Source organism: Diabrotica undecimpunctata, chromosome 3, assembly GCF_040954645.1.
Source record: "Diabrotica undecimpunctata isolate CICGRU chromosome 3, icDiaUnde3, whole genome shotgun sequence".
In the NCBI taxonomy this organism is placed as follows: Eukaryota; Metazoa; Arthropoda; class Insecta; order Coleoptera; family Chrysomelidae; genus Diabrotica; species Diabrotica undecimpunctata.
The window spans coordinates 17899075-18009442 of NC_092805.1; the positions used below are offsets into that span (position 1 = coordinate 17899075).

The 110368-nt window shown below is 33.7% G+C and overlaps 5 protein-coding genes across 6 annotated transcripts; 2 read left to right on the forward strand and 3 right to left on the reverse strand.

Annotated features, from left to right (window-relative positions):
• Window positions 1-16182: 16182 nt before the first annotated feature.
• LOC140436496 (NCK-interacting protein with SH3 domain) lies at window positions 16183-42950 on the reverse strand. The gene is made up of 9 exons (XM_072525369.1): window positions 42200-42950; window positions 41622-42075; window positions 41264-41527; window positions 37529-37763; window positions 31428-31630; window positions 28204-28307; window positions 27924-28145; window positions 25559-25731; window positions 16183-21779 (listed from the first exon to the last, which is right to left on the reverse strand). Exons 1-9 carry the CDS (start codon window positions 42222-42224, stop codon window positions 21591-21593), a joined length of 1869 nt encoding a protein of 622 aa, XP_072381470.1. The 5' UTR covers window positions 42225-42950; the 3' UTR covers window positions 16183-21590.
• A 133-nt stretch (window positions 42951-43083) lies between these two features.
• On the forward strand, window positions 43084-75877 carry rogdi (rogdi atypical leucine zipper). Its single transcript, XM_072525371.1, has 7 exons — window positions 43084-43264; window positions 43349-43420; window positions 43475-43609; window positions 43979-44139; window positions 60819-60939; window positions 64402-64611; window positions 75682-75877. Exons 1-7 carry the CDS (start codon window positions 43229-43231, stop codon window positions 75748-75750), a joined length of 804 nt encoding a protein of 267 aa, XP_072381472.1. The 5' UTR covers window positions 43084-43228; the 3' UTR covers window positions 75751-75877.
• Window positions 75878-75972: 95 nt separating this feature from the next.
• On the reverse strand, window positions 75973-81530 carry LOC140436497 (uncharacterized). The gene is made up of 2 exons (XM_072525370.1): window positions 81158-81530; window positions 75973-78369 (listed from the first exon to the last, which is right to left on the reverse strand). The coding sequence occupies exons 1-2, from the start codon at window positions 81390-81392 to the stop codon at window positions 77387-77389; spliced, it is 1218 nt and encodes a 405-aa protein (XP_072381471.1). The 5' UTR covers window positions 81393-81530; the 3' UTR covers window positions 75973-77386.
• Window positions 81531-85443: 3913 nt separating this feature from the next.
• On the forward strand, window positions 85444-92856 carry LOC140436499 (uncharacterized). 2 transcript variants are annotated; one of them, XM_072525372.1, is made up of 3 exons: window positions 85451-85670; window positions 86133-86409; window positions 90907-92856. In XM_072525372.1, the coding sequence occupies exons 2-3, from the start codon at window positions 86181-86183 to the stop codon at window positions 92397-92399; spliced, it is 1722 nt and encodes a 573-aa protein (XP_072381473.1). In that variant the 5' UTR covers window positions 85451-85670; window positions 86133-86180; the 3' UTR covers window positions 92400-92856. The 2 variants fall into 2 exon arrangements, with proteins under 2 accessions (XP_072381474.1, XP_072381473.1); XM_072525373.1 differs by lacking the exon at window positions 86133-86409 and having other exon boundaries at window positions 85444-85670.
• A 9450-nt stretch (window positions 92857-102306) lies between these two features.
• On the reverse strand, window positions 102307-109072 carry LOC140435498 (uncharacterized). Its single transcript, XM_072524232.1, has 2 exons — window positions 108710-109072; window positions 102307-104186 (listed from the first exon to the last, which is right to left on the reverse strand). Exons 1-2 carry the CDS (start codon window positions 108936-108938, stop codon window positions 103201-103203), a joined length of 1215 nt encoding a protein of 404 aa, XP_072380333.1. The 5' UTR covers window positions 108939-109072; the 3' UTR covers window positions 102307-103200.
• Window positions 109073-110368: the final 1296 nt, after the last annotated feature.

Sequence of the window (110368 nt, forward strand, 5' to 3'; positions counted from 1 at the left end):
TTGACAATTTCTGTGAGTTCACGTTCTCTATTCATACGCCTTAAAACTTCTCTTGCCAATCTAGTGCAAAGAAAATATTGAGATCTGCACATGGAATGTTAAAACATTATACGAGGCCGGTAAGACTCTTAATACAATCAAAGAGATGGATAGACTATCAATAGACATAATGGGAATAAGCGAAATGAGATGAACGAACTCTGTGCAAAGTGAATTTAAGAATCACCACATAATATTATTCATGATATTATATTGATCAATGAAACCAATGATCATACTGCAGAAATAAACAGATAAGCATTTATACGAATGAAACCACTCCTAACGTGCAAAAATGTAAATTTGGAGATCAGACTACGTACCATTCGCAGTTATATATTTTCAATACGGAGCTGAGACTTGGGACATTAAAAAAATGCAATTAAAAAAGAATCGAGGCTTTCGAACTCTGGTTATACCGCATTAAGTATTAAAAATATCATGGACTGATAGAATTACAAATAAAGAAGTACTGGAGAGGGTTGGTAAAGAAACAGAACTAATCACCACTATACAAACTAGAAAACTGGAATACCTAGGCCACGTGATGAGGGGAGGAGGAAGAGGTGATCAAGGAAGAAGATCTGTTGGCCGAAGGCAGAACTCATGGTTGAAGAATCTACGTGATTGGTATCAATGCAGATCGATTGATTTGTTTAGAGCAGCAAGTTCAAAAATAAAAATAGCCATTATGATTGCCAACCTCCGTAGGGAGACGGCACTCTAAGAAAAAGACATATATTATTCAGGTACCCCCAACGGAAGACACGAAAATGGAGTAGGTATATTCTTAAATCAAGAAAATGTCAGACATCTTAAACACTTTGTACCCATATCGGAAAGAAAGCTCCTCCTTCAACTTGATACCTACCCAATAACAAGTAACATTATCCAGGTATATGCCCCTACAGCTGAAAAACCAGACGACATCAGTACGCATTCTATAATGAATTATCTAACACCTTGAAACACCTTCCCAAAAAGAATCTAACCTTGATTATGGGTGATTTTAATGCCAAGATTGGTAAGGGACAATCGGGAGAAGTCATAGGACAGTTTGGGATTGGGGAAAGAAATGAGAAGAGTTTGTAATTACTAACACTTACTTCAAACTCCCATACAGAAGATTATACACGTGGAAGTCACCTGAAGATACTTCAGGCCACATAGTCAGAAATCAAATAGATTACATTGGGATTAATAAAAGATTCCGTAACACCATTACATCGGTCAAGAGATACCCAGGAGCCGATATTAAGTCAGACCGTAACCCACTGATTTGCAAAATGAGGGCCAGGTTAAAGAAGATTCAACGTAGTGTCAATCCAAAATATGACATCATACTCAAAGACCAACGCACAGAACAGAGTGTAAAACAGTATATACATAGTAATTTAAATACCGTTATTCAAACGGATTTAATAGACCAGGAGCTTCAAAAATTGCATAGAATTTCACAAGATATACAAGAGAAATTCCTCAAACCATCAAAAATTAAGAAAAAATCGTGGATGACAAATGAGATTCTAGATATGATGGAAGGGAGGCGGAAGGTCAAAAATCAGGCCAAGATATTATACAAAAGAATAGACAAAGAGATTAAAAAAGCAATCAGAATGGTTAAAGACACACAGCTGAGAGAAGAATGTGCGGATATACAGCTATTACAACAGAAACATGATTCATTCAATATGCACAAAAAAGTTAAAAAAATTAAATGCAAAAACATGCGAAGACTACAGAATAATTAGCCTAATGAGCCACTTAAAACGTTTTTAAAAGTGATACATAACAGAATATATAAAAAATGTGAAGAACAAGTGTCATTGACACAATTTGGATTCAGCGATACCTTAGGCACCTGAGAAGCTCTATTCGCTATACAAGTGCTTATCCAGAGGTGCAGAGATGTCAACTGTGGTGTATATATTTGTTTTATCGACTACAAAAAGGCTTTTGATAGAGTGAAACATGACAGGTTCATATCCATCTTGAAAGAAGCGGCCTTGGATGATAGAGACTTGCGAATTATATATAATTTATATTACAACCAAACTGTCAACATTAAACTGGATGACCAGTTGACAAAGACACTCACCATAGATAGAGGAGTGAGACAAGGATGCATTCTGTCTCCAGTGCTATTTAACATGTACTCGAAGCGTATCTTCGAGCAAACACTGGGAAAACTACAGGAAGGCGTCTTAGTTAACGGAGTGCGTCTAAACAACATTAGATATGCTGACGACGCAGTAGTTTTTGCAGATAGCCTAGATGGTTTACAAGCAATAATGTCGAGAATATCAGATATAAGTCGAGAATATAGGCTGGATCTCAATACGAACAAAACAAGTACATGGTAGTAAGCACGAAATATTAAATACACATCTTTTGGTAAACCAACAGCTAATTGACAGGGTAAACAACTACACATATCTTGGTACTAACATAAACAGTCATAACCTAACCTAACGGTATCTTCGAGACATAAAGTTTATCAGTGTCCTGAGCCTACTTCCTAATAGTTCGGTTCACTCTGTTATGTTACAATATAAACAAATAGCACAATAGTTGTCACAAATATCATAGAAAACCTATAAACTTAAAATGTGAATCAGCATTTATATATGAATACATGTTTTGATTCCCTATTTCATGCAAAATAAACGGTAATATGATAATAACATCTGAAAAATAAGGCTGTGTAATATTTTGCAACTTTGTATTAAATCTATTAAAGAACAATGAAAAATAATTTTACAAATCACGGTCTATTCTTATCCTATACTTAGATAGTAACTGTAGTATACACTCAATAAGGCTCTCTCCACTTGCAATTTCTAGTCGCAGCGACAAAAAAATCGCTGTCGTAAAAAATCTAGAGGGTGCCTCCACTGCGATTTAAAAATGGTTGAATTACATCAATTTTCCAATGGATGATATCGAAACTACTTGTGTGATATCTCTTTTGTTTCGAACGAAAACTAAGCGACGAAAGGATTATCGTTGTTGCATTCATACGTTAACAAATCAAAGATTTTTTTAAGGGACAGGTTTACATGTTATTTGAAGATTTATGTGAGTATCCTGAATTTTTTTCAATACTACCGCATGTCAGAAAGTAGTTTTGGTGAATCAACTGCTCAATCAATACACTCAAAATGTCCCCAACATTTCCAGCATATTCCTCGTTGTCTGACATTAAAAAAAAATAAAATTAAATATTGTTGATGACAGACCGATAGAGGCAGATAGAGGCGCAAATTGCGATTCGGACCATTTCTTGGTTATATCGAAGATAAAACAAAGAATATCAATGGTAAGAAAAGAGAAACGCGCCAAACAAAGAAAATGGAATACATATATGTTTAAAAATCCTAAAAAGAAGAAAGAGTACCAGCAGAAAATAAAAGTAATATTAAATGAAAGAGGAGAACAAAACAACATTGAAGAAGAATGGAATATCATCAAAACAACAATTACAAATATGGCAAAGGAAACATTAGGTGAAACCTCAAGCCAAAGAAACGAGGAATGGTTTGACCAAGATTGCCAACAAGTAATAAATAGCAAAAATATAGCTAGACAGAAATGTCTACAAAGGGATTCCCGATCGAATAGAAAGGCATATGAAGAACTCAGAAAAGATGCAAAGAAAATATGCAGAAGGAAAAAGAGAGAAATGTTGAATAGAAAAATACAACAAATTACAGATTATAATAACAGAAGAGAGGCTAGAAAATTTTACAAGGAAATCAAGCAATGCACCCAAGGATACATAACAAGATCAACAGTTTGCAAGGACAAAAATGGGGCAATTATCAGCGAGAAAGAGGAAATAATGAAAAGGTGGAAGGAGCATTTTCAAGAGCTGTTAAATCCAGAAAAAGAACAAAACGAAGATGAAGAGATAATTCACCACACAGCAGAACAACTAGTTGAGCAACCAACATTGGAAGAAACGGTAAACGTCATAAAACATCTAAAAAATAACAAAGCACCTGGCACATATGGAATAACTGCAGAACTGATAAAGAATGGTGGACATGCGCTATGGAGGCGTATCCATAAACTAATCGACCGCATATGGACACTAGAAGTCATCCCAGAAGATTGGAAAGTGGGAATCATACTTCCTATGTACAAAGGGGGAGACAAACGACTCTGCAAAAATTATAGGGGCATAACAGTTTTAAATGTCATCTACAAGATATTATCAGGAATTATATATAGCCGCCTGGAATCGTTTTCGGAGGAGATTATTGGTGAATACCAATGTGGCTTCAGACCAAAGAGGTCAACTATTGACCAAATACATATGTTAAGAGGTATACATGAAAAATTTGTTGAATATAACATACCTATTTAGAACTTGTATATCGATTTCAAACAGGCGTTTGATGGAGTAGATCGACAAAAGATGTTAAAGCAACTATCTATGTTAGGGATACCCAATAAGTTGGTTAAACTTATACGAATGACTCTGGAGGGTTCCAAAGCTATGGTGAGAATAGATGGAGATATGACGCAGCCCTAGACAAGGGGATGCCTTATCAACAACACTTTTTAATCTAACTTTAGAAGCTGTTGTTAGAAAACTGGATATAAACGGCTGTATTAATACAAGATCTATGCAAATATGCGCATATGCGGATGATGTTGCCATAATAAGCCGCAACAAAAGTGTATTAAGCGAAAAAGTTATAGAACTGAAACGAGAAGCTGCTACGTTTGGTCTATATATAAATGAAAGCAAAACAAAATATATGGAGTGCACAAAATCGAATAAACATGAGAATCTGAAGGTAGACAACCACACCTACAAATATGCCTCCACTTTTCCCTACCTAGGCTCAATAATAAATGACAACAACAACATCAGTCAAGAAATACAAGCACGGATTCTTAGCGGTAATAAGTGCTTTTACGCATACAAAGACTTAATGAAAAGTAAGTTACTGAATCGTGAGTCTAAGCTGAGAATCTACAAAACAGTAATTAGACCAGTGGTCACATATGGATGTGAAACGTGGACCCTCTCAACCACTGATGAAAATCAACTGAGAATATTTGAGCGCAAAATACTAAGGAAGATATTTGGACCAACCCAATGCAGCGATGGTTCGTGGAGAATTAAAATGAATCACGAGCTGGATGAACTAATGCAGAGCGCAGATATTGTCAGATTTGTAAAGTCACAAAGATTAAACTGGCTTGGTCACCTAGAAAGAATGCCAGATAATCAAGCTGTAAAAGTAGTCCAGAGATGGAAGCCCCAAGGAAACAGAACAAGAGGAAGGCCCCGTAAAAGATGGATAGACGACGTAGAGAGGGATCTTAAAACCATGAACATCAGGCAGTGGCGAAGGAAAGTATCCGACAGGGCAGAATGGAAGAACATTGTTAAGCAGGCCAAGACTCACAAAGGGTTGTAATGCCATTAGAAGAAGAAGAAGAAGAAGATGACAGACCAGGCTGAGAATCGCGACTAAACAGTCGTAAGTGGATGCATGTCTATGCTTGTCCGTATGGATTCATTGTGGTAAGGCGACTATCGCGTCGCAGTTAAAATAAGACATGTTTCATTTTTTTTAATCGCTGTGATTATTTTAAGGTTAACAAAGAAAATAAAAAAATCAAACTGCCGAAATTACCAGAAGAATAAGGTTAGCGTGGGCAGGATTTGGAAAACTGAGTTGGATCTTGAAAAGCACTAAAATAAAACAATATTTGAAAACCAGAATTTACGATCAGTGTATCCTTCCTATACTCACGTATGGTTCACAGACGTAGACAACTCACCAAGTTTAATATGGATAAAATAGTAAAGGCACAAAGAGCGATGGAAAGATCGATGCTCGGGGTGAGACTTATAGACAAAAAAACAAACAAATGGATTAGAAGCAAAACCAAAGTAAAAGACGCAGGAGAACATGCTGCCAAATTAAAATGGAGCTTCGCAAGACACAATGCCTGACTGAAGGATAAAAGATGGAACCACGAAATACAACAATGGAGACCACGGTTAGGAAAGAGAAGCAGAGGAAGACCACAAATGAGATGGGCTGATGACATTAAAAAGATCGGAGGATACAACTGGAAGCAAGTGGCGCAAAATAGAAAACACTGGATTGATTTGGGGAAGGTCTATGTCCAAAGTTGGATTACTCAAGGCTGAAGCAGAAGAAGAAGTGATTATTTAGTCGCAAATGTATTGACTTATTATATTTGAAACAATGTGTTCAATCGCACGACTACAAATCGCATTTGGAAAGCTAGCCTAGCTCAACTTCTAAACCATTAACTTCGGGCCATATTTCAGATAATATCAATGTCGAAAATTTCGCTATAGCAGTGTTTCCAATCTTCTTGAATACGCGATCGTCTTTTAAGTAAAATAATCTGGCACAACTTAATCTGAAACTGAATTTAAATGTAGGAGATATGTCTTAAACTACGGGACATATGGATACTAAATCCTTTTTAAGACCAACTGGTTAACCCACAAAGCAATATGAAATAAACCTTTATAGATTTAGCTAATGACAGTACGCTTAAAATGGAATTTAGTACTAAAACGATTGAAGTCTTCTGGATGAGGAGAAAAGGGCAATATCCTAAGCTGGCAAGCAAAACTTTGAAATTGTTAGTCTCTTTCACTACCTGCTACTTTTATGAAACTAATTTTCTCTTCAATGTTTAAAATACAAGATAATTATAGAAATAGACTTCAGTCTATTTCTATCATTATCGTGCACACTCTGCTAATTGCAGTTGTTGTATCTAAGACCTAAAACTCTTACTTTTTACTTTTATATAGCTTGAGACATCGATCTCCCGAACCAGCAGACTTCTGGACCATCTTTCTTTATGTGCCGTCTTCTACCGAAGGTTGGCGACCATCAAACGATAGGTTTCTCTGTTTTGTGCCGCATGTATTATGTTCGCAGCTTCTGGTAATTTGAAACCATTCTCTCAAATTTCTCAGCCAGGATTTCTTCTTTCTGCCCAAACCTCTTCTACCTTCAATCTTGCCTTTCACGATAAGCTGTAGCAGACTGTACTTATCATTTCCATCTCTTTACCCATTCGTCTTAATACCTCTGTGTTGGTCACTCAGTCTGTCCAAGGTATTCTCAGTATGCGTCAATACAGCCACATTTCTAGAGCCGCTAACTTCTTTATAGTTGCTGCTGTTAACGTCCACCCTTCAACTCCGTAAAGTAGCGTAGAGAGTACGTAGCATTTCGTGGCGCGCCATCGGAGGTTAACGCTTAGGTGGCGGTTGCTTAAGAGCTTTCTCATTTTGATGAATTTGGATCTTGCTATTTCAATTCAGATCTTAATTTCTACATCTAGGTCCCACTTATCATTTACTGTATATCCCAGATATTTAAATCGGTGTACTCTTTCAATACGTTCGGCTTCAATATTCAGGTCGATATGTTGAATGTTCTTTTTACTGATCATCATAACTTTAGTTTTCTTTCTATTGATCTTCAGTCCAAATTGGTTGCCAGTTGTATTTACTCTATTTAGCATCATCTGTAAATCTTCGATGTTATCGGCCAGTATAACAGTATCATCTGCATATCGAAAATTACTTATTGGTACGCCATTAATCTTGATGCCCTCGTTGTACTCTTCCAGTGCCTCTAGAAATATTTGTTCCGTGTACAGGTTGAAAAGCAGTGGCGAAAGAATACAGCCCTCTCTAACCCCTCTCGGGACCATCAAACCACCAAATAGGTTTATTTTAACGTTTAGATTTACACTTCTGAAATCATATTCTTAATTATGTATACTTAAACTTTAATACAAAATTGCAAAATATTTTTAAATATATCAACAGTTATGGACGCACAAATATCACATCAAGCATTTTAATATACAGAGCGATACATATTTCTGATAAACATGTTGATATTCATTATTCGATGCTCAAAATTAAACTACATCATCTTTTATTCGAAAAAATTGAAATGTAAATCGTAAATTATGAGATATACTGGTCAAAATATACCAGCATATATTGTAGCATTTTCTTTTTACCCTGTTAATCATAAAACTCGATATAGTTCCTATCTTTTTGCGTTTTAAAATATTAAACGAAGCAAGCTTCAAGAGTCTGTTTATATTTGTCAAATGTTGCTTCCAAGATGATTTATTTACTGTCTCGTTCTTCAATTCGTATTTTCTCTGTTCCGCCTATAGAAATTTTAAAATAATTAAGGAGTTGTACATAAAAATAGTCCAACGATTAGCAGATCTTATTACTACCCGTTAAAAAAATTATCCACTTAACGAGATTTTCCATCCCATTCTCGCCGAGAAGGAATTTTTTCCGGCGTCACTTTTGGTCTGGGGAGCAGAGAGCAAGGTGGTGATTAATCGCAGCGTGTGTACTTTACCGGTAAAAATTTGAAACCATTTTATCAGAAATTTCTGATAATTGCTGTTAATTATTTATAATATGCCGTAAAATAGTCTAAATTAAAATGAAGTATGTAGCAAGCAAGCTAGAAGAACAAAAACGAAACGTAAAAAGTTAATGCAAATTGTTTCATCTTTAGTGATGGTGAAACCACAATTCCTCGTAAGTTTTTACCTTTTTTATAACCTGTTACAGAATATACACTCGCGATCATAAAATCCGGGTCACCTTGAAAATCACAGATAATTCATTTTTAACGAGATTTATCGTAACACAAATACTAATGCATGTTTCTGAGAATTGTTGTCGGCTTAGCGGTTTCCTTTGTAACAAAGAATTTAAATAGTGCCGATTTCGCGGAAAAGTGCACAGTTCCCAAAATGAACGGTACCTGTAACCTGTGCATTACTTTCTGTTCAAAAGCAAGCAAACAAACGTTTATTATTGCCACCATTAGTATCATTATTAGTATTTATTTTTTGCCAAAAATGCCTTTGACTGTTGCTGAAATGGCACGAATTGTTGCGTTTGTGGAAGACGGTCACAGTCAACGGCAAGTCGCAAGAACTGTTGGCGTACGCCTTTCTACGGTTCAACGAGGGCTTCAACGCTTTCAGGAGACGGGTTTGCTAATCAGACGACCTGGCTCTGGACGAAGAAGAACGACTTTGGCACGAGATGACCGTTTCCTAGTGTTTCAGGTTTAAGAAACCGGACCTCAACTGCGGTTATGCATCGAAATCGTCTATAGGAAGTACGAAATCGTAACTTCGTTCTTCTTGACTATCTTCTCGTCCATCCGATGGACGTGTAAGAGTTTGGAGGAGAACCGGTGAACCATTTTCACAAGCTTACATTGCTCCAAGAATGCCATTTGGTGGAGGCTCGGTCATAGCTTGGGGAGGTTTATCTTCCGACTTCCGCACAGAATTACCGTTCATAGAAAATGGGTCCTTAACTACATGAAGGTTCATTACGGAGATTCTGTAAGAACATGTTATGCCCACCATGGCAGGGCTTGGAGAAGATGCCGTTTTTATGCATGACAACGCGCAACCGCACGTTGCGAGGATCAGTATGCAATACTTGGACATCGAACATCTTTGGGACGATTTGAAAAAACGTATTCAAATCCATACACCTCCTCCTAATAACGCACAGGGGCTTAAGAATATTAGTGAATATAATTAGTGAAAGAGTGGAATAACATACCAAAACATGTAATCCGGACAAAAATTAAGAGTATGCTCCGTCGTCTGCAAGAGGTTATTAGAGCAAGGGGAGGCAATACACGACATTAGTCATTGAAATGTTTTACCACGTTCTGTTTTCCATTTTTTTCGTATGTCTCTTTTATCAACAATTTGATTTGTTTTCTGTTTTTTCAATAAAAACCGTTTTTTTTTTCTTTCAAAACAAATATTGATGACAAATACAAAATACTCAGCCTAAAAAAGGTTATTACTGCACCAAAGGCAAAAATATTCAAGAAACTTTAATATTTTGCTGATAGGTTTTGGAAAGTGGTTTTGGGTTACCATCCCTTTTCATGTCCATTTCCTTTCCATATCTGCAAGTCAAGAATTGAAATGCCTTTAATTATTTTTAAGATCAAAATCGTTTCGAATAAAAGATATTGTGCTACTACAATTAAAGTTTTAAAGTGCTTTTATAGATGTGAGGTCATGCACTGTAATAAAGTATTTGTAGTAGCGAAAATTTCTACGGTTTATACAATACGTGTAGTAGAAACTCGATAAGTTAGATTACTAGGACCGTTGTCCTTTTGGATTCTTAAAAATTGGGGATACGCACTAAGTATCCTCTTAAAGAGCTTCTTTAGGAAATACATAAAAAACGTAGTGTATATATCGGAGAAAATAATGATCCCAAAAATATAAAATACTTCAAGTGTACGCCTCTATAGTGCAAAAGCCAAACACAGGCGAAACAGTTCTATGAACAACTGCGGAATGCCAAAAAGACAATAAAATCTAGCGAAGCTCAAATGATTATTGGTGACTTTAACGCAAAGGCAGGAAAGGGAATGAAGGAAGAAATCGTAGGACTTTTGGATTAAAAACTTTAGGATCATACTACGTGTTTCCAGTTCTCAAAAATTCTTTTAAGTATAGTATATATATATATATATATATATATATATATATATATATATATATATATATATATATATATACGAGGCATTTTTTTAAGTACCGTTTTGCGATTCCGCCGCCGCAGCGCTACGGTCGGCGTTCCGCGCATGAACTCTGGTTACCTACATCTCTTGTCTACGCACTGACGCCATTACAGTCTGATTCTTCATTGTATACTTGTTTACTCCAGTGTTTAAGATGCCTCCAACAATCGTGAGTCACGCTGATTGTGAAGTACGGGCTGTTATACGATTTCTTAGTGCTAAAGGCGTAAAACCGATCGATATTCATCGTGAGATCGTTGAAGTTTACGGACAAAACATTATGAGTGATGGAATGGTAAGGAAATGGGTGAGAGCATTTAAAGATGGCCGCACAAATGTGCATGATGAACGAAGTGGGCGTCCTTCGGTCGTTAATGAAAATTTGGTCAGAAAGTGGACGAAAAGGTGAGAGAAAACAGACGCTTTACAATTTCATCATTGTCCAACTGCTTTCCTCAGTATTCTCGTAGTGTTTTGTATCGCATTGTTACCGAGAACTTGAATTACCGGAAATTGTGTTCACGTTGGGTTCCAAAAATGTTGACGGATTTGCACAAAACCCAACGTTTAGGCAGTGCATTGACTTTCCTTGAGCGGTACCACAGTGAAGGTGAAGATTTTTTAAACCAAATTGTTACTGGTGACGAAACGTGGGTGGCCTACGTCACACCAGAATCGAAACAACAATCCATGGAATGGCGACATTCATCATCACCCAAAACAGTGAAGTTTAAGCAAACAATTTCTACCCGGAAAATCATGTGCACAGTTTTTTGGGACAGAAAAGGAGTATTGCTAGTGGAGTTTCTGCCTCGTAATGAGACAATCAATGCAGCGTCTTATTGTGAGACATTGAAAAATCTGCGTCGTGCAATCCAGAACAACAGACTTGGCAAGTTGAGTAAGGTTATCGTTTTGCTGCATGACAATGCCCGTCCACATGTGGCTAATCAGACCAAAGATCTCATCAAATCATTTAAATGGGAAACTCTAGATCATCCTCCATACTCCCTGATCTGGCGCCCAGCGACTACCATTTGTTCCAGCACTTGAAGAAACACCTGGGCGGTCAGCGTCTTCAAGACGATAACGAAGTCAAAACATTTGTGATGCAGTGGTTAACAAGTCAGGCGGCAGAATTTTATCAGGAGGGTATTCAAAAACTGATGCCACGTTATGACAAGTGCCTCAATATTCACGGAAATTATGTAGAAAAGTAGATTAAGGTACAGGCTTTCATGTAAAAATGGTACTTACTTAAAAAAAACACGCCTCGTATATATATGTGACGTGTAAAAATATGTAACTTACATATAATCCGCGGCATAGTTATGACTCATTTCAACATCCCTGCTTCATCAGACACTCGTGGGTGATGATAATAAAGTTACAGTAACTAGATAATGAGAAGAGAACTAGATATTACTACAAATTATAATACAGCGTAAAATTCAGAGAAATTGAAATGGAAGAAAAAGCATTTTATTGGTGAATAATCTGAGAAAATTGTATTAATGTAGTTCCATTTATCTGTCTCAAGTTTCAGTCCCAAAAGTGAAAATAGCCGTGATGATTTTATACCAACCTCCTTAAAGAAGATGGTACTTAATGAAGAAGATTAGACTAGACTTATCGAGGTAATACTACTTTTTCTTATTTTTTCATCGTATCTTCATACTAATATTCACTTCCTTTGATTTGTACTTTTTCTTTTACATATTCTTGACACACATACATATACACATCTACAATTAATATATTTTTTATAAAATGGATAAAAAATCTAATTAAACTCAAACATTTAGATCAAAATCACTTTTTAGGCAATCTATACAATATCAATTCTCGGTATACTCATCAGGAATATGGTAATTGGCAAAATGTATTAAAAATAAATGTAAAAAATAAAAACCAATAGTCTAAAAATGTTTTAATAATATCTGATCTAATAGACTGATTATTAGTATAAGATAAACGTGAGGGATATGGCGCGGTCGGGGATATGACGCGTTTTTGATATCTTTCAAATTCTGCATGGTCGCGCGGGAAAGGTTTTAGGAAACGGTAGTACCCACCATTGCCACCACATGAAGCATGTCTAAGTTAGTGTATAGCGATTCGTCGTGGAGGGAGCTTTGGTGTTGTGTATACTTTTGCAGGTAAACACCATAAAAATTTTATCTTAGTAATTTCAAAGTTTTGTAATTTGTCATTTTTTTAATTTTTTGTTGCATATTTGCATTTTTTTACTTAAAATGGCGTCGAGTCTGGGATATGACGCGTTGTTGTTGTGGTTGATATGGTCATATCCCCACAACAATAAAACATTTCTAATTTTTAATATAGGACTTCAATATAGGAAGTCATGGCTGCGAAATATTCGAGACTGGACAAACATGACTGTAGACGAATTATTTCACGTTGCAAAAGACAGAGAAGCTTTTAAAAATGTGGTCGCCAACCTCCGTTAATGCGGACGGCATAAGAAGAAGAAGAAGAAGAATATAGGACTTATTTTTCTTTTGTAGATATGCCTAGCTAAAAGTGTAAGAACATGCGGGGCTGCTGGACTGAAGATAATCTTCGTGCTGCTTTCAATGTTGCAGACCGCTCTTCAGTTAGGGGTGCAGCTAAAAAATATGATATACCGGAAAAAACCCTACGATTCCGACTCAAAACAAAGAACAGCATTAAAGGTAAGCTAGGACAACCTCCTGCCCTTCATTGCGTCTTCAAAAAGCCATCATTGGCGATTCGAAAGACCCAAGGAGTGTCTATGGTAAAGGAAGAAGTGAATGATTATTTCAATTTGTTAAAAAAGACGTTAGAATCGTTAAACCTATTGAACAAACCCGGAAATATTTACAATGTAGATGAGTCAGGTTTGCAATTGAATAATCCTCCGCAAGAAGTTATAGCGGCCAAAGGCAGTTCAAGTGCGGCCATCAAAAGAACAAGGAGAGACAGTGACAGTTGTTGCCTGTTTTTACTGAATAGTAAAGTAGTTTCCCTCTGTAGTTCCCCCTGAACTACAGAGGGAAGTTTTTTACCTCCCTACGTAGTGTTCAAAGGTGTATACAAACAACAAGTGTGGCTCGATAATATGCCTAACGGTTCTGAAGTGGTGATAAGTGGAAAATCAGCCTACATAAATGAAGACCTCTTTAAAAATTGGCTGGAAAACCACTTTATTCCAAGGAAGGCAGCTGGTACATGCCTATTACTACTCGACGGACACGGATCTCACACTAACTCGCCGGACATATTAGAGATAGCGCTGGAAAATGATGTCCACTTTCTTTGCCTTCTAAGCCACACGACTCATTACTAACAGCCTCTCGACCGATCGTTATTCAAACCATTAAAGGCCTATTACCGAAGTGCAGCCATCGAATGGGGAAATGCAAATCCTGGACAGAAGATAGAACGCAGGCACTTCGGAAAACTTCTACAGAAAGCCTCTTCACAGGTGCAACAATGTCTACGGGTTCAGCAGGCTTCCAGGCCTGCGGGGTGTTTCCATTCGCGCCCTCCTCTATCTCTGATTACGCTTACCTACAAGAAACCTTGGAGTCCAACTCTCTGGACAAGGACGGCGAAAGTGTTAGCTCAGCCTTGGATCCTCAACCCAGCACATCTGGTTCACTCTCACTTAATACTCCAAAGAAGAAGCCTACTGACCCAGATTCTCATAAAACCACAAAAGCAACTCCTACGAAACTTCTACAAATTGTGTCACCAGTACCAAAATGTGATGCTCCTGCCGTAGCGAAAAAGAAACAGCATGCTCAACTTTTGACAACGCCTGAAAATATAGAAGCTAAGAAGGCCAAACGAGCAATCAAAATTGCAAAGCAGAAGAAGACAATTAAGCTTCGAAAGCCAGCAAAAAAGAAGTACTTACTAGAAGAAGAATTACCATTATCATCTGGAGGCGAGTGGGACGAAAAATCCTCCGATGATGAAATTATAGATGAGGAAGATTTCCTCCAATGTGTAGAAAGTGTTAACGTCGACGACTACGTATTGGTTGAGTTTCCGGGAAAGAACAAGCCATTATATTATAAGGGCGTACTCATTAGCATCAATAATGATGGCGTGGAAGCTAACTTTATGAAGAAAGGAAAAGTTCAGTTCGTCTTTCCATTAGCTGAAGACATCGGCATTGTCAAAATGGAGCAAATTAAGAAAATCCTGCCAAAACCTAATGTTCGCCGTGGACACTTCAATTTTGTTGTTAAATTCCCCTAACATGTCAGTTGTGTAGACAGTTTTATCTCATTTCATTAAAAGTTGCAAAGTTAATCACTCTGAGTTTTTATTTTTGGTTTACATGTAATTTCCCATAAGTCATATCCCCAACACCTAGTGCGTCATATAACCCTACCCCCCCCCCTCCCTGTCGGGAATATGACGCAAAAGTTGACTTTTTTTTGTTTTTTAAATTATAGTAATTCTTATTGTAGGATTTAGCTGGAATTTATGGTGAGTACCTGATAGTACTAGGTGTCATAAACACTAATCAGCATGTTATTATCTGCCTACATGTTTGAGATCTGCCAAAAACCCGAATTGTGCGTCATATACCCTACGTTTACCTTATCCCAATAAAGAATATGTTATGCGTTCATCTTCTATATATATATATATATATATATATATATATATATATATATATATATATATATATATATATATATATATATATATATATATATATAAGAAAAAAGAAGTACTTGTGACTCGTTTGGAACAAATATATAACTGTTTTGGATGGGTTGGAGTCAATAATAGGGCTATTGGTTAACTATTTTTTTATTCTCGAGCTTTCAATTGTGTTTACAATTATTATCAAGAGCTAAAAAAGACAAAATACTTACAAGGTTGAACTAAAAAGAAAAAACAATTTTTGTTAACTTACCAAATAAAAATTAGTTTGGTAAGTAAAAATCACTGCTTACATGTTCAAAATATTTAATATAAAAATGTTTTGATCTAACAAATGTTTCTCCGAAAATTTCTATAATTTTGAAAACATTTTTTTTAATATAAAAATAATTGAATTTATAAATAAGTTCAAATAGCATATCAAACTTATTTATAAATTCAATTATTTTTATATTAAAAAAATGTTTTCAAAATTATAGAAATTTTCGGAGAAACATTTGTTAGATCAAAACATTTTTATATTAAATATTTTGAACATGTAAGCAGTGATTTTTACTTACCAAACTAATTTTTATTTGGTAAGTTAACAAAAATTGTTTTTTCTTTTTAGTTCAACCTTGTAAGTATTTTGTCTTTTTTAGCTCTTGATAATAATTGTAAACACAATTGAAAGCTCGAGAATAAAAAAATAGTTAACCAATAGCCCTATTATTGACTCCAACCCATCCAAAACAGTTATATATTATATATATATATATATATATATATATATATATATATATATATATATATATATATATATATATATATATATATATATATATATATATATATAGGCAGTTCAAGTTCAAGTTATTACATGATTCAACTAATACATGTAACAGTGCAGAACATTGCATAAATTATGACAAAACGTGCAATAAAATCTAATATAATCAATTCTTATAAATTAGAGAGTACTCTTGTGCTTCTTAATGATAAAATATAATCACAAATAGAATAAAAACTCTTCCTTAACGGTAACTATTAAAATATATAGCACATACTAGAATCTTCAGGCCGTTTCCAAAGTTTTGTGTGATAACAGATAAATAATGTTGTTATAGTACGTTCGCCACGATAAACAAAATGCAACGTTCGTGAAAAATAAATGTACCTTTAACTTTCTATTATTTAAATGCCAAAAACCACACAAGAAATCCTCAGACAATTAAAAATAAAGTTTGGGTGACGGTTGGCGCAAAGATATCTTGACTTTTTGCATGTTTAAATTATCTAAAATTTGGGGTTAAATCGCTATATAAAATTTACTGTGTGCATTATTTATCAATTTCTACAGTTTGAGCAATCGCACGAATACTTAACCGAGACTGTCAGATCGAACCAGATTAATAATTTTTTGGGATTGTCATCCGTTAAGTGGGTCACATCCGAGAGTGATTAATTTTTAAAATCATGCCCATCTTGAAACAAAAAACACGTGCACGTGAGATATTATAATAAAAATATTTGAGAGTAACTTGTTAAAATGACGATAACATTAGATTTCCACATATCGAGGGTCACAGTGCAGTACCTTGTATCTTTTTAACACGACTTTACAGGAAACAGCAAAAACGACACCTTCCTTCTGATCGTCAGTATAAGGTTCACCTTCAGATATTTTTAGTAACATATTTATTTACTAAACTGTCGGGGGAATAGTAACAGCATACTAAAATGTAACATACGAGGTACTGCATTATTGGATATATAAGTATACAAGGTGACGTTGACGTTCACGTGAGGTTATGATGATCAAACACGTGAAGTTATGATTCTGGAACTCCATTTACGATGTTTGGCATTATAATCTCCAGCAGCAATGAAACGGTGTCTGAGCATCTTAAAGTATTCAGTAAAATTATCAACTTTAATTATTTGATTCGGTGGACAGTAAACAGCAGATGGAATAATTGGGCCTTGTGAATCTTCAGGCGCGTTTTCACGGGTCGATCTAGGTTAAACGATTTGGATCGTTCGAGCATAATTCGATCAGTGTTGAAAGCAAAAATGTTTAGACGGCAGGATATGAATGTTGAATTAATTGTAGTACAAAATGGCGTCACGTGAAATGATTATTGTAGGTGTGCAATTAATTTGTTGTGCAATTTGGGAAGAAATCTCTAAATCAAACAAAAAGAAAAAAAAAACGAACGTGGTGGACCCGACCGTGGATTGTGAGACGAAATACCCATGGTGCATCACAAATCATGCTCCAATAAATGGTTGTGGAAGATCCAGAGGCTTATAGAAATCATCTAAGAATGGATAATGCTCATTTTAGAGAACTTTTGTAAAAAACTGCTGAGACAAGTTAAAAAAACGATACAAATATGCGTGAAGCAATACCAGCAGGGCTGAAATTGCAAATAGCTCTTCGATTTCTAGCCACTGGAGACAGCTATGTGTAAACGATTTATTAAGGACTAGTACAACAAAATGAATGTTTTTAAAAATAAAAAAAACGGGTGTGGCAGTCCAGTGGGACTGCCGGTGGAAGTTACACTTCTATACACGCATTCGCCTTTACAAATTTATTTGGGAGTCAATCTGCACAATCATTACATATGTAATTCTATAGGTAAGACATAGCGGAAAGAGAAACAGAATTAATAACAACTTACTAACAATGAAGGATTGAATCAATATTTTGATGAAAATGTATATTTTTATTTTCATATATGTATGAATGGAGTTGAATGCAAAATTTTTTTTACACATACTCTGCAGTAAAATTCATTGTTTATTTTGTTATTAATATAATAATACAATACAAATTAAACTGCAATATTCATAAGTATTTAAAAATGACAATAATGTAATAATATTAATAAAAAAGTCCTCCCCGACTGGGAATCAAACCCCAGTCTCCCGCGTGACAGGCGGGGATACTGACTACTACACTACCAAGGACATGACACAAATGTGTTTCAAAATTGACAGTTCTGGATCATACAGTGATTTATTGAGATTATTATTTTGGAATACAAAAGAATAATATAATTATGAACATTTAATAAATAATATAAAACATATCACATAAATAATAATATTAATAAATATTTTATTATATGTATAATATTATGTGTATAATCTTTATATAATATATATAATATTAAATTATATATACAAAAGGAACATTTTTATATTCGAGAGAGGAAGAGAGAGAAAATATATCTTCTGTCTCTCTCTTACTCATTATCTTACATATGTAATGATTTCACAGATTCACTCCCATACAAATTTCCAACGTGGAGCGCGCGTATAGAAGTATAACTTCAAAAATATTATCTACCTACCATGTTTGATTGGCTTTTTCTGCCTCCCATCGTTACTGTTCCCAGAAAACTATCAGTATGTTTAAGCCAAATTAGAACCTGTACATATAAGTCGTCAGGTCCAGAGCCACTCTTTAGTGATTTCAATACTTTGATCAATTCACGATTGTATGTTGTTCTAATATATTGGGTTTATTCATATGTTGTAGAATTGCTTGCAATGCCTCTCGCCTCGCTTGTAGATTGCGATAAAGCTCGGTTTGGAGATTCCATAATACATTATAGTTTTGATAAGCATCCAAAAATCTTGCCATGTCTGCATCTGACCATTTTTCAGTTATTTTTTCCCAAAATTAGAGCTTGTCGTACTAAAAACAACAACTTTATACACGCTAGAAGTACTTTACTCGGCTTTCGGTACGTTGTGTTTCCGTTCGACCAGGTGTTTACACATTCGATTCCAGTCGTTCGACATCGGGGACATCGATTCGGCGACAATCGCCCGTCAAAAGTAGACAGTCTTTCTACTTCCGTCGAGTCGACTCACTCCGCCGAACGGCCAAGTCGATTTATGGTTTACATATTCAATTTCCTTTCGATTTCATAATCGACCTAAATCGTTCAATCCAGATCGACCCGTGAAAACGCGCCTTTCGACCGACACTGATGTGGCTTGGATAGTAACTTTACTAATTTTATTTATTTCATGATGCTTAATGTTATTTCTTATAATAATTGCTGTACCTCCGTGGGCGTTACCTAAAGGTGCGTTTTCACGGGTCGATCTAGGTTGAACGATTTGGATCGTTCGAGCATAATTCGATCTGTGTGGAAAGCAAAAAGGTTTACACGACAGGCGATGAATGTTAAATTAATTGTGGTACAAAATGGTGTCACGTGAAATGATTAATGTAGGTGTGCAATTAATTTGTTGTGCAATTTGGGAAGAAATCGCTAAATCAAACAAAAAGAAAAAAAAACGAACGTGGTGGACCCGACCGTGGATTGTGAGACGAAATACACATGGTGCATCACAAATCCTGCTCCAAGAAATGGTTGTGGAAGATCCAGGGGCTTATAGAAATCATTTAAGAATGGATAATGCTCATTTTAGAGAACTTTTAGAAAAAAACTGCTGAGACAAGTCAAAAAACGATACAAATATGCGTGAAGCATTACCAGCAGGGCTGAAATTGCAAATAGTTCTTCGATTTCTAGCCACTGGAGACAGCTGTATATAAATGATTTATTAAGGACTAGTACAACAAAATGAATCTTTTTAAAAATAAAAAGCCAAATTAGAACCGGTACATATAAGTCATCAGGGCCAGAGCCACTCTTTAGTGATTTCAATACTTTGCTCAATTCACGATTGTATGTTGTTCTAATATATTTTATTTTATTTTTCAAGTCATTTCCAGACATATTGAGTTTATTTATATGTTGTAGAATTGCTTGCAATGCCTCTCGCCTCGCTTGTAGATTGCGATAAAAATCGTTTTGTGGATTCCATAATACATTATAGTTTAGATAAGCATCCAAAAATCTTGCCATGTCTGCATCTGATCATTTTTCAGTCATTTTTTCCGAAAATTACAGCTTTTCGTACTAAAAACAACAACTTTATACACGCTAGAAGTACTCTACTCGGCTTTCGGTACGTTGTGTTTTCGTTCGACCACGTGTTTACACATTCGATTCCAGTCGTTCGACATCGATTCGGCGACAATCGCCCGTCAAAAGTAGACAGTCTTCAGTCTTGCTTTCGATTTTATAATCGACCTAAATCGATCAATCCAGATCGACCCGTGAAAACGCGCCTTAAAGGATGTTGAGTTACATAGGTTGAATATTTGGGAATATAGAAACGGCCCTTATGAGTCTAGTACCTACTAGTAAATCTGGAGAAACAGAGCATAGTGTCATAGTGCGGTGAAATAAAGTTCTAAATCTTTTCCTGATTTTTTTTTAGACTTGTAATACTCATATGTGTGTGAGTGATGTTTATCTGTATTAAAATTTGTTAAGTTGAAGTTTAAATTAATTGTTATATCATAGATTATATTTATATTATGTCTTACCTGGGTTATGTTATTGTACATAAATTGTATATTGTAATATTGCTTATTGTTTGTAATGAGACAGATTGCAATAAACATTGGATGATAAATAAAAAATAATAATTTTTAATTGATAAAAACCTTGTGAAGGTTTGTAATAATAAGGAGAAATTTCACTACTATTGTAAAATAACGGTATTTTAATACTTCTTTTTATATAATATTTATATACCTATGAGCGAATAAAGTTCATACAGTTGTACATTATTTCAGTGAAATTGTTTCAATTACCTAAATTTTTTAAAGGAGTCTGTGGGACTCCACATCACGCTCAATGTAACTGAAATTGCACCTCACAGGTTACGGGTTAATAGACCAATATTAAATAAAATATGCAATGCGAATAATACACATATTTACTAGAATATGTTAAATTATAACAACTGAAATATATTTTTAAATATACACTAAGAATTTCGTCGGTTTAGCATACACTCCCACTATTTATAATAATTCTTATTTGGTCAATGAAAGAAATCTGCAATAAAGTTTATTTGAGCTGTTAATAGTGTGAGGTATGAATTTTTGTGTTGCAGGTTTCCGACTATGAATCTGTCAAAATATTCCCAAGCTGAGCGAAAAGAATATATACTGCATACTGTATATATATTTTAATATAATTAACTGTAGCATAGGTAGTATAGTCACCAAATTTATCTGTTATCACACAATTTCCAACTTTCATAGATTTCTTCTATATAACTAAACTACAATAAACTACATCGATTTAAAAACGTTTTTGATATCAAAAAATGAAATTGGAAAAATATCACATATAAATAAACAGCCAAAATAAGTATATGTTTGGTTTACTTAAACAAATGAGGAAACTCATTCGAGATTTCTTTGACTAATTTTTGATCGAATTTACTCAATTCGCTTTCTTCGCAGAATATTCTGGTAAAACATTTCAGTATTTCATCGACTTTGTGTTTGTGTTCCTCGTAGTTCGTGTTGCGCATCACTCTTCTGCATAGTTCTAGGTATTGCCGCCTTCTCTGAAAAATAGAAGATAAATTTCAGTAAGCTATCTTGAAAAGTTGTTATGTTCAATTGTTGCCTCACGAGTATTAGGCGTTAATTTTAATACAGCCCATACGATGTAGCAATGTAAAGAGTATAGGGAAATACGAAGAGTATTATGCAAAACCATTAATGAAAGGCGCTACTAGTTTACTAATTTTTTCTGCCGATTTTCATTCTTCGGCATATTTTACCTCAAAATTTACATAATTTGATACATTTTCCCACTAAAGTTACAAAAGTACAAAAGTACAAGAAGTTTTAAGAGATGACGGATGACGTGGACACAATTGCACAATCCACCAGAGATGCAAAAGAAGTTTTCACCCTATTCGAAAATGGAGCCAAGGAAGTTGGTCTGAAGGTCAACGAGGACAAGACCAAGTACATGGTGGTTACGAAGAACCCAAGACTAAGGGTTAGACAAAACGTAACAATCAATGAATACAATTCAAGTATCTGAGAGCGATCATAACATCTGAAAATAAATATGAAAAGAACGTGGCAGCCAGGATCATTGCAGGAAACAGGGCATATTACTCATTAATGACCGTACTTAAATCAAAAATACTCTCAATACCAGCAAAAATAAGAGTGTACAAGACAATAATTCGTCCCACAATAACGTATGGAAGCGAGACATGGACTCTGAACCAGCGGGAAACGACGAAATTACTGGTACTGGAAAGAAAGATACTGCGAATTATCTATGGGCCTTCCAGAGAAGAGACAACAGGAATATGGAGAAGAAGACACAATGATGAACTTCAGACAGTATATGGAGATGAAAACATAGTACGCTACATTAAAGCAAACCGAATAGGATGGGTGGGCTACGTACTAAGATCGAGCGACGAAAGACTTCTGAACGCCACATTCTGGGAAAGGCCCGATGGCAGAAGGTCAGTTGGACGCCCAAGAAAGAGATGGAAGGACGCAGTAGCCAGTGATCTACGCAAAATGGGAATAAAGCAATGGGAAATAGCTGCTCAGGACCGACAACAATGGAGGGAAATAGTAAACGCGCCTTAGACTCACATAGAGTTGTAGAGCCAAATGATGACGATGATGATGAATGGTCCCAATTTTCATTGACGTTAGTACCAAAGTAGGTGTCTGTTTTTACTTTTTCTATTGGTTGACCAGGTACCTTTTAACTTAGAATATCTTTGTAGCATGTTATTGTTATTGTAAACAGAGCTTGGAGACATCTATTTAAATGCGATGTATTTTCAATCAACAACTAATTTAGAACAAGTTGCTAACATATGTTATGCAAGGCCGCAAGGAGCGACCTATCCCAATTGTAAACACGTTAGAAGTTTGTATTAAAAGTGAAAAGTATTTTTTTTGCAAATGTTGGTCTGAACCCGAGTTATGCCAGAGCGGTGGAAGCCCAACATCACATCTTAAATAAGTAGGTAACCATACTAATAATGATGGATAAAAGAAGAGAAGTTAAAGGAAAGGACAGTGTCAGATATCCGCAAATTGTCAAAGAAATAAATTCAATTAGAGAAGCTAAAAATATATGGATGGAAGAACAATGTATATGAATCGAGGCATGATCGAATGAAATACGGTATGTTTGATCTCCACAAGAAAATCAAGGAGGCAACAGGTTTATACCAACAAAAAAGATAGGCAAATTTAACCGAAGTTCAAGTGAATCTAGTAATTGGCATAGAAAGAACAAAAATAATTTGGAAGAATTATATAATAACAACATTTGAGGACAATAGAAATAACAATTTTCATCCTTTGCCCTATCCGTTTCGGACGTTGGCTATTAACAAGGCTATTTTGACTTTGTTTACGGCACCTCTGAACAGTTCGGTCGATGTTAGTCCGAACCATTGTCGCAGGTTATGCATCCATGAGTGTCGTCTTCTTCCCGGTCCCCTCCTACTGTCGATTCTTCCTTGGACTATTAACTGTAGCAGCCGGTACATAGTATGCCTCATGACATGTCCGAAGTACTCAAGCTTCCGTTTCTTTACGGTGAAGATTATTTCTTTGCTTTTGCCTATTCTCTGCATTACTTCTACGTTAGTGATGTGGTCTGTCCAGGATATCCGAAGAATACGGCGATATATCTACAGCTCAAAGGATTCTAGTTTCTTCAGGGTGGCTTACGTTGTGGTCCATGCCTCTGCTCCATAGAACAAGACCGGGAAGACATAACACTTGACCAGTCTTAATTTTAGTTCCATTGAGATTTTGCTTGTGAACCACTTTTTCATATTGTTGAACGCGTTTCGCGCTTTTTCAATTCGTGATCTTATTTCTGTTGACTGGTCCCATTTTGTGTTGACTGTGGTTCCAAGGTATGTGTATGTCTCCACTTGTTCTATTTTTCGGTTGTTTAATGTCAATTGCATCGGAGGTTGTTGTGTTCTGCTGATGAGCATGCATTTAGTTTTGGTTGTATTGAGTTCTAAACCATATTCTTGACTTGCTGTGTGTATGCTTTGCATGAGTCTTTGAAGCTCGTTGCAGTCATTTGCGATAATAACTGTGTCGTCAGCATATCTAATATTATTGATTACCTCTCCGTTTACTTTGATGCCCTCCGAAACTTCTCCCAGTGCTTCTCTGAACATTTCTCCAGAGTATATATTGAACAGGAGCGGCGAGAGGACGCATCCCTGTCGTACACCCTTTTTAATATCTATCTTCCCACTGTGTAAGTTGCCCATCTTTATCTCAGAACTTTGGTTCCAATAGAGACTGGTTATTATGCGCAGATCCTTGCCATCAATATGCATCTTCCTGAGCATTTCCATGAGTTTATCATACCATATATTAGAAATAACAATACCATACAGAAAACAAAAGGCCATGCAGGACCACCAATCATCGAAATGGAAGTAGAAGACGGAATAAAGAATATCAAGGAGAGTAAGGCTGCGGGCCCGGATGACTTTTATGTTGAGTTCTTGAAGATTATGAACGAGAACGCAATAAAATGCGTTACCTCGATATTTAATCAGATACAAAAAAAGAAAAATTCTACAACAATGGCCAAAAAACCAATACCAAAGTTTTCATCACTCTGTTTTCCGAACACCCATCCATACCAACCACTACATGCATGCCAACTCTCATCACCCACCTTCACAAATTAATTCAGTCATTGATACCCTTGTCCCCAGATCAATATGCCTTTGCAATGATGCAAGTCGATCCACCGAGCTCTTTTCTTTCAAACAAGCCTTCATTAAAAATGGTTACCGCGAAGATTGCATCAATAAGATCATCGACAGGCATCAATCTCCCACTCAATCTTAACCCAAAGACCCAGATCCTCATTATACGAAAGCTTTTCTTCCTTACAACAAAGGTGTCACTTATAAAATCGACAAAATCCTCAAATCAAGCGAAATAAAGACAATATTGACCCCACCTCCACAAAATCTGTTATTTTTTGTCCGATAAATCAAAGACAATATTCCAAATAAACAAAAACTTCTTCTTAAATAAATTCTGCTTCTGTATTTAAATTAATATTAACATTATCACATAAATCTTACAGATACTGTATAATTATACTATGTATGTCCAAATCATTAAAACTCTTAACTCTAGTAATTTCATTGATAAGTGCAATATTATACGTGCTATTTCGATCATAATATGTTTACGTATTAAAACCATAATAAGTTATACTATTTGTATAGTATAACAGCATATTTTAGAGTTAATTACACAGCTTTGCAACCTAAAGCATAAGGAATTCGAAACGAGTACTTACCATATCCCCTGTAGATAAATCCGAAATATTTCTAACTATAATATCAATGAGAACTCTAACATCATTCGTGTAGAACAAATCAGATGTGGATCTTCGACTGAACAAGTCAATAAACAATTTTAAAAGAGAATGGGGTGGAGCTGGTTCGTGATCAAAAATTCTCACAGGGTCCTCTAAAATATACATAAAATGATTATATTAATAAGTAGATTACGGCATGACTAAATCCAATATGATATAATGATACAGTTTCATACACTGTCATGTGATTTAGCGAATAATTACTGGCGTATTCAGCTCCTTTATCATATATTTTTAGACTGCTATTGACAAATTGTTTTATCATATTGTATATACACTTGCACATTTGTATAGCATATTGATATTTTAGTGACACTCTTGAACCAAATTTATAGTTCAGGCGTATTACTTAAAGAGTGGTTAACGTCGATTTTTATTTGTTTCCCCAAAAAGAAACCGCAAGAGAATGCAGCGACTAGGGCACCATTAGCTTGATGTCTCATGCGCTAAAGTTACTACTGAAAGTCATCCATAACCGAATATATCACAAACTGGACATAGACGTTAATAATACACAATTTTGTTTTCGCAAAGGCCTAGCAACGCGTGAAGCTCTTTTTTCACTTAATATACTGATACAAAGATGCCTGGACGTCAATCAAGATATACACGCATGTTTTATTGACTATACTAAAGCATTCGATAAAGTACGATATAAACAATTAATGAATGTCCTGAAATCAAAGAAGATTGACTACAACGACCTCAGGATCATATCAGATTTATACTATAAACAGCGAGCAAAGGTACGTGTTAACGAACAGCTGTCAGAAGAAATTGAAATGAGACATGGAGTGAGACAGGGATGCGTATTGTCGATAATTCTTTTTAATGCCTACTAAGAAGAGATCTTGAAAAACGCTCTTGAGGGTGAAACAGCTGGAATAAAGGTAAATGGAGTTCCCATTAACAATATTAGATATGCGGACGACACTGTGATCTTAGCCGAAAATATTGAAGATCTTCAGAGACTGGTGACCAGAATAGAGGAGTATGGAAAAGAGTACGGTCTAACAATGAACGTCAAGAAGACGAAATTTATGAGAATATCGAAAACTCAAAGAAATAACGAGAATCTTCTAATAAACGGAACCAACGTCGAACAAGTGGATAAATATGCTAATCGAGGACAATGATTAACTCCACAAATGATTACATTCAGAAGATCAAAATCAGAATAGAAAAGGCTAGAGCAAATTTCAACAAAATGAGAAGAGTGCTATGTACAAGGGATTTAAAATTGGAACTAAGAGTTAGGTTGGCGAAGTGCTATATTTTTTCGACTTTGTTTTATGGAATGGAATCTTGGACCTTGAATGCGACATCAATGAAAAAACAGGAATAATTCGAGCTGTGGGTATATAGAAGAATTCTGAAAATGTCGTGGACAGAACACGTCACAAACAAAGAGGTTATGAGAAGGATGAATAAAGAAATAGAAATTTTAAATACAGTTAAAATAAGAAAATTGGAATATCTCGGACATATTACACGAGGAGAGAAATACACCTTGCTCCAACTAATTATGCAGGGAAAGATCCAAGGAAAGAGAAGCATAGAGAGGCGTAGAATGTCATGGCTGCGCAACCTGAGAGAGTGGTACGGATGTATATCAAATGAACTTTGAGACGGAGCAGCTGTCTCAAAAGTCCGAATAGCTATGATGATTGCCGACCTCCGCCGCGGAGATGGCACTTGAAGAACAAGATATACACTTACATAGATACTTACTTCCTGTGTTATAAGTGGGAGATTATATTCTTTGTCCACCTTCTGGACATTTGAAATGTCTTTTCAGTTTTAGTACTCTTACTGCTATAATACTGAAACTTAGCATATACGCCGCTAAATAAAAGTTCAGCTTCCAATCCTATCGCCAGTGGAAGAGTCCAGTGACTTAAGTGGAAAATCCATCGTTTCCCACACATAATCAGTGGCGTTCGCTGTAGTACCTCTTATATTTTCCCATAAATCTTTCTTTTATATATCACTGTCAAATACGCTTTGTTTGGAGATGACAGATTTGTTATCGGCGCTTGCACAAAAAGTTTTATATTGATAAATATAAGAAGACAGCTGAAGAAGGTGTTCAGGATCGTGTGAAATAAGCATTTATAATAACCCGAAAATCTCATGTCAAATAACGTAAATATAGAGGTTTTGGTATCACACATCAGAGTTACTATTTTGAAACGAGGCATTTCTTTTTATCATTTGTAGCCAAACTAGCTTCTAGGCGAAAATTAATTTTAAACACAATACATAAAATGATTATTTTCATTACCTTCTCTGTTAATCAGCAACAAAATCTTCTCAGTAAATGTTTTCGCCACATCCCGTTCTTCTAAAGCTGCTAAAACAGGGTTCTCAACATCTTCAGTAAATTGGAGATTAAAAGAAATGATCAAATTTAAAAATAGATCTGGGATTTGCTCGTCCAAATCTGTATCTGGGGGATATTCTATGTTGTCTAGAATGAAAGCTAAGAATGTCTTTCCCAAGAATTCTAAAAACATAAAAAGGGGCAGAATTAATATTTTTTATTTAAAATTTACGTGACTTACCGTTATGAGTAACAGGCATGGGTTCTCCCATGGAAAAAATCATAGTCAGCAGTAAAGAAGAATAGTTGAGCTTTGGAATGTTCCTTGGGTTAGTCGTAATATCCCTAAAAAATTAAACAATATTAGACACATAAACAAAAAGGCCTACGTAGTAGTTTTTAAAATTCTAAATTAATCTGCTACATACGCTAGAATACGCTGGTGTCTGATCGACATATGGATGAGCATTGAGCATACTGATTTTCGATCTCCAGTGTGTGTTTTTGGAGCGAAACACATGATTGAGTGAAAAATAAGCTTCGTTTCCCTTTACTATTCTTCTTTGGATTTCTGGTTCTTCTGTTCCGTCCTGTTTAATGCAACTCCCAGATATGTGAAACTTTCTATAAGTTAAACATCTTCCTAATTCACCTGTGCATCTGTTTCTCCTAGTTCTTGCCTGTGTTAGTTTTTTTGTCTCTTTTGAATATTTTATTTCTAGATATATATATATATATATATATATATATATATATATATATATATATACATATATATATATATATATATATATATATATATATATATATATATAGATATATATATATATATATATATATATATATATATATATATAGATATATATATATATATATAGATATATATATATATATATATATATATATATATATATATATATATATATATATATATATATAGATATATAGATATATATACAGTGGTACTTCGATATACGAGGTCCCTAATATACAAGTGTTTTGAGATACGAGCCGCGGAGCGAGCGATACTTTGCTTTGAGATGAGAGCAAGATTTGAGACACGAGGAATCGGTTTTTATTCAAATTCATACCTCTTATTTGACTACTTCTAATTTGCTTTGTAAATAAAAGGTATTTTTACTGATAATAGATCTATACGGCCTCGCCATAAAGATCATTTTACGGGTCTGTACGTGACTATTACTTGGACCGACAAAATTAAATGGTCATTGGAAGTTAAATCCGACAAAAATTCGAATACTAATACTAACCATATTGCACTCTCGATGTCGGTATAATTTACACTGTTTCCCTCATTTTCGAAGTATTGTTGATAAGTTGGTTCGCGTTTTGTGCTTTTTGTACATTACAATATTACATTTATTTTTACAACAATGGGTTCGAAGAAGAAGATGATGTCTATTGTACTAAAACGCGGAATCATTGAAAAACATGAGCAAGGTGTACGAGTAACTGACGTGGCGAAGATGTACGGGCGTACCACATCAATGATATGTACTGTACTTAAACGGAAGGAGGAGGGGAGAGAGAGAGAGAGGAATTGATTGATTGCAGTAAATCAGCTATAAGGATAGCAATAAAAGTTAAAACAAAAATTGTAGGGAACTTCGAGGTTCACATAACAAAATTAGTTAGAATGTTACAGGGTGTTCGATAACACAGTGGCAGACCAAACTTGTGTTTTCCAAAATGTTTTCTTAAATGGAAAGTCGTGTTCATTGAAAGTTGGTTTTAACTTTGTAAATACCCTGTATAACAATAAAACTTTACATTGGTGTAATGGAGAAGTGAAGAAAAAGAAAATATAAAATAAAATACAGGGTTTTCCATTTAATAAAAGATAAGTTTGGTCTGCCAGTATGTTATTGAACACCCTGTAATGTTCTAACTAATTTTGTAATATGAACCTCAAAGATGCTTACAATTTTTAGCGCATCTATTGAGCTTTATCACACTAATCAATCACCCTGTATCTATAATATATAACGGCGGTCCAAAGTACGTAGCCTCACCGCCCGATGGCGCCACTATCGCAAGAGAAATTTAGTATCGTGTAGTGCATTCTAGTAGACAGCTAATGTCAAAATTTCAGCCGAATAGCACTCGTGGTTTTGTTTTGACCGCGTGTGGAAGCGGGTGTGTCAGCGGATTTTAGAAAAATGACAGTCTACTGACAGCCTGACAGTGACTTTCAATCTCAGCCCTGAGGTTATTTTAATTTTTAATTTACAATTTTCTTTTAAACTCGAAATTTCTACTTTTTGTTTTTAAACATTTTAAATAATATGTCTTCAGGTGACGGATTACCACCAAAGTCGTACTTGATTCCAAGTCCGATAATTACAAAAAGAACAAGAACACCATCGGTTTGTGAACGTATCGTTAAGAGCAAGACTATTTATGGGGTAATCAAGGAATTTTGCCGTCAGAAAGGACATGGTTTTATCACTCCAGAAGATGGTAGTGAGGATATATTTGTACATGTTTCAGATGTTGAAGATGAGTACGTCCCAATACCAGGAGATCGTGTTAAATATCAAATGTGTCCTATCCCTCCCAAGTTTGAGAAGTTTCAAGCTGTCCACGTCCATATAAATGGAAAAAGAGCAATATCAGTCAGTGATTCGATTCTTGTTTTTGAAAGGGGAATCGCACAGTAAAATCAAATAGCGCTTGCATGCTATGTACGGTGACTCCTTCAAAGATGACTGTAAAAAATTGGTTTAATGAGTTTCAACGTGATCGCACGTCGATTTTTGTTAAGCCACGTCCAGATGCCCCTCAAACGACTACCACAGGTGATAACGTGAAAAAAATCCACGATCTCGTATTGGCATACTGCCGATTAAAGGTGCGCGAGATAGCTGAGACAGTGACAAAGCCAGTGACCCTTCAGAGCAGTGTTTGACGCTGGTTAAGAGCAATCCAAAGGAGTTTCTGCGTGATTTCTTGACTGTCGACGAGATGTGGATCCACTAGTACCCACCAGAGACCAAGGAACAGTCGAAAAAGTGGACTTCACCCAGCGAACGTGCTCCAAAGAAAACCAAGCCTGTCCTATCGGTCGGAAAGGTGATGGCCACTCGACTAGCTGGAGAAGGGCAAAACGGTAACAGGGCTCTATTCTGCAGAATTATTGGGTCTCATTTGACGGAGAAAAAGTGACACTTCAGCTGACGCCATGGCCAAATTGGTAGTTTTGGACTACGGATTGCTGCCTCAGCCACGGTATTCTAGAGGTTCGACTTCTTTTGTTTCCAAACTGGAAAAAGTCACTTAAATATGAATGAGGAGGTTAACGCCGCGCGCCGCAGGCCTACTTTGCAGACCTCTAGAGAAACCTTATTTTTTAGACGGGTTAAATAAGTTGGAGGATTGCGGAGTCAAGTGTATGGAGCTATAAAGAGACTATGTTGAAAATACAGAAAATTAATTTTTTCTTACCTTGCTAGTTCACTTGGTAAAACCGAAGTCAGCATAATGTTGATAACAGTTTTGTCCAAACTGCACAAAACTCCAAAAGCTTGTAAGAGCAACTGTCTTATGGACCATCTAGTTTCCATTTGATAATATTGGATTAAGGTTGTGATAACGTGATATTGGTCAGAAGAAATGACATGTCTTGATATACTTGCATCTGCATTCGACTAAGACAAATATTTTATTAATATACTATACTGAACTCAAAGGACGAAATAGTTTGTTAGTGACGTCACTTTAACTACAATAACAAGTTCTAGAGAACAGACTCTGTTGTTTATTTACTTGTATAAAAATATACTTGTATATTTCGATGAAAATTTATGGAAAAAAGGAAATTGGAAAAGGTTGTTTATAACAAATTAATGATTGTTTGGTCCTATAACTCACATATCAACTTTTTTTGAATTCATGACAAATTAACAGCAAAACAAATTTTAACAGAGAATTTTATTATAAACAATTTATTCCGCGCCAAGTTATTAACGAAAAACGACACAGACCAACAGTTTGTCTGTGTCGTTTTAACTGACAAGAACCACGTGTTCAAGTCGAGCAAAGAAACATGTTGCTCTTTAAGTATTAAAATCATTATCCATTGTCATCGACCTAGGGTCGCATTAGAATTTAAATATGTAAAACCATATATTGATGTCTCCGCTACAATTTTAGTGTTAGCTTCAAGTACCAAAAGAAGGCACTGAGGATGATCTGAGCTAGATCGACAACGTTACGTTATGCACCTGTAAATTTTGGACGACACTTTTAACAAGTTTTAAATTAAATGTTTTTATACCAAGATACAAATTTGAAGTTTTTTACTGCCTTATAAGTAAATTAAATAATGTTTCAGTAGTCATTCCTTTTCACCAAACTTTGATTTGAAAAACGTCTCAATTTGAAACTTAATTCAACACATTTTTTTATTACCGTAAACTCCCTCTACAACGAGAACTGAAATGACAGACTAATTACTTCGGTATAAGCCGATCTCGTTATATCAGACAACAATAATACTGTGCATACATATAAATATGTAGATTTCTAAAACATTAACTTCCTATAGTGAAGCCATTCGGAGCAATATAAGATGCTAAATATGGTTTGAATGGCGTTTTTGAAAAAAAGTTGTCTACTTTTATTGTCAATGAAATAATGTTAAAACAAAAGGGAGTTGTTGACTTTTATTGTCAATGATATACGTTAAAACAAAAAATCATTACATTACATTACATTTACATGTAATATTATTTTACATTACATTTACTTACATTTTTTTCCAACTACATAATGTATAAAGTGTATTTTGAAGGATAACATAAACTATTGCTTCTGCAATTGGAAGAAGTCTGTCATTTTTGACTGCTTTAAATTGTCCAGTATCATTCTATCTATCATATTTTCTAAAGATGTAAAACAGTTGTATTTATTGTAAAGAAGTTTATTGCGGGCGGCAGTTAAGATTATTGCGGGGCTGTTAAAAAGCGTATTTATTTATAACCACGGCCGGGTCAAAAACGTAAAAAACACGTTTTTAGATCTTATTTTCTCTCGTTATAACCAAATTTGCCTCGCTATAGAGGGTTATAGTTTAACAGAAATTTCACGTTACATCTAATGTACCTCGTTATAAGCGAAACCTCGTAATAACCGTGTTTGTTATAGAGGGAGTAGACTGTACTATTTTGACTGGGATAATTATTATCCAAGTAATAATTTTTCTATGATTATAACATTTCATACCGTTAATTCTAATTACACTAGAGTTCATAATTATATTTGATATATTTAAAAAAAATGATTGTGCTGACCTTGTCCAACCTTGTAAACCATCATCGCGCAATATGTAAAATTAACCGTAAATTGCTATCAATTATTTTTAGAACGTATTCCTCTACCGGAAGATACTAAAATATTTTTAGTACTTTATAAATATGTCATCAAACAGATTACGGGACAATATAGGAGGTTCAGAATCAAATAAAACACGAATAAAATAATGATAAAATATCTTCAAGAGTTGGCAAGAGTTATGATCATCATCATCAGTAGCATGATAACCTTTGGTGGATCTTGGCCTGTTCTAAGACCTTCCGCCATTCCGATCTATTATGGGCTTTATGCTTCCGGCTGGTGATTGTTAAGGTTTTGTCTTATTCTACTTGCTCCATATATCTAAGTCTAGAGTCTTCCTTATGGTCTTCTTCCCGTTGGTGCCTGCCTTATGATTTTCTTGGGGGTAAAACTTCTCATGACTTTTTGGCAGTGTTCCTGCTTCAGAGTTAACGATATTCTTTATTAGAAACAGACACCAACAATATATCTCCAAAACTACAACAAAACATCACTTCTTCTTCTTCTTCCTTCTTGTATGTAGGCTATAAAGCCTGTTTCTTCTTCGATATTAGCCTCCTAAATTGTTTAAATTATCGCACCATCTTTTTCTTGCTCTGCCAATACTTCTTCGTCCATTTGGTAACTTATCTCGTGCTATTCGTACTATCCTATCCTCTGCCATTCTACTAATGTGTTCATTCCACTCATGTTTCCGTTTTGTCACCCATCCATTTATGTCTTCTATACGGCATGCTCTTCTTATGTTTTCGCTTCTCTCCCTATCCAACAGACTTTTCCCTGATATTCGTCGAGTATTTTCATCTCTGTTGTTTCTAGTAGTCGTCTCGTTTTAGATGTGTCAGGTCTTGTCTCCGTCGTGTATGTTAATATAGGTCTAATTACTGCTTTATAGATTCTTATTTTTGTGTCTTGTCTTAGGTGTTTGTTCTTCCAGATTGTGTCATTAAGAGATCCCGCCGCTTTACTTGCTTTTAAGCTTTGTTGTAGTACTTCTTCTTCAACATCTCCGTAACTAGTTATATCTATTCCCAGATATATAAACCTTGCTTCCTGCTTTATTATTTTCCCATCAATTTTGATTTTACATCGTAGTGGGTGTTTAGACGTTGTCATACATTTGGTTTTTTCTGCTGATATTATCATATTGTATTTATTGGCTGTTGTATTGAAGATGTGTGTTAATCTTTGGAGCTCGTCTTCTATCTTGGCGATTAATGCAGCGTCGTCTGCATAACATAATATTTAGATTGCCTTGTTCCCCATTCCGCAACCATGACCTTTACGAACTGCTTGTATTATTTCGTCCATTATTATATATTAAAGAGAAGTGGGCTTAACGAGTCAACCCGTCTGACTCCGCTTTATACTGGTATACACTGTGTTACTTTTCCATTTATCTTTGACTGTATTCGATTATAGAAGTAGATGTTTTCGATGGTTTGTATAATATTAATTGGTATGTTTCTTTTACACAGTAGATGTAAGACGTCTTTGACTTGGATGCGATCGAAAGCCTTTGTCAGGTCTTTAAAACATAGATATGCTGGTTTATTGTACTCGATGGCCTTTTCTGTGATTTGTCTTAGTACAAATACGGCGCCTACGCGAGATGTTCCAGTTCTGAATCCTTGTTGTTCATCTGATAAAGTTGTTAGTTTATTGATTTTGTTGGTTAGGACTTTTGTGGTAAGCTTAAGTGCAATGTTCAGTAGATTTATACCTCTATAATTGTTGGTGGAGTCTTCTTTATCTCCGTTCTTAAACATTGGTATCATTATGCTGTTTCTCCATGCGTCTGGTATCTTGCAGTGCAATATTAGTTTTTGTATAAGTTTTGTCATCTCTAGGGTTATACTTTCTCCTCTGTGTTTTAGAAGCACTTTTGTTATTCCATCTGGTTTTGGTGACTTTCTATTTTTGAGTGAATTGCTAACATTGCCAAAATCAAAACTTGACCTGACCTCCTATCCCAACTACCATGACTTGTTCCTCGGTGCAAGTATCTTGCCTTTCTACTGTCGCGAGGAATCGTTTGGTCTATTATTTATTTGAAAAGTAATTGTGTTCGACCTTGAATCTTTCTTTTCGGCTTTTTTGATTGTTTAATTTATTATTATTAATATTATTTTAAAATGCATGCGGGATTGAGAGAAAAAAGCGAAATAAAAGAAGAGCACTCACTACCTACTCGTTAGAGGACTCTGACAGTACAAATAAACATTTGGATTTTGCTTATTATCTTCGAAGATTTTAAGACGCAATTTTTAAAATGGTAAATAAAAACTTTATGAAATTTATAAGATATATAGAGTGGACAAAAAATGCTACAAGATGAACGACATATTTATCAATATCGTAAGGTATTCCATCCACACAACGACACTGGCAGATAATCAAGATCTTTTAAAATGCAAAATATATGTAGCTAGAAAAAAAAGATAGAAAAATAGATAAAATGGACACAAGATAGAGATGAGTGGTAAAAAGTTAGGAAGGTTTACATTCGCCGTGGACAATTTAGGCATTTTAGATAGACATATTCTTCTTCTTCTTCCTATGCCGTCCCCATTAACGGAGGTTGGCGACCACATTTTTAAAAGCTTCTCTGTCTTTTGCAACGTGGAATAATTCGTCTACAGTCATGTTTGTCCAGTCTCGAATATTTCGCAGCCATGACTTCCTCTTTCTACCTATTCCCTTTTTGCCATCGACTCTACCCTGAATGATGACCTGCAGAAGACTATATTTATTATTTCTTAGTATGTGTCCAAGGTATGCAGTCTTGCGTACTTTTATCGTTCTCAACAATTTTTTGTCTCGACCCATCCTTCTCAGCACTTCCTCATTGGTGACCCTGGCAGTCCATGGAATTCTTAACATTCTCCGGTATATCCAAAGTTCAAAGGCTTCAATATTTTTAACTATTTGCGCTTTTAGTGTCCATGTTTCTACCCCGTACAATAGTTGCGACCAGACGTAATATTCAACAAACCTCAGTCTCAGCGCAGTATTCAGATTTTTGTCACAGAACAATTGTTTGAATTTTAAGAACGCTGCCCTTGCCATTTCTATTCGTACCCGGATCTCTTGGTCTGGATCTAATTCTGTGTTGATGTAAGCTCCCAGATATTTATATTTTGTCACTCTCTCTATTTGCTGTCCACCAAGAGTTAGTTGTTCATTATTTATTGGACTCCTTGATACTATCATAAATTTGGTCTTATCTGTGTTGATGTCAAGTCCCATTTGAATGCATTCACTATTTATTGCATCTAGTAAAGTTTGTAGTTCTTCTATACTCTCAGCCATAATTACCGTGTCATCTGCAAATCTCATGGTGTTTATGATTTCTCCACCAATTCTTATATAGATAGACATATATTACGAAGAAAACAATTCTTTCTTCAGCAACTATGCTCCACTCGACAGAGACTAATATACCACTGAACCTCTAAAAATCATATGAACAAGCTGAATTCTGCTGAGAACGTCAATTTTGGGATCTCAAAAAAGATTCAAAAAAATTTACTACTTCTCCCCCGGTTTGCCCCTAAAACTCCCTCGTAGGAGACAAAACCTACTTGACTGACATCATTTTAAACAAAAATGTTTATCACTATTTGTGTAGAATGAACTGTTCTCTCACAAACAATGCTTGAAGAAACCAGCGATTTTGAATGTCTTGGATGTTTTTTATTAGCCCCACTTTTATTACAATCTATCTATACAATCTCAACCTAAATATTTAGGTAGGTAATAGACAATAAGTAATAGGATTGACCAATAAAGTATTATGATATGCAGGGAGGCACCCAGTGATGCACCCCTTTGTTAAACTTAGTCTTCAATATTAACTATATTTGACACCTATTTATACATACATTTAGTATTAATCATTTAACTCTAATGGAATTTTTTTGTTTTAACTTTGGAACTGGATGTGGTTTATGTGAACTGACAACTCGTTAGTATTTCGATTATTATTATAACTTTTAATATACATGTTTTCAGAAAAAAAAATTCAGAATAGATTGAGAGCACTATGTTATTTAAGAGTTTGATTGCATGTAGTATATTTATATTATATCTAAACAATAAAAAAAATTTGTTACCTACAACATTTTTATCTAAAGAAATGTATATATACACTTTACATAAAGATCCACATTTAAAAGCTTAATTATAATTTAATAAAAATAATCACTTACCAATATTGAGATCATTTCAACAATATATTCCTTAATGACATCTTCATCTTCATGTAACATCCAACTTCTCTGTTGAGCATCTTCTTTACATGAGATCAGTTCATTAAAAATAATTTTTAATCGACTAGCATCATGTGTTTGGTCTATTTGAACATCATCCACTAGAGAAGCTTGTGAATGTGAAAGGATTGTACTGAGATATGGAAAAACTGATGCTGGCAGCAGTTCGTGAAGCCTAAGGGAAATAATAAACAATTGTCAATTTAAAATGAATACAAATATGTAATATAAATATCAACCAAATGGGAGATCAAAACAGTTTACAGTAAATTTTGCGAAATAATGTAACTTAGCATCAAATTAAAGTACATCTTCTACCAGTAAAACCATCAAAAGCTCATCATTCATTCAGTGGCATATATTAGAGGTGTTAAGTCACTGGTAAGTGACTTAACACTTATATGTTAGTCTTATATGTAGTTGACCTATGACAATGCCCTTAGCATCCTCACGAGAAAAATGTTGTTTTCAATATACTAAAGCTTAAACATATGTAAAAAAATAAATGTGCATATGCTTAAGCATCAAAAGCTACACTTGTTCTTCATGTGCCTTGTCCGTTCCGAACGTTGGCAATCAACATGGCTATTCTGACTTTGTTTATGGCAGATCTGAATAGTTCAGCAGATGACAATCCGAACCATTGCCGCAAGTTTTGGAGCCACGAGTGTCTTCTCCTCCCTGGACCCCTTCTGCTGTCTATTTTCCCTTGAACGATCAGCTGTAGTACTCTATATTTATTATGTCTCATAACGTGACCCAAGTATTCCAACTTTTTTTTCTTTATACTTATTCCTACGTCTCTCTCTTTACCTATCCGGCGTAGTACCTCTTCGTTGGTCACATGCTCAGTCCAGGATATACGTAATATACGTCGGTAAGTCCACATTTCGAAGGCCTCTACTTTTTTCATCAATGTTGCGGTCATTGTCCACGCCTCCATTCCATATAACAAAACCGGGAATACATAACATTTCAGAAGTCGAATTTTGAGAGGTAGGGTGAGGCTTTTAGAGGTGAAAATTTGCGCTTCATGCTAGCAATGCTCTTGCCTTTTCTACTCTTATACGTATTTCCTTCGCTTGATCCCAATTTGAGTTAACTGTTGTTCCCAAGTAGAAGTACGAATCCACGTGTTCAATTCTTTCATTGTCTAATATCAGTTGCTGTGGTGGTTGTTGGGTTTTGCTTACTAACATCCATTTGGTTTTTGTGATATTTAGTCTGAGTCCGTATTGTGCACTTGTTTTTTGTATCTTACTCATTAGGCAACTCAGTTCCTCCATGCTACTTGCTAGAATCACAGTGTCATCAGCATACAGCTGAAAAAGCTACACAGAAAAACAAAAAAGTAGTTATAAAACACTTTTTTAGACTGTAAATTCTAATGAGGTGAAAATAACAGAAATCACAGTATTTTAGTACTTAATGCTAATAAATCATAAACACTGAAATCAGGGACAAACTTTACTGCACCTTTCAAGCTTAAAATTGGTGCAATGAAAAATTAATCTACAGTAGGCTCCCTCTTAACCGGTCCCGCATTAACCGGCCACTCCCCCTTCCTATTGTTTTGCGTACGAGACGATCATGAAGCGCCGCTTGATGATCGTCTCTCGCCCCCTCCCGTTGTCAGTTCTGTTTTTGCTTTAACGTAAGCGTAAACGTGTGGTTGTGACTGGAAAAACGTCTAAGTGTGCTTAAACTGATCGACAAAGGTGAAGGGGTAAAGGAAATTTGTTCAGAGTTGAATGTGGGGAAAAGTACAATGAATTACTGGCGAAGGGATCGGCGTTCATTCGAGGATTTCTGCGCCCAAATGGAACCAGATAAAAATCTAAAAACTAGATGCACTAATAAAAACGAAATTCGAGATTGTAGATGAAGCTCTTTGGTTGTGGTTCCTTCAAGAACGGCGAAGGGGCACACCAATTAGCGGTCCGATTCTAAGGGAAAAAGCTTTATGTATACACAGCAAAATTATAGACGGAGGCGAATTTATTGCAAGTGAAGGTTGGTTGACTCGCTGGAAGGCACGTCACCTAGTTAATTATGCACACGTAAGTGGAGAAAAAATGGCCGCGGACGCTTCAGGTCCAACTGATCTTACCTCCAAGTTTGTAGAAATTATAAAATGGAAAAATTAAAACCCGAAAAAGTATATAACATGGATAAGAGAGCGCATTACAGTTGCTGTTTGTTCAAATGCAGCAGGAACACACAAAAATTCCTCTTTTCGTTATTGGGAAGTCCGCTAAACCGCGTGCATTTAAAAATCTACATCCATCATCCCTCCCCATATCCTAGAGATCATAAAAATCAGCATGGATGAGCGCTGATCTATTCAAAGAATGATTTGAGCGTTAATTTGTTCCGAGACTAACGCACCATCTTAAGAGTGTCAATCTTCCCACTAAAGCAGTCCTACTTCTGGATAATGCTTCAACTCATCCTGGAAACCTAACATGTGAGACAGATGACATAAAAATTATTTTTCTTCCTCCTAATGTGACCAGCTTGGTGCAACTGATGGATCAAGGGGTGATTGAAAGCTTGAAAAGACGATACAGACGTAAATTACTGTCCGAAATTTTACAATGCACAGAAAGTGAAGATCTCAATCTTATTGATATCATCAAAAAAATTAACTTAAAGGACGTAATTTACATGTTAGCTTCCGTCTTCCAAGAAATTCCTGCTTCTACTTTCGTTAAGTCTTGGCGAAAACTTTGGGCCAACATTGAGGAACTTGTTGAGTGTCAACAATCACACAAAGAAGATAATTCTACCACCATTCTTTAAGATCTCCAAACGTTATCCCAAAATGTCCAATTGCAGGCTGAAGATATTGAAGAATGGATGAACTGAGACGAGGAACTATTTGACAGACGAAATAATTACACTAGCAATACATGAAGAGCCCTATGAAAATGAGGAGACTGATGATGATGATGTTGAAGGAGAAGAATGGAGGAGGGCCTCTAAGAAGCGAGGGCTGCAATGGAGGTGGCTTTGAAGTATATTGAACAACAATCTGGGTCATCTTCAATAGACATCTTGGTTTTTAAAAAATGGAGAGATATAGCTTCTAAAAATTCACTTAATGTCAAGAAAAAGAAGAAAGTTACCAATTTTTTTAAACAAGTTTGTAAAATATTTAAATATGTATATGTATATGTACATAGAAACAAATAGTATTGTTCAACTGTATACTAAGTGATCTTTATTAATATACACCTTCCTGTACATGTGTTTGATATTTGTATGTATGTATGCACTTGATTTTTCTCATGAAAATGCCTGCACATCAGATTAACCAGCCATTTGGTCAACTGGCCAGGCTCTGGTCCTGAGGTGGCTGGTTAAGAGGTAGTCTACTGCAGTTAGATAAATTTAGTGTTACAGTTTTTCAATACTAGGAATGACTTTGAAAATCCTACAATCAGCAGTGCCACTTGATGCGCAACAAAATGACTAGAAATTATCTTAGTAGGAGAAGTAAATTCGACTGGTAAACTACATTTAAAAATCACATAGTTGAGTTCTAGCATGTTCTGTCTCTTTCTTTCTGAATACTTTATCTGTCTGCTCTCTATGCCAGAGGGCAAAATTTTTAAAGCCATTTCTAGTTTTGACGAATTGTATGTACTTAATTACTTTAAAATATACACATACCCTTGAATAACTGTCACCATAGCAATTCTTGACATTTCATGAGAGAGCTGAGTATTAATCCTAACACTTTCTACTAAATCATACACAGACTGGTGCGTTATGGGTGGAGACACATTACTTAATGTATTTGACACTATAGAGTCAGACTTTTTGCAGTCTTTGAAAGGTTCAGGTTTCCCTTCTTCACTGATATTTTCTACAGATCTTTGTATACTACCATTACTCTGAGATTTTGGCACTAGTTTTGTGGAATCTTCACTTAAGCTACAATAAAAAAAAATTGTTATGGTGTTATGTACAAGAATAATATATGGAAAAATATATGGTAATTAACTTATACAATACACTTTTCACTTACCTCCGACTCTTTCTCTCTATATAACAGCTACTTGATGAAGAATGTATAGGTTCAAGCTTCCCATCCGAGTTTTTAAATAATAAGGGAGGGTTTTCATCACTATCAACACCTATGGAATTCTTAGAAATCTCCGGTAACTGTTCTATTTGCTTCTTCAATTCTTTGAGCATCGAAATTGTATCACTTTTATCACCAATTGAGTATTCTGATGGCCTTTGCAGGCTTTCCAAGCAGTTGTCTATAAACTGTATAAAGAATGAGGGGTTTACTGTAATAGTTTCTACGTAGTTCGAGGGTATATAACCCATTTCTCCCTGTTCGTTTATTACTTCCCACCAATTTTTGTGTTTTGTATTTGTTTGATGTAGTAGAAAGTATTCATTGCTTTTAAAACTCAAGGTCTTAGCGTAAGTTGCTTTGAAGTCATACAAACTATGAAGCATGTCCAAATTACCTACGGCATATGAAAATTAAAGTTTGTTTAATTAATATTAATTATCAATTAAAAATACACAAGAATATTTAATTAAACCAAAGTTGGTTAATAAAGAACAGTATGAAATAAAATAAATAATTACCTGAAAGAATTATGTCTTGTGACATTTTATAAATCCTTATATATAATTGATAAAAATGTTTTTGGTTTAAATATTATTATTAAATTTCAAATAAGTTGTCACACCTCTTTTTTGTTTATATAGTTTGACGTTTATTGTACTTTACTATATATACCCGCCATCTGGTGGTAATGACTATAATAAACTACTTGTTTATTAAGTGTTATCGCAAATATTTTTTACTATACGAATATTTTGTATTATCTGTAATAAATGTATACAAAAGTGGTCAACAGTGATAGTGGTGTTGGTGTTGTATAAATAGATTTAGATTTTTGATAGTGTAATTGGTCTCCAGAAAGTGACTGATGAGTCAATTAAAGCTGGATTTATAGTTTGACGCACTGTAAACGTAGACGCACTGGAAAAAGATCAACATAGAATTTTGTGTACTCTTATTTATAAATGAACGTAAACGCATGACGGAACGTAAGTGAAACGCACTGCAACGGAAGAGTTGGCCAACTTTCATCTTTTACAGTGCGTTACTTGCGTCTGGCCAATCAAAAGGAAGAATTTTGTGCTGTCAACCAAAGTGAACTGTCTGTCCCGCCCACCATTTTGTAAAGTTGTTTATCAACATATTCGTATTTTGATTTTGTTGATTATTTTTTACAATGAACGTTAAGAAATTATAAAATAATAATAATAAATAATAAAAGGATATTATAGTATCATGGTCACCAACTCTAGCCACTGTTTCTACTCATGCGAAAAAATTCCACTCCGTCGATTTATAAATTGAAATAATATTTACAGTCCGTTTGTTACGTCTACAGTGCGTCTACGTCTACAGTCCGTCAAACTATAAATCCAGCTTAAGTGTCAAGGATGGTTGTGACACATGACAAGAGGCGTGACACTGACAAATAAATTACATACAGACATGTCATAATAGTTTTGTAGGTGCATCGGAAAATTCTCCTAGAAACAATTATTAGATGGATTTAGAAACTATATAGCGAAGAAAATATATCCAAAATATAAACAATGACGGACTGTGAGAAAGAAGAAGCAACAAATTTGGTAGTTATATCAATATTTCTGTTACTAAACAATAAAACAACTAGGTCAGAATTTATTGATTTAATTATATTTAATGTATTTCAGCAAAAGGAATTCGAATGGGTATTAAATCAAGAGGTTCATAAAGGTCTCGAACAAATTCATCAAATACTTGTGGTATTAAGGTCAAGTAAATACTTTTCTGAATAAAATTAATATCGTGTGTTTTAGGAATGTGCTAGGAGGTTTCCAGTTGCTTTATATGGACATGATAATTCTTCAAAACAGGACAAATTTGTTTTGTCAGTGCCTGCTGACCAATTAAAATGTGTAGTCACACTAACAGGAGATAGCATTACACATGCAGTAGGTATTTAAACAAATAGTTCAGCTCTTATTTGGGACCTTTACTATGGTTAATTTAATTTAATGGATTTAATTTCAATTGTATTTGAAAATAGTCTAGATTTTATAGAGCTTAACATCTACAATAAATTGTTTAAACAGTTAGTAAATATAAATACTGTAATTATAAAACAATTATTAGATTTAAATGAGAATTTGATTTGTTTTATGACAAGACACCCACATAAATAATGTAGTTTATAATTACATTTTTCTCTTATACAAAGAAAGTTGCAAAGAGGAAACTATTAGCTAAATCTGTCATATGTTTAATGTATTGATATTTAAAATAATGTCATGTGAATAGCTAATATATTGTTTCTTTCATAGGATATTAATTTTAAAGTTGTAAGACAGACAAATACCACAATGGTACGCACAACCATTCAAAGTGAATACCCATGGAAACTGCAACAAGTGCAAGATGCAGCAAATCATTTGCAACAGGCTATATATCATATAGATGATGTAGGAAAGAACTACAAATTCAAGTAAGTGCAATTAAAAATAGAAAACTGTAAATTTGCTAATAATATATTCATGTACTACCACTACATAGAATAATTATTTTATGTAGTAAAAGATTATAACGAGTTTTTGGTTAAGATATGTAGGTTAATTTGTAAGCTATCAAAAAGTGACAAGTATACATTTTTTAGATATTGTTAAACATTTAAATCAGTTAAAACATTTAATCCTCAATTTTTATGTTTATACCAATATAGTTTGTTATACTGTTTATAATATGTCAAATTAGTGTCCTCTGATGGCATCAATTAATGCCAAAAATAGAAAGCATACATTAAGATGCTTAATGTATCCTTTCTATTTTTCAGATGGGCCTATTCAAAATTGAGATGTTGACCATCTAATATGAAGAACTGCTGAGTTTTAAGTTCCTGGAAGGAGTAGGATCTGAAGACCAAATTGGAGACACTTAAAAAATTACTTTTCTTTTCTTATTTCTTCTAAGTGCTAACCTTTTGGTTTATTAATCTTCTAACATTGCTCCATGTCTTGTTTCTTATTTCTTCTAAGTGCTAACCTTTTGGTTTATTAATCTTCTAACATTGCTCCATGTCTTGGTAGGAGGCCAACTATTTATTCATTATTTTGAGAATCTATTTATATTCTACTATTCTACTATTCTACTTCTATTGATATTTTTCTACTGGTTCGTTGTAATTAGCCAGAACGTACATTTGTGAGAAAATATGTCTGGAAAGCTTTTTCAGAAGAGTCCATTTGTGTACCTAACGAGGGGGTGGCCATCCAGTATACAAAATGTAAAAACTGACCATAATTTGTTTTTTAGTTTTTGAAATGTTTAAATTTTTTTTTTATTATTTAAAAATACAGAGACATACAGTCCAGCAAAAAAACTTTACATTGCCAAATAAATCACTAAATTCGAAGAAAAATTATATGCATTCTGTCTGAGCTTGTTTACCATTTAAGGGTAGAGGGGTAATGTATGCGTGATAGCGGCTGTCTGTAGATTACCGACAGCTTAGTTTCTTCAGTTTATTCTGTGTATTTGTACTGTATACAGTTGGAATTGTGCCAGTAGTCAGTGTTAAACTTTGGGATTGTTAAATTTTAAATTGAAGTGAACAATATGGATCGAAAGATACTCATACAACAGAAGAAAGTTCATGCTTTAACATTACTTGAGAAAGGAAACTCTGTAATTATTGTAGCACGTGATATTGGTGTTTCCAGAGAGGAAATTTATCAATTGAAACGGTCGGCTACATTGTTGCCTTCAGGGACTGTTCTAAAAAGAAAACCTGGTTCTGGAGCTCCTAAAAAACAACATCTAGGATTTACACCATCATCAGGCATGAAGTAATGTTGAACCCTTCCACAGAAGGGTTCATAAATTCCACAACTCAAAAATAAACATTCTGATCTCCTTCAGAATGTTTAACAAGAATGATTTGTCACTGGCTTCAGAAAGATCTAGCATTACCAAGTCGATGTGCTGCAAAGAAGCCCTTGCTTACAAAAGCAATAAAGAAAAAAATATTAGATTCTTATAAAAGATCAACATTGGACACCTGAACAATGGAAAAAAGTCATGTTCAGTGATGAAAGTATGTTAAGGTTAGTAGAAGGAAGCTCCAAATTTGTTCGTCATCCACACACTGCATCAAGGTATGATCCAAAGTTCACAGTTAAAACCGTCAAACATCCAGAAAATGTAATGGTATGAGGTGCATTTGGTGGAAATAAAGGAAGGGCAGGGTTGTATTTCTTGCCAAAGAATGTTACAATAAGGGCAAACAACTATGTGACTGTTCTAGAACAACATTTATTGAACTTGTGGAAAATTCACAAAAGTGACTTCTTTATGCATGATGGTACACCTGCTCACAAGGCCAAGACAGTGTCAAACTTCTTGAATAATTACAAAAGAGGAGTAAAAGGTTGTGAGTGACCATGGAAGAAGAATATTTCTTGAACCCTGTTCAATCCATGCCCAAGAGAATCCGGCTTATCATCAACTACAAGGGGCATATGACAAAGTATTTTTGTAAAATTAAAATAACAATTATCCTGATTTATGTGTTTTATTCACTGTGTAAAGATTTTTTTGCCGGCACTGTAGTATGAAGCTTCACGCTAGTGTAAAGTATCGCCTACTGTACCACTTCAGAGAAAAACTGTTTTTTTTAAGGGATTTGATACATTTTGAAGTCTATAAAATGGAGACAATTTCCTCAAAATCCCTAAAAGCAGGTTTTCGGATTTTTGGAGATGGTGCACCTTACAAAAAAATCTGAGATATAGTTTTTGAGCAAATACAAAATAAAAAAAAATAATTTGTCTTGCAGCCATCTCCAAAAAAAGTCTATCTAAATTGATTTTTAGTTTATGTACATGCAACCTACGGGTCTATAAAAAATAGAGTTTCTAGTTTTCTAAAAGCCTCAACTATGCATGTGAATTTTTTTAAATTTTTAAATTGATTGCAGAATAGCGAGAAAAAAAAAATAAAAACGAAAAATGACGTTTTGCGGGGAAGGCGGAGGGTTGTGGCGGGCTAAAATCGCGCTGTCTTATTTTTTAATTACATAAAACGTAAAAAAAAGGAAAAAACCGATTGAGGTTGTATCGATCTCAAAAATATAAAAATCCTTAAAAACCATGAAAAAACATATTTTTTTGGAGGTTTAAAGATGTTTCGCCCAATTTTTGAATGCCTTAAAGGTCTCATTTAATTTAAAATATATATAACCTATAAAAAACCTTGAGTTAGTCTATTTTGAACTCTATAAAACGGAGAAAATCATCCAAATCCCCTTAATAAAACAGTTTTTTGGATTTTTGAAGATGGTACACCCCACGGAAAAATATGAAAAAAGTCAGAGATATAGTTTTTGATCAAATAACAAAATAAAAAAAGGACCTGCAGCCACCTCCAAAAAAAGTTGCATTAGTACACTTTTTTCGAAAAAAAAATTGCATTTTTAGGTTATGTTCACTCAACCTATGGGTCTATAAAAATAGAAAAGTTTTGTCATTTTGAAAATTTGTTTATGGGAAATCAAAAAACACTTTAATATAAAAAAATGTGCAAACAAAATGTCATGTCTCTTTATTTTTATTTAATCATTTTGCAAAGCTACTCTGTAGGGAAAAATTGAAAACTTTCAAAAATTTTATTGTATAAATCGCGAATTTTTTTTGGATAAGGAATAGCAAATAAGATTTCAAATCCTGGAGAATTTTTTAATAGGACTGTAACAGTTGAGTTCTTTTCTGTATTCAAATTTATTTTTTTTCTATCAAAATAGTTATAAGTCCATTTAAAAAATCTTCTATTTAATTTTTGTCCTTAGAATCAAAGATAAATATGATTAAGTAAATGAAACCATAGGTTTTGTAGTCATTATCCCAACCACACATACACATAGACAAAATCACTTCTTCTTCACGTGCCATCTCCTCTAAGAAGGTTGGCAACCATCATGGCAATTCGCACTTTCGACACCGCTGCTCTAAAGAGGTCAGCAGAAGTGCAGTTAAACCAAGCGTAGAGTAGTAGAGTAAAGTAAATTTTTATTTGCATAAATTTTTAAACATAATTGAGCAAATAACGTCACATTATTCATTACAGATTAAAATATATATATATATATATATATATATATATATATACATATATATATATATATATATATATATATATATATATATATAGATATATATATGTATATATATATATATATATATATATATATATATATATATATATATATTGACATTACACATTTAAAATATATTAACATTACAAATTAAATATGCTGATCAAGGAGAAGGATAGGCCAGGTACTCCGCCACAGTGTAGGGCTCAATGTCAACTAGGTGTTGAAAAACCTTTCTTTTAAAAGCTCTATAGTGCGTTTCCTATTGAATGTCAGATGGTAGACTATTATAAAATTTAACACACGCATACAAAGGACTTCTCTCTGTTGTAGACAATCTGTGAAGTGGCAAATTCAAATTAAGGCTTCTTGTATTATATTCATGATCGGGAAGCAGGTGACAATACAAAGAAAAATTTTTAAAAAGGAACATAATACATTCAAATATATAGATGGCTGAGAAAGTGAGTATATTGAGTGATTTGAATCGGCCTCTACAGGATTCTCCCGCCTTCAATGCTAAGATCACACGGACTGCCTTTTTTTGGACTATAAAGACAGTTGAGCTATCTACTGCAGCGCCCCAGAAGATTACCCCATATCGCATAATAGAATAAAAGTTTGCATAATATACTGATAGTAAAATCCCCTGGTCTAGATAGCTCTTTAACACCCTTAATGAGTAGTAGGCTCTATTCAGTTTTTTTGTCGTATTTTGTATTTGTTCCCCCCAATTCAGATTCTGGTCAATATGAATACCAAGAAATTTAACTGATCTAGCAGGTTCCGTGTTTTGTGATAGGAAATTAATTGTATCTGGAGACTGCTCTCGTGACTGGCTGGTTCTAAAGTAGACAAAAACTGTCTTATCAGTATTAAGCAACAACCGATTTCCACTGAACCACTGTTCAGCCTTGCTTAGAATTTGCTTTGCCACTGTGAGGAGTGTTTCTAAAGTTTTTTCCCAGAAAAGCACATTTGAGTCATCAGCGAAATTTACAAGGTTTGAGGAACTACTAACCACCGCATTTGGAAGGTCGTTTATGTAGACCAAAAAGAGGAAAGGCCCCAGGACACTCCCCTATGGTATGCCTAATTTTAAATTGATAGGATCAGAGTAAACCTTACATCCCCTTTTCTCCAGGCATACCTTTTGCGACCTATCTGTGAGAAATAATTTTATCCAGTTTAATGCCGGTCCCTGTATTCCATGAAGATGTAATTTTTGTAATAAAAGAACATGATCTAGGCTATCGAAAGCCTTAGATAGGTCCAAAAAAGCACCTAGTGTTTTCATCTTTGCCTCCAGTTTTTCTAAAATTTTTGATATAAAATCATAGGTAGCTGTCTCAATAGATCTCCCTGCGAGAAAACCATGCTGTGAACTACTAAATAAGTTGTTTGTAGTGAAAAAGTTTTGTAGTCTGAAATATATTGCTTTTTCGAATATTTTTGAGAATGATGGAAGAAGGCTTATTGGTCTATAGTTCTCCATCTTAGTAACATCACCTTTTTTATGTAGTGGCTTCACAATTGCCAGTTTTAAACTTTGAGGAAATTTACCTTGCCTGAAAGAAGCATTAACTATAAAAGAAATAGGAAGAGAAATCTCTGATGAAACATATTTAATTAAGTTGGTTGATATTTCATCATAACCAGAGCTATGCTTGTTTTTTAAGTTATTTATTATGTGACTTATTTCTTTCTCTGAATTTGAAAATTTTTTACATGCTTTATTTTCTTTACTGCTTCTGGTGCTGCATTTGCCATAAATTGATTTATTTCGTTAGAAAGCACCTGAGGGTCACCCTCTAAACAGAAATTACCTTGATTTTTGGAATTACCCTTAATCTCTTTTACCAATTGCCAAGCCATTTTAGTTTTATTTTCACTATTTTCAATTCGTTCTTTATAACAATTTTTTCGAGATTGAGTGAGTAAAGAATTGTATTTGCGTTTTTCTGTCAAGCTCTCAAATTATTCAACCAGGAGATGCGTCTTCTTCTGCGACTCCTTCTACCCTGTATTATTAATTGCAACAAGTTATAACGCTCGCCCCTCATGACATGTCCCAGATATTGCAGTTTTCTGACTTTAATTGTATTTAAAACCTCTTTATCTTTTCCCATTCTTCTCAACACCTCGACATTCGTGACTCTATCCACCCAGCTTATTCTTAATATCCTTCTGTAGGCCCATAACTCGAAGGCTTCTAATCTGTCCGAAACATCTTTCTTTAAAGTCCAAGCCCCCAACCCATAAAATAATACAGAGAACAAAATCACTAGACATACCTAATTAACAGATTTAAAATTCTCAGAATTTTTTTGAAAGCTTGTTTGGTTTTATATATCTACGTAAAAAATCAGTGATTTTTATTGCAAAGATTTGATTAAGAAATCTATGTTAAGACAAAAAGGTTTTTTTTTGCATTAATTCAAAATATACAAGAAGAAATTTAAATGATGCAAATCTGATTGGTCTTCAAGTAGTTATCAAAAAGTAATTGTTTTAGTTCAAACTTAAATCTTCTTAGTTGACTTTCCTTCATATTACAGGGCAGCTTATTATACAAGATCTGACCAATCGGATTTAGAACCTCAGAGTGATCCAGGCTCCTAAGTATTTCATTTTGTCCATGTGTTCAATATCTTCATTCTTTATCTGGATACTTGTTATGACTTTACCCCTTCTACTAATAACCGTGGTTATTTTGATAACTTTTACACAGTCTTTAAGTACTTGTGTAAATAATGCTTCGCAGTATATATTAAATAGTAATGGTGAAAGTATACAGCCTTGTCTCACTCATCTGTTTATCTGTTACGCATCTGTGCTATTTCCATCTAATGTTACTACAACCTGTTGTTTCCAATAGAGATTTGTCACCAAGTTGAAATATGAGAATGTTATGTTTATTGAAAACTTTATCTTTTTGTTGGTTTTGTGCAAAAGTTGCAAAACTATATAGAACATCTGTTATTCTAAAACCATTGTAAAAGCCAAACCGTCTATTAGTCATATCTGCTTTACACTTTCTGAATATTCTTCTATATATTACCTTAAAACATGTTTTCAATAAGTGTGCCATTAAACTGATGAATTTATATTATTATAGTGCTTGTTTTTTGGTAGTGGAACAAAGCTCGATAGTTAGTTGATAATTAGAAATGTTTTTAAAAAGCATTTTAAAAAACATAGTTCCTCCATGTCAATGCATGTTTCCATCATCCACTTTTCCTTAGCCTCTTTTGTTTTGTTCTCTGTGCAAGGCTTGCGGCTTTCTTCTTGTGTAAAGTTTCGTACTGTGTATTTAGATAATAGAATCTTTGATTTTGCTGACACTAATGGTCACATCCACAATGATCCCAAGGTGTTCCAAATATCATCCATTATTTTCAATACAAAACTGAGGAGTGAATAATACAGAAATTTCAATTTCTGTCACTCAAATACTTTGTATTCTTGGCATAGGTCTGTTATCATCCCCCACAAATAAAAATCTAAACACCTTAGGTCTGAGGACCTACTGGGCAATTAAACAAACTTCTACTTTTAATATTTATTTATTTTATACAAATATATTTCTGTATAATAATTTGACAATTTATTGTTGAGCAAATTCCGTAATATTTTTTTTATAAAATGATTATGATACACAATATATATTTTTAGTTTTACAACTAACTAGATATTTTTGACAAAAGTTATCTAATGGCTATTTTTAGTAATATTTTTAACATTTAACTAGTGAACTTTATCTGTACTTTAAATAACTTTTTTGTGGTAATTGTGTGACGGTTTGGCGGTCAATTAAAAGTAAAAGGACGCGTTTTTTTACGCATTAGTTTATTTTATTATTGTCACATGCTATTTATACATGTTTTACTTGTATTTTACATAATGTTCGTGGTAACAGTATCACACTTAAATTACTGTTGATAGTCCTTTCTAAATCTAAATTTGTTTGATTTCCGTTGAGACTTACCAGCCTAATTGAAGTTGAAAGAAAAGTTCCTACCGCTGACACGTTTCTTAAGATATTTTGAGATAGGAAATGATACTGACATGTGGTGTTCTCCATTTGTGGATCTTTTATAGCCCATAGTCAAAACTACATCCTTATGTTTAATATTTTCCAGACAAAACGAGGATTTTAAAGAACCAAAAATAGTATTGATATTAGATAATACATGTTTTCAGAATTGTAATTTTTTCATATAATTATACTTATATCTGATAGAATAGTTATGCTGCTAATCAATACCAGCCCCCAAAATATTAACTTTATTCATTCTTCCTTCATTAAAATATTTTGAAATAAGTATATGCTCCTAAAGCGGAAAAACCAGAAAAGAAATAAGAAAATTCTACCAACAGATCAAACAGCTAAAGAACAATGTAAACATTGTTAAGGGAGATTTGAATGCCAAAGTGGGTAAAAGGCGTACCAAATACATTGTAAGAAACTTTGGTTTGGGCTAAAGAAATGATAGAGGCGAAACACTGATTCAATTTTGCCAAGAAAAAATCCTAGTAATTGCAAACAGTTGGTTTCAACTACCAATAAAAGAATATATACATGGAAAGTACCTTTTTTTATCAATAGACTCGTTGTGTCCACTGGTATCATGAGCCGCTTGTAGGTCGGTCTCTCTACCGCCCAATTCCAGACTGGTATCGCGTAAAGCATGATTGACTGCACAACACCGTGTAGGACCCTCCTTTATTGGGCATCACCCTCTCCAGCGCAGCCGCACTCTTCGCTGCCTTCCGAGCTACCACCCATATTATGCTTCCCCCAATTTTGCCATACTGGTGTAGCGTCCCTCCCCAATATTTGCCGCATTTCTTTGGTGTTAGCTGTGTCCCTGCACAATTGGAGTTCCATCCCTTGTCTTTCCCGTTTATCTTTCGAATGATGGCTTTCGTCTTCTCTGTCTCGACTTCCAGTCCATGATCTGTCATCCAGTCCTTCATGTCGTTGCCCGTATGTCTTACCTGAAATCGGAGATCCGGCTCCCTGCGCTATTACCAGCATATTGAGATCATCCGCAAAGGCGAAGGGCCAGGTTCCATAGTGTCGAACTCAAGACCGATCCCTGTGGGACTCTTCTTAACCATGATCCTTCTCTCGGAAAGATATCCCGCCATCACATTTATCAGATAGTTGAGATACTTCTTCTCCTCCAACGCCTGCATCACCTCTTTCCACTGCAGAGTGTTGAATGCATTTCTAAGATCGAAGAGCAGCAGAGCCGCCCAGCGCTGTTCGTGCTCAATGTTGTACAATGCCTCGATTACACTAAAAATGACGCCAATTGTGTTCTTCCCCTTGCATAATCCTAATTGTCTCGGGGATAGACATTCTGATCTCTCAATTGTATCGTCGTTCCGTCCTCGCATCATTTCTTGTACAACTTACAGCTGCATGGAAAGAGGCATATGAGGCGAGAATATATACATGGAAGGTACCTGGAGATAATCAAAACAACTAATAAGAAACTAGATTGATTATACACTAATTGACACGTTATAAAAATGGAATCAGTGAAGTTAAAAACATATCCCGGGACTGGCACCGGTTCCGGCCACAATCGTGTTATCGTTAAAATTTTGTTTTTATCTTTGTTGTCACAAAGATAAAATCTTTGGGAAACTTTAACATCCAGAAGTACAAACAGATATAGAGAAAATACTCAATGATACTCTCAAAGATATCAGTGAAACGTCCACAAATCAGAAGAGACAGTTAAAATTGTTTAGCAATCTTTCAAAACAACAATCCTAACCATACAAACAGAAAAACTGCAAGACGAAATAAAATACAAATAATAGATGAATGACAGCAGAATTACTAAAACTGATGGACATACGAACAACAAAATATAAACCAACGGAATCTTCCCAGAAGACTGACTGACTTATATCGACATTATACCCATAGAAAGGCGTGGGAAGAAAAATGAAATCTTGGCGTAATATCGGAGATTGGACTAACCCCAGATATTTCGCGATGTAAAATGTAGGGAAGCGTTTAAAGAAGTGATCGCCAATCTCCCACGAAAAGAATATGTATTAAATGTTACAAAAATAAATATTTATATCAAACATAACTGCTGTTGAGTTGCAAAATTTAATTAACATTATTATTTGTTATTAATTACATAATGATACAACTAAAATCTCGCAAACGAAAATCATTTAATCAATGAACATGAACCGATTTATCAGTAAGTTTGCCATTTTTACATAATACTTGCTGTGTGTGGTCATTAAAATTACTTATTTTTATTATTTTATTTATTAAATGCTCATTAAATTATATTTTATCAGATTCTTAAAAAATACATGTCATATAAATCAATTTACCATATGCCAATTGATATATTTTTCAATCACATGTGTATTAAGTAATTTATTATGAATAACATTTTGAAATATCTGTTTTTATTACAGCATCAACACTTACATCAGTAAATAAATAATTTTACAAATTTTATTTGTATAAATATTGATAATATTCCTTTTGATAGGACCAAAGCATAAAAAGAATCAATAATATTTACATTTTTTTTATACATACAAATTATTGACGGAGTGGGGATTTTTTCATGTAAATTATTAGGGTCTCTGATCTTCAAGCTCTTTTCAATTCCCAAGAAAGATATAAAATCAATTATTTAAGGCATATGAGATAATATAAGTCAACATTTTTCAAAAAACATTTTTCATGTGAAAGCCCAAACTTTAAATTTTTTCTCCATAATGTCCAATAATATTAAAGCACTTATCGGATCGGATCGAAATGAGAAGCGAGATGGAAACTAAAACCGACGAACTACAAAAATTAAATAAAGAAATATCCAAAGCTGTTAGACAAGACACTCGAAAATATAACCAAGAACAAATCGAACATAGCATTGAGAACAATAGAAGTATGAAAGTATTGAGAAAAATACTAAGAACGGAGACAAGGCAGATAATAACTATTAAAGATAGAAATGGTGATATTACAACCAACAGAGAGGAAACCCTTAAAATAGTTGAAGACTTCTACAGATTGCTGTACACAAAACAACACAAATCAAATAGCAGGGAAGATCAATCACTCTTAAGTCCTTATTTATTCTTCAAACAAATAAAAAAAACTAATATTTCCAACTTCTTATGGGACAAATACACACAAATTAAAAATGTTTGGAAAGGTTTTTAAAACCTCCGCCCATTGTAACGTCAGGGCTTAGGTAGTCGATGGACTACCATTTAATTGATGACAAAGAATCTTTCTTCTTTTTTATTACTATTTACTATTTTATATAAGGCGCTATTTTTATGCAAAGAAATAAACATATTAACGCGTATTTTCCATTTCTTGAATATATTCTCAAGAACTAGTCCCCATGAAACGTGACACAAGATTCAACTCTTAGCCTCATTGGTTGTCGTATTTTTGCAAATATTCCTGGAGTATTTCTTATTTACTTATGTAAAAGTGGTTTAATTAAATTGACTGAAACTTTACAGAAATGTAGCTTTAGTCATCAAATGTCGCGGATGGAAAGCTCCATTTTATAAGAAGCTTGTGCACCTGATATGAGCAAATCAATGGTAGAAAGAAAACGATTCTTTGATGAGCTACAGGACATACTAGACACCATTAATGATCTGGACGGTGTATTCTAAACGAGCGATTTCAATTCAAGGAAAATAAATAAATGGAATCAGGGGAAAACTAGTTAACCTGTGATCGACTTTGTAATCACTATCAGAAAACTGCCCCCTAGACATATACTTGACGTAAGAACACTACGTTAGCAAACGGGTAGAAACACATAAACCCAACAAAAAAAATCACTAGAAATACCCCCGAAAAGGTGGTGGTATGACAGCTGAATATCAACATCAGAAGAGCTGGGATGATAGAATAAAAAGGGCCATGTCCTACAAGAAGAAGGTTAGAAATAAAAGTTACTCATTGTTCTCTCAGTGTCATCATCACCATAAGTGGCTCGACAATCCGTTGTGGATCTTGGCCTGCTCACAAAAAAGTCGCCACTCCTGTCGATTCCTGGCAACTTCCCTCCATGTTCTGACGCTTATAATCTGTGTAAATCATCATCTTCCGCATCATCAATCCATCTCCTTCGTGGTCGTCCTCTGTTTCTCGTGCCCTCTGGTTTTGAAAATGTTAATCTCTTCGTGTATTCGTGATCTGACATCCTAGCAATATGTCCAACCCATTTAAATCTCTGCACTTTAACGAATTTCACAATGTTCGGATCGTTGTATAACTGATATAGTTCAAAGTTGTATCTTCGACGCCATAGCCCATTTTCATTTACGGCCCCAAAAATATTTCTAAGAATTTTTCTCTCAAAAATACCAAGAAGTCTTTCATCATTTTGAGATAAGATCCACGTTTCAGCCCCATATATCAAAACCGGTCTTATTAACGTCTTGAGTAGATTGAACTTTACTGTACGTTTTATATTTTTATTTTTTAAATGTTTCTGGAATAGTTCTGTTTGCTATTGCTATGCGTGTTTTTATTTCGTCGCTTGTCGTGATTGTAGCGTTTACTAGCGATCCAAGATATGTGATTTCTTTGACTTGCTCAAAGATATAGTTATAGTTGTTAATTTGAATTCTCTATTGGATATTTCGTGGGTTTTTAGAACATATATTTGGTTTTTTTCTCGTTTACCGCAAGTCCTAATTCAGTTACCGCGTTCGCAAGCTTTGCAAAACACTGCACCATTTTTCTCATACTTCTGCGCACTATAACTATATCGTCAGCGAATGCGAGAACTATATCGTTAGCGACAGCGAGACGCCAGCGCGTCTCTTTGTCTTAGACCATTATTAATGTCAAAAAACATAAAGTTTTCTCCTTCAATTCTAACGCATGAGCTACGTTTTGCATTGTTAATTGGGTCAACTCAACTTAGTTGGGATCCCAAAGTCTATCATTGCATTATATAATGCAGTTCCTTTCACACTGTCATAGGCTGCTTTGAAGTCGACGAAGAGATAGTGTGTATCTATTATATTCTAGTGAATTTTCTAGAATCTGCGTATGTGCTTGAATTTGATGTGTAGTTGACTTTCCAGCAGTAAATCCACATTGATATTGACATCTCAGTAATGTTGTAATGTTACTCAGTAAGAAGCTTAATAAAAAAATGCAATTCCTAATGAGTAAAATTTTGCTGTTCTGTAATAAAATGCAGTATTTTCTAGTTAAAACTTAATAATATTTGTTTGAGTAGACCTTATCACATGTACATATTGTTTCACAAGTTTCGTAAAATATCGAGCAATTAAAAAAAACGTCCTGAAAATAATTATGTTATCTAAAATGTGCTTCTGTAATAGGTGGAATAAACAACAAATATTTGCGATTAAGTGCTGGGGATTATTAAGATTAACTTTATTTCGGTTTTAATGTTTTTTTTAATTAGATTATACGAATGTGGGTATTGAATTTCAAGGTTAGATGTGTTTTATTTCTTTTATTTTTAAGCAATATGAAATAGTTAATTATTTTTTAAGAGGATACGCCTCAAAAATGCCTAATGTTTTGTGAACTGTGCCGAAAAGGAAAGTTCAAATTTTAATATTTTCTTTGCTGGAAAAGTTGCGGAAAAAATTAATAGAATAACTTAAAAAAATTTACGTACAAAGCCAACAAAAATATGTAATTCTCTTAATCATAAAAAACGTAATTAAAAGATAATGTTAAGTTAGCTACAAATGAAACTTCCGTAAATCACAAATTCGCGTTTGAAGTATTGCCATGTTATTATTATGTATATGCCCAGTGGCGCACCCAGATGGGGGTTTTGGGGGTTAAAACCCCACAGGGCCTTATTCCGACACTGTTACTCATCCATTTTAAGGACAAAAAATGGAGGTAACATTATAAAAAAAACTTCGGTGACCAAACCCCCTCAGAGGCAAATTATAGGTGCGCTACTGTATATGCCTCAAATATGCTTTGAAACAGTACATTTTTGTCATAATATTTTATGGAATCTGGTATTTTTATTATTATTTTTTTTAATTTACATAAAACACGAACGAATGAATATTTATTTCTTTCGATATTAGTTACAGTTATTTATTAGAAAAAAAATTGTAATTGCCATTTATTAGATTAGCAGATAAATTTGGCAATAGTATCAAAACCTTCAAAACACTAATTGCCAGATTGCAAGATAATAACAAAGTACAAATTATGTATTAAAATCATTACAGCAGAATTTAACTTGTTAGACCAGTCTGGTTATGCAAAAATCATCGATTTCACGGCAAAATTTTTCTTAGATATCTGAAGCTTTTAAGGCATAGGTGGGGGTTACTACATGACGAATAGATGAAAAAGTACTCGTATTTTGACCTTGCGTTTTTTTTTAACAATAATTTATGGTCACAATTTGATTTTTTGTCAATAAGCTTTTTCCCTTATATTTTACATAAATAATATTTATATCATTTTTTATATCAAGATTAATTTATCAAGATTATTTTCTGGTTTTTTAAATTAAAATTGATAAATAATTTACGGAGATATTTGCAAAAAAAGCAGTTTTTTGCACTATGTAATTTATAAATTAGTGCAAATTATTACTTTTTTATTAAATTAATATTAATTTTATTATTAATTTTTTTATTAACAAAATAAAATCTTATTATTATATTTGAATATCATAACACATTATTTTTAAATTTTTTTTGCCTCATCACTTTTTCTCGAAAAACTAGTTTTTTCCTAGTTGGCCATAAAATTACAATTAGTTTCTACGGATAAAATAATTACAAACAGTTCCATGAATAATAGTCAATAATTTGAAGCTATCATTTATTGTGTGAATAAGATTAATATTAAAAATTTTGATATTACAATGGCCTACACATTTCAGGAAATGGAAGATATGCATTTAACTTTGGGTAAGTTGGATCAGATTAAATTATGATTTCAATAAACTATCGGGAATATCGTAGGTGAATGTCAAGGAAATAGTGCAGCAGTCGCAAGGCGTTATGCAGTAAAATACCCCAATCGAAATACACCCGATAGACGATTATTTCTGAGCATTGATCGTCGTTTACGGGAAACGGGTACATTCCAACCGCAAGTTGCTCCAATAATGGTCGTCCAATAATGGATGCAACTGATGAAGACATTTTAGAAATCATTGAAGAAGTCCCTGGAACAAGTACAATGGTAATAGCTGCTCAACTAAATGTTCTTCACGTAAGGGTTTGGAGGCGTTTGAAGAATCAGCTGCTTAAACCCGATCACTTAACAGCGGTTCAAGAGTTATTGGTTGAAGATTATCCTAAAAGGATTGGATTTTGCGATTGGTTGTTAATGGAAAACACTCGAAATGTTAATTTTATTAGAAATATTTTGTTTATGGACGAGGCTACCTTCAGTAGAAATGGAATAACAAACCATCATGACGAGCACATTTGGGCCGACAAAAATCCTTATGCCAAAAAACGACTCATCACCAAAGGACTTTCAAAGTTAATGTTTGGGCAGGAATTGTTGATAACAATCTAATAGGCCCAGTATTTCTTCCCAATAATTTAAATGGTGATAATTATTTGCAGTTCTTGGCAAACGATTTACAAGAGTATTTGGAAGAAGTGAATATTGCAATAAGGCAAAATATGTGGTTTCTACAAGATGGCGCTCCACCGCATTACAGTAATAAAGTCCGGGAATACCTTTGCAGGCAATATCCTGGTCGGTAGATTGGAAGGGGTCGTGACGCACCTATTTCTTGGCCACCCAGAAGTCCAGGTCTTAACCCCATGGATTTTTGCTTTTGGGGATTTATGAAAGAGAAAGTGTTTTCTGTAACAATAGAGGACGAACAACAATTGAGGGTTAGAATAATTGAAGCTGCAAATCAATTTCGTCAGAAAAATATGATTTTTCAGCGCATTCGGTTTTCCTTATTAAAACGATAGAGGTTATACATTTTTTGTACTTGTTAATTCATTTAAGCCATTTATTTAATTGCACGTAATTTTTTAAAGGTTAATGAAAAGGGCCGTAACTCAATTAAAACGGTTTTTTGAAAAAAGTGATAAGGGGCAAAAAAATTTTAAAAATAATGTGTTACTTGCCACACTAAATAACTTAAAACTAATAATGCCACAAAATTCATTTGATTTGAACGAACTCAAAAGTTTGGGGGGATTTAGGGCTGCACACCCCCCTTAAAATTTTTCTATGCGCTTAGATTTTGTTGTTTCTTTTTTATGAAAAATGTTTTCAAAACAATAAAGTAACGTGTCCATTTTTATTGATGTTTACAAAATGTCAAGTAGTTTAGGAGATAATGCCAAAAAACAATTTTTATTTTGTAACTTCAAAGGGCTGTAACTTTTTTTGTGTACACTTTTGTACTAAGGTAAGTTGTATTCAATTTATTTTTGTCCCCGTAATGCGTGATTTAATTTATGACATACCTTTCTGAAACACCCTGTATATTGTATGGCTAGATGACAGGTATTAAGTTATACCTTGGAAACCTAATCCACATTCCTTTAAATATTACCATTTTTCTAGTTTTAGTTTTATGTAATACGGAAATATTTGTATTTGAACTAAATATTGTCACATTGAAAAGATATTCTTCTTTTTCTTCTTCTTCCTAGGCTTTTCCCTTTTCACGCTTCGCTGTTCCCTACTCTTATTGGCCACCTCTGTCTCCCTTGTTGTCTTCACCTAAACCTTTATCTCTCAAGTCCTCTGCCACACAGTCCTTCCATCTTCTCAATTTCCCTCTACTTGTCTTTCCATCAACTTCTAACATCTCTATCCTTCGTCCTAAATAGTTGTCAGTTCTCCGTCTGACATCACCAAACCATTGCAATCTTTTTTGGGACTGTAGTTACCCCGGCTCTTTATCAAATATTGATATTAATAAAAATATATTGAATATTACTGAGTCTAAAATAGCTTATATTTAAAAGTACTTAAATGTTGATAATTTTAGATCTTCAGACGAAGTCCTTCACGTATTAGGAAATATATTAGGTAGCTTGCAGAGGGGACGAACAAGTTTAATAGTACCTAGAAAGAAGACAATATACGATCTACTTAAGAGTCGCAATATGGTAAGTGCTCTAATCCTTTTATTTATCTTTGTGTATATTTAAAACCCTAAATAAAATAATAGATAATCGTCTAAACAACCGCACAGAATTGGACAAATTAAAAAAACCAGCTAGTCCAGCAGTGTTTAAATAGAACCGACGGTTCTAATTTGTGTAAATCTATTTATTTTCAAGCGTACAGTACGATAATATCTTATCAACTAAATTCACTCAATAATAGCGTCGCATTTATATACGAATACATTATTTACTATAGAAAATGTCACACCGAGAGTGCAGTACGGCTAATATAGGAATGCACAATTGCCGGATTTCACGCCTTGTGCTTGGCGATACAAATAGGTCCAAGTGGTAGTCACAGAACCGTACCCAGATCTCTACGCCGGGCTCTGTTATTTATTATAAAATAATATATTGATAAAATAATTGCCTTCAAGTAGCCAAATAAGAGGCATTGATTTGAATAAAAAGACCTTAAGTTTTTAGCAAAAATTTTATTATAAAACTGTATACTTTATTAAACTAACAAATGTATTTTAAATTACATTTCTTGATAGCTATAAATATACCGGGTGGAACCTCCGGTAACTTGATTTCCGTGCACCCAGCCCAATATCCAAGAAAAACTTTTTCTTTTGTAAATATGTGAAAAATTATCAGGAACGGGAATATCGAAAAAGCTTTGCACATTTTTTAATCCCGGCGATGTTATTAAAAAAACAAGTTGCGCACTTGAATCACTGCGAAATTTTAACACCTACTATGAAATTTTTTTTGTGGAAATCTGAAGTGCAGTTTTTGTCCTTGTTAAAACATAATGCAGTCTCGCATTTTTTACACACAACATAAGTTTACCTAGTTCCTTGGCATAGCAACCTGGTAGTTTTCAGCGAAACCTTGTGTTATTCCATATGGGATAATGGTTTTCCTTGCCCACACTTGACCAGATGAGCAGGTATAAGGTTTATAGTGTAAGTTATTTAACATTATATTATATTTATACTTTATTAAACTAACAAATATATTTTAAATTACATTTCTTGATAGCTATAAATATACAGGGTGGAACCTCCGGGAACTCGATTTCCGTGCACCCAGCCCAATATCCGAAAAGCCCATACTCTGATTGGACTGGTAAATGCGTTTTATTGATTATACAGTGTAAAATAATCGAGGTTACTCACAGATATTCAATTAATTATACTAAAGTTGTCCTCTACATCCGAGATGTCGGATTCGCTTTCGCTACTCTCCCCTGTGTTCGCGTGTATTATCAATTGGTCTACGTCATCTTGCAGGTTGTCCGCAGTCCACATCTCAGTTTCCGTTTTCTCAACAACATGAGTGACATAATTGCGCCAATTTTGCTCTGTGACGCGTGCGAAACCGTCGTCGATCAACTGGCGTACCTCGTCGTTTTTAAAAGTGGTATTATGGTTACCTACATATCGCTTAACTTGGTTCCACACCATTTCTATAGGATTAAATTCGCAGTGCTATGAAGGAAGCCTTAAAATATAAACATTATGTTGTGAAGCATACTCATCAAGATGATACTTATCGTATTGATCTTTAAAAGCACGCCCTGCTTCTAATAGCTCGGATTTCAAATAACACTCATCGAAAAAAATGTCTTTTTCCACTAGCCATTCCTTGATTGCAGCTTTATTCCAGGAATTGTTAGGGAATCTCTCTTTACGGGAGTGGTACGATGCATTGTCCATTACAATAACATTCCTGCGGCCATTATTTGGTAAATTTGATATTAATGTCTCTTTAAACCACGACTCAAAATATGCGGCATCCATTTCATCGTGATAGTCGCCATCATTTTTCTTTGCCAGAAAAACACGCTGTGTGCCAGGAAGGAAACCTCCTGAAAAACCTGCATGCAATAAAACATATCGTGGACCTCGTTTAGTAGGTGCTTTTAAGCCAGTACTTAAACCTTTGAGAAAAGCATCACGACTGTTTTGTATCGTAGTATCGCACCATTCGTAATTTATAGATTGGCCAACATTAACCCACGATTCGTCCAAATATATGATATTGCAATGGTCTTTTCGCAAACGTCGTATAGTTCTTAAATAATTATGACGCCAATGAATAATATCCTCTCGCTCCATCATGATGCTTCTTCGGCCACGTTTCTTATAAACAAATCCAATATCTTTCAGAAGTCTGTATAAAGTAGAAAGAGACAACGGCTGTATATTCTCATTACCTTGTATGAAGTTATGTATATGCTTTAAGAATGGCGGCAAATTTTTCATGAAAAATTCACAATGAACAATTCTCCGTAGAATACTTCTTACACCCTCGTCATATGTGAATATTCTAGAATTTGATTGACACACTCGTTTTTTACGTTTTTTTGGCGATTTCAACGTTCCACTCTGTTCTTTTTCTTTTTTGAAATTGTAAATGCTTCTTTCGCTAACACCAGTCATCAACGAAGTACGTCTTACAGCAGCACTTACATTAAGTTGTTCCGTATTTTGTAAAAAACACAACACATTTAACGCTACGAGTTTAGGGCAACCGTTAAATAATTCACCGGATTTAAACTTATGGGACTCCATGCTCTCTGTTGAAACTCGGACTAAATTTTGAAGTGTAGTTTCGTTTTCCAAAAGCACTTTCACCCCCTACCCATCCTTAGGATGGGTAGGGGGTGAAATAGGGAAAGCTTGGAGTTTATCAAATACTAATTATGACAAACAAGTTTATGGCAATATTTAGTTTATGGCCATATTTAGGTGATTATGTTAATGATGGTAATTTGTAGCAGAAGTTTTACAAAAGAAATGAAGATCTATTTATAGAAACAACATAACTGTATTTTTAATATTTAACATACAATAGAAAAAATCTAATTTCTATGAAAGAATTGGAAATTTGAATATTATATATAATATCTATAAATAATATCATTTCCAATTTTCCAAATTCTTTCCTAGAAATTATGTAGGTTTTTTCTATTTTATGTAAAACATTAAAACTACAGTTATTGTATGTTGTTCTTGTAAAGAGGTGTTCAAATGTTACTCTTATGAATATGATTCAATTGTATATCTCATGTTGACGTTTTATATGCAAAATTCATAGTTTTCGTTGTCAATAACTCATCAATGCCTTTTTATTCTACTGTATACGTATACATGATATAAAATATTTTACTCGTACTGCCGGCAGATGCATTTTATCCAAGCCTGTCCTGTGAGACAATGAGCAATCAACAGCTGGAGAAAACCGACAACCCTGCGCGTTTATTCTCCATAAGAAAAGCATTGCCGTATCTTACCCGTACTGCATTCTCAGTGTGACATTTTCTATAGAATAATCTGGAATAGTCCACCTCTATTTTCGCTTGTATGAACCATGAACGCCTCGATCTGTAAGCCGGTCGCTACCAAGACTGAAAATAAACTTACTTTAAATAATTTTACAATTTTTTTGCAGAAATCGCTTGCGCCGCCTTTAGCAGAAGATCTAGCAATAAGTTTTTATATCCAAAGCCACAAATTGGTATTTGTTATGTACCATTTGATGAACAATCAGGGCGTTATGACGCCCGACTCTACTCCTGCCGAGTGTTCAGTACCTTGGTTAAACGAAGTATTAGTACTCTTTACTGTTGGATTGCAGCTATGCCAACAACTAAAAGATAAGGTAAATGTTTGATCACATTAATTATTTACAGTTGAACCGCTTGTGGAATACTTTATAAGTGAGATCGATGTTTATAATTTTTGTAGTAGTTGCTTATATTGCTAGAATTTTTGTTTTTCTGGCCTTCAGTGTTCCTTCCTAGTTCATTTTCCATTTTTCTGTAACAAATGGATTCAATCTTATTCCAATCTGCATATTTCAACCTGTTGCTCAAAACGTAAAACAAATCTAGAAGCTCCTTGTCAACCTTCGCCAAATTTAGTCAAATAGTGTCGTGTATTCGTTCTCGTAATAGTGTTTTTTCCATGCGTGCATATATCGCACATGCTAAAGAAAAGTGACACTATCCAAAATAATCAATTTTACAGAATCAGCGTTTAAAGTTTTTGACATACTTTGTTGCGAAATATGATCCTTTAGAAATAAAGTTAGTGACTGAAATATATTTTTTTAAAAAACCTTATTTATTACCTTATACACTTAATTATGTAGTTTTTCTGTTTCCAAGTCTGATACTAGTAAAAAAATTAATAAAATCATTTAATATAGTATAAGCAGTGAAATATTTTTATAGTTACATAATTTTTTATTGAAAATAAGTTACAACATTCTTAAAAATATAAAAAAACTTAATTTATACCGTTGGCTACACAGTTGAAAAATTATCGGAATGAAATTAACATAAAAAGTCAGAAACAAATTAGAAAAAATTATAAAATATTATTATAATACGATACACTATAATATTCAGGTATTATATTTTGGTCTATCATGCTTTGTATGTGTTTTTTCTTTAATTCGCTCAAAGAAAGTCGTGTGGGATATAATTGCTTTAATGGGAACTGCTGATTCATTGGTCGATTTTTCCGTGTTTTACACCTGTTAGAACCATCTATATCAATTTCTTTATAGTCTTCGTAGTACGAATTTTTGTAAGTTACTTTAATATTATCTTCATCTCTTTCAATTCTTATTACTTTAATATCAGTCAGTTTTACAGTTTCACCTTCTTTGTTTCGTTGTAAGTTAACTAGATTTGCAAGTTCCTTGATATCGTAAAAATCTTTATAACATAATTCATTTACAGTATAAGGATTGCCTTTTTTCTTTGCTTTTCGTATTGCGGTAATGTATTGCGAAGGCACATAAATAGGACCGGACCTTAACGTTTTCTTTACTTCTCTTTCGATTGTAGAGTGGGCAGCGTCACCTTCATTTTGTGTATGCCCTTTTATTAGAAACTTATGTGTAATTGAAGTCAAGTTTTTTAAAGTTAGCAAGCAATAAACGTACAAAGAAATCATAAATTGGTTCTTTTGTTGACCACTGCAGTTATCTGAGTAGAAAATTATATTGAGGTTAGTAGATACAGTCATTTCTGACATCTTTCTAATATATTTAAGAACACAACTTGCTATTTCATTTGCTCCACGTTGGCCCTCTACCTCATTCCAGAAAAAACACTCAGTCTGGTCTCTTCCTATTGCTGATATAGTGAAATTAAAACAATTCATTTTACTTTTGTAGTAAAAGACTGAGACATCACCTCTTGGACAGGGCAAAACAGCTTGTAGGTCGTAACATGCTACTATTACATTGTCGCATACCAATAGTTTATCGTTATTCTTTTCTTCTCGACTTTTCTCTTTTTCAGAAATATGAATATTATATTTTTCTTGAAGAGCTTCCTTATTACCTGCTTGAGCGATGTTGTATGCTGCACAAAGATCACATTGATCTTTTTTTGGGACAAAGAAGCTAATGTTAAAGTCAGTTTTAAAAATTTTTCTATAAATTTGAATATCCACAAATGAAAGACTTTTTCTAATACAATCTTCTTTATAATCTCTATAGAGGTCTGAAACTGTTTTACCTCCATCAATGAATTCCCTGGTGGTTTGCTGCCTTAAATAGTAACTTTCTATTCGTGGAATTCCATTTATGTGATTTCGTACAGCAGATAATAAGCTATCATTTAATTTTGCATGTTTTCCATGTTTTCCTCTCTGTTCTGTATCAATTATTCCTTTGTTGTCTATCTTTGATATTACAGTACGTATTGGACGATCAGATATTCCAAGAGTATTCTTAAAAAAAATTTTACATACTCGCACTGTCTTAGATGTATCTACTTTCAAATGAAAAGATTGTTTAAGTTTCCTGTTACTGTTAACCATTTGGTACTGATATTTTGGGATAACAGGTACCATACTCCTTGCAATAAATTCTCTCTGACGTGTCAGCGATCCCATAGCCCAATAGCTATCAAATATCTGTTTTCGAATTTCTTCTGAAATGTGGTCAGCACATTTTAAACGGCATTGAGTTGTACATGGAGATCCCATTTTTCTTGCAGGTATAACCCTACGGTTACGAGAAGCTGACAGGTATTCCTTTCCTGAATTTCTCAATGTTTTAGCAACTGCCTTCCTACTTTGTCCAGGTCTTCTAACTATTTTTGGCACAACGCAATCGTCTGCTTGTTTGGAGGACAGATTTTCAATGCCTGTAGCAAAATTTGACGGGGTAACTGCTGGTAGCGCTAATTGATTGTCGGGTTGTACCAAACCTAAAATATCATTATAATTTTCAAGAGCATTTTGTCGCATGTTAATGCTTTCGACAGAAATGTTGTTTTCCGTAGCAACATAAACGGGATGTTCTTCTGATTCGCTTTTATGAGTGCCTGATATTGAACTAGTTGACAAACCTGAGTTGGAAGATGAGCTTGTGCAAGACGAAGTGGTGCTAGAAGAAGTATCAGAGCTTGAAGAGGAGTCGGAGCTAGAAGACGCCCTGCGTAGTTTTTTTGTATTGGATGGTGCCAGCAAATTTTTGTAACGGCGTTTCTTTGTGTTGGACGAATAATATGGCAAATATTCTTTATCGTCGTCTGACACTGGAGAAAAATCGGAAACATTGTCCACAGTATTATTATTGTGTTCACTTAGATCTGTATTATTCAATAATATGGGAGTATTTGAATTGGGGTCTTCCACATTAGATGCTGTTGACAGTAAAACCTCCTCGTTAATAATTTGCTTTTCCGTTGGCATTGGATCATGTGCAATATCACAATTCTCGTATATTTGTGTTGAGTTAGGTGGATCGACAGATTTATTAGCTAGCTCTACCAATATTCGTCCACGAAACGGCATTCTGAAGTCTAAAAGAAAATATTGAGCATCAGAAGCATAAAGGTGAACTTATAGTCAAAATAACTATTTTTACAGTTTTTCTCAGATTTTATTTACAAAGAACCGATTTTAAAAATGATTATATTAGTATCTATATGATTAGTATGTTATTATCTTTGTTACCAAATGAAAATTCATATTAATAGATTGAATAAACCAAATAAAAAAAACGACGACACAACTATGGTGTTTAAAAATTTTAATAATTAACAGTCTCAAGTTTGCAGTAAATTACGACATAAAAGCCAAATGTAATCATATATTTAAATAATCGTATAAACAACAATGTCACTAAACAAAACATGACGCTATGGTAGCACTTGCTGCAGCTATTAATATTATAAATTAACAGCTACAATGTCACTAAAGACAAAGTGGCGTTATTGCTAACCACAAAGTCAATTATATTTACAAGATGTATACGGAACAGTGGCACTAAACAATAAATGTCGCTTTTGGAAGCGGCTAATTTAGCTATTAATACTACAAACCAAAAGCCATAGTGACATTAAAAATAAAGTGACGTTATTCCTAATTGCAAAGTCAATACTAACCTTAAAACTGATACAGGTAAAGTGTCCTTAAACTGAAGAAGACGTTATTTCACAATTTGAATGTTAAGTTGTAGTAATCACGTTCGTCACCACTGACATAATGACGGTTTTCAATATTGTAGAAGATCATCTTTCAGAAAATGACAAAACGGATTTCTGCCATCTAGTCGGCAATAGTTGTACTAGAAAAATGATATTTTTATTGTATTGTGTATTTCTAAATTTTGTAGTAGATGCCGCCATCTGTACAAAATACGTAAATTTCGTATAGTGTCACTTTTCTTTAGCATGTGCGATATTATATTGGCTTGACTTGTTTTGATGGATCGATTTGTTCGTAAGAAATTCTGTAGTACCCCGTTGTCTCGACATCGTGATAGAAAAGCTAACGACGCAAGAAGTTGAGCTTTCCTCTTCCGTAGACAATCTAGTCTTCTGTAGTAGGTAGTTACTACCTCCCCGTAGAGGCGACTGATAAAATGCGTTAGGCTTTCACGGCCATATATACGTCTTATATAAACACACTACATCCAAATATTACGATGGAAACGGAGAAAGATCAACAACTAGCCTTCCTAGATGTATTAGTAAATCGAAAGGAAGGTTATTTAGGACATAAAGTGTATCGAAAACCTACACATATGGATAGATACCTAAACAGGAACTCAAATCATCATCCAGGTCAGAAACAAGGTATCATCAAAACTCTGGCGGAAAGGGCGAAGAGAATTTGTGAACCACAGCATCTGCAAAGTGAACTTCTTCATATTGAAAAAGCGCTCACCTCTAATGGTTATACCAGAAGAGAAATACATAAAGCGAATAAAAACGTTTCTAGAAGAAAGGACGAAGAAACAGCATGTATAGGCAAAGCGTTCTTGGCCTATATATCGCACCTTGAAAACCATAGGGCAGTAACTGCAAAAATCATAATGTTGAGTTATGAGCGTTTAAATTTTTTTTAAGTTAATATTATTTACTGTTATTCCAAAAATTAAGCTACAAACCTGATATTTAGCATAATTGTCTTTAATTTTGCATATTTTTATATGCAGTAAGGAGTATGTGAAATTTATTTCAGGAAATAGGTATTTTAGCACATACGGCCATATGGTTTTAAAATATATATCAATTTTGGAAAATGATGCTGTAAAAATTCATATCAAATAAAAGTTTTTTTTATTTAAGATTGTACTTATTTATTACAATTTTTTGGTTTTAACACTTAATCAAAATCATGAATATTGTATTCTGTTTGTTCGGTTTCTACTGTTCCATTGTTCACATGTAAATCTTCATAAAACCTATGGTAGTGCTCTTGAATAACATTAGCCTTACATAGTGAGAGCAGATCTTGTTTTTTTAGATTAGATATTCCTGGTGGATGCGAATATGCTTTACTTAGTTTCATATTAGCCACCAACCCTCGTTGTCTTCGCCTTATATTAATGGTTCTGAACTCTGTATCATTGTAGCTTGTCTTAACCTGAAACTTATTTTCAAGTGTCTTCTCCACCTTGATCATCTTAATCTCATTCCAGACGACCCGATTTCCTTCTTCGTCAATATTATAATTGTTCCCCATTTCCTTACATAATTTTTTAAAGTCCAATATATCCGATGTAGACATTTCATTAATTTTGTGAGGTTCACCTGTTTTTTTCGCTGTTTGAACTACTGAGACCCATTGCGCAGGCACATAAATTGGTTCTCCTTTTAATGCCCTTTTTTTTGTTTCTCAATCAAAGAATGCATGTTATCTCCCTCATTTTGGAAACGACCTGTTATCAAAAATTTGTGGGTAATTTTAGGTATGTTCAATTTCTGTACTGCATAGAGATAAAGACAGACAATATACTTATTCTTATTGTGCCCACTGCAGTTATCTGAATATAACATTATTTCCTGTTCTCTGGCATGGTTCCTCAGAAATTGTAACAGGCATGAGGCTATTTCGTTTGGACCACGATTGGCAATTCCGTCGAACCAAAGGTAGCAGTGTCCTGCATTTGTGGTCAGGTCAAAAATTGTGAAATTAAATGTTGATAATCTCCTTTTGTAATAAAATAAGGAGACATCGCCTGAAGGTGTCGGTAATACGGCTTGTAAGTCAAAACAAGCAGTAATGCAAGTATTAGATTTTGCAGATTTTGAGTCATTTTCTTTTTCTTTTCTACTAAGTTCCACTTCTTGACGGTGAGTATTATAGGCTGCTTCTAATGTAGATTTATGTAATGAATTTTTGTAACTTTCACATAGCGAGCAGAGGTCTTCTTTGGGCTTAAAGAAACTTATATTAAATTCCGTGTTAAATATGGTCCTAAACGTAGCGTAATTTCCGAACACCGAACCTTTTTCTTCGCAAAATTTTATATAATCGCGATGAATATCAGCCAGAGTTTTGTCACCACTGACGAACTCTCTGGTAGTTTGTTTTCTTAAGTAGTGGGATTCCACTCTAGGAATGGATTCGATGTAACTCATTATGTTTTGTTTCACGACTTCGTCGATTCTTGTTCCATTCTTGTGAGTTCCTCGCTTGTCTTTTGGGATAAACCCATCTACAGTACGACGTTGTATATTTGCTATAGTCTTGACGCTTATTCCCAGTGTTGCAATAAAATTGTGCTTACACACTCTATATTTCTTGCCTTCCACTTCGAAGAAATAGACATAGTTTGCTCCACGATTACTGTCTGGATTTACTCTTCTATATTTCACATTAGTTTTTTCCATTGATCTTCCTATAAATTTTCACTGTTTTGTAGAACAGATAAAAGTAGGTACAGGCTGAGTTTTTGTTCCTATTTTAGAACCATAAAGCAACAACTGCAGATAATGCCTGATGGTATAAAAAGATGAATAGATATTTTACAAAAGCCATAAGGACGTATCTTTCTGGTGCCGAATTTAAAATTCGTTGCAGATGCTGCTAAATAGCATTAAAAAATAGATTTTTTTTTCTATTAGACTGCATTAAAAGGTCATTTTACGAAAAAATTGCAGATATTGCCATATGGTTTTCAAGGTGCGATATATCGGGAGTAACAGACAGAATTGGGCGAATACTTAAAAAAGCCAATGTAAAGACCATTTTCAAGCTAACGAATAAAATCAAGGACTGTTAAGATCGGTGAAGGACAAACGCGACCCGTTAGCAACGGCCGGAGTATACCGAATACCATGCACATGTGGAATAGTATATGTGGGAACCACGAAAAGACACACAAACATAAGAATAAACGAACATAAAAGCCATTATCGTTTAGGACATATCGACAAATCTGCCGTTGTCGAACACGCTTTAAAGAAACGCAAATGCTGGATAAAACATCACAGTACTACCCACGGTTATATCGGGAAGCGGTGGAAATATATAAGCATTCAAATAATTTTAATCGGATAGAAGGACTAAAAATTGACAAAACATGGATACCAATATTAAAATCCACAAACAGCCTTCCCGCAAATCACGAAAAAAAGAAAAGCTACACACAACGACACGCCCTCTCACGCCGAAACCAGTGGAGGGGAGGCGAGTAGAAAATATAAATATGGCCTCAGTAGTACAACGCGGCGTCAGTTTCAGCTTACGTAGCAGTATCATCTCCAGAAGATGCAAATCCCTATACATGAGAATCAAATTTGTAGGCAGTAAATTCTCCGAACTGTGAATGCGATAAACCAACAACATCGTTGCCAGTTTGTAATGATATATATTCTAGCAATTTATCATTTAATCATTGACATGCAGCAAAATTATCATATTAATGATCGTTTTGTATTTGTTAAGGTATATAATATAATGTATTTAGTAACATCAATATTTATGTATATTATATTTATATACAATACTTATATATAAAAAAAATTCAAAAGTACGATAATATTCTTTGTAAAAGTCATACATGACAACATCGCATTCTAGGACCGGTAGAAAGGAATAGTAGATCAACGTTGTCATAATATAGAGAGAGATAAATTGCTCATTGACTTCCTAGTTTAGCATTCAGTAGCGTATCGTTCATACTGTTGCAGTGACTTTTAAAAATTAATCTTAATATAATATGATATGAGACTTATATTTAACTTTGAAGTGTATACTTCTTATCACAAAAAAAACACTTACTTACAAATTCCATAATTTTGTACAAAACATACTAGACAAAGAAACTTTCTATGACATTTAATGACAAACTATAATTTTTTTTAATGACATTTTTTGTTTGTTACAAAAATTAATTATCAAAAAGGCAGGTAGAGAGATTTACCCTGCTGTTATTTCAATGAAAGGTTTCTTTTCATTGGAATTACTTATATTTTAAATATACTAATTTACATAATTATGAAAATCCAATTCTGAACTTGCCGATTACATGAAGTGAACTTTTACTTTTAGTGAACTTACAAACACTCATACATATATATTATAATTAAATAAAATAAATCGAATCGAATATACCTGATATATATAAGAAGTATTCATTTTTGTTAAGAGCAAAGTATATTGGTACAAAATGTATTTTAGTTTGAAAACTAGGTTAACAAAACAAACTTACTTACATACGAAAGTAATCTTAATAAAATGGTTCGACCTCCACAGGAAGTTAAAATATTAATCATCGTATGAAGACGACTCGTCGGCTGATGAAGAGCTATCGCGATCACTATTATTTACATTGATAATTAATGGTTCAACCGAAATGTCCACTCTTGTGTCTAAGTCCCACATTCTATCTTCTTCTTTTATAGTGTGTCTTATACAATTTTTCCAAGACTCAGGTGTGACATTCTGTATGGCAGTAGCTAACAAGCACTTCACCTCCTCCATTTTAAAACTCAAGTTTTCCCTTGCCACTTGGTTTTTTATTCGAGCCCATATAAGCTCGATAGGGTTCAGCTCACAATGATAAGGAGGAAGGCGATGTACAATTATGTTGTTTGCACGAGTCATTTCATCGACTGCATATTTCTTGAAAACGGGTATATGTATCCTCGCGAGGTTTAATAATTTTACTTTCAACATGTTGTCATTGAATGGTATATTTTTTTGAGAGAGCCAGTTGATTATTTCACCTTTTCTCCAGGCAGTCGTTGGTGATGGCTCCAACCGTCGACTGTGGTATGACGCATTGTCCATAACAACGACAGAATTTGCTTCAAGGCTTGGTAGAATATTTGAAAACCAACCTTCTAATCTTTGAGCGTCCATTTCCTCATGGTAATCGTTGGTTTTCTTGGTGTTTTTAATCCTAATGAAAGCTCTTCAATGAAGGCTTGTCGACGACTTTTAATTTCCAAATCTTGCCACACCTTTGAGACAGTATGACCTTGATTTAGCCAACTTTCATCTAAATAGTATACTTTTCGTCCTTCACGACGATACTCTCGGATTTTTTGTAAGTATTTTCTACGCCACAAAACAATTTCATCTTTTTCTAAAAGAACACTATTCCTGCTTATTTTTATATATATAATGTTCATTTGTTCTAATGTTCGCAATAAAACACGTCGTGATATTTTGGGTATTGAATTATCGGAATTTATTTCAACTTCAACTTTCTTTAAGGTTGGGATTTCGTTCCGAAAAAAGAAAGCATGGAATTTCCTCCGAATAGCATATTTGGTATGATCTTCAAGCTGAATGCGTTTTCTACCTCTGGTTTAAAGGTTTCAACAGGTCCATCATTCAATTTGCCTTCACTTTGTTTAAAATTGTTTACAATTCTGTATACACTTCTCGTCGAAACTTTAGTCAAATCACTACACAGGGTAACTACATCGTTGACCGACATACTTTTATTCCTTTCACGGAGTCCACAATACACATTGAATATAATAGTTTTTTCTCCCATCGAAAAATTTGGACGTCGTTTACTTTTACTGCTTTCACTTTCCATATTACTCACAACAGTAAAATAAGTGAACTTTGATCAAATAAAAGGCATATATCGAGCACAGTTTAATTTAATCTTGCCCAAGTACTTTCGATCCCTAGATCATCTTCAGGGGCATTTCAAGATGATCTAGGGATCGAAAGTACTTGGACAAGATTAAATTAAACTGTGCTCGATAGATCAAAGTTCATTTATCCGAGAATTCAACCTTATATTTAAGTAAAATAAGTGTTCACTGCTTAGATAATCTAATCGATGTGAGTCATGTTCTGCGGTGGGGCCACGATGAGTAGAATACTATTTTGCTGACGTCACGTTGCGTAGCAACAACGAATAGAATCGACGGTTGCTGGGCAACGTGACGTCAGCAAAATAGTATTCTACTCATCGTCATCACACCACTGTTTACTTCGATAGCAAAACAACTGAATACCTGAGTAGCCGACTTTCACCGACTATCGCGGTTTTAGGGAGGTGTAACTATTACCTTCTAAACTAAAATTATTATTTGTTGTAATTAATTCAAATTTATAAAACAATAATAAAAAGTAATGGGTTGTACAGCGATGTAGTATATCTTTTCTAAGTAAAAATATTAAGAGAATAAAAGTTTTGATTCTAAAAGTATGTCGAGTGGGAGATAAAAAAATTGAACGTATTAAACGAGCACTGAAAGATCTATGTGGCGTCCTTCATCATTTTTAGTGGCGAATTTTGATTTCTCGTCCCAAAAAACTCCAGCTTACCAAATTTCGTGTTGTTATCCCATGCCTATCACGAAATATTTAAAAATAAAAGTTTAACTTTGACCCCCTTTATTTTGATTATTATCAACTTTCGTACTAAAGTGAGTTAGTTTAAATCGGCCTATTTTAATCTCAGGAATCTAAGATTAAGTTATGGCCATTCGTTACCAAACACCATGTATATTATATTAATATATGTATAATAACCCAAATTTCAACAATAATCATATTAAAATTAACATAATTATAAATAGGTACATATTTATTTAATACAAGTAGCTTTATCGTAACTTCTTATGATATTTTTCGTACGCCATTGGAAGATTTACAATAGCAATGAACCATCACTATTACTTCCAAGAATTTACTGCCTAGATTTCTGGATTCTGACTATAGTGTTAGCGAAACGTCGAGAACTAATCTCAGAAGACAACGGCCCAACAGTCCGAACAAATAGTTTTAATAGAAAAATTAACATTTTACACCATACAAATAAATCAGTATAAATAATTCGAACCCTTACTAAATGGTCTGTTCACTAATTTTAAGTTTCTTTATCTTCTGAGAAAAGTTTAAATCGATCGTTGATTTAGGGAGTAGAAGTTATGTCCACAAGTGCCTCACTAGTATCGGTTTTGTGTGAGAACAATATTTTAATTTATATTTTTTGTTTCAGATCTGTGTTTTTTCTCAGTATAAAGATTTTACCGTAGGCTCCAGACCCACTAGTCCCATACCAAGTTAGACTCACAAATCGAATAATTTATTGAGAATTTATTAAATATTATAATAATTATTGATATTGTCAATTTCTTGTTGTTGGTTTGACAAATGTATATATTGTAGGTGTTAATAAATGTAAGTATTGTTGAGATATTTTTTTTAACAGAAAGAAGCTTATACCAAAACCTCCTCTTATTTATGAAGGACTAAGAAATGAGGGTCCTCAATGAACAATACAAATAGAAATTGATTACATACTTTGCTTGTATGTTAGGTAAATATCCCCTATCACTCTGAATTAGCAACATATGCAGTGTAGGTAAAAGTTTATGGTAGGTATAGTAGAATTTAACAGGAATTTAATCTAACACAGATATAAAATCATATTTTCAGCGAATAGAAAAAAAAAACAATCATATTTCCCCTTGGTCTCCCCTCCAGATTCCTTATGCACGCCAGATGATTATTTCCAGCTTATAAGTAAGAAACAGCGGCAGGGTTGCCTTATTACATATTTGAATTAAAACATTGAATTGATTCAAAAAATTAGCGATCAGTGGCGCAGTTATATTGCCATTCAAAACTGGATGATGATATTAAAAATGAAACACTAATTGACACAAATACCGGTACAAAATTTCTTAAATCCATGAAAAATTTACAGATTCGCATTTTTATTTGACGAAATTATAAATTATCTTGAATAAAACATCGAGATAATTTTGGCAACATCGCCATTCGTCCGTTCTCTTGAATGGTAAACTGCATACGAGACAGGCCGAACGCTATGCTATGTATTTCTTTTTAGAGGTTACTGCGTAAGTGTGAAGATAAAAATTAAATATGCCGACTGTGTATACAACAGAAGAATGGGTACAAATAATAAAATGGTACTTTGGGAGCAATTCAGTACAAGACATTATCAATTTATTTATTATGGCTTTTGAAAATAGGCCAATACCTATAGAAAAAACTATTGGCCATTATTCATTAATTTAAAAAGTTTGGCTGTACTAATTGCATGTCATGGATGGAATTCCGGTTTTTCCATTAAAAGTTTTTTATTAGTTTCTGTTTTTCTTCAACGAAACCCTATATCCCTCATTGCTTTTCTCAATGATTCACGCGAACCATTGTAGTTGTACTCAGTGACAAATTTTCTATGTACTCGTCGTAAAGTTGGAAATTGTTTTTCGGTGGTACAAAAATGAATAATAAATCGACGAAGCACTCCTTTGTCGCACTCATCCAACTTAGATTTTAAAGCTGACTTATTTCTTTTTTTATTTGGAGTACTAAATGTTGATGCAGTACCAAAGAATATAGACGCATATACGTATATATGCGTCTATAATCTTTGGCAGTACCATCTTTGATGCACTTCATTTCCGAAATGGAAAACTTTTTCCTATGTTTGACAAATATTAACTTGCCTTCTTCGGTAGAAACTTACTCTACTTTAATCAAACTGTTAAATAATATTAATTATAGTATGTAAATAGGTTATTTTAGTTCAACATCCATTACAGAACTGTTCGAAAAACTTAGAGTCATACTGAAGTATCTAGATTTTGGGATGTCACTTTCGTTTTCAAGGTGCGAAATGTGTTTTTAAAGAACCCGCCTGAGAAAACTGCTTTAAACAAGTTTCATACTTGTTAGGTTTTTCTCCAGTGTTTATTTTTTAAATGTTGTTTTAATTGACCTCTTGTAGTAAATTGCTTTAAACAAGTTTCACACTTGTAATCTTTTTCCCCAGTGTGCAGTCTCAAATGTGTTTTTAAAGTACCTGCTTCACTAAACTGTTTTAAACAAATTTCACACTTGTAAGGTTTTTCTCCGGTGTGCACTCTCAAATGATTTTTTAAAGAACCTGCCTGAGAAAACTGCTTTAAACAAATTTCACACTTGTAAACTTTGTCCCCAGTGTGCAGTCTCAAATGTGTTTTTAAAGTACCTGCTTCACTAAACTGTTTTAAACAAATTTCACACTTGTAAGGTTTTTCTCCGGTGTGCACTCTCAAATGTTTTTTTAAAGAACCTGCCTGAGAAAATTGCTTTAAACAAATTTCACACTTGTAATCTTTTTCCCCAGTGTGCAGTCTCAAATGTTTTTTTAAAGTACCTGCATCACTAAACTGTTTTAAACAAATTTCACACTTGTAAGGTTTTTCTCCGGTGTGCACTCTCAAATGTTTTTTTAAAGAACCTGCCTGAGAAAACTGCTTTAAACAAATTTCACACTTGTAATCTTTTTCCCCAGTGTGCAGTCTCAAATGTGTTTTTAAAGTACCTGCTTCACTAAACTGTTTTAAACAAATTTCACACTTGTAAGGTTTTTCTCCAGTGTGCACCCTCAAATGTGTTTTCAAACTACTAGCTTGATTAAATTGCTTAAAACAAATTTCACACCCATAAGGTTTTTCTCCAGTATGTGTTCTCAAATGGTTTTTTAAAGCGCTTGTGGTAATAAACTGTTTAAAACAAATTTCGCACTTGTAAGGTCTTTGTCCAGTCGCTGCTTTCATATTTTTATTTAATATTTTTCCTTCGGAGTGTTGACTCATATAATTTCCTTTGTAAGATGGATCTTCAATTAGTGCCTCCATAATTTCCATTTTGTGTTCGTCTTGGAGATAACCTAAAATACAAACCAACTATAGTTAAATATTTAAGTATAAATAAAAATGAATTCAATTATCAAATTAACCCATTATGACCAGAGTTCTTTTTTTTGTAATTTATTAAAGAAACTAATATATTTTTATCAAAAATATATAATAATAGACAAATTAACAATTTTTTAACCCAAAAACTTATTAACTAACAAAAAAATTTGTGTTACATAAATGTAACGCTATGAATAAACACAATGAAATTTATATTATAACTAGGATGACTTCATGAAAAGTATAATTGCAGTCAATATACATGCCGACATCACATTTGCTACACATTGTTTGAGTACTACTGCTACACCCCTCTCCTGCACAGCGACGTCTTTTGTTGTTAGGTATAAATATTAAAAGATGATTGTTTCCATAGTACCTTAGATTGTCTGAGATTCTATTAAGCGGGACACTAGATAGCCAAGAACTGGGTCTTCCTCCATGCTTTGGAGCATTTATATATTTTTTAAGACATGACTGAGCAATACATCTTCTGAAATCTAACTTTGAAATCTTGGGGTAGTGGTGCTTGTAGAGTATCCGGCTGTTACTAATACTTGCATCAATAAGCCATATGAACATACACCACCACCACTTTTTTGAAAGGATTCCAATTCTATATGTAGAGATGTTTTGGTCCATTAAATCCATGCCTTCCATATTATTGTTATATTTGGCAATGATTTGCGGTCTTGGAATTTGCACATATTTTTTTTTGCTATATCCATGCATAGTTCCCACAGGAGGACGTAATTTGAGGATCTGGACAGTTTTTAAAAATGGCATACCTTCTTGTTTCTGCTACTAATATCTGGATAATATTATCATCTAACATTTTTTCGAATAGACCAACAGGATTTTCGATATCTTTTTTATTGCTTTGCACAGGAAAAGGTGCATGTGACGGAATTAAATCACAATTCTCGTTCCAGTTGATTTTACTGTTAAGCTTAATTTTTTTTGGGATATCGTCCCCCTCTTCCTGCTTTTCAAAATTCTCATTTTCTATAGTTTCTCCGTTTGTATTTTGTTTCGGATACATTATCTGAAAGAGCCTCGTCATCATCACCATCTCTATATTTTTTAAATCTAATTTCCACTTTGGACAGAAGTTGACTGCTAACTAGATTATCTAAAGTACCTTCCTCATCCTCGTTTCCAGAATCCTCATTCGTTAATTCACTGGCATCCGGAGGATCAATGAAGATTTTATCTGCATCATTCTATATACAGAGTATATACCCCAGGCGGGTATATATCTCGGGGCGGGATCTCTATATACGCTAATTCTATTGCTTCTTGTAGAGTTAGGAAAGAAATAAATAGTATTACCTAATACTTATTTCAAGGTTGAAAAGGACACAGAGAGCCTAGCGTTACATATATGTAACTCTACAATTCAAAGCTGTTTTTATCAATCATACACAAAGTATTTTATAAATTTTCACAGACAACAACAAAAAAGCATTATTTAACAGTGTTCTTGTAAAAATATCATGCATTTTACTCTAAAAAATAAGATTTTTGTATCACTTACTCGAAACAAATGTTATGCTCCATGATAGTTGCTAAATTATATCCGATTTAGACTGCAGTTACTCACTAACTAAAACAACTATCAGCATGGCTTTACACAGAATGCTTTTTATATTTGTTTTGAATGCCTTACACTGCCATCTACTTGATTATAGCCAAACTGAAACTTCATGTACAGTTTTCTAAGTACCTCTGCAAGCGTTACATAAAAGTAACACTAGGTCATAATGGGCTAAAGCATAATAAAATTCATAATGCATAGCATTAAAAAGCATAATGCCAAAAATCGTTTGCACTTGTTTAAGTACAATTCACAAGTGAGTTGTGTTTTGTAAGATGAACAGCCTACAATGCAATAAAGTAAATAAACCTAATCTTAACAGCTTTAGAACAGATGGATGAGGAAATTTATGTGATTAATAAAAAGAAGCTATGGATACGAAAATGGATCAAAAGAGAATATAAACTAAGAGCTACCAAATATCTTCTGAAGGAATTAGCATTGGAAGATCCTAAAGCTTACTTCGATATTTTTAGAATATCTGAAAGTAGGCATAAGCATTACTAAATAAAAAGGAAAGCTTATTTTTTATACTTTAAACCAGTCGATTGTAAAATATTTTAAGACTAAAGGTAACCAAGATATGGTTTGTCTAAGTGTGATGTTTGCATGAATTTTTACGAACTTTTACGGATATTTTCTAACCAGTCATTTTTTTAACCTAAGGCTTTATAACAGCCAGTACACTATATCCAGTCCAAAAATCTAATGATTCACTAGAAAAACTAGGTTCAGCCTGATAGTGGCATATTTTTTGCTTTATTTAGGTGATTAATGTGTTAAATCTAAGAAAAAATTTGGAAGATAAGCTTTATTAGTGGTCTTTCATTCATTAGAGAAAAAAAGGAATAAAATTTCAAAAAATAATATTGCTTTACATTAACTGAAATTTTCTCATAAAGATAAGTCAAAGCAAGAATAGAAAAGAGAAAGTGGGGCAATGCTGTAACTAAAGTTATCTATGTTTGGCACAAATACTGTAAATCAGATTTGTCTTTTTCTGTGGTTCATATTTCTTTTGTTAAAAAAATATTAATTTAACTAAGCACTTAATTTGTAATTGTCACTTATATGCTTTTAAATTGTAGAGATCAAAATTAACTTAGCTGGTATAAATGTTACTTCTAAATGAATAGGGGGGAATTAAATATATTAGTACTAACCTTTTTCAGTTTTTTGGTTTGCTTCAAATGGGTCAATTTTATTTCCAAGTTGTTCTATTTCAGTATTCATGGGGCATTTCTTTAAGTTTAAATAATCATATGTGTCATGTGTACTTTGCCTATTGGATTTCTCCGGAATTTCACATTTGAAGCTATTCAAAAGAGCATCATCCAATTCATTATACTCTACCTCTACTTTACAAGTTTCCTCGCTAATTTCTTGTTTTACTTCCATCTGATAACAGTTGACTTTATGTATCCTAATAAAGTACTAGTGTAATAAGCCGGTACTAGTATAATAATGGATATAATATATGGACACAGTTTAATGCTAAAATAATTATTTAAAAATATAGACGCTGGTTAAATTGAAGTTTAGTACAATGAACATAAACAATAAACATAACCTATAGATATTTGACGTTAAATGTAAGCTTAATATACGTCAGTGTTGCCATATACTCAATTATTTCACTACAAAATTATGGGCAACATTTATATTTTATTATATGAAAAGAACATTTAAAATTGAAAAATACATATATAATTAAAATAAAAACGTGAAAAATACATATATAATTAAAAGCATTAAAATTATATCTATAAAAACTATCAACAAATCGCCCATTTGAACTGCTCTTCTATACCCTATTCATTCTACAAATTCCCAATCGTCAATAGAACCACGTGTAAAGCTGGATTTTCACAGATCCGATATCCGATGACACGAAATACGAAATTTTTTTGTACGAATATATTTGATTGTCGTATCCGAAATTTTTTGACATATTATGTGTCATATATATGTATCATGTGTCAGATAATTGAATGGATTAATAATTTATTTCAATTAACTGACAATAAATGTTAGCTGTTTTGTTTGATATAATTTATGTATACAAATTATATTTATCTACGTTCTCGTCGTTTTTGCCTCACATAGTGTAGAAGACCTAAAACCAATACTTTATTCATTGCATTAATATAACAATTAGGTCTTTGTTCTATTTTAAATATATTTCAAATAGTAAACATAAACAGTCGACAAAAGTAAGGCTAAGGTTTAAGTTAGAATGTCAACAATGTCAAAATTCATCCGATTTTCGTGCAAAAGTTAAAATATTTTTAACTTCTTCCGACGACTTTTAATTTCGTACGAAAATCCCACCTGTCATTTTTCAACCAATGAAATTCGCTGAAATTTATATCGTATCATCGTACCGTCGGATATCGGACCTGTGAAAATCCACCTTAAGCCAAACAGGGTCGTACTGATGTACGACCTATGTATCATATGATTTTTAAAAATATTTACTTTTGAAACTGTTAGTGTAAGAATTTCTTGAAATTTAATCATTATATCACAATTAAACTAAACTCTAAAAAATAACACGACCGGTAAATAACTTAACAATAACTATAACATAAATATAACACAATATATTAACTTAAAAATCAACACGATACAATTAGAATTTAAAATGATCACAAGTTGGGATCTGTAACATGAGAATCTGTCTGGCTTACGGTAATAAATTATATTTTATAGCCTCTTGACGAATTAAACGGCGAATATCAACACGTGCTCATGTTTACAGATGGGAATTTGGTAAACGAATAAACTTTATAAGCGTCTATCTATATTCTTTGCTGTTAGGTTCAGTTTCAGATATTTAAATTCTAAAAATTTAATTATAAAAACTAAATCTAAATAATATAAAATTCCTATAAAAAAGGCTAGATATTTAATGACTTTCTAATAACTTCAGTATTGAACCAAAAGTTAATATCTAATAAATACAATCGTGTTTTTAAACGGCCAGTTCTACTTTTACATTCAGGAGGAAGTTAATTTAATAAAACAATTTATAATAATATGTAAAAACACAAAGCGATGTTACTGAGTAGGGATTGGAATGTAAAAAAAATATATTAAACCAAAAAAATTAAACGGGCAAAAGACTAATAGAAAGAACAATCAATATATTTGATCGAATGAAATAAAGTTTTATTCAAAAAATAGACTAGAAATTCAAACGTCTATATTTATCGCGTTTATCTTCATATTTTAAAAACTCCTATACTTTATACAAAAAAATATGGCAACACTGTGAAGCAGAAACATATCGGCACAGATATTATATTTATATACAATTTATTTTATATTTATTGTATAAACATCATGGTACAATGAATACACAAGGTATGATATTGCGCATGACATTTGACAGCTGGCCCAGGAGTGTGACGTAGTTAAGATCGCCTGAACCACCTCGAACCCATTATTACAGCTTAACGTACACATTAATTTTGAAATTATGGTTAAAAAGTGATCTAATTTTTTTTTAAATGTTTTGTTTTGGTTATAATTGAATAAAAAATATATTTTCAGTAGCGTAAAACCTTTACTTCTCTTAGAGATTCAGGCAAAATATTTATTTTTGTTTTCATACATATACTAATAATATAAGTACTCTTTTTGTATGCAACTCCCTTGAAATTTAAAAATTTTCTGCAGAGGAAATGCTGTAAATAGGTAAATAGTAGTAGATTTGCTTATTCTGATTCACTGTCACTCACTTCCAAGCAGTTTTACTGAAATAAAAACAAAATAGAGTACAATAGAGAAAAATCTGTTTTACAATTCAATATGGTATTTTAGATGAGTTATAATGAAATTTAGTAAAATAAAAAATATACACATTACTATAACCTACCGATTATTATATGCAAAATTTACTTATCAAACAATATAATAATATGAAAATAAGACACAAATTAGTTTAAACGCAAAACACAATAAATATCGACTTCAGACGACTTTACACCGGCAAGACAGAAAGCTTGTATAAAAACAAAAGTTCAACAATAATATAGGTTATCAATGGTGACTATTGCAAATTGCAAGTTATGAGATAATAAATATATTTTAAAGTATCTTAATACTGACTGAGTCATCTATTTTATAATAGAAAAATAATTTAGATATATGCTTATATATGTGTCTTTATACAAATGGTGTTTAGTTACTATTTATTTATACTGTATAGTATATAGTAGTTATTTGCCATTGTATATCTGGTTTTGTACCTTTTTCAAAGTACGCTGTGCAATTGCTTGTTGCAATAGTGACAATGAAGATAAAATCTTTAGGTTTCATACATTTCCTAAAGATAGCGTGACCAGAAAACTGTGGATTATATCTTGTTGTAGATAGGATAATTTTAATTTTAATTGTAATACTGCAAAAATTTGTTATACACATTTTAAAACTGAAGATTACCAAAGAAATCTACAACAGGAACTTTTAAATTACGTTTCTAAAAAGGGTCTAAAACTCAAACCTGAGGCAGTACCTAGTCTTTATTTGCCTAAATCAACATCGGCTACCCTTTTAACCAACCAAAACAAACGCGTACAAGGAGGTGAACACAGATAGTCCAAAAAGTATGTTGAGCAGCTTCTTACTACTTCTAGGTCAACGACTTAAGTCTAAATCTTTATTTTTATTAATTATTAGTCATAAAACCTTAATGGTTTTTTTATATCGATTTGTTAAGTAAGAAATTAGCCTCAGCCTGCTATGCAATTTGCAATAAGAACTGTTTCGGAGGAAATCAATTTAGCATCTTCCAAAATACCATATTTTTCTTTGTTAAATCATGTTCTCATTATTAAAATATACAATGTTATCATTATTATAAACAATACCAAGATAATTTTATGTGTGAATATTACAAAAATGTCATTTTAAATGTTGTGCAATATTGTGTGCCCTCACTACACTCATATTCGATGGCCAGCTAGCTCATTCGATATAAATAAAGTTGACTTTGTCATTATTTATTTTGATTTTGTGTTTAGTTCAGTAGGTATATATACGTACAACTTTTGTGTACCTCCATTACCACTTTTCTGTATCTTTTTAAACATCTGAAATATCGAACTCTGGAGTATAAGTTAATTAACCTGTACCTACGTGTAATAAAAGATAATTAAAACTTGTCTTATAAAGGATATCTATATTTTATAAAGGATAAATATTATAATAACATAATTTTATCATCTCTTTATAATTACTATAATTAAGTTAGCCAAATTATATAAAAAAACAACTTAAAATTAAAAGTCTTTCCTATACAACTACATTCAAATGTTGCGGGAATAAGCGTTCTTGACTACGTCATGCGCGAAAGCGAACCGATTTTGGAACATTATGTATCATACCTACCTTGTGTATTCATTGTTGTACCATGTGTCTACGAACCGTGAACTCAACCAGAACCAACTCCTGGTCTAAGGTCTGCTGTCCGCTTGCCATTATGCTAATTTCGTAATTTCAGTAGCAAGCAGTCTGTGACTCTGTGGCACTCTGTGGTAGCAGTACTGATCCTACTGATCTACTGACATAGAATAATCGAACACACATGTCACAGTATAGACGACACAGTTGTTATCTATACTGTGCACATGTGTTCAGCTGTTCTCTGCTACTGATTTCCAGTACTAAAATGTGAGTTTATGTTTGTTTGCAACTATCTTAATTTTAATTAGCATGTAGGCATGCGTTTTACCATTTTTTTATTGATAACTTAACAATGAAGTTTGTTTTATGTGTTCAGAGTAAACAAAACACACAGGAAAATAATTATGGTGAAAAAGTTAAAATTATGTGTAGTAGCTTTCTACTTATTACTGTAATAATGATGCTTAAAAAAATCATACACTTCTTAAAAAAAACATATGTGGAAAAAAATTGATCGAGAGAAGAGGGTTATGCAAAGGAATATTAAATAAGTTGAATTATTAGTAGAAGACCTTTTGGCATATAAAACCTTTTTACGAATGAATAATAATTGGCTAAAACAATTGCTACTCTCAGGGTTATATCATGTTATTCATGTTCATGTTTTGTCTGTAACTCTGTAATGTTATCTAAGTGCGTTTCCTTATATAATTTCTATATTGATTTTAGCTTCTGTTTAAAATTGTTATTGGGATACATAAAATCAAGTGTAATAAAATGGAAGGAAATCAAGAAATTATCGAGGAAACATATAAAGTAGAAATAGAGTATAAAGAATTGGATGATGCTGTGTTGGATGACTTTAAATTTGAAATTCAGGAGGAATCCAATAGGCAAAGTACATATGACACATATTTAGACTTAAAGAAATGTCCCATAGATACTGAAATAGAACAACATGGATATAAACCTAACTCATTTGAAGAAAACCAAAAAACTGAAAAAGGTTAGTAACAATAAAGTCTCCCCATAATAATTTATAAGTATAAATAAGAATAGATAAGCCTAGAAAACTTTAGTTACAGCACCCTCCCACTTTTAACATTTCTTTAAAATAAGACAGGATATTCAATTTACCGACACCACACTCAAATTTTGTTAAGTAAGAAATCTGGAGTAAAGCATTTTTTTCACTTTATTTACAGCATTGTCCCACTTTTAACATTTCTTTAAAATAAGACCTATATGATATAGAACATTCAATTTATAGACACCAAACTCAAATCTTGTTAAGTAAGGAATCTGTAGTGAAGTATTCTATTCTTGCTTTGACTTATCTTTACTAGAAAATTTTAGATAATATGACAAGGCAGTATACATGGACCACATTTTAAAGCATTATTATTTTTGAAATTATTTCCCTTTTTCCTAGTTCCAAGGCAAAACCTATCAATCTCACAACCCAATGAAAGACCATCAATAAAATTTTACTTCTCACATTTGTTCTTATATTTAAATTTCAATTTTTTGCATTTAATTAAATTCTAATGGTTCTCATAAATGTTATGTTTCTTTTGAGTCTGTTCAGTAACAGAAATCGGGCAATGATTAGTTTAGAGCACTCAACATAACCAAATGAAGCCTACACGGCAAAAACAATGAAGGTTACTTTGATTCATTTTGTATAAAAGTTAATTTTAAAGTTGAAAGACCAATTTTAAAATGTTCTAATACAAATTTAAAGTCAAACTGTTTTTCAAAGAGTATATAATTTAACAGTGAAAACGATAAAAATATTCTTAGACTGTTATGTTTTTTCAATTTTTGTTTATTTTTGATGATTTGATCAAAAATACACAAAAAAAAATGACAAAAATGGTGTATGTCATTAAAGCAATAACCAAAAGAATGCAAGTCGAAAATAAAATTATGTAACTACCACTACTAGACATAGCAATAATTGTCTTTTTTATATTATTTTTTCTTAGCAAATTTTGTTGCAGTCTGTTTCTTCTTTACAAGAGTAACTTTTGTCCCTTGTTCGTTTCGTTCCATTGTGTTGTGAGCGAGGCTATCGAAAAAATGTTTGGCAGCATTGGATGCTAGATGGTTGCTAGAAAGTGGACTAGAAGATATAGAGTCAAAAATTGATAAGCTGGATAGCTATAAATAATGGTGGGGTCATTTTGAGAATAATTTTTTTAAAAATGATTTTAACAGTCGTTTGTATCCAGATGCCAATCACGCCAGCCAAAATGAACATAATTATGATCAGAATTTATTTTTATATTGTAATTTGGGACCAATAAAATACAATTGTAATTGGTTGCTATTTTAACTTATTTATAAATTCAATTGTTTTTGTGTTAAGAAACTTTTTCAAAATTATATTAAAATTTCAGAGAAACATTTATATGATAAGAACATTTTTATAATAATTCGTTTTGAAATATGTTAGCAGCAATTTTATTAACCAAATTAATTTTATTTTATGAGTCAACAAAAAATTTTTTTCTTTCTAGTTCAACTTTGTAAGATATTTTGTATTTTTTAGCAGCTGTTGATAATAATTGTAAACACAATTGAAAGCTCGAGATAAAAAATAGTTAACCAATAGCCCTTGTATTGACTCCAACCCACTCAAAACATTTATATATTTTGTCCAAACGAGTTAAAAGTACTTCTTTTTTCTTACTCTTCTGTCCAAAGGTACAAAAGGTTTATTGAAGAATGAGAGATGTACAAATAATATAAAAAAACGGGTGTGGCGGTACAGTGGGACTGCCGGTAGAAGTTACACTTCTATACACGCATTCGCCGTTACAAATTTATTTGGGAGTCAATCTGCACAATCATTACATATGTAATGCTATAGGTAAGACATAGCAGAAAGAGAAACAGAATTAATAACAACTTACTGACAATTAATAAACAACATTTGACCTGTAATAAAAGTATAGTAAATGAAGGATTGAATCAATATTTTGATGAAAATGTATATTTTTATTTTCATATATGTATGAAAGGAGTTGAATGCAAAATTTGTTTTACACATACTCTGCAGTAAAATTCATTGTTTATTTACACAATACAATACACTGCAACATAATTCAATATAATAATACAATACAAATTAAAATCCAATATTCATAAGTATTTAAAAATGACAATAATATACATAACTTTTCTACTTACGCATTTATGTTTAATTTACCATGTAATAATATTAATAAAAAAGTCCTCCCCGACTGGGAATCGAACCCCGGTCTCCCGCGTGACAGGCGGGGATACTGACTACTATTTTACCGAGGACATAACACAAACTTATTTCAAAATTGACAGTTCTGGGTCATACAGTGAATTATGAGAGGAAGAGAGAGAAAATATATCTTCTGTCTCTCTCTTACTTATTATCTTACATATGTAATGATTTCACAGATTCACTCCCATACAAATTTCCAACGTGGAGCGCGCGTATAGAAGTATAACTTCAATAAAATCAGTACAAATGACATAAAAACAAAATTCCTAGAACTAAATACTACTTACTATTTAACACAAGATTTTCAAATGTCAATGTGCGCTATTGTCCATCCAAGTTTCTAGCATGAAGATCCTGAATGTAGAGATGTGGCAACCATATGTGTCTTAAGGCTACCTGGCTACCAAGAAACCTATGCGAAAACTTCTAAAACTCGCTGCTTTATACCAAAAGCGGAACAAATCTTTGTCAGATTTGAGAGCATTGTATCAATCTATGTGGAATAAATCCTTGACGGATTTTTGAGAGCTCTGCAAACAGAGAAGATCCTGACCAAATTAACTTTGATTCTAGATTGGTGCCAACTGTTTCGGGGAGTCTTATTTGGAACTAGATATCTCTTACGCTCACGAAACACTAAGCACTGTTGTCATTTACGTGTTTTGCGATGTTGTCAAATTATTGTCAAAAGTGGAGTTAAACACTAAGTTAAAAATATTTTTAAATGTTCAATTATTCGAACAATATCCATTTTTTCAGTAGTTTATAAATAGTCGACGTATTGTTTAAAAATTTATTACTTATGTTATGTTTTATGAAAAAATTTAAAAGAACTATCCTGCAATATTGAATATATTTGCTCTTATATCTTTTATGATACTCTGTGAAGACCGGTTTATACTTCTTGACCATTGTTTAATGAGTACAATATTTCATATTTTAGGAGAATTCTGGTACAGCCCAGAAATCCTAAACTAAGTCATTCTCACAATTCCGGTTAAAAAAGGTGACTCATAGAAGTTTCAACTTACTTACTAGCCAACACCCACCCTTGACATGTTAGCCATTTGGTGGCGCGCTGACCAGTATAGACGAGCCGTTTCTCATAGGCGATCTTCATCCTCCTCGGGTGGGTCTGTTTTCAGGGCTGGGCACTCTGGAAGGTGAGCAGCATCCATCTGGGGCTGACCACATAGTGGACAGTTGTCATTTTCGCGGACGCCGATGCGATGTAGATGGGAGGCCAGGTAGTCATGCCCCGTAGTTGTTCTGAACACGGCTACACTAATGATAGACAAGATATTGTTTTGGCACAGTCGGTGTATGGATTTGTCGACAGGGCGAGGATTGCGGCTTGGCAGTCGATGAAGAAGGCAACTTTTAAGGGGTGTTGGAAATTCTCAAGATTTTTTGCAGCTTCGTGTATAGCAGCAATTTCGCCGTCGTAGTTGGTGAGAGGGGCACCCACAGCTACAGAGCCTTTGAAGAACGTTGAGACATATCCTGCTTCTGTTCTTCCCGAGTCCGGCATCGAGGATCCATCGCAGTAGATGTGGAGCCACTCATGTACTGGGTACTTGGTGTGTATCGTCTCTAGGGCGGCTTTCCTTAGGGCAATGTCTGACGATAAGTGCTTCGGGTCGTTATGGTTTTCAAGCAGTAATTCTGTGTTTGGTAGACAGCGGGCCAGTGTGGTTTGCGCTGGGAAGGGGGCGGCTTCCGACAGGACAATGTGGTATTTTTCCATGATTTGGTTTGCTATTGTAAGCGGAGTGGTTTGTGTTTTAAGACGTGAGGCTGCTTGTCTATATTCGTCCCATTTTTGTGGAAATATTCGTCTGTGCATTTCCCAGAAGGTTAACGCGTGTTGCTCTCTGCGGCATTGTATTGGTTCAATACCGGTCTGGGCTTCCATTGATGTAATCGGTGTTGATTTTGGAGCACCGGTGATGACGCGAAGGGCAGTGTTCTGGGCGACTATATCATAGAAGTTTCAAGGACATTGTTGTATCTTGGTGTGCACGACCGTCTTTACACACAATATTGAATGTTTTGTGATACACATTAAAAGACAAACGGGCTGACTATTACACATATAGAAGACAGAAACACAGGTTTCTAAAACATATTTATATCATCAACTACTTCTGCTGTCTTAAATTTGATTATGCTTTAATTTGATTTTTGAATTCATTTTCGCTTATACTCAAATATTTCTATAATAGTTGATTTGTATTTTAGGTTATCACATAGACCTAGACGAATACAAACTGGAAATTATGGAGACACTAACTGAAGATTCATCATACAAAGGAAGTTACACGAGTCAACCATCTGAAGAAAAAACATTAAATAAAAATATGAAAGTTACGACTGAACAAAAGCCTTACAAGTGTGAAATTTGTTTTAAGCAGTTTACTCGAGTATATAGTTTGAAAAGACATTTAAGAGGGCACACTGGAGAAAAGCCTTACAAGTGTGAAATTTGTTTTAAGCAATTTAGTCAAGCCTGTCATTTGAAAATACATTTAAGAGTGCACAGTGGTGAAAACACTTATAAGTGTGAAATTTGTTTTAAGCAATTTATTCAAGCCTGTAATTTGAAAACACATTTGAGAGTGCACACTGGAAAAAAATCTTACAAGTGTGAAATTTGTTTTAAGCAATTTAGTCATGCATGGTCTTTGACAATACATTTGAGAGTGCACAGTGGTGAAAACACTTACAAGTGTGAAATTTGTTTTAAGCAATTTAGTCATGCATTGTCTTTGACAATACATTTGAGAGTGCACAGTGGTGAAAACACTTACAAGTGTGAAATTTGTTTTAAGCAATTTAGTCAAGCATGTAATTTGAAAACACATTTGAGAGTGCACACTGGAGAAAAACCTTACAAGTGTGAAATTTGTTTTAAGCAATTTAATCAAGCCAGTAATTTGAAAAGTCATTTGAGAGTGCACACTGGAGCAAGACCTTATCAGTGTGAAATTTGTTTCAAGCAATTTAGTCACGCAGGTGGTTTGAAAACACATTTGAAAGTACACACAGGGGAAAAACCTTACAAGTGTGAAATTTGTTTTAAGCAATTTAGTCAAGCCGTTAGTTTGAAAAATCATTTGACAGTGCACACTGGAGAAAAGTCTTACAAGTGTGAAATTTGTTTTAAGCAATTTAATCAAGCCGGAACTTTGAAAAGTCATTTGAGAGTGCACACTGGAGAAAAGTCTCACAAGTGTGAAATTTGTTTTAAGGAATTTCATCAAGCCAGTAATTTGAAAAGTCATTTGAGAGTGCACACTGGAGCAAGACCTTATCAGTGTGAAATTTGTTTCAAGCAATTTAGTCACGCAGGTGGTTTGAAAACACATTTGAAAGTACACACAGGGGAAAAACCTTACAAGTGTGAAATTTGTTTTAAGCAATTTAGTCAAGCCGTTAGTTTGAAAAATCATTTGACAGTGCACACTGGAGAAAAGTCTTACAAGTGTGAAATTTGTTTTAAGCAATTTAATCAAGCCGGAACTTTGAAAAGTCATTTGAGAGTGCACACTGGAGAAAAGTCTCACAAGTGTGAAATTTGTTTTAAGGGATTTCGTCAAGCCTGTAATTTGAAAACACATTTGAGAGTGCACACTGGAGCAAGACCTTATCAGTGTGAAATTTGTTTCAAGCAATTTAGTCACGCAGGTAATTTGAAAACACATTTGGAAGTACACACAAGGGAAAAACCTTAAAAGTGTGAAATTTGTTTTAAACACTTTTCTTACAAAAGTTCTTTCAAAAAACATTTGAGAGTACACGGTGGGAAAAAATCTTATAAATGTGAAATTTGTTTTTAGCAATATAGTAATTGCATGTTATTTGAAAACACATTTGGAAGTGTACACTGGAGAAAAACCTAAAAGTGTGTAATTTGTTTTAAGCGGTTTATTCAAGTATGTGTCCCGAAAAGGCCTTTACGAGTGCACACTGGAGCAAAACCTTACAAATGTGAAATTTGTTTTAAGCAATTTAATCGAGCTTTAATAAAAAAACATAACACAATGTATGTAACAACATAATATATATTAGCTATATATAATCAATTGATTTATTCTTAATTTTAACGTAGTATATGTACTATCTTAGAATAATTTGATAACCTCTCAATATTTTTACTTGTTGGACTGTTTTTATTGAAATAAACCTTTTTTTAATGTGCAATGTACATTATTTTGTACTCATACATATAATTCCTACACTTTCACCTACTTATATACATACCTCTAGACATGCATTTGTTGTGTTAGTACATAGAAATTGTTTTTTTTTTAATCTGGTGAAATCTAGTGATTTTTGTCAACGAAATCTAGAAAGAAATTTTTATAAATACGACCTGAAAACACTGGGGCTATGTAGTCTGTTGTAAGTAGAAGCAAAACGATGCAACCTGCAAGAACCTGCCTGCAAAGCATCACGTAACTTATGCCTAGCTTCATACGACTATGTCTCCTCACTTAAAAGATACTGTCGCAGATTTAGGACGCATATGGAAGGATCTTTGTCATTTTTTGGTCTTGGCAAAGGTTACAAACAAGAAGCAGTTGTATCAAGTTGATCAAGATTTTAGTTCCTTATTTGCACCACTACGGAGCTATTACTGCTTCTAAAATATGAAAGATTGGGGCAAAAAATTCAAGTTTAGATATCTTCATATCGCACCCTCAGTGCAAGACTGCAGTAAGTTTCGAGATAAAGACGATTTTGTTTATTTTCGTGCTAATATCGGTGAAATAAGACACAAATTATCATTTAATTATGATTTTGCATGCTTTTCAGCCTATATTTCATTAACCAAAAATAGAAATTTAAATAAAATATTAATGCTAAAAAATTAGGAATTTCAAAGTTACAACACTTTTGCACGGAGAAAATTGTAAAAAGTGTAGAGTAAAGAAAAATTAATCTCCAACAACGATAGGAATAGTACTAAACATTATATTTAATGGATTCCCAGAAATCACCTGGTAGATAAAGGGAAAGTAATTCCCGGGGTTTGGTATATACGTTTAATAAATTCCAATAAATCATCGGGTTAGTAAAGAAAAAATAATTCCCAACAGCAATCGGGTTTAGTATGGTATTAAACTTTACATTTAATAGATTCCAAGAAATCAAATAGCTACCTAGAATACATAGGTACCTAATAAAACAGATAATATTTCTATCTTTACACGACATGTTTCTGATAGCCACAATTCCTTCGTTTTATAATAATGACAATGTCATAACAAGGTAGAAAAATTATTTGTAAAACTTTCAATATTTTTATTTAAATTCAAAACAAAAGGAATATAATAAAAATATGCAAATCAGGCTACCTTGAGTACAGTAATTAACAAAAGAATTGAAATTGACTACATTAGTAAAAGTTGGGAATTACGGGGGGACAATATGATAAGACAATCGCCCCGGACGGTTACATGAAGATTTAATACAATTTGGGATTTCGTTTTTATAAAACAAGTTTTCTGAGAATAGATATTTTTAACCTATCAGTATTGTTAATACACAAGTTTTAAGATAACTTTTTTTCCTTTCATACTTTTGAAAGAAAAAATACTTTTTGGCTGTAAATAATTAGTTTTAATTTATGTATTTTTAATCCAATCTAATAAATAAATGGTCAAACGACATCGCACACATTTTATGGAAAATATAATGTCACACAAAGGACATAAAACTTACATGAATAGATTGGTCTCGTTAATCTTTGTTTATTGTCTCGATCGTTAATGGATTACGTAGACACACTGTATATTAATATTAAACACCACAGATATACATATTAGAATAATAAATATCTTACTTTTTTCGCGTCTTTCATTGCTTGTTATCGAAACCATTGCAATGTTCCGTGCAAAACTGTTGTAACTCTGTTACATTAGAGTTACAACAGTTTTGCACGGAACTTATGTACAAAATAGTTAAACTGTTGTTGTTGTAATATTTAGCCGGTTAAGCATTTGAAAGTTACTAAAGTTTTACAGGGGATAGATATGCATGTTTACAATCGAATTCCATAATTACTTCATTTTCATAAAATTTTGAGTTACTGCAGTCTTGCACTAAGGGTGCGATATGTACTTGCCGCGTGGTCTTAAAATAGCATTCAATTTTTGCGTTTTACAAAATTTTTTGAAGAAAATAAAATATTATTTTAACTTTCAATAACTGAATCTCTTTAGAAAAAATATTGTGATCCAAATTTTGCCATATAATATTAATTACTTTTACTAAACATTGTTTTTAAGTTTTTAAAAGAAGTTTAATTACTTTAAATTTAATTTATTATAATTTAAATTAACTTTAATTTTTTAAGCTTTTAAATTCTTAAGTTTTTAAATTTAATCAAACATCTTTCCCGATATATTTCCACTGTAAGGGGGGTATGTTGTTATTTTTCCCCTTTAATTATCGTTGAGTTCGTTCAATTATTTTTATTTAGGGAAATAATGGATTTTCAATGTTAACAGATATTTATTTAGCACTGTTCTTACATGAACAAACTGAAGATTAACAAGACTTAGATAAAAAACATGAAGCGTTGCGTTATAACCTCTTAAGTAAAAAAAAAAACTAATTATCCGTATGGCCCTTTTTTAGTAGGACGTATGGCACAAGATCACCAATAATACAGGACGCAGAGCGACCTACAGGGTAGGCAACATACACAACACATTGCAACACATGTTGCATACACTTAGGAGATTTGTTACAACCTCCCCCTTTGCTTCACGCAGAGTCCCTCAAGTAGAAGCAAGAACAGGTGTGAGTAGAAGGCAACACTGGCAGGTGGACCTCTGGACGGGATGTCTCCGGAGGCGATGACGAAAGAGTTCACTAGGAGGGTCAGGTGTTATTGTGGGAAGGAGTGCCTCGGCATCTTTATGAGGCGAAGCAACGTCATTCTATTCTTCGTATACATGGTTTTCATCAGGCACGGCTAATGCTGTTTTGGGGGGACGTCCTCTTCTGCGAATGGGAACCAACGGATTAGGGGACGGACCATCATCGGTATCAGTATCAGCACGATAGGGCACAAGCGCTGATACATGGTATTTACCGAGAGGTTCAGTTAGGTTCTGTGGCGACGATATCTCATAGCTGGTTGGGCTAACCACCTTGGTTATTATGTATGGACCATCGCGACGCGGGGCGAACTTTGCCTCGAAAGAGTACTTCGCTTTACTAAGAGCATGCACGTCAACGAGCACTTTGTCCGACACATTAAACGTCATATTGGCGCGGCGATACTTATCGGCATATGACTTTGCGTGATCTTGACTCGCTTCGTAATTTTCGCGAGCTTGGTATAGAACACTACTGAGAGTCTTTAGGTATGGGGTTATCTCTGGTACGAAGTTGTCATTTTGTACAATAGTCCGAAAGTCTTGATGTACATCATTGGGAGTACTCAATTCGCGACCGAAGGTTAGAAACGCGGCACTATAACCTGTTGACTGCGATTTAACGGAGTTCATAGCGAATCTTACAGCTGGAATTTGTTCTTTCCATGATGTATGTTCAGCTCCTGTCAAAATTGCCAGTTGGGGCTTTAGATCACGATTTTTCCGTTCTACAGGATTTGCGGCTGCCCAATAAACCGGAATTAGGGTTTGTTTAAAACCTAAACAGTGCGCTAGTTGTTGCATGACCGCACCAACAAACTGTGTAGCGTTATCACTAATAACGCGTCTGGGTAAACGATATCTTAAGATTACTTCGTCAACTAAACAGCGGGCACAATTCTCGGCAGTAGCTGCTTTAAGAGGAAATATTTCCACCCATTTACTCGCGGTATCTTCAATAACATAGATCCACTTGTATCCGTCAGATGTCTCTGGAATTGGACCGAATACATCGATAGACATGGTTTTGAAGCGTTGAGATTGAACATGCCTTTGAAACTGTCCTGCTGGTTTTAGATTAGATGCTTTATACCGTTGACAATCCAAGCATTTCGCTACATAATCTATTATTGTTTTACGCATACCAGTCCAATAATATCTGCTAGCGATTCGTTGATAGGTACGTTCAGCACCATAATGTCCAGCTAAGGGTGCGTCATGGTAATCAAAGTATATTTTGTATGCGGGACTTTGGAGCGACCAGCTGTGCTTCTTCGCTGTCCAAATCAGGGGTTTATCTGTAAAGATCATCTTGCATCGTAAAATATCCTCGTCCAGACCATCTTTTATAATTAACGGAATTGGTATCTGCGTTTTCGAAAGATTCGACGATTTTTCTCAAATCGGGATCATTCAGTTGTTTGTTCCCAAATTACTGACAGTTTGTTGAGGTAAGCCAACTTGGACAAGATTAACATCAATATTTTCAATTGGTGGACGGGATAGCATATCAGCTACGACATTTAAACGTCCAGTAGTATAATCTATTTTTAAGTTGTAGGCCATCAATGACAGGGCCCATCTCGAGAGTCAACCAGACGGAGATTTGAGGGACATTAACCATTTTAGAGGCTGGTGATCACTTTGTATTTTGATTTGAGAATTTTCTATATATCCTCTGAACTTATTTACTGCCCACACAACAGCTAAGGCCTCAAGTTCAGTAGTACAGTAGTTCTGTTCAGACTTTGTTACGAGATGACTGGCGTATTCCACTGGTCTCTCCTCGGATCCCTCCTCCTGGAGTAAACAAGCTCCCAATGCGTAAGAACCAGCATCGGTTCTAAGAGTATAGGGTAGGTTAGGATCAGCCTGTCTTAGTATAGGGCTAGATCACAGAAGAATTTTAAGTTGGTCAAAAGCTTGAGTTTGGTTTGTGGTCCAAGTCCAACGAGTATTCTTCTTAAGTAGATTGGGTAGAGGTTTGCTGGTAAACGATTTAAATGTAATTTAAATATTGTTAGCCGGGATAATACTTGCTCGAGGTCAGCGAGATGTTCACTAAATTTAGCGGATAGAATAACTAAGTCGTCTAGGTAAGCACGTATACGAACATTAGGTAAACCAGAGCGAAATTTGTCAATCGCTGAAAAGTGGAAGGTGCATTGCGCAGTCCAAAAGGCATGCGCGTATAGCGAAATGTGCCAAAGGGGCAAATGAAAGACGTCTTGTCTCTGTCTTTAAATTTAACAGAAACTTGGTGATAACCAGACTTCAAATCTAGTGTTGACATGTAACGTGTTTCTTTTGTCGCATGTAACAGATCATCTATTCTCGGTAGCGGATAGACATACGGTCTAGTGATCGCATTTAACTTACGATAATCTACTGTAAGACGAGTTCCGATATTCCTTCTTCGGAACCAGTACTACAGGCGAAGCATATGGGGATTCACACTCCTCTATGGTTCCATCAGTAAGAAGTGTATCAAGCTCTTGTTTGAGCTGTGCTTTTTTAATCTCAGACATTCGGCATGGGGGAACAGCGATTGGATTTTCATCAGTTATATAATGTTCGGCAAAAGGCGTAGGCTCCTTGCTTCGACAAAAAACATTATCATGTTTAGACAAAAGGTCATTAATTTCAGACTTTTTTGTTGGATCAAGATAAATGGCTTCATCTTCTCTCAATTCAACTCGAGCTAAATGAACAAAATTTGACCTGAGATCAGATATAAATGATTCAGATGAAAACGGATAGCGTACAGACAATTCATCACCATGATACCAGCAATCACGTTGTATATCAAGAATGATATAAGCTGACCTAAGAAAATCAGAACCTAGAAGTGTTCTACTTTGTACATGATCAGGTACAGAGCATAAAGATAATGAATGTTTTCTACCTTGAAGTACGACATTAACCTGAAAGAAAAGAGCATTAACTAAACTAGTTTTGCCATCAGCCAAAGTCATAAGGATAGATTTGGTACTATAGGGAATTTTATCTTTGAGTAAAATTTCTCGAAGTGTAGCACCGGCGATGCTACGTTCGGCACCTGAATCAAGAAAACAATAACCATGATGATCTTCGATAGTGATTGGAGTCAACGGGCTTGAATGTGACTGAATCTGAGACGAAGAATCTGGCGATTGCAGAGAAGCGCAAAGAAATTCAGCCGAAGTTGAAACATAACCTATGGCAGTACGTTTACTACACTTCGGACAATTTGATTTAATAAAACCTGGGCTTTTACAACCATAGCAGAAAATCTGGGGATTATCGTTGATATTGGCAACGTTGGGATTTGAAAAAGGTTGCTTTGTACTGTTGTTACTTAAAGAAGAAGGTTCTTGTTTACTGCAGGATGCTAGTTTACGACAGTCGTCCCTTTGGTGTCCAAAATTCTTACAATAAGAACATTGTTTTGATTTTCGGGTACTACTTGAATTACTTTCTGTTTATACGGAGCGAATATGGAGCGATTGTTCAACAACGCGAGCTGCTTCAACAAGTTCTCTTAAATTAGATATAGATTCTCTCCTTACCTTATCTTTAATAGATGCATTTAATAATTCAAATATCATATCAAGTTGAGCATGTTCCGAAATGGTGGATGCGCCTTGAAGACATGGCAACAACGAGCGCGCTTTGCTGACAAAAACGTCGGTTTTTTCATTGTGACCTTCTTCGACCGCGAAAAGTTCACGATAAACTAAATACGCCGGCTTTGGAGAACCGTATGCATGCTGGAGACTTTCTATAGCCTCATCAAACGTTTGAATGGATGATTTAACCCCTTGATACCACGTTGCAGCTGAATCAATTAAAAGCATAGACAATCCTTTTAACGCGTGATGATCAGAAATATTAAGACAGTCTTTATACACCGTAATGGCATCAATAAATGCCTCGACATCTTCATTTGGTTTTCCCGAAAACCGATGTTTACATGCTGAGAAGTTAGAATTGGAAGTATTTACAGTTTGGGCTTGATTGTTAATACCTTGTAGACTTCTAATTAAGCTCTGGAGCATGTCTTGGGTCATCACTACTTGTTGAACTGTTTCACTTTTCTGAGCCATGCTTGTAACTTTATTTCTTGATCGCAGAAGCATACACAGTTTATAGAAAGAGTAAATCGCGTAGAGAACTGAGACAACAGTATTTAATACCGATTTAAAGTCTTTACTAATACTGCGGAACTGAAAACATACCAGTGTCCAGTACTGAAGTCTTTTTACTACGGTTGAGGAACTGAAAACCAACCAGTGTCCACAACAGATTTTGTTCACTTCCGAACGAAACACACAATTAAGTAACACTGAACTTAACTTTCACAAAAGAAAAATAATACCACTAGGAGGGCGCCAAATTGTAAGGGGGGTATGTTGTTATTTTTCCCCTTTAATTATCGTTGAGTTCGTTCAATTATGACTGTTACAAATAGAATTTAGTATTTGGTGATAGAACCGTCTGATTCTATAACTTTATTTAGTCTATTTGGCATACTTTGAATTATATTAGATATCATATTTGGATCAAGATGTTCCCAGCACTCTAAGGTTGTATCCCACAATTTATCTGAATTTTGTGGCATAAAATTTCTTTTATATATTTTTTTAACAATTATGCCCCAAATGTTTTCTATTGGATTTATATCTGGATTGTGCGCAGGCCATGGCAATACTTCCAGGTTTTGCGTTTGAAACCAATTCCTTACGGCATGGGCAGTGTGGACTGAACAATTATCTTGTTGATATATAAAAGTATTATTAGGATACAATTGCTCAATAGAAGGGAGCATTACGTGTTCCAAAACGTTAATGTAATTGTCGGCAGTAAATCTTCCCTCTAATCGCCAACAAACACCAGGTCCATGTATACTAATCCAACCCCATACATTTACAGAAAAACGTCCAGATTTATTATGAGAGTGAATATATCGTTCTTCAAACCTAGTATTGGCTGGACGATAAACACGGATTTGACCGTTATAGGTCGACTGAAAAGTCTTTTCATCAGTAAAAATGACGTTGTTCCAAAATTGTGGGTTGCGGTAAATATAGTTTAGTGCAAATATTACTCTTGCTTGCCGATGTTCAACAGTTACTAATGGTTTTTTAGCAGCTGGTCGGTTTTTTAATTCAGATTCATTGATCCTTCTGCTTACAGTAGGTTGGGCACCAGGAAATCCCGTATGAATCCTTCGACGTCGCAAATGGATTATCTCTTAAGAATTGAACTAAAGCAGCATCTTGTTGAGGAGTGGATACTTTGGAACGCCCTGAACCAACTTTTCTTTTTAATGATTGTTGTTGGACCCATCGTTGCTTAATTCTGAAGATTGTTTTCAAATTTCTATTATAGAAATTTGCTAGCGCACGAATTGACCATCCTTCTTCCATTTTCGTAATTATTTGAGCCTTTTCAATCTCACTTAAATGACGAGGCATATTAATTTTTTATTGTACGTAACGTTAAACCTTCTATCAAATTAAACGTCTTTGACGTCTATGAGTTGCATTTTTGATCACTTATGACATTTGATAACCTCCAAAAATCCCAGCCGGTTTTACACAAATAGGATGATGTTAACTTCTCTTTCTAATACTTGTACCATTTTTTTTTAATATAACTGTACATAAATGGTGATGGGTAGCTATAAAAAAATTAGACTATTTATTTGGATAAGTATTAAATTTGTGTTGAACACTAAATATTTCAATTAATACCTGTTTTCCTTTTTATTTCAGCAAACAGCTTTACAAGATACAGTATGTCCCAAACCCTTCTTTCAGTGCGTCACTAATTTTGACGTCATATAGGATTTTAAGAATGTCGAGAATTATTACATGACATTTTAGTTAAATCTGACAGTTGCAGGATTGTAATCGGCTAAATGTGAAAAGATTATTTTTTTTTAAATGTGAAGTAAAAACTTTAAGAATTCAAATTTTTTTTTATTTTACATATTAGAGGTCCCGTCCTGTATAAAAATTTTTATTGCGCCTTATATTGGAACAGCATTTTGTCATAATTGCTATTCTATACATTCAAAAGAAAGTGCTTAATTAGCTAAGATTTATTTATGGATTTATTATTATTTATTACACTATGGAATTGGAATGTTTGTTTATTTAAAATAACGCTTCCTCCTATAGAATCTTTTAAGAGTTGACTGCAAGATAAAAAAAAATTTATTGGCAATTGTAAGGTAACAAAGCAAACATTCCTGTGATAAAATAGCATCGATTGAAATCAGTCATATTCGGATAAGTAATTTTCGGAAAGTTTCTGTGGCAGCCATTAGTTTAATTTTGTGATTTATCATAAAATCTTGAAAATAGTTTAAATAGTGAGTTATTCTACTAGATTGGGTGTGCAAATGAAAGAGTGTTATGAAGTTTAGGTAAAAAAACAATAAACAGTTTAAATAGTAAAGCAGTTGATTTTTGAGTTAATCTACCAGTTTCACTGACTACTATACTACCGAGGACATGACACAAATGTATTTCAAAATTGACAGTTCTGGATCATACAGTGATTTATTGAGATTATTATTTTGAAATACAAAAGACTAATATAATTATGAACATTTAATAAATAATACAAAACATATCACATAAATAATAATATTAATAAATATTTTATTTTATATATAATATTATATCTATATATATATCTTTATATAATATATATATATATATATATATATAATATTAAATTTTATAAGTATACAAAAGGAACATTTTATATTCAAGAGAGGAAAAGAGAGAAAATATATCTTCTGTCTCTCTCTTGAAGTATAACTTCAAAAATTATAATTAATTCTAAAGTCAAACAGAAATGTTAAGAAAATATTGACCTTTCCCTTTTAATATTAAAGGAATAACATAGTAACCATCAATATAAAAATTGTACAAGTAAAGTTTAGTAAAATACTAAGGAAGATATTTGGACCAACCTAATGCAGCGATGGTTCGTGGAGAATTAAAATGAATCACGAGCTGGATGAACTAATGCAGAGCGCAGATATTGTCAGATTTGTAAAGTCACAAAGACTAAACTGGCTTGGTCACCTAGAAAGAATGCCAGATAATCGAGCTGTAAAAGTAGTCCAGAGATGGAAGCCCCAAGGAAACAGAACAAGAGGAAGGCCCCGTAAAAGATGGATAGACGACGTAGAGAGGGATCTTAAAACCATGAACATCAGGCAGTGGCGAAGGAAAGTATCCGACAGGGCAGAATGGAAGAACATTGTTAAGCAGGCCAAGACTCACAAAGGGTTGTAGCGCCATTAGAAGAAGAAGAAGACAAGTAAAGTTTTGTTTTAAATAAATTATGTATTCCTTGCTATTAACGAATCAAATACTCAAAGTATTTATTTCTTTTAAAAAATGACTACAAAAATATTTCATTCATTTGTTAATAACAGAGAAAACTTTATTCAATCGTCACGTGTACAATTTTGATTTTGATGGTTACGATGTGTTTGCCTTATGCCTTTATGTGTTGAAAGAGGATTATTACTCATTCGTCATTTAAAAATCACGCTAAAATCTAGTTAAAGAAAATGTGGCAACGTCGGCACTGCTTGAGTTAATTAGATTCTTGTGATGCTTTGCAGTTGCAGGTTGCATTGTTAAGATTTTTCTCCAGTGTGCATGCTCAAATGTGTTTTCAAATGACCTACTTGATTAAATTGCTTATAACAAATTTCACACTTGTAAGGTTTTTCTCCAGTGTGTACTCTCAAATGTCTTTGTAAATTACCAGCTAGACTAAATTGCTTAAAACAAACTTCACACTTATAAGATTTTTCTCCAGTGTGCACTCTTAAATGTCTTTTCAAAATACTAACTTGACGAAATCGCTTAAAACAAATTTTACACTTATAAGGTTTTTCTCCAGTGTGCACTCTTAAATGTTTTTTCAAAGAATCTGCCTCATAAAACTGCTTAAAACAAATTTCACACTTGTAAGGTTTTTCTCCAGTGTGTACTCTCAAATGTCTTTGCAAACTACCTGCTAGACTAAATTGCTTAAAACAAACTTCACACTTATAAGATTTTTCTCCAGTGTGCACTATTAAATGTCTTTTCAGAATACTAGCTTGACAAAATTGCTTAAAACAAATTTCACACTTGTAAGGTTTTTCTCCAGTGTGCACTCTTAAATGTGTTTTCAAATGACCTGCTTCATTAAATTGCTTAAAACAAATTTCACACTTGTAAGATTTTTCTCCAGTGTGTACTCTCAAATGTCTTTGCAAACTACGTGCTAGACTAAATTGCTTAAAACAAACTTCACACTTATATTTTTCTTCAGTGTGCGCTCTTAGATGCATTTTTAAACTACTGGCTTGACGAAATTGCTTAAAACAAATTTCACACTTGTAAGGTTTTTCTCTGGTGTGCCTTCTCAAATGTATTTTCAAATAACATGCATGGGTAAATTGTTTAAGACAAACTTCACACTTGTAAGGTTTTAGTTCACACGCAACTTCCACATTTTTATTTAATGGTTTTCCTTCAGAGTGTTGGCTAGTGTAATTTTCTTCATAAGATGAATCATCAGTTTGTGTCTCCATAATTTCCAGTTTGTGTTCGTCTAGATCTAGAAAATAACCTAAAATACAAATCAACTATAATATAAATATTTGAGTGTAAGCGAAAATGAATTCAATAATCAAATTACAGCATAATAAAATTTAAGACAGCAGAAATAGTCGATGATTTACTAAACATTCTTAATCTCCTTGTTATTATAACTATGTGTAGGTAGATTCACAAACAGATGTTTCTAAAGGGTAATGGAAGACATTCCTCAATGTATATTGCAGGTACTGTTAAGATATTGTTAATTTTGAAGACTACTCTGCAAGATGCCCCATTTCATTTTTTTTTATAATTCTTAGCACTTGTTTCTGACAGAAAAATATTTTATCAAGTTCATTCTTCTTCTTCTCGTGCCACTCCTAACGGAGATTGGAAATCATCATGGCCACTGCGACTTTGTTAGCAGCGCGCCTAAAAAGTTCAATCGAACTACACCCGAACCATTCACGTAGATTACGAAGCCACGATATTTTTCTTCTTCCCACACTTCTTTTGCCCTTAATTTTGCCCTGCATGATATTTCTTAAAAGTTCGTACTTTTCACCTCTCACAATGTGCCCCAAGTATTCCATCTTTCTAGTTTTTATCTCATTTAGAATTTCGCATCTTTTGTCTAAAGTTTGGAGTACTTGCGTGTTAGTGACGCGGTCCATCCATGATATTCTGAGAATGCGCCTATAGCACCACATCTCGAAAGCTTCGATGTTTTTTGTGGTCAACTGTTTTAGTGTCCAAGCCTCTACTCCATACAACAGGGTAGAAAAGACATAACACCGCAGCATTCGTATTCGTAACTTTATGTTGATATCACGATTGCAAAAGAGTTTGCGCATTCTATTAAAGACTGATCTAGCGATTTCTATTCTACATCTAATCTCTTTTGCTTGATCAGTATCGTCTGTGATCCAAGCACCTAGATATTTATAACAGGACACACGCTCAATCGTTGTATTGTCTATTACAAGATTAGCTCTGATGTTCTTGGATTTCGTGATTACCATAAATTTAGTTTTTTTCAAATTAATTTTCAAGCCGTAACTGTTACAATATATATTGAGACTTTGAACGAGATGTTGTAGTTCTACTAGCGTTCCCGTTAGGAGAACCGTATCGTCAGCATACCTTATATTGTTGATCGTCTCACCATTTATTATCAGTCCAAGATCTTCTTCCTCGAGTGCTTGTTCACAAATAGCTTCACTATACAGATTAAACAAAAGTGGCGACAAGATGCATCCCTGCCGGACTCCTCGACGGATTTGAATTTCTTCTGTTAGCCTACCCTCAACCTTCACATTTGCTGTTTGATTCCAATATAGGTTGCATATAATTCGAATATCTCGGCTGTCTATATTTTTCTTTATTAGAATTTGTCTTAGTGGTTCATGTTGTACTTTGTCAAAGGCCTTTTCGAAATCAATAAAGCAGGTGTAAATTTCTTGGTTCATGTCTAAGCATCTCTGTGAGAGAACGTTCATTGCAAACAGAGCCTCCCTTGTACCCAGCCCTTTTCTGAATCCCATCTGAGTGTTACTGATGTCTGCGTCTAATTTCCTATAGATCCTATTATGGATTATTTTCAGAAACAGTTTTAGAGCATGACTCATCAAAGCTATCGTACGATATTCGCTGCATTCCCTTGTATTTGCCTTTTTTGGCAGTAGTATAAAGGTCGAACGGAGCCATTCCCTAGGTATTATTCCAGTTCTATATATTGTGTTAAATAGATCTAGGAGTATTTTAATAGATTCATCGTCCATAAGTTTGAGCAGTTCTACGGGAATTTCATCAGGACCGGGGGCCTTACCACTTTTCGCTTGTTTGATTGCATAATCTATTTCTTCTCTGATTATATCAGGCCCTGTATCATCTGTATATTCGTTTGAGATTTCTTGTCTATCTTTGTCATCAAAAAGTTGTGATATGTATTCTGTCCATCGATTCATTTTTTGTTGTAAATCTGTTATGAGTATACCATCTGTATCTTTGATCTGTCCTATCTGTGTTGTTCTTCTCCTTCCTGTCATTTCTTTAATCTTTTTGTGTACATTAAAAAAGTCATATTTTCGCTCCAGTTGTTCCAACTCCTGGCATTGCTCACTTAGCCATCTTTCTCTAGCTTCTCTTATTTTCTTTTTTATCAGTTTATCTGTTTCTTTGTATCTTATCGGGTTATTTGTTTTGTGTACCCTTCTTTCACACATCAACTGTAGTATTTCCTCATTCATCCATTCTTTATGTTTCCTCTCTTTCGGTGTTAAATTTTCTCTCCCTGCCAGCATTACGGCATGTTTAATATTTTCCCATTTTTGGTCTATGTTATCAGTATTTCTATTCAGTTTCTCTATATTTTGTAAATTTTCTTTGATGTTCACTATTGTTTTCTCTTTTATATGTTGTTCACTCAGTCTTCTCACGTCAATTTGTTTCTGTATGTGTTTTTGAATGATCTTTAGTTTTATTCTTAATGTGACTACTACAGGATTGTGATCCGAGCCTATATCTGCTCCTGGGTAGGTTTTAGCTGAGAGTATAGAGTTGCGGAATCTTTGTCTAATAAGGACAAAGTCAATTTGATTTCTGACTACTCTGCCTTTGGTGTCACTCGGAGATCAAGTTCATTGCTCTCACTATAAAAAATTGCCCCATAAGGCACCAATGATTCAAAGTTTTAAAAAATAAATTGTTTTTCAATCAAGATCATCTTGATTTAAATATTGTGATAACAGTGGCGCATCCAGAATTTGTCTGAGGGGAGGGGGGGTTTTGAAATTTTTTTATGCTACCTCCATTTTGAGTTCCCCCGAAAATTTGGGTTTTAGTTTACTTTAAAGTACTAAAAATGGCGGTGTCAGAGATTCGGGTATCTATTATCCTGCCTACAAACCACCCTCTCTTACTTGTGCACAGTTGACTGTTGCACGTACCATACTCCGAAAGTGGGGTGGCCGCTGTAAGGATGATGATATTTTTGGAACACTCCCTTCTCTTATCTAAATGTTATCTATTGTTCTGAAGCTATTTTGTTGTGGCATTTTAATTACTATTTTAATGGGAATAAGACACAATTAAAGGTTCTTCTTCTTATGGTGCCCTTCCAATTAGTGGATGTTCATATCCACTCTTTTTGCCATATTTCCATTGATCTTTCCCTTTCTTCTTTTTTTATAGCTGTTGTCAAATGTTCTCTTCTCTCATAGAGATATCTCTTTTCTACTGCTAACACATGCAGAGGAACACAACCTGTGATAGTCCACAAGGCCGCCACAGGTACAGTCCTGTAGGTGCATGCTACTCGCAACAAACTCATTCTGTCTACTTTTGTCATAAGCCTAATATTAGCTATCTATATCTAAATATAATAAAAAATATTATTAATTATTGTGTATTTATACAATAATTATTGTGTTCTACATATTTGAAGTGGTAATTTAATTATTCAATTAGTGTTTTGGATTTTTTGTATTGTGTGAAAGACAAGTTACACTTTCCTACTACTCTTTATATATTTTCTACTTTATATATCCTGGGGGGGGGGGGTTAACCCCCAAAACCCCCCCCCCTGGGTGCACCACAGTGTGATAATACTCTTAAAGTATAGCATACTGAATTCAACCTTTTAACTTTCCCATGTCAATGTTGCATCCATTGTCATGTCTAAAAATGTAATTTTAGTGCCAATTTCAATGTTTGTATCAACTAACAAAAGATTATTTCGACATTCTCTATTTGATCTGGTTGTTTCAAACATTAAACAATTCATGTTTTGTTTATTTATAATTAATCCTTCACTGGAGAACCACTTTAACATTTCTCTCTAAATATGACAGTTTCATTTAGTAGAATCTCTAAATGATTTGCTGTTACTAGAGCATTTGTATTATCAGCATAAGCAATTAAACTACAATTGTCACTATTAACACAGTATGTCTGTACCAAATGAAAATTATGGGTCCAATTCTGCTGCCCTGAGGAATGCCTAATTTTATAGGTTTAATTTCAGATTTAATATTCACATTATGCTTTGTTACAATTACCCTTTGGGATCTTCCAGATAAGAATGATTTGAACCAATTATGAGCTACTCCATTTATACCATATAAGCTTAGTTTTTTCAGCAATAGATCATGGCCCACAAGTGGTCATTACTCAGAAATTAGGTACATTATAGACCCAAAAGAGACATACTATTTATGAGACCCATTAAAATTTAATTAAAAATAATTGGTAAAAAATTGAAACTTAAATATAAGAACAAATGTAGGACATAAAGTTTTATTAGCTGTCTTTTTTGGGCTGACATTGATAGGTTTTGCCTTAAAACTAAGGCAATAGGCAATGGTAAAAGTGGGACAATGCTGTAACTAAAGTGAAAAACATGCTTTTCTCCAGATTTCTTCCTTAACAAGATTTGAATGTGGTATCTGTAAATTGAATACATCACCTCTTATTTTAAAAAAATCTTAGAAAAGGGAGCGTGCTGTAACTAAAGTTGCCTAGGCTTGGCATAGGAGACATATTACTGTTACTAACCTTTTTCAGTTTTTTGGTTTTCTTCAAATGAGTTAGGTTTATATCCATGTTGATCTATTTCAGTAATTATAAGACATTTCTTTAAGTCTAAATATGTGCCATGTGTACTTTGCCTATTGGATTCCTCCTGAATTTCAAATTTAAAGCCATCCAACAGAGCACCATCCAGTTCTTTATGCTCTATTTTTACTTTACACATTTCCTCGCTATTTTCTTGCTTTCCTTCCATTTTATTACACTTGATTTGCCTAACTTTAATTTGAGTGCAATGAACATAACCTTGGCATCCAACTATCTATATACGTCAGTGTTGCCACATTTTTTTGTATAAAGTATAGGAGTTTTTAAAATGGACCGAGGAAGTGTGACGTCACAACTGTCAATTACTTTCCAAACAAAAGTTGAAATGTCCAATCTCAAGACTTTTTAATTTCTATAAAGTTAACATTTTGCTTCCTCTGCTGCTTTTTCTTTTAAGTATAGTGTTTTTAAGATAATACCATCATAATTCAGTGTTCTATTTCTATGAAATATAGTTTAAAAGTTTAAATTAAAGACATTCTAACCTTACTTTATTGATACATGCATTTTATTCTATTTTTATAAAACAACATGCTTTATTGTTTACACAACCTTGTAAAATTGTTGTAGTAACTATTAGAATACTTAGATATTGCAAAAAGCGGAAAGATTCTGTAAAAAAAAATGAAAAAATAACGAAAAATACAAATTATCCACACTAAACAAGGTTTGTTTGGAAAGTGAAACTGACATATGTCAATAAAATCTACGTCATCACTTCCACGGTCCATAGAAAGATACTTTGACGAAATTATTTATAATGTTTTAAAAAACTTATACATAAGTAAAATGCTTCACATTTGTATTTAGGTATATACTTATTCATATTAAAAAGTATTCATAAAATAGTATTTTTTACTTTAAATATAACTAAATATTTAGTGTATTCTTTTGTTTAACCTATTTTTTTTTTTCATTTTACTTTACTTTATTCTGTAGTTTTTAAAACTTCTAAACTATTAATTTTTACCTTAAGCATAATTTTAATGGTTTTTATTATATAAGTATTTTAAATGTAAGATATAATTTTATTTTAGAATATTTATAGGTATAATTTTAACGCTTTTAATTATATATGTATTTTTCACGTTGTTGTTTAATTATATATGTATTTTTCAATTTTAAATTTTCATATCATATAATATAAATCTTGCCCATAATTTTATGTGAGAGTGTGAAATAATTGAGTATATGGCAAAACTGACGTATATTAAGCTTACATATATCTATATCATTGTACGAAAATTAAAGTTAACCCTTGATTTTATGTATTCCAATAATAATTTTAAACACAAAAAGCCCAATCACTATAAAAATTATATAACGAAACGGCAAAACATCGAGTTAGATTCTAACTCAATTCGGCAAAAGTATAAAGAAAGTGCCGTTGAAGTTAGCTATAAACGTCATGTCAAATTTGTGTTTGCGGTATTGCCATGCCCTTATTATGTATATGTTTTATGCCTCAAATATGCTTTGAAACAGTACATTTTTATTATATTATTTTATGAAATCGGGTGTTTTTAAAATTTTTTTAAATTCATATGAAACACGAACGAATGAATATTTGTTTCTTTT

Coding starts and splice junctions, on each gene's coding strand:
- LOC140436496 (XM_072525369.1), bottom strand. CDS start 42,224: ATGTCACAAGACATAATTCTTTCAG. Junction 25,732..27,923: donor GTTGCTGATTAACAGAGAAG/GTAATGAAAATA, acceptor TGTATATTTTAG/AGGACCCTGTGAGAATTTTT. Junction 21,780..25,558: donor ATTTATCTACAGGGGATATG/GTAAGTACTCGT, acceptor TCTATTTTTCAG/AGAAGGCGGCAATACCTAGA.
- rogdi (XM_072525371.1), top strand. CDS start 43,229: ATGACGGACTGTGAGAAAGAAGAAGCAACAAATTTG. Junction 44,140..60,818: donor GGAAAGAACTACAAATTCAA/GTAAGTGCAATT, acceptor TGATAATTTTAG/ATCTTCAGACGAAGTCCTTC. Junction 60,940..64,401: donor TACTTAAGAGTCGCAATATG/GTAAGTGCTCTA, acceptor ATTTTTTTGCAG/AAATCGCTTGCGCCGCCTTT.
- LOC140436497 (XM_072525370.1), bottom strand. CDS start 81,392: ATGGAAGTAAAACAAGAAATTAGCGAGGAAACTTGTAAAGTAGAGGTA. Junction 78,370..81,157: donor AAACCAAAAAACTGAAAAAG/GTTAGTACTAAT, acceptor TTTGTATTTTAG/GTTATCTCCAAGACGAACAC.
- LOC140436499 (XM_072525372.1), top strand. CDS start 86,181: ATGGAAGGAAATCAAGAAATTATCGAGGAAACATATAAAGTAGAAATA. Junction 86,410..90,906: donor AAACCAAAAAACTGAAAAAG/GTTAGTAACAAT, acceptor TTTGTATTTTAG/GTTATCACATAGACCTAGAC.
- LOC140435498 (XM_072524232.1), bottom strand. CDS start 108,938: ATGGAAGGAAAGCAAGAAAATAGCGAGGAAATGTGTAAAGTAAAAATA. Junction 104,187..108,709: donor AAACCAAAAAACTGAAAAAG/GTTAGTAACAGT, acceptor TTTGTATTTTAG/GTTATTTTCTAGATCTAGAC.